Genomic DNA, 134634 nt, shown 5'->3' with positions numbered 1-134634 from the left:
CTTAGAGGAATCTACTCAGGGCAGTATTTTTCTAGGTACTGGCAAAAAATTAAAATGGTTTCTTTTTCCTATGAGTCTAGACCATCCTTCACTACTTCTGATGTCAATAACACCTAAAGCTCAGAGCAGCAAGAGCCAGGATTCCTCAAAGGGATTTGCTCAAAGGAATTTCCACCAGTTACAGTGTCAAGCAATATCCAACATGACCTGCACGACAAACAGGCCTTGGCCAGAGATGAGGTTCCCTAATGGTGTGGGCAGCGTGGTCCCCGTAGCCGTCCAGCATGGTTAGCGATGGGGTTGGCTTGGATTTCGCCCTCCACCTGCATCCAAGCCCCTCCCACACAGGGAAAGAGGAGGAGTTTTAGCACAGGGGGCCAAGTCAAGGGAGCTTTTTATTGTTAGCGAGTCCGTGGGAACATCCAATCACGGCTATGTTGGTCTTGGTTTTGACACAGACAAGCTTCTCAGTGATGAATTCAGTGCTGTGTTTGTCAAAGGGCAACAAGTTGGATCTCTAAATCCAGAGGCTTTCAGTTCACTGCTTTAAACCTGGTCCTCCCTCAGCACCAAATGCCATCAGGCATGTTGCAGGGGACACGTACCTCCATACAGATGACAGTTACAATCTGTCGACCCTGAGAAACGGAAAACTTCATGTGGCAGGGGTGGGGTACAGGCTTCCTCGGGATCTTCCACAACCATAGAATTTGGGCTCCAGCTATGACTGTTTTTACGCGCATCTCCCAGCAACTCCTCTATGATTTCCTCCCGGAGACTCAAAGGCTGACCCCTACTGGCCCCAGGGCTCTGCCTCTTGGCGCCCAGCTCCCAGCACTGGAGGCTGCCCTGCCGGCTGCACTGAGGGCCCGGTTCAGCTTTGGCTGCTGTGTGGGCTCCCCAGCTGGCCCGTGGAGTCCCACAGAAAAGGCGCCATGAAAAAGGCCTATCAAATAATATACTTACTATTATGTTTTAATATGACTCATGTAATATTAAGCCCTTACTCTCTATGGTCTTTATTGCAAAATTCAGACTTGAATTGAAGAAAGCAGGGAAAACCACTAGAACACTCATGTATGACCTAAATCAAATCCCTTATAATTAAACAGTGGAAGTGACAAATAGATCCAAGGGATTAGATCTGATAGACAGAGTGCCTGAAGAACTATGGATGAAGGTTTGTAACACTGTACAGAAGGCAGTGAACAAAACCATCCCCAAGAAGAAGAAATGCAAAAAGGCAAAACGGTTGTCTGAGGAGGCCTTACAAATAGCTGAGAAAAGAAGAGAAACAAAAGGCAAAGGAAAAAAGGAAAGATATATCCATCTGAATGGGAGAAGGCATTCTCCCATTCCACTCCAATACTCACTCCAATGGCAACCCACTCCAATACTGGGAGTTTCATGGAAACTGGAAAATTCCATGGATGGAGGAGCCTGGAGGCTATAGTTCATGGGGTTGCAAAGAGTTGGACACGACTGAGCGACTTCACTTTCTTTCTTTCTACAGTTCCTTTTGGAGAAGGAGATGGCAACCCACTCCAGTGTTCTTGCCTGGAGAATCCCATGGGCAGAGGGGCCTGATGGGCTATAGTCTTTGGGGTTGCAAAGAGTTGGACACGACTAAGCAACTACACACACACACACATCCATCTGAATGCAGAGTTCCAAAGAAGAGCAAGAAAAGATAAGAAAGCCTTCCGAAGTGATCAATGCAAAGTAATAGAGGAAAACAGAATGGGAAAGACTAGAGATCTCTTCAAGAAAATTAGATACCAAGGGAACATTTCATGCAAAGACAGGCACAATAAAGAACAGAAATGGTATGGACCTAACTGAAGTGGAAGATATTAAGAAGAGGTGGCAAGAATACACAGAAGAACTGTACAAACAAATATGCTCACGACCCAGATAACCACGATGGTGTGATTACTCACCTAGAGCCAGACATCCTGGAATGCGAAGTCAAGTGGGCCTTAGGAAGCATCACTACGAACAAAGCTAGTGGAGGTGATGGAATTCCAGTTGAGCTATTTCAAATCCTAAAAGATGATGGCGTAAAAGTGCTGCACTCAATATGGCAGCAAATTTGGAAAATTCAGCAGTGGGCACAGGACTGGAGAAGGTCAGTTTTCATTCCAATCCTAAAAAAAGGCAATGCCAAAGAATGTTCAAACTACTGCACTATTGCACTCATCTCATATGCTAGCAAAGTAATGCTCAAAATTCTCCAAGCCAGGCTTCACAATATGTGAACCAAGAACTTCCAGATGTTCAAATTGGATTTAGAAAAGCAGAGAAACCAGAGATCAAATTTCCAATATCCGTTGGATCACAGAAAAAAGCAAGAGAATTCCAGAAAAACATCTACTTCTGTTTTATTGACTATGACAAAGCCTTTGACTGTGTGGATCACAACAAACTGTGGAACATTCTTAAAGAGATGGGAATACCAGACCAACTTACCTCCCTCCTGAGAAATTTGTACACAGGTCAAGAAGCAACTGTTAGAACTGGACATAGAACAATGGACTGGTTCAAAATTGGGAAAGGAGTACTTCAAGACTGTATGTTGTCATTCTGCTTATTTAATTTATATGCAGAGCACATTATGTGAAATGCCAGGCTGGATGAATCACAAGCTGGAATCAAGATTGCTAGGAGAGAGATCAATAACTTCAGATATGCAGATGACACCACCCTTATAGTAGAAAGCAAAGAGAAACTAAAGAGCCTCGTGATGAGGGTGAAAGAGGAGAGTGAAAAAGCTGGCTTAAAACTCAATATTCAAAGAACTGAGATCATGGCATTTGGTCTCATCACTTCATGGCAAATAGATGGGGGAAAAACGGCAACAGTGATGGACTTTGTTTTCTTAGGCTCCAAAATCACAGTGGATGATGACTGAAGCCATGAAATTAAAAGACGCTTGCTTCTGGGAGGAAAATCTATGACAAATTTAGACAACATATTAAAAAGCAGAGACATTACTTTGCTCTAAAAGGTCCATATAGTCAAAGTCACGGTTTTTCCAGCAGTCATGTATGGATGTAAGAGTCGGACCATAAAGAAAGCTGAGAACCAAAGAATTAATGCTTTTGAACTGTGGTGTTGGAGGAGACTCTTGAGAGTCCCTTGGACTGCAAGGAGATCCAACCAGTCAATCCCAAAGGAAATTAGTCTTGAATATTCATTGGAAGGACTGATGCTGAAGCTGAAGCTCCAATACTTTGGCTGCCTGATGTGAAGAACTGACTCATTGGAAAAGACATTGATGCTGGGAGAGATTGAAGGCAGGAGGAGAAGGGGATGACAGAGGATGAGATGGTTGAATGATATCGTTAACTTGATGGACATGTGTTTGACCAAGCTCCGGGAGTTAGTGATGGACAGGGAAGCCTAGCATGCTGCAGTCCATGGAGTTGCAAAGAGTCCGACATGACTGAGCAACTGAACTGAACTGAACGGTATGGACTGGATTCCTGGTGGCTCAGATGGTAAAGAAGCCCAAGCAACATGGGAGACCTGGATTTGATCCCTGGGTTGACAAGATCCTCTGGAGAAGGGAACGGCAATCCATTCCAGTATTCTTGCCTTGGAGAATCCCCATGGACAGAGGAGCCTGGAGGGCAACAGTGAAGTCAGACAAGATGGAGCGACTAACACTTTCTTCCTTCTTTCTGTATGTGCTAAGCATGTATTATCTCATTTGTGTTACTCGCTCCATCACATCTGACTCTTTGTGACCTCATGGACTCTATACCCGCCAGGTTTCTCTGTCCATTAGGATTCTCTAGGCAAGAATAATGGAGTGAGTTGCCATTCCCTTCTCCAGGAAATGTTCCCAACCCAGGGATCGAACCTGGGTCTTCCACATTGCAGGCAGATTCTTTACATCTGAGCATTTAACCTCCTAGTAAACAGCAGGGGACAGGTATTATTATTTCTGTTTTGCAGATGAGGAAATCAAAGCTCAAAAAGGTTAAATGACCTTCCCAAGGTCCCATGGGTTCTGAGATTCAGAGTAATGATCCAGCCCCAGTTGTCTCTGATTCCAAATGCTTTGCTCTCTGCATTCTGCTCATTTCTTACACTGTGTAGATCAAGTTTCTATGTTGTGCTTCTTCTGATGACAGCCCAACAGTAACACAGATTCATGATAATATGGGTCTACATTCTATTATCCAAAAACCTGGGGGCCAGAGGGTTTTCAGAATTCAAACTGTTTAGCCTTTTAGAAAGAGACTATGCTGTTCACACGCCGTATATTACACAACATTCAAACAGAGCCTGGGGTAGGATGCTGTAATTAAACACATTAATATTCTGCAAAACACACAGAGCCATCACCAAGGCAGTCAGGCTTGGCAGACAAATGAGTCTCAATTAATCTTGGACTGTTTGGATTTCAGAAATGTGATAAGGGATTTGTGGGTGTTTCTTTAGCTCTGACCCCACTTACAGAAACTGGGGAACACTCTCTCAGGCTCCTCTCTGGGCTTTGCTGGGGCACCTCTAGGAGGGTCAGAGACCTCAGTAGCTCCCTGGATGGCCCACCACGAGGCATCCAGTTCACAGCAGCAGGGCCTCCGCCTCTGCTCGTCTCTCCATCCATCTGGGTTTTCTGAATGACTGGTCCCAGACACAGAGCTGTGTTGTGTTACACAATGAGGTTTACAGCCTGCAGCCTCGGAAGCCGCCCCCTCAGCAACACTCACCTCACACGGGGATCACAGCAAGGACACATGCTGGGAGCTGGGGATGGTTTCAAAACACAACCTAACGACACAATCAGATGCCAGAGAAGATGGCAGAGAGATAAGCTGCGGCCCACGGTCACAGCTTAGTCACCAGCAGAGCTTGGTGGTTTCCCTTGGCTTTTCTGCAAAAGTGGCGTTACCCACAGCTTGCACCCCTGCAGCCAGCTCAGAGCAGGGTTCTCAGGGCTGTCTGCGGTGAGATGACCTGTTATGAGTCTCCTTCCTGTGGCAGGGGAGTTGAGATTGATCTACAAGTCACCTTGTAGACAGGAGAAGAAGGACTAGTATTTACTGTTTACTATGTACCAGGCACTTGGTGAAGGATGTTTTGTTCACTCTCTAGTTGAAACTTCAGGAAGCCCACGAGGAAGGTGTGAAAAGTGAAAGTGAAAGTCGCTCAGTCATATCTGACTCTTTGCGACCCCATGGACTATACAGCCCATGGAATTCTCTAGGCCAGAACACTGGAGTGGGCAGCCTTTCCCTTCTCCAAGGTAGGTGTAGGTAGGTTATTATGATCAGCTCACAAAAGAGGAAACTAAGACCCAGAATGGTTATATAACTTCCTGGGCACACTGCTCACAAGTGGAGAAGCCAAGATTCCAACTCAGGCAACTGACTCTACAGCTACATTCTTAAATCTGACCCACAGGAGGGCGGTGGCTCTCAACACAGCCAGCTGCTTTGTTCATGTTGCCCGGTCCCTGGCAGGGTTGGTTTTCAGGAGATTCCAGACCAGGGCACACTGCCAAGGGCCAAAGCCAAGCTCAGACACTGCTGGCCTGAAAGTTGACCAGCCTACATGCACCTGTTGGTCTGTCCCTCTCTGCCCATCCATCCAGTGTGAGGCAGGAAGATACTGTACGGTCTCAGCCCTGCAATTCCTTTTCTATGCTGCTCCCCTCCTTATTCATCCCAGACCAACACCTTTCATCCTCTGGGAAGGGAGTGCTCGGCAGAACCGCAAAACCATTCACCCATTGAGAGTGTACAACTCAGTGGTTTTGAGTATATTGACAGGGCTGGGCATCCATCAGCACAGTCTGATTTTAAAACATTTTCATCACCCACAAAAGAAACCCTGAACACATTAGCAGCCATTTCTTCTTCTCCCTTCCCACAACCTAACCAACTAATAATCTATTTTCTGTCTCTATAAACTTGCCCCTTCTGAATTCCCCTATAAATGAAATATGATGTGTTTTTCTGGGACTGGCTTCTTTGACTTATAATGATGCTTTCAAGGTTCATTATGTTGTAGTATGCATCAGTAGTTCATTTATCTCTTTATTATTATTTTTTTAATTTGGCCATGCTGCACAGCATGTGGTATCTTAGTTCCTCGACATGGGATTGAACCCAGGCTCCCTGCAGTGGAAGCCTGGAGTCTTAACCATTGGACCATCAGGAAGTCCCATTTTATTTCTTTTCATAGCCAAATAATATTCCATTGCATGGATATACTCTATTTTGTTTATCCAGTCATCAGTTGATAGACATTTGCGTTGATTCTGTTCTTTGGCTGTTATGAATAATGCTGCTATAAATATTCATAAGGCTTCCCAGGTGGCTCAGTGGTTAAACTCTGCCTGCCAAAGCAGGAGCCACAGGAGACATGGGTTTGATCCCTAGGCTGGGAAGATTCCCCTGGAGGAGGAAATGGAACCCGCTCTGGTAATCTTGTCTGGGAAATCCCATGGACAGAACAGCCTGGTGGGCAATAGTCCGTGGGGTCACAAAGAGTTGGACATGACTGAACAATGGAGCACACATGCATGCAGACATTCACATAAAGGTTTTTCGTGTGAATGTTTTCCTTTCTCTCAGGTATATACCTATGAGTGGAATTGCTGAGTCATATGGTAATGCTGTGTTTAACTTTTGAGGAAATGTCAAACTGTTTACCAAGGTTGCTGCTGCTGCTGCTGCTGCTGCTGCTAAGTCGCTTCAGTTGTGTCTGACTCTGTGCGACCCCATAGACGGCAGCCCATCAGGCTCCCCCGTCCCTGGGATTCTCCAGGCAAGAACACTGGAGTGGGTTGCCATTTCCTTCCCCAATGCATGAAAGTGAAAAGTCAAAGTGAAGTCCCTCAGTCGTGTCCAACTGGTTGCAACCCCATGGACTGCAGCCCACCAGGCTCCTCCGCCCATGGGATTTTCCAGGCAAGAGTACTGGAGTGGGGTGCCATTGCCTTCTCCAGTTTACCAAGGAAGTTGCACCATTTTTCGTTTCCACTCAGCAATGTATGAGGGTTCCAATTTCTCCACTTAATTATCATCACTTGTAATTATCTTTCTGACTGTAGCCATCCTGTTGGACATAAGGTGGTACCCCATGGTAGCTTTGATTTGCATTTCCCTTATAACTACTGATACATCTTTTCATGTGCTCATTGGCCACCTGTAGAGAAATACCTATTCAAATCTTTTGTTTATTTTTAGGCTGAGTTGTCTTTTTATAGTTGAGTTGTAAGAGTTCTTCGTATCTTCTGGATAAAAATACCTTATCTGACACAGGTTTTGCAAATATTTTCTCCCATTTTGTGAGTTGTCTCTTTTCTTCAAGGTACTGATAGTACAAAAGTTTGAAGTTATCATCCAACGTGTCTATTTAGTTACTTGTACTTTCATTATTCCAAGAAATCTTTGCCTAACCCAAGGTCACAAAGATATATTTCTGTGTCTTCTATAAGTTTCACAGTTTTACCTCTTACATCTAGGTCTATGATCTGTCCTGGGTTCATTTTTGTATATGGTATGAGATAAAGTTCCAACTTCTGGTATGTGGATGGATACCCAGTTGTCCCAACACCATTTGTTGAAAAGACTATTCTTTCTCCACTGATACCCACATCTTGGGTCTTGATACCCACATCAAAACCCAATTTGCCACGAATGTAAGGGTGTGTTTCTGGACTCTGTTTTATCCTGTCGCTTTACAAGTCTATCCTGTGCCAGCATCACACTGCCTGGATCACTACAGCCTCGAAGCAGGGAAGTGTGAGTCCTCCAACTTTACTCTTCTTTATCAAAATTGTTTTGGTTGCTCTGGGTCCTTGGTGTTTCCATATGAATTTTAAGATTAGCTTTTCAGTTTCTGAAAGGAAAAAAAAGTAGCTTGGAGTTTTAGAGAGACTGAATTAAATCTGTAAGTCAATTTGGGAAGTACTGCTATCGTAACAATATTTAATTTTCTGATCCCTGACTTAGACTATCTTTCTGTTTATTGAGAGCTTTAAACATTTCTTCCAATAAGGTTTATAGCTTTCAGTGTAGAAGTCCTGTACTTCTTTTTATTAAAATGTGCCTAAATATTTCATTTTTCAAATGCTATTGTAAATAGAATTGTTTGCTGAATATCTGGGTTCATTTCAGGAATCTTCGTTGCTAAGTTATAAAAATAGAATTTATTTTTGTAGGTTGATCTTACATCCGAAAGCTTGCTGAACTTGTTTATTGGGTCTATTGAATAGCAGGTTTTAGTGAATTCTTTAGGATTTTCTACGTACAATATCATATCATCTGCAAGTAGAAATAGCTTAGTTCTCCTTTCCAATGCGGATGCCTTATATTTCATTTTCTTACCTAATTACCCTGTCTACAACACCCAGTGCAATGCTGGATAGAAATGGCCAGAGTCTTGTTCCTGATCTTAGTAGGAAAGAATCTAGCCTTTCACCATAAGTTTGATGTTGGCTGTGGACTTTTTGAAGATGCACTTTATCAGGTTGAGGAAACTCTGTTTTCTTTCACTGAGCGTTTTTATCATGAACAAGTATTGGAGTTTGTCAAATGCGTTTTCTGCATCAGTTGAGGTGACTGTTCTTTACTGATTAATATAGACGTTAATTCTTGGCTTTTGAATTTCCAAATGTAGAGATTCTAGTTCTAGGGGAGGAAGTAACAACTCTATGACCCATGGAAGAGAAACACCGTGGAAGCAGACACTGGGGAGTGCCTGGCCCCAAGATGACCTTGGAGTGGTGGTGGCAGAAATCCAGAGAGGCTTGAGGACCTGAGAAGGGAGGGCTCCTGAGCTGCACGTCTTGTGCACCCAGGAAGATTACAACCCAAATTGCCTCCTACTACCCACCAAATGGTGTGGCATAGGGAGCCCCAGGAAGGTGGACCTGATGCCGGCCCTTGAGTAGTTTCAGCGCTGACAGCAAAGCTTTTCCCACAGAACCAAGAAGGGCGTAGATGTGTCATGGAGCACAGTAATGTCAGAGGGGCCTCCGGGTTGGCAGATACGGCATGCAGAGGCCATGAGGCCAGGACCAGACGGGAATGAAGATGTCTGCACAGAAGCCACCGTGCAGGGGAGGCCATGCCCCAGGACTGGACAGGAAGAGTGCTAGCCCAGGATGGAGCATCTGCCAAGAGCCAGAAGCCTCTCCCTCAAACCCCAAGCCCCAAGAATTGAAAGTCACCCCAGGAGAGGGAGGAGGAGGAGGAAGTACTGAACTGCCTGAATTTTACTTGGAATTCCGGAATTTTACACCTGAAATGGCAAAATCACTCTTTCTTCCACCAGGTAGAATGAAAGCTTGGAGAAAACTAAACTTCATTAAATTTAAAAAAAAGCAATTTTCTTTTTAAAAAATCTTTTGTACACCTGAGGATGTGGTTAAATCAATCAGTAAACACCAGTAAAGCATGCAGCGGGTGCCAGTGCTGGGCTCAGCACAAAGGAGACTAAGACGCAGGGATGTCTTCCTAAACCACAGGAAGCAGGAGCACAGGGCACTGGGGCTGGGTCCTGTGATGGGTGAGTGTGACTGATGGTGATGTGATGGCTGATATGGGTGTGACTGAGCCCATAGCAAGCTGGGCCCTCCCTACTCCCAGCTAAGGGTGGGAAGCAGTCAGTCTGAGTGGGTTTTCTGGTTCCCAGGTGCTCACAGGCTGGACTTCGCTGCTCGGCCAAGTGTTTGCTGGAAACTTCTTTGATTGTCAGCCCATCAGAGAGAGGCACTGGTAGTCAGAACACGAGAGGACTTGAATCAAGGACTCCAAAGATATCCTGGGCATCAGAAAGGTCACACTGGCATTGGCATCCACCCACTCAAGCTCACAAACCAGATGTCTACTTGGGGGTCCCAAAGGCCTAGGAGCCAAGCATTGCAAAAGTCAGAGCTTTACAGGCAGAGACAAGGCCCAGGCATCACTTTTGTAGCCACTCCATATCACCCCCTGGAGAATGCTAACAACCCGGACTCAGAGAGAGGAAGGCAGGCTGAAACCAGGAACAAGAAATATCACAGAGTGCCCAGCGTCCACCACCACCTCCCTGTGTTTCGCATTTTACAAAACCACTTTAGCACTAGAGTCTTACTGAAGCCCTGGAAGGTAAGTAAGGGAGAGCCACCCAGTGTGGCCATTTTACAGATGAGGAAACTGAGGTCCAAGAGGGCCAAATCTTGCCAAGATTATGAAGGTAGCTGATTACAGACCTGGAGCTAGAACCCAAGACAAGGTCTCCCTGGCCTGAAGTTAGTTCCACCACAGAGAAGTAAAAGAACAGTGACAATAATGGAGATGATGAAACCCTGAAAACAGGAAGAGAAGTGTCAGGGGGCCCAGTTGCTCTCACCAGTGACGCCAATGCCGCAAGGTACCAGAAGCGCCGACCTATGGTGCATTTAGTTGATCTCTGCTGCCACTTAGTGGCGATTTCACAGTTTATCAGCCAAGAGCACTTTCAGGGGGGGTGTGTGTGTGTGTGTGTGCGTTCGTGCGTGTGCATATCAAGTGTGTGTGTGTGTGTGTGTGTGTATGCATATCAGGTGTTCTCAAAGAGAGAGCCGTACTCAAAACTATTTTCATATGACACCAAGATGTCATCTGCCTTTTTACTCTCATTGCAAGTGTACAGTGGAATTTTCAGAAAACTTCATGCCAAGAGGTATCCCAACTGACTGAAAGCAGAAGCAGATATGGAATCCAACTGTCCTCTGTTTAAGCCAGATATTAGAAGATTTGCAAAAATGTAAAACAGTGCAACCCTTTTCATTATTTGTTTTTGTTTGGAAAAAGTAACTGTTTCATTAAAATATGTGATGCTAACATTCTTACTATACTTTAAACAAATACTTTAAAAAATCTGTTTTTACTGATGGCCAAAAAGCACATGAAAAGATGCTCAAAATCATTAACTATTAAAGAAATGCAAATCAAAACTACTGTGAGTTATCACCTCACACCAGTCAGGATGCTGATGATCAAAGAAATCTACAAACAGTAAGTGCTGGAGAGGGTGTGGAGAAAAAGGAACCCTCCTACACCACTGGTGGGCATATAAATTGGTACAATCACTATGAAGAACAGTACAGAGGTTCCTTTAAAAACTAAATATAGAACTACAAGATCCAGCAATTCCAATCCTGGGCATATATCTGGAGGAAAACATAATTCAAAAAGACACATGCACCCCAATGTTCCCTGCAGCACTATCTACAGTAGCAAAGACCTGGGAGCAAGCTAAACGTCCATCAACAGCGGACTAGATAAGGAAGATGTCGTGTATACACATATATACAATATATATGTACAACAAAATATTACTCAGCCATAAAAACTAAAACAAGGACACTTGCAGCAACATGAATGAGTCTGGAAACTAGTACGCTAAATTCAATAAGTCCGACAAATATCATACGCCAGCGCTCATATGTAGACTCTGAGAAGAATGACACAAATGAACTTATTTACATAACAGAAACAGACTCATAGATCTTGAAATCAAACTTATGATTACCAGGGGGAAAGGAGAGGAGGGATAAATCGGGAGATTGAAACTGACCTACACACAATACTACATACAGCTACAAATAGAATAGACAACTAATAAGGACCTATTGCATCTCACAGGGAACTCTACTTAATACTCTGTAATGACCTATATGGGAAAATAATCTAAAAAAAAAGAGTGGACCATGTATACATATAACTGATTCATTTTGCTATACACCTGTAACTAACACAACACTCTAAATCAACTATACTCCAATAAAAGTTTTTTTTAATCATCAATTTTAGTTCCTGCAAATGTTATAATCTACATAAACAAAAATCCCTTGCAGCCCTCCATAGTTTTGCAGGGTGGAAGGAGCATGGTGGAGAACCTCTGTTGTCGAGGAACAGTCACTGGCATTATTTTCGCTGTCCCCAGGAAGGTAAAAGGGCAAGTTTGAAGTTCTTCAAGCCCAGGATGCAGACACCAGACCTGGTGCGTGACATGAAATTCTCTCTTCAGCCTCCCTTAAAAATGGAATTTCATTGGTAAACATATTGCTAATGAAGACACAGAATCAACCTGTACTAAGTTTCCTGAGGGCAGGGTCCCTGCCTGGGTCACCCACCACTTAGCACAAGCAATAAGCAGAGTCAGATTCAACACATGCTTTTTCGGGTTGAGTGAAAGAAAGGCTACTGTGTGTGGACTAAGGAAAACCCCCAAACGGTTGGTCCCAATTATTCCCCAATATTATCTCCTCCAGGAGAATCTAAGAGGAAGCGAAGGCTATTGTCTGGTGACTGCTCCCAGGACTGGCTACATACCAGATTTGTCTGGGTTGGGGTCAAGTGCCTTCATTAAGGTAGAGTTGCATCCTTTCCCAGCCCAGGTGTTCCTGTGTGTGTGTGTACGTGTATGTACACAGAAAGTGTGCTACAGGCTGTGTACAACTGGCCCGGGGTGGACAGTACAGGGTGGGCAGAGGACAGCTGTTGCTCAGAGCCTGGGTGAGCTTGGCCAGTGCAGCCGAGCCAGCAGGAGCCTGAGAAGTAAGTGCCTAGTACAGAACCTGATTCTGAAAATAAATGTACCTTTATTTTTTTTAAAAGTACAAAATCAATATACACTCGTAAAAAAAAATGTAAATTCTATAATGGTGCACAGAGAAATCACCATTATCATCAAAGTAGAAATTGAAAGTCTTCCCCCAGTTCCATATTTCCAAAATAGCCACTATTAGGTTTGATGTGTCTCCTTATGGATTCTTTTCAATGTCTATGTAATTATCCATCTTTAAATATTATATAACATATTTTTAAAAATGAAAAACATCACGTTTTATCCTGCTACTTTATTTTTGCACTTAATATACTGCCAACATCATATTTCCATTTTAACTTACCTCCTTCAATCATGGAGAAGAGCCAAGATGATCAAGAGACTCTGGGACAGGTTCTACCTGAAGAAGGCTATTATGGATCTCAGCTCATCAGGAGCACCCAAGAGAATACCCTAGCTGGCCCAGCGAATACAACACTACTTCGAAACAAACTGGCAACCAGCAGCAGCACTAGGCAATGATCCAACTGAGGAGGACTTAATTAACGTGCTCTGGTTGTGTGACAGAAAACACCTCAGGTTCCCCTGGTAATGGACCAGATGCCAGTCATCCTCTCTTCAGCATCCACAGTGCCCACCCAGCCCAGTGATGCATGCAGACCCAACTCTCGTGTAAACAGAACTGCCTCTCATACGCCGGAGCGGAAGGACCACGGGGGACCCTCAAGGCTGTCCCCAACACAAGGATAGCGTCGAAATAGAGTAAATGCTCAAAAATGTTTGATGACTGAAAGAATGAGCAAACACCCTGGTGTTGGCGGGAGGGAGAGTTTAGACCACAGCCCGTAGAGCTGCCTTGGGATGCTGCAAGGCCAGCGGTAGTAAAGGAGAAAAATCAAGGAGACCATACTAAGGGTTTTATTTCAAGCAGGGAACCCTTTGCTACAGTAACAGGATAAACTGACGAGACTGAACGTTTCGACTTTGCGCCAGAGCCATGCTTTGTCCTGGCACTGGGCCTGTTAGGAGAGGGGATTTTCAGAGACATGCTCTTAATCACTCAAGGGGGATGGGGGGCTGTGGAAAAATCAAGGAAGACCCTTTCAAGGGGGGAAAAAGGGTGGGGGATTCGGAATCTAAAGATACCTTCCCCACTGGGATTTAGCTGGGAACGGATGCATCAGGCTGGCTGATGGTAGCTCCCCAGGGCACCGTGTTGAGAAGGATTCAGAAACTGCATTCACCTCAGGAGGAAGGGGCTGCAGGACTGATGAGGGAAGTCTCTGGTGGCACAGAAGCAGGAGTGACGTCATGGACACATAATAGCAAAAGAGCAGTGGTCTCCCCACGTGGTTCCAGCGTGGTTCCAGTGAGAAGTCAAATTTAGATTAATGACATCATAATGGAAATCAGACTGTGGATCAGGAGTTCACTTTGTTCTGTTTTGCTCTCCACGTGAAAAGAAGGCCCAGAGAATGCCCACCCCACCTGCACTCAATGCTGGGCAAGAAGGGATTTCAAGGTGAGCCCGGCTGGCTTAGGGTCAGTGCAGAGGCCTTTTCTCTCTTCGGTCAATTCACCACCTCAGGCTCTGGAGATGCTGCCACCATCAGCATTGGCTGTCGCGGAATGAGGTTCTGGTCAGGTGATGCTGAACCTGGGGAAAAAGGAGGAAAGGTTAAGACTGTCATCTCACTGGGATTATCAGTCAGCAAGATCTAGGAGTCAAATTGCTTCTGTGAAGCAACACTGGGCAAAGTATTACCATGATAACAGGCTGGGGAGGGGCTATGAGGTTGTCCAGGGTTGTTTTGTAAAAGTTCAATGAAAGACATTGCTGGGGGGGTGGGGAAATGTATCTTCTTGCCTTGAAAATGAACTTTTCTTGAAATTGAGAGAGGGCCAGTGAAGTTCGAATGTCACGGCAGATGGTGGGCCAGCATCATTCGAGATAGACAGCATCCCACCACTTGTTAGGAACTGCAGGGCTCCCTAATTCTCTAATTGCCTCACCCCACTCTGTCCTCAGTCTAGGCTACAAGGAGGGAATTGACTCCCTTGTCTTCAAAGCATGGCTGCTACTGCTGCCAGAGATCTCAGCGCTACTTGGTAAATTCAGATCCAGGACTTGTTGAAGGGCCTTGGTGTTCTTGGGTTAGAGCAGGAAGCTGAACTCTCTGTGTGAGGCTTGTTCAAGACAAGGCTCCAGAAGAGTTCCTGGGAACTCCCTCCTCCACCTGAGAGGCACTAGCCCCACCCACCCGTGCACAGGAAAGACACAGACATTTGTGCCCTTTGTCTTATCAGAGCATTTTCAGAAGGAAAAACTTCCAGTCACTGCTTTGAAAGGCCAAATCCAAGACAATCAGAATTGGGCTTGCTGGAAACGTCTTCCTTCCTCCTGAAGTAGCCAAACCAGGGTGGCCGTGAGTGGCAGGGAGCCATGGCTCAGGAAAGTGTCCAGCAACTCTGGGATCTGTGAAGCCTTGGCATTAAAACCCTTTGCAGCTGAAGTTTAATGACATGGAAAAATGGTCCTGAACTATTAAATGGGAGGAGTGAGCTATAAAACATTGTATAACATTGGATCCCAATTGGGGGATAAAAAAAAAGTTGGAAGAATATTAACAAGGCCATGGGATTAAAGGTATTTTTATTTTATTCTTTTTATTTGCATTTTCTATGTTTTCCTACATTAAAATGCATTGATTTTATGATAGGATTTTTTTAAAGCCACTTTCATCTGTTAAAAGGAGGATGTGGTCAGTATCTGAAAAGTTTTAAGAACCAGATTTATCCTCCTTGTCCTGAACATGACCCAAGTAACAGTGACTCTTTACTCAGGGTATTTAATTATGCAAAATGTGTTGCTACCCTTTCCCTTTTGTAAGAGAGGGCAAAAAGCCAGGAAGGCTGTGGATGTAGGTGCTTTAATAAAAAGCTAAAGCATGTGACTAAAGCAAGCGTCCGGGGCAGGGCCTGGACTCACTCTCATCAGCCTCATCCATCCTGCCCTTCCCCTGGCTCTAGGATCTGGCCCCATCCATGCATCCTAGCTGGGCTCTTATACAGGACAGGCAGCAGACAGGTTGGCTAGACCTTCCTAGTGAGGACCAACCACCCTTTCTAAGAGAATCTGCAGTTGCCATGACTGAAGCAAAATGGTCTCTTGTTTTCCAGAAAATTCAGTGACTCATTCCACTTTGTCTTCTGAGCTCTGAAACAAGAGAAGGGGAAAACAAGGGAGAAGAAGAGGAGGAGGAATTGAGGGGATATTGGAAGCTGGTCATCCATCTACTCGATTATGTTTCTGTGCGACCATTTGTGCGCCAGGTTTCATGGGAAGCACTAATGATACAAAGGAGAAAACCAGTTATAGCTCCCCTCGAACCTTCAGCTGACTGGGAGCAGAGCCTATAGCAGGTGTGCCTCCTCCTGGCCAAGGCATCAGGGCAGGCTTCCTGCAGGAGGAGGCTCCTACACCAGGGCCTGGATCACAAAGAGGAGTTGGCGAGGCCAAGGACAAGAGGAAGGTCTGAGGAGAGGTGTCAGGCTGGAAGAGCATGCACAAAGGCCCGGAGGCAAGAGTGAGGGTGGTGTGTTCAGGATGCTGCTGAGGACGAGGGCTTTAAGGACTGACACTTAACCTAGAGGGCAATCGGGAGCCATCGAGGGCAGTGGAGCGAGGCAGTCACTTATTCAGACTTCAGTTTTCAGATCCCTTTGGTTGCAGTGACTTTTCTACAATGAGAACAGGAAAAGGAGAGGGTATGGGAGGCAGAGATGGTGGCAAAGGCTGTTCTTTAGGAGTCTATTCAGTAGTGAGGTGGAGAGACAGTGTACCAGAGGGTGGGCACCCTGGTTCGAGACCTCTATCTTGGGTTACTGAATTTGTATGGTGAAGCTAATGCACTTCTCTCCAAGGGCTGAATGGGAAACAGACAGATGAGCTCGCTACAAACAGGTAAGTTCTGGGCCGGCCTCAGTTACTGACCGCCTAGCTCATGACCAGCCACAGGTGGGCATTTCAGAAGAGCTTTTTGATGACAAGAAGGGTGGCAATTCCAGTCCTGAACTAACACAGATTAAACAGGAAACAAACAGGGAAATTTCCGAAGTCCACACCACTCTCACGCAAAGAAGGGGTTTTAAGTTCCGGGAGGGCACAAGTGGCAGGGAAAGAGGAGCACTGACCTGGCGCTCAGGGGCTGGTCACCACGTGGTCCCCACGGATCGCCTGCAGCGAGAGCTCGTACCCAAGGAACATGGCCGCGCTCATGGGGAAGCCCCGCACGGCATTGACCGTGATGCCTCTGAAAAACACCTTTGGCAGGAGGCGGGGTTATCACACGACACGGACCGGCACCCTCCGCCCCCATCCACATCACTTCTGAAGGCTCGTTTCTTTGCAGGCCCAGTATGCATGCGCTAGATACTACCAGCTCACAGGTGAGTCCCGTGAACACCACGTTCGCTTGCTTAAAACTGTGCTCTCTCTCATGAGCACGCGAACACATGCTTGGTTCTAGGACTGCAAGTTACAGCTCCATACGCTCTGCAGTGGTAGACAGGGCACCAGGCCCTGACCAAGCACTGTGACTGGTGCTTCACAGGACGTCCCAGAAGGGGCAGGGTAGGGGGAGCTAATTCAGGCCATGCTCCAGACGGCAGATGTGGAGTCCAGGCACAGCTTTGCCAGTTAGCAGCTATGTTACCTGGGAAATTGGCCAAGGCTCTAGAACTCGATTTTCCCACCTGTCCAATAGGGGCAATAATACTATTGACCTCCTACAGTTGTTGAGGGAATAAATGACATGTTGCTTTTAAAGGCATTTTCACAGTGCGTGTCCTGCAGTAAGCACTCCTTAACTGTTGACAAATCACACCATCCTTATTAACAATAGTGTATGAAATCACTACTTCATACAGAGTAGCACTGCACTTCCGTCATGAATGCTGAGGCGTCTCTGTGCTGAGCTGCTAAACTCTGCCTTTAATACAAGAAGACTGGATTTATCACCCCTAGGGAGTGCTGCCCTTTCACTGTGACTCTTCCTGCCTGGTGCTGGGTAGACATTGATCTATATGATGTGGTCCCAGCCCTTGGGAAGTTTATAACCTACTGGGGACATAAGCCCCATTCAGGAATAATTGCAGTGTAACCCATAACATGATGAAAACAAATAAAGGCCTTGGTGAGGGGTGGGGTGGAGAGGTGTGCTAAGCTGCTTCAGCCATGAGTGACTCTTTGTGATCCCATAGATTGTAGCCCTCCAGGCTCCTCTGTCCATGGAATTTTCCAGGCAAGAATACTGGAATGGGTTGACATTCCCTCCTCCAGGGGATCTTCCCAACCCAGGGATTGAACCTGCATCTCCTGTATCTCCTGCAGTGGCAGGAGGGTTCTTTACCAGTAGCGCCACCTGGGAAGCCCCAGGGTGGGGAGGAGCTGTCATTAAATGTCTTCTTTGGGAAGAGATGACACGTCTGAAGGCAAATCGCTACTCACACATGAATGACCTGAGAACTGTCGGGTGTAAGAGGTAACCTGTTAACTGATGCCTGTATAATTTACTATTCAGTTGTAGTCTGTGAATAGTACTTCTCAGTACTTTAATTTTCAGAAGGTAGAAGTCCAGCCCTTTGCATGACCCAGTTTCCTTAGTTGTTGGGACTCTAGTGTCAGGGTAGGTGCAGACCACTGTCATGGGCCAGGACATGAGGTGACATCCCTTCAGGAGAGGTGTCTGCAGCGTGACACTCGTGGAAGCCTGGGACATGCAGCTTTGTCAGGAAGGAGAGAGAAGGGCCCCAGTATACCCAGGGTTGGGGGGAAGCCTTGGCCCCAGGGAAGGGAACTGATGGGCCAAGATCCACAGAGATGAGCAAGTGGCCAAGACAAACAGTGAAGCGTTCAGGTAGGGGCAAGCAGGCTCCTTGTAACATTAGCACTCCTCTCTAATGTCTAACCTTTCTGGAATTCCACAGAGATGGAATTCACCCAGGGTGACTGAATAACAACAAGGAATTGGGTCAGGCTCCGAGAGGAAAATTCCATGCTGGGTGTACACAGAGGCTCCCGTGTGCACCTCCACAAGGCAAGGCAGGCCAGGCAGGACCCAGCTTGGAGTGGGATCCTCCTCCCTGACAGCACTGGGCCATGCAGGAGCAGTGGGCCACTTCAGACAGCCAGAGAGGACCTCCCCCCGGCTGTGGCCTGCTCTGCTGTGAGGCCCAAAGATGGCAAGCAGAGTGCAGACCTGCTGGCTTTTACCCTGGCCTTTGGAACACAAGATCACTAGACAGTCTTTCCTCATGATTCCTCAACGGCTCCCCACTTCCCAAGATCAAGTCCATACCCTTCCCTGACCTTCCAGGACCCACATGCTCCTTGCATTTCTCTGAGCTGCCTCTTACACTTGACACTGTGGGCAGTATATTGGCCTGCCATTCCTCCTGCCGGGCCAGCTCTCTCCCACCACTGACCCTCTTCTGGTCCCCGGTGCTGGGATGGCCTCCAGACTCGGTTCTACCCTCTGGTAGCCCTGCCACGGCCACACCAAGTAGGATTATGACCCATTGCCTTCTGTGCCCTCAGTATCTCTGCCATCACAGCCCTTCTCACACCATCCTCCAATCACCTATGACTTGTCTATCCACTCATTAAGAGTCCTAATCAGAGTAGTGAGAGCTGGGCTATGTGTATGGCTCCCATTTGAATCCCCAGCACCTGCACTGTGCTTGGTCTAGAAGATCCTCTATAAATCTTATTAAACGAATCAATGGCTAGTTGGATGGGCAGATGAGTGAAGGAATGAGTGAATGAACACATGAACAAATTCCTTAATGAGAAAAAACAAGTCTCTGAGCCAAAAGAGTCCTGGTGGTGGTTGTGGCAGTGGCGAAGGGGGATTCCTAGAGCAGAAGAAAGGTTCCAGATCCCCCAAGTGGCAGAACCAAAGAGCAACCAACCCTGATGCCTCAGGAAGCTTGTCTACTTACAAATGGTCCTCTCCATCTCTCCTTAGAGTCATCTAGTCTCACCCAACTGTCCTGATCCCACTCAAAGCAGTCACTTCTGTGGAGCTAGAGGACATCAAGTCACTCCTTCAGCCTCCTTATTGCAGATGACAGCTCTCCAAGTGTGAGCTATGACCCATGTGGTTCAGGATGATCCTCAAAGCAGGCAGAGAATGGATCCCAAACTACCCCATCTTTCTACCATTCTGACTTGGGGCTGCCCCCGAAGTCCATGGACTTCTAGTTCCCCTGTCATCAAGACTGCTTTCCTGGTAATCACTGAGTTATAAGGGGCTACTAAAATTGGGCATCATCATCTTTATTTCACTCCTTTCCAGTTCTTTACTACATCGAGTTCTTCTTCCATAGGGAAGTGAGAACAGGTTGCAGCCTCAGTGAGCTGCAGCAGAACTCCTTGGGAATGGGGACTCCATAAAGCCAGCAATAAGCACACTGGGACTGGAGGCAGCCCCAGGCTTTAGGAAAAGGTGCTCTTCCTGCTGCTTCTGGGGATCTGATGGTTAGACTACCCAACTTTCCAGGGATGTGTAGAATTTTTTTCATGTTACTATGTATGTTTATATGCAAACACTTATACAAACACACATAAATATATATACATGCATATATGCTTGCACAGTTTGTGAATATTTGAAAATATATCACAAGAAACTCATAACTGATTGCCTTTGAGAAAAGACTGGGGGTCACAGGAGGAACACTCTTGTGTCCCTCTTATACCTTTTGAAGCTTCCTATTTTTATATTATAAATACTATAATATTTTTAATCAATTAATAAAAATAATTAATCTCCATCAATAATGTAGTTAATCAGCTTTAATATTGCTATTACGACTTAAAACCTGTCTGAATATACACTGTGGGTCAGACACTTTTGAGATTAAGAAATCAATCATCTGACCTCAGTTGTTTTCTAGGACTTTGCGTTTAACAACACAGTAAATTTTGTAGGAAATGATATCAGCAATATATTTTGCTTCTGCAGACTTTTTGGAAATATGACACATTAATACTTGGGAAAACAGAATATCTCAAAAATTGAGCATCTCTTTTGAATCTCTCTTATGTTTCCCTTTGTACTTGTTGGTTGAACCACAAACTGTGCTTCTGCTACAAAAAAAATACAAAAGACAATTGATTCAATATCCGATTGTGATAACAATTCTCAATAAAGTGGGTATAGAGGGAATATACCTCAACATAATAAAGTCAAATATTACAAGCCCACAGCTAACTTCATTATCAACGGTGAAAGCTGAAAGCATTTCCTCTAATACTAGGAACAAGACAAGGAAATCCACTCTTACCACTTTTATCCAGCATAGTATTGGGAGTCCTAGCCACAGCAATCAGAGAAGAAAAGGAAATAAAAGGAATTTAAATTTGAAAAGCAGTAAGACTGTCACTGTTTGCAGATGACATAATATCACACAAAGGAAATCCTAAAGATGCCACCAAAAAACTATTAGAATTCTTCAGTGAATTTAGTAAAGTTGTAGGATGCAAAATTAATATACAGAAATTTGTTGCTAACAATGAACTAAAAGAAAGAGAAATTAAGAAAACAGTCTTTTTTACAGTTGCATAAAAAATACACAGAAATAAGTTTAACTAAGGAGGTAAAAGACTTGTACTTGGAAAACTATAAGACATCAGTGATGACACAAAGAGATAGAAAGATACACCATGCTCATGCTCATTAAAAAAATTAATATTATTTAAAAGACCATACTCCTTAAGATAATCTACAAATTAAATGTGATTCCTATCAAAATATCAATGACATTTTTTCACAGAACTAGAACAAATCATTCTAAAATTTGTATGGAAATACAAAAGACCCAGAATAGCCAAAACAATCTTAAGAAAGAACAAAGCTGGAAGTATCATGTGCCCTGCTTTCAAACTATACTACAAAGCTACAGTAATCAAAATAGTATGGTACTGGTACAAAAACAAACAAATAGATTAATGGAACAGAACAGGGGGCCCAGAGATGACCCCACACTTATATGGGCAATTGATCTACAACAAAAGAACCAAGAATGTAAAATGGGGAGAAAACAGCCTCTTCATTAATGGTTTTGGAAAAACTGGACTACTGTCTCACACCCTATATAAATGCAAAACACATTAAAGACTTAAATGTAAGACCTGAAACTATAAAACTTCTAGAAGAAATCAAAGGCAGTACATTCTTTGGCATTAGTCTTAGCAATATTTTATGAGCAGTCTCCTCAGGTAAGGAAAACAAAAGCAAAAATAAATAAATGGGATTACATCAAACTAAAAAGCTTTTTCACAGTGAAGGAAACTACCAGCAAAAGAAAAAGGCTGCCTAATGAGTGATAGAAGATATTTGCAAATGATATATCTGATAAGAGGTTAATATTCAAAATATTCAAAGAACGCATACAACTCAACATCAAAAAACCAAACAACCTGATTTAAAAATGAACAGAGGACCTGCATAGACATTTATCCAAAGAAGACATATAGATGGCCAACATACACATGGAAAGTACTCATCAGGGCAACGCAAATTAAAACCATGATGGGATAGCACCTCACACCAGTCAGTATGACTATTATCAAAAACACAAGAAATAACAAATGTTGTCAAGAATGTGGAGAAAAGTGTTCATAATGGTAAGTTGGTGCAGCCATTATGGAAAATAGTATGGAAGTTCCTCAAATAAATTAAAAAATAGAACAACCACACAATTTACTAATTCCACTCCTGGGTATTTACATAAAGAAAATAAAACACTAATTAGAAAAGATATATGCACTCCTATGTTCATTGCAGCATTATTTACAGTAGCCAAGATATGGAAGAAATCTAATTGTGTATCAATTGATACATGGATAAAGATGATACATATATGTGCAATGGAATATTACCAAGCCATAAAAAGAATTAAATCCTGACATTTGTGAAAACGTGGATGAACCTAGAAGGTATTATACTAAGTGAAATAAGACAAAGACAAAACCTGTATGGTTTCACTTATATGTGGAGTCTAAAAAACACAACACATGAACAAACATGACTAACCAGAAACACAGTCATAGATACAGAGAGAAAACAGGTGGTTGCGAGGGGGAAGAGTGTTGAGGAAGAGAGAAACAGGTGAGGGAAATTACCAAGTACACACTTTCAGTTACAAAATAAGTGAGTCATGGGTATAAAATGTGCTGCACGAGGAATATAGTCAATAACTATGTAATATCTTTGTACAGTGACAGATGGTGACCAGACTTATCATGGTGATCATTTTGAAATGTACAGGAAAATCAAATCACTATGCTGTGTACCAGGAACTAACAATGTGTTGTAGGTCAATTATACTTCTAAAACAAACAAACAGAAAGAAATATTAGATTTGTGGTTACCAGAACTTTTGCCTGGAAAATCCCATGGATGGAGGAGCCTGGTGGGCTGCAGTCCATGGGGTCGCTAAGAGTCGGACACGACTGAGAGACTTCACTTTCACTTTTCACTCTCATGCATTGGAGAAGGAAATGTCAACCCACTCCAGTGTTCTTGCCTGGTGAATCCCAGGGACGGGGGAACCTGGTGGGCTGCCGTCTATGGGGTCGCACAGAGTCAGACACGACTGAGGCGACTTAGCAGCAGAAGTGAAGGGTGGTGGGAGGGGAAATTAGATGAAGGTGGTCAAAAGGCACAAACTTTGAGTTATAAGATAAATATGTACTAGGGATGTAATATACAATAAGATAAATATAATCAACACTGCTATACATCATACATGAAAGTGATTGAAAGGAAACCCTGAGTTGTTATTATAAGGAAAAAAAAAGTTTTTCTATGTTTTAGTTTTATATCTGTATGAGATGATGGATGTTCACTTAACTTACTGTGTTAATCATTTCATGATTTATGTAAGTCAAATCATTATGTTGTATACCTTAAACATCCACAATGCTGTACATCAATTATATCTCAATAAAACTGGAGGGAAAAACTGAAGTGAGAATTCTAAGAAGATGTCAGGACTCTGTCTCCTCACCTAGACAGCTATTACACTGACAGAATTTGTCTGATGTAACTACTTTAGAACCCTGGAGTTTACTGAAGGCTTCCAAGTTCCAGGGGAGCATTTGGGAAGTGGTTAATTTTGGTCAACGTTAGCTTTCAGCACAGTAGCAGCTACCTATCCCCAACTCCAAGCCCTTTGGCAGGCAGCTGTGCACATGTTCCTGGAGCAACCTGCACACAGCTTGCAGGAACCAGGGTGGGCAGCGAAAACCTCATCCTCCGAATATATTAGACATCTGCTCCTGGCCACTGATTGCTGTTTCTGACCACGAGGTGCAAAGAGGAAGACAGTCATTCTTGTTTAACATCCCCCTCCATTTTGCAAGCCCCTCCTCCTCTGGCTGAAGTCATTTCCAGGGAATTTAAAGGAATGGTGACCCCTTTTCCTTCATTTTTCTCTTTTTCCTCTTTTGAGAGCCAGACATTAAAGGCTAGGAAATTCAAAAGCAACTGCATGTATGGGGAAAATTAAAAGTGACCGTGCATGCCCAGGGAAAGGCACAGGCTCAGAAAAAACCTGAGAAAACCTTAAGTTTACACCTCAGGTTGATCTTTGGCACAGAGATAGCCTACAACAATCAAAAACGAAACCTACCACACCCTGGGGAAGAGACAGAATCTGATTTCTAGATTACTACATTATTAGACACAAATGTCTAGTTTTCAACGTAAAAAATTACAAGGCATGTAAGAAATAGGAAAGTATGGTCGACTCAAAGAAAAAAAAATCAACAGAAAATGTCCCCCATAGAGACCTGATAGCATATCTACTTGACAAAGACTTTAAAACACCCTTCTTAAAGATGCTTGAAAAACTAAAGATGTGGAGAGTGTCAAGAAAATGACATGTGAACAAAACAGAAATATCAATAAAAAAATAGAAAACCTGGAAAGAAACCAGACAAATTCTGGAGCTGAAATGTACTGAATGAATAACTGAAATGAAAAAAATTTACCAGAAGGATTCAAAGGTTTATTTGAGCAGGTAGAGGGAAGAATGAGCAAACTCAAAGACAGGACAAGAGAAATCATTGAGTCTTAGACACAGAAAGAAAAAACATTGAAGGAAAGTGAACAGCGCCTAAGGGACTTGTGGGAAACTCTCAAGTGGAACAGTATATTGTGGGAGTCCAAGAAGAAGGGGGGCGGGCAGAGAGTATTTGAAGTAATATGGCCAAAAACTCCCCAAATTTGATGAAAAACATGAATGTAAATATCAAAGAAGCTCAATGAACTCCAAGTAATATGGACTCAAAGAGATCTACACCAAGACCCATTATAATAAATTTTTGAAAGACAAAGAGAGAATCTTGAAAGCAGCAAGAGAGAAGTGACTCATTATATGCAAAGGATCCTCTATAAGACTTTCAGCAGATTACTCATCAGAGACTTCGATGATTGGCAATGGGCCAATATATCCCAAGATCTAAAAGAAAATAAAAACTGTTGAAAAAGGATTCTATATCCAGAAAAACTATCCTTCAAGAGAGATAAATAAAAGCTGAAGGAGTACATTACCACTAGACCTATTCTGTAAGAGCTTTCCTGTGGCTCAGACAGTAAAGAATCTGCCTGCAATGCGAGAGACCTGGGTTCAATCCCTGGGTCGGGAAGATCCCCTGGAGAAGGAATGGCAAACCACTCCAGTATTCTTGCCCCGAGAATCCCATGGATGGAGGAGTCTGGCAGGCTACAGTCCAAGGGATCAGAAACAGTCAGACACGACTCAGTGACTAACACTGTCCTGTAAGTAAAGCTCAAGAGAGTCCTGCAGGCTGAAATAAAATATCACTAGACAGTGATTTGAAGGTGTATGAAGAAATAAAAATCTCACAATCGGTAGACACACAGGGAGAGTAACACCAGCATCGTGGCAGCACAGGACACCCTTCGTTTTGCCCTTACTTCAACAACAAAAATTAAACAACCATCCATGAACAAAGGTGCCTCTAGGGAGTTGTGGGATCCAGCACCTTACACCAAGGGACCCAACAGGATCCTGCCTACCTGTGCGTCAGCTAACAGGCAGACAGACCTCAGTCCTGGCAGTTAAATCTGCAGTGGCCTGTGAAAAGGTTCCAGCCACTCTTGGCTATAGGACCTGGAGAACACTGACTTGGGCAGTATCACACACAGCCTTTGTGGAAGTCCAGGTTTCTGGAGGAGAAGTTCTGGCCCTCCACTGGAGCAAAAAAATAGAAAATTGAACACACTTGGATGGCAGTTAGTAAAAAATGGAGGGTTTGGGATGAGGCAGCCATATTAGATAAGGCCTTGAGGTCAATAGTAAATTAGTACTAATAAATACAAATACCAATGCTAATACTAAAAAGTTAACTCTTTCTAAATGTTCTTTATGTATTATGCATTAAACTGAGCACTTTTTATATGCCTCATTCAATGTAACCTTCAAATGTCTCTTCTCTTTATGGTAGGGATGGTTATCATAGGAGAAATTGAGGACTTGAGAGATAAAGCTTGCCTGGATTCCCCTAGCTGACAAGTAGCCAGACCTGGTTTGGAACTCAAGTCTGATGATTCAAGTTGTGCTGTTGTTTAGTCACTACGTCATGTCTGACTCTTCGCAACTCCATGGACTATAGCCTGCCAGGCTTCTCTGTCTGTGGAATTTCCCAGGCAAGAAAACTGGAGTGGGTTGCCATTTCCTCCTCCAGGGGATCTTTCTGACCCAAGGATGGAATCCACGTCTCCTGCATTGGCAGGCAGATTTTTTTTTTTTTAACCACCGAGCCACCAGGAAAGCCTCTAAGAAGCACTACAAGAAAGCCAGGGGCCCATTCGAGGAAGAGCAAGTATGAGGGGACTAGGAGGTATCATGGGAGGCAAGATAGATAGGGATGAATTCGTTTATAACCTTAGACACTAGACGCGGAAACCTGATCTTCATTCTGAGATAGTTTAGAGGCAAGAAGAGGCTAGGATTTAGGATAAGCCCTTTGGGTTCAGGAGAAGGGAGACAAGCCCAGGCTGGAGGCTACTTCAATAGCCGAGACCAGAGGTGATGGAGTCTGGCTGGCGTTGGGTGGAAAGCAGCAGACAGATGGGGAAACTGGAACTTGTGAGATGTGGTGACTGTGGCGGGTCTGGGAGTTCTTACTTGGCAAAGGGGTGAGGGTGAGGTGCTGAGCAGGGAGTGAGGAAGGAGTTCCCAGCCTATTTGGCTGAGGAGGCAGGGGACTGGCTCAAGTTGGTGGAGTAGAAGGATGTGTGCTTATCTTCTCCTGTGAGAACACCAAAATCGCAGCTAGTTGTTGAACAGCTATCAACAGGAGGACTCTGGAACCCACCAAAAAAAGATACCCCACATCTAAGGACAAAGGAGAAGCTGCAACCAGATGGCAGGAGGGGTGCAATCACGATAAAACCAGATCGCATACCCACCGGGTGGGTGACCCACAAACCAGAGAACAATAATACCAAAGATTTTCTCCCACTGTTGTGAAGGCTCTAGGCCCCACATCAGGCTTCCCAGCCTGGCGATCTGGCAAAAGAACTGGGAATCCCCAGGGAATCTGCCTTCGAAGGCCAGTGGGATTTGACTATAGAGCTTCCACAGGACTGGATAAAGAGGCAAGCTTGGCGACTTGGAGGTGGGTCCAGGCCCCAGCTCTATCACAGGTCAGCTGTGTGACCTCCGATTGGTTACCAGTCCTCTCTGAACCTCTCAGCCCAGTATTTTTTGAGCATGCACAGCGGAGGGAGTCCAGGGTGAGGCCATTGCTGAAGGCTGGCAGCTCCCCAGAGGCAGTGCTCATTGTGCTCGGTAAATGGTAACCACCAGCACTTTGGTTTCTCTATTAAAGTCTGACGTCCCTGCATTTGTCTGACCCTGCCTTGGACACGACTGAAGTGACTTAGCAGCAGCAGCAGCAGCAGCCCTTGAAGCAGTTGATCAAATGTATAGTTCGATATATGATCAATGATTGTAATAGTGTAACTCTAGAAGGCGATGGCACCCCACTCCAGTACTCTTGCCTGGAAAGTCCTATCGACGGAGGAGCCTGGTAGGCTGCAGTCCATGGGGTCGCAAAGAGTTGGATACGACTGAGCGACTTCACTTTCACTTTCATGCATTGGAGCAGGAAATGGCAACCCACCCCAGTGTTCTTGCCTGGAGAATCCCAGGGACGGGGGAGCCTCGTGGGCTTCCATCTGTAGGGTCGCACAGAGTCAGACACGACTGAAGTGACTTAGCAGCAGCAGCAGCAGCCCTCTGGGGACTGACACTGACCCCAGACGTCACTGACATGTGACTGAGGCAGGGCTTACTTTAAGACCTTCTTTCTGATAACTCTGGGAGATGCAGTCCAGGACACCTCTGTATTTGTTTACATAAACCCCATCAGCTTGCAGTCGGCTCTTCACGACGTCCATAGGAGTTGCTGTTCCCCAAGAAATTGCTCCTGTAAAGAGAGAGACAAATAGCTATGAGGGGCTAGCTGGTCAGGGTCTGGAGGGGCACTGGCTCCCTGTAGATTTCTGGAAAGAGCTCAGGGTCAGGGCCTAGGAAAGGGGTCTCTGACCCTCCCTCACCACATGCTGTGGGACTCTGCAGAAATTTTCTGCCTCCTCTAGGCTTTGGGTGTGTCTTCTGTAAAATGCGCCAGCAGCACCTCTCTTCGTGGGATTGCTGTGAGGACAAATGAACTAACGCAAATGAAGCATTTAGCACAGAGCCAGGTGCGTAGCTAGTGCTTCGTAAACAGAAGCCTGTATTGACAGCTTTTACTGGAAGAAAAGGCCCAGTACTTTCCAAGCACACACAGGGGAGGGAGTCCAGGGTGAGGCCTGAGGCTGAAGGCTGGTAGCTCCCCACAGGCACAATTTATTTTGAACACAGAGACACTAAACAAACACTTGGAGATAGGCTGCTGGCCAGCTGAGGGATCGTAGAGAAGGGGGAGGGGCAGGTCTTTAAAGAGCTCTTATCTTTTGCAGTGACGTGGAATAGGAGAACCCTTGGGACCATGTGCCACTGAATCTTCTTCATTGGATAAAGCTCAGGTGTCCCGGTTTGAGCACTTTTGTGACTTTAAAGGACTCTAAGAAAACAGCACCAGGTTATTCTGTAAACACAGATATTGGCACATTCTTTGACGGGGAGACAAAAACAAACTGATGCCAAAGTCCAAGGCAGCTGGTTTGCAAAGTTTTGTAACTGGTGCCCAGCAGCTCCCAAATGAGGCCTTAGCCTGTCCCCAGCTCCCTGCCCGTCCTGGCCTCCCAGCCTTGGTCCTCTGGGAACCCTCTGGGTGTCTCCTGCCTCCTGCCAGGATAAATGGGGCTGCTTTCCCTGGAGTCAGTCCAGGTGCTGCCCTGGCATATCCCTCTGTTCTCAGCCCATGGGCTTGGGCATTACAAAAACAGGTTTGCCTGCCAGGCTACATGCATCTGTTCTCACCAGAAATGAGAGCAGTAGGGGCCTGTCTGCCCTCTCAGCCAAAAGGCACTTACTGAGCACTTACTGGGAGCTGGCACAGGCCGGGCCTCAGACATGCAGGGGGATGGGGAACACTGGGGTCTGGTGGCTAAGATGTAGGCTCTGTTATGTATTTCCTGTTTCAAGCACAGCTGGTTATGATGAGGAGGAGAAAGAATGACAATTTTCTTTTTCTTAAAAAATATTTATTTGGCTGCACTGGGTCTTAGTTGCAGCACACGGGATCTTGAGTTGCAGCATCTGGTTCCCTGACTAGGGATCGAACCCTGGGTCCCCTGCACTGGGAGTTCAGAGTCTTAGCCACTGGACCACCAGGGACGTCATGATGATTTTCTTCTCTCCAGTGGATCTTTCCTGTCAATATCAAACATACCAGGCTATCAGCCTTCTTAAGAAGCAATCCTCTCTTGACTTCCATCCCCTCTCTGACTATAGCTGTGTTTCCCTCTTCCCCAGTACAGTCAAATCCCTCAGAAGTGTTGTGTGTACTTGGGTTCTCCAATTTCTTTCGTCCCGTTCTCTCTTGATCCCACTTCAGTCAGGTTCTCACACCCTTCTCTTCCTCCAAATCTTGTCAAAGTCACTGGTGGCCTATGTGTTGCTAAATCCAAGCCCTGAGAATAGCAAGTGCAAAGACCTTGTGGTGGAGAGGGAGCCAGGCACGGTCAAGTTGCAGGAAATGGACCAGTGTGACTGACACCGAACTAAGTAAGGGACATGAGCAGAAAAGGAGTGCAGAAAGGTAACAAGCAGATTGCTGATGGCCTCGAAACCACCGCAAGGTCACTGACTTCCAGCTGAAGTGACATGGAGATGCAGCGTGGGTTCTGAGGAGGGAGGTTCAGTAACCAGTCCATGGCCACAACGTGACTAAGTGTGGATTTGAACTTGGCTCTTTCTGACGGCAGTGTCCCCACTCCACTGTCTGCATTAGCTGTGTGACTTTGGGTTGGTCACTCTGAACCTGAGTTTTCTCATCTGAAAAATGGGGAGAGTAATTCCTACCTTCTGGGGAGAATTAAATCCTCATGTTAGAAAGACTTGCAGGGTGCCAATATTTTAAAAAGGTGGACCACGATAACAGATTTTTCTTTTCAAAGCTCAGCGCTACCTGACACAGAGTGAGTGCTCAAAATATACCTTCCAACTGAAAACAGAAAGAGCCCAAATAGGGACTCAGAGAGAAGGTGCGGGGAGAAAGAGAGGGGCCATTCCCCATCCCTAGTCCTTCCTCCGCCTGGCTAGGTCTGACCGTGTATATGTGCATGCGTGTGTGTGTGTGAGTGCACGTGTGTGCTAAGTCGCTGTGGTCATATCTGACTCTTTGCGACCCCATGGACTGTAGCCTGCCAGGCTCCTCTGTCCATGGGGATTCTCCAGGCAAGAATATTGGAGTGGGTTGCCATGCCCTGCTCCAGGGAATCTTCCCAACCCAGGGGTTGAACCCAAGTCCCCTGCATCTCCTACTTTGCAGATAGATTCTTTACCACTGAGCCACCAAGGAAGCCCCAGGTCTGACCATTGCAGGTACTTAACAAAGAACTGTTGGAAGAGTGGCTGGATGAACCCTGCCCTTGCCCCACTGTCCCGCTGCAGTGGTCAGCACAGGGTCAGGGATCAACCGTGCTGCCCTTACCCGCCATTCCGCCCGCCAGCCACACAGCACAGGGGCTGGGGCCTGCACAGGCCTCGGGCGTGATCCAGTCACTCAGGAACACGTAGGGGATGAAGTAGAGGCAGTAGCCTGGAACGTCCCTCAGCAGCATGGCGCTGGCTCCCCGGTACAGCCCCGCCAGGCCTTCTGTCCGCACGATGGTTGCGAAGCAGTGCACAGGCCCCTGGTAGGCTGGCTGCTCCCCAAGAGCTGCCACTCTGGGCTTCAAACCGAGGTTGGCTGCAAAGACAGAGCAAAAAGGTGGCAAGTGGCCCAAGGCAGGAGACTGGCCATCTCTGGCACTGAGGCAGTCCAGCCCAGCCCATTGAGAGTTCCCACTCACGTCACCAATTGATTTTTACCAAACCTTCTGACTGTCTTGGCAGCTCAAATAGGGATTCTGAAGTCCCAGTGCAGAGCCCTTGCCAGCATGTGCCGCCAGACTGGAGGCAGTCCCACCAGGTGATAAAACACCTGTTGCCTTAGGATGCCCGGGGGTTCTCCGTCAACCATCACTATGATGTTCTGAGCAGGTGTGACTGCACGATGTCTCAGAACAAACATGCTGAGCCAGACCAAGCTCTGTCTTGAAGCACAGGCTGTAAAGTCCAACACACTGTGTGGGTATGTGTGTATGTGTCTACTTGTACATAGCATGCTAAAAATCATATGAGATTTAAAACTAAACTGTCCTGGCTCCAAATCCTGGCCCTGCTTACCAACTTTCTGACCTTGGTAGGCACCTTTCAAGTCTTTATTTCTTTACCTTTGAAAAGAGGACAAGCCCATACTGAAAGTTGCTAACACAGTAGATCTTAAACACTCTCACCACATACCCACACAAAATGCTAACTATGTGAGGTGGTGGATGTGCAAACTGACCTTATCTTGATATCATTTCACTACACATATGTGCACCAAATCATCACACTGTGAACCCTAAACTTATACAAGGCTATATGTCAACCATATCTCAATAAAGTTAGGAAATTGTATTTTTTTAAAATAAAAATGAGAATAGGCTGTTGTGAATATAAACAAGGTAATACCTATAAAGAGCTCAGCATGGTGCTAGGAACATTGTAGGGGTGCAGTGGTCTCACCAGAGCATTACTGAGACCAGATGACAGGCTGGAAGGCTGGACATGGTCTCACTGACTCACTCCAGCCCTGGCCAGGCGGTGCCCTGAAACAGTTGTAGGGCAGACCTGTGCCATTGGCCCCTCAGAGTCCAGGGCACAGAGTGCTGTCTCCTTCTTTGACCACTGGGATCTCTGCTGGCAGATCATTGGTCTTGGTCTGGTTGTTACATTGGTAGTGTCTTCTCAGGACATACGTAGACAGAAAGCAGTGACTCTAATCCTTCCACCTGGCTCCTTTTATCTCCCTGTCTGATGCTCATCTACTCTGCTACAGACCTTTGGCATAGCTTTGACTCGTGGCCAGAGAGACCTCCCAGTCCCAGTGCAGATAAAGCAGATCATATTCTCAACTTTCCCTTCTTGGAGAACTAAGGTGACATGACCAGGACAGAAACAGAATGGAGCTTGCTTGTGACCACATGCCCATTTTGTCACCTGGGTTCAATTCCCCGGAAGCACCAGCTCATTTGGGTTTTTACAGCATGCTGGCTAAGAGACAGATCATTTTCGTTACACAGGTGAACTTCCAAGCCCCCTAAACAGCCCCATCTTTATCAGATGAAGGTCAGGAAAGAATACTCAGCTTCATGATGCCACAGTCCAAACAGGAAATTTAGGAGTTAAGTACAACTTGTCCTTTTCACTTATCCTGGATGTAGACAAGGTCAAGGGGGAGGTTTCTATTTGCCTGGAAAATTTGCTTTGACAAACTAGTCCCGTATATTCTTCCTGTGTTGAGGGAAGAGAGGGATAAAGGCCACGTGTGTTAAGCCAACTGCGGGAGGCCGAGTCCCATTCTCTTTCACAGTGGATCCCGCAGGGAATGAGCAGGTGTGGCAGCCACGTTTAGGGGCACAGGGCACTCTGAGCTCAGGGCAAGGTCAGATACTGCATGCAGTCTTTGAGAGCACTCTGGGAGATCACTGAACACTCGTTTCTCTCCCAAAGCCACTAGGATACCACTAGGGTCATCCTGGGAAAATTTGGCATTAAACCAAATAGTTGTAATTGTCCCAACATATAAACTTTGCCTGGGCCATGCTCACATGGAAGTACCAGTGATTTGTCCCCAAAGTCAAAGTTTTCATGAATCGACTATGAGTATGATGTAGAGCTCAAAAGTCACTTACTGAAGGAGAGCTCCTGTTAACATTCTGCTTGTTTGGAGGTACAGATGTTGGAAAAAAAAAAAAAAAACACCTGTCCAACCGCCAACTGGCTTTGTCAAAAAAATCTGCCTTTTTTTCCCTTTTCTTTTCAGAATAAGCAATAAGGAAATTCTCTCATATTCTTCTAGGGTTATAACATAAGCAATCTAGCTTTAATTGCTTGAAAATGATCCATTTACAACTATTACATCAATATAATTATAATTCTGACCTGGAACACTGACATGAGTCTGAGCTGATTGTCAGGGCCTCTGGACACAAGGTGATACTGTGAAGCCCTCAACTTCTTGCAGCTCACCCCTGACATTTGTAAATAAAATTTTTATTTGGAAATAATTTCAAATTTGAAAAAACAAAGTACAAAAAAAGAGAGAAAATTTGACACAGAACCCCCCGCACCTATATTTACACGTTTACCCCCGCACCTATTTTTAACATTTTACCTTATTTGTTTTATGGTTTGTGTGTCCTCTCCCTCCCTCCCTGCCCATACCCTTCCTCCACTCCTCACTCAAACATGGGTGTGCAATTAAACTGAACAGATGCCTTTGTCCCAATTCCTAAACTTTGCCTGGTTCAGCTCCAGGTAACAGTGACCCGACCTGGAGTCAAGGTTTTCATCAATCAGTTGTGGGTACGATGTGACTTTCAGGAGTTACTGATAGAACGAGAGAGTCTGATAAAATGGGAAAAACATTTGACCAAACCGAGAGCCAACCTTGTCATCAAGACCCAACCCAGCACCAGATCTGTACTTTCATTGTTTTTCTCCCAAAATAAGCAAGAAGGAAATTCTCTGGCCCATACATACAATATATAACTTTATTCTCTGAGCCATTTCAGGGTGAGTTACATACAAAATAGCCCTTACCATTGAATTCTTCAGTCTGTGTTTCCTAAGAATCAGGATGCCATTCTACACGCTGTGGGAAAGGAGCCAGGTTCATAATCACACGGACAATCTTTGTATCTAATGTACTGTCTGTGCTCATGCTCCCAGTGATCTCACGTTGACCTTTAGAGTGTTTCTCCCCACCCCCATGACACAATCCAGTCCATCAGGTATTATATTTCGTTGTCATGTCTCTGTAGCTTCCTTTCATCTGGAGCATTTCCACAGCCTTGCTTTGTTATTTTTTTTTACGATGACAATGACATTTTTTAAGAGTACACCACCCCCTTCTTGTTAACAGAACTCCTCTTATCTGAGGTTTGTTTGATGTGTCCTTGTTATTACACTGAGATGATGCATCCTTGGCTGGACTTCTTCCTCATCCTCCAGTCTCATCTCTTTTCCCATGAAGACCAATCAACCTCAAGATTCCCTTTGTCTTCTCTGGCCTCCTCTACTTGTTTTCATTAGTTTGTTTTTTCAACTGAGGTGTAATTTACATCTGTAGCTTGTAAGTGCACGTTCGTGAGTTTTGACCATGACATGCACCAGTACCCTATCCTACTGAGAAAATGGCATCTGATGCTTGAAATAAGCCATTTTGGTCACTCAGGCAGAGCAAAACTCTAAAGGCTACCTAGCCTCTCCGGCTTTTCAAGGTAAAAGGATTCTGTGATGTCAACGATGTGTCACCCGACAAAAAGCAAATCTCTTTCAGGTGACAGTTGTCACAGGCCCACCTACTTTAGCGTAGTGGTATGGACAGTTCATACAGGACCATGAGGCAGAAGACGGCAGGCATTCTGATCAGTTGCTCAAACCACAAGATGCTCCATGGCTCATGGAGGTGTTGCCAGGGAGACCTGGCAGCCAGACTTAGAAAAGCGCTGAATCGGAGCCTCTGGTAACTCTAACTCTGGACCAGTTTTAGTCTGGGTAAAACACATTTTGGTGACCCTGAAAAACTGACTTGGGAGGTTGCTGGCAAGCAGCTCTCAGAAATATACACAACCGATACATGTGAATTTGTATGTTTTTGTGCAAGGAACCCAAGGAAGGAGGTGGGTACTTTGCTCACACTGAACCTCCCCTCAGCCTATTGTTCAGGAACCTCCAGGGCTTGGGCTTGAGGGTGCACACATGCCTGTGAAGGGGTTCACATTAGGTATATTTCCTTCTAGGGTGAAATGTATTTAGTTTCCCTCATGAGAACTTTTTGTTCTGAAGTAAGGATAAGATGATGAATCAAATTTTGATTATTTCTTACCCTGAATGCTTTGCTATTTGCTTTGCTATTGAGGCCATTTTTTACTGTCCTCTTTAAACTAAGAGCCTTTTACTATAATAGGTGCAGTAACACTCATGATGTCTGTGGTTTTCTTTGTTTTCCTAAATTCATTTAGGATCAAGTCAAGCCCACATGACAGGCAGGATATTCAAAGTCAGTAATATCACCTCCCACTCTGCTCCTCACCTTCACCTAAGAGCACAGGAAGCCTCCACAGTTCTAAAAAGACCCCTCCTCTGGGCTCCCCTGTGTTGTTTGGCCCAGTCCCCTCCTCGCTCCTTGGACCACACGCTGTGCCATGTGGCTCACTGCTCAGCAGCAGCATCGCTCCTTGGACCACACGCTGTGGCCATCTGGCCCCACTGCTCAGCAGCAGCATCTGGCACCTGGCTTGCTGGCTCCTGCCTGGGCCAGGAGGCCCCTCTGATGGCAGGTGCCTCTTCAGAGAACTCTTCAGGGAATGGGGGCGTCCAGGTTTAGCCAGTCCTCACAGGTACCCACACAGTCACTCCTTGGGGGATCCTCCTACCTCAGAGAGGCTACACTGGCCCAGACACAGGCTGAGGTCCCTGTAGATCTGCCTCTGGCGCCCCTCTGCTGAGAACCCAGGGACCTGCTGCAGCATCCCACGGTACCCTTCCCAGACGAACACAAACACTTTTTAACTCTTTCCTTCCTAGGGCAGTGCTGTTCAGTGTCTTCAGTGGGTCATGGCCTTGGAGACAGGAAAGTCAGGTGAAGCACAGTGACTAGTCACAGATCCACTTGAAGTAAGGAGAGCCCAGGCCTCAGGGACACCAGATCTCCTCTGTTTGCCGGTGGGGGTTGGAGGTGGACACAACACCATTTCTTAACACATCAGTTTCTTCTGAAAATCCTTAGCAAGTCAGCCACCCACAAATGAGGCCCTGCTGGTCCCCAGTCAACAATGCGCAGGCTCACCAAGTGTTCTGTGCTCAAATACCCCTGGGCCAGCAGGCTCTCAAGTGCAAGGCGGGAGCACGGGGTTACTTCAAGGGACCCACCAATCCACAAGCCTTGAAGACGGATAGAATTCCTCAAATATCTCATACACATGTCTGACCATTTTTCTCACATGTGTAGGTGCTGTTGTGGGAACTCAATAAAAATTACTTAAATACACTGACAATCCACAGTAGTTTCTTATCGTATGCGTTTTCTTAATCATGGACACTAAGTAAAGCCACTGTTCTATGGGTTGGACTCCATTTCATATACTTAAGTCCATTATACATGGACTTTTCCGGTGGTCCAGTGGTTAAGAATCCACCTTCCAGGACTCAGTTCGATCCCTGGTCGGGAACTAAGACACAACATGCCTATGGGCAGCTAAGCCTGAGTTCCGGAACTACCGAGCCAGAGGGCTGAAACTAAGACCCAACATGGCCAAATAAAATAGATAATTTTTTTAAAAAGGTACTCATAGAAAAAACCAGGACCCTTAGTGCCTGCCAAGGCTGTACCCCTGTCATGATCTGTTTTGGTTGCTTCTGTTTTTGGAGCATGTGGTTTTCCCCTAACTGGCTCAGTGAGTTTTCTGGTATTGGAACCACACACTGTGATGTGTCCCAGGCCCTGTGACCCTGTGCCTGACACTGTGACACCATTCAGAGAACACTTGAGCATCTGATCAGCAGCTCTAGCAGTGGGGCCTCCCAAAGCCGCATCTCCCATGTTGGATGTTCCTCCAAGCCCAGCCCTGTCTGATCCTTGTGCCAGAGACTAAAAGCCATTTCCAAATCACGGTGTAAGCTTCCACATGGCCTAAGATGCTGTGGAGGCATCCAGTACTATGGATGGACATCCTCCAATAGACAGGCTGGGTATAACCTCTGGGGTTTGGATTTGAACAGGCTGGGGGACCCTGGGTTCACCTCCCCAGGATATTACCAGTGGGAAGCTCCGGCCTGGTTCCTGTTTGTAGAGGGTATGGCAGTTTTCTCATGATCTAAAGAGTCCATGATAGGCAGATGGTTTACTAGAAAGAGCTCTGTGTTAGGAGAAGCTGGGGTTTACTCTGCTGCTCAGTTGCTATTTTCTATACAACCTAGTGAAAAAGACTCCCCAACACTAGCCTTCAGTCTCCTTGTCATATACAAAAGGGGGAGAATAAGAGGCCTCTCCATATCCTCACTGGGCTTTTGTGCAAATTAACTGAGAACGCACTTTGACAAGTACAGTTTACCAAAATGTGTGTTGTACAAATGTATTTTACTTGAGGCAAATAGTTATCACTCTTGTCTTTATTAACTTGTCCTGATGTAATTTCAGATTCCAGAAGAGCCAGACCTGCCAATCTCAGGCAGCTGCGCCCTGCTGTGCCCTGCCATGACCTGCCAAGCCTCCTATGGAAGACTGTGGGTACCCATACAGCACTGAGAGCTACCAACACTAGCATCAAGTAGAAATCAAGACAATATTTGCCCTTGTCAATTGAAAGAACAAACGGGTGTGTCTGTATTTACTGTACGCAACTTGTACAATGGTGCATTACGTTGTGTACATCTTCATTAATTTTGGCAAGCTATGTGAGACCACAGCTTGAAAAAGATTCAAACTGTCCAGAACTCAAGGGTGCCTCTTGAACTGCATGGCTATATGCCTGGCCTCTTCACAAAACACCTCCCTCCACTTTTGGGCTGCCATTGCTCCAGCCCTCACTTCCTATTGGCATACAGACTACTTGAGAAGAAGGCCCCAACTGTGGTTTCTGTGCCACTTGTCACATTCCAAGAATTCCTGCCTTCCCATAGGCTTCCTTCTTTAGAAACTGATGGAGCAACATATATCTCTTTACAGAGCTTAGCATCAATCATTCCTGCCCTGAACTGGGAAATTCTTAGAAAGTATCAGATGGCTAACCTGCCTAGAGATAAATATGCTTCTGAGCAGCCTCACATCTTTATGGGAGCAATAAAACTATGTTGCTAAAGAGACAAACTGATGTAGTCAGGGCCTCTGAGGCACAGTTACTGCCCTTCCCAGTCAGACATTTCTGAAGGTCCAGGGAAATCGCAGAAATGGTTTCACCCCATTTTGTCATCAGACAGCCTTCCAGACTCAAATGGGCTTTGTGTTCAGGTGAGTGAGTGATGATCACCCTCAGCTGGCACTCCCCACTCTTACCATCCAACCCAGCCCTTGTCAGCATGTCCCCTCTTGGCACATCCAGATATTAGGACCCTCTCCTCCTCGAATCCTGGCTACACTCTCTACCCTTCATTCCATCAGATTATATTAAATATGGTAGTCAGGCTCCCTCAACTTCCTTCCTCTTGCCTCAAAATTCTCTCTCAATTATCTCTTTCCTTCTTCTCTCCCAATTTGGAAAAGAGTCTTTTTCTTTGGTCTCCATTCACTGTCACCCTGACTTCAGCAGCTCTCCCTTCTTCCCTCTCCTTCCCCACAATGGTGACACTAGTCTCTCAGGACTGTGTTTCCAGGGTGTGGAACTGCACAGGCTGGGGCAGAATAGCCCAGAGAGCACGGATAAGTCACTTAAACCCAGCGTCTGTTTCCCCACCCACCAGATGGAGACTGACAGTGCATATCTCATAGAGTTGCTGTGGCGACTGAATCTCAGGGTGTGTGTTAGCACAGAACGCATGGCCAGGCACGGCACTTGTTAACTATAGCTATTAGCGTCAGTACAGCTCCTTCTCAAACTTCTTCACAGCGTTTTCTCATTGCCAGTCCCCTCTTTGTTTTTGCAGCTCATCTTGGCATTTGCACTTAATGTCATGACTTCAGCTGTCACTTTTACGTCTGTCAGATTCCTGTCTAGATCTCCTGCCCTAACATTTCAGCTGGAGTTCCCCTCTCCCCAAGAACAGGAACCAAGGCCAAGTCTCCACACTCTCACTTGAGACTGCCTCTCCAGCCGGGATCCAAACCGTCAACCGCAACAACGAGCATGCGTGCTGACCCACTCCCACCAAGTTCTGTCTCGCAGGCTTCATCTGCTGTTCCATTCCCTTTGTAGGTGGTACTGCCTCCCTCGTCGCTACCCAACTTTGAAATCCTGGGTCATTTTCAACACTTTCTTCTCTCCTTATTGGCCTGTTGGTTCTGCATTATCTATGCCTCTTTAAGTTACCGCTCCCCTGTGTTCCCAAAGTCCATGGCCCTGAGACAGGTTCCCAGCCTCTCGCCTGGTCTGTGGCAGCAGCCTCCTTACCTCTACCATTCCCACCCCTTCCATTCCTCTGAACGTCAGGTTCATCACTTCCTGACACACAGCTTTGCTCAGGTCATGCTGATGTCCAAGACACCCCACTGCCTGCAGAATAGCACAGAAACTCACACTTAGCTAATAATCCAAGCTCTTCATACCTGACCCTGTATCTTTCACCCTTCCCCACTCATCCCTACACAGACCCGCTCTTCCTGCCCCTGACTCCTTCCCTCCATCGGTCCTCAGTCTAAAAGACCTCCCCCTCCCCACTTCCAAATCCTAGCCAATATTCAAGCACCCAATTGACAGCCACTCCTCTCTGGAGCCTTCCTTGTGTGCAGAGCCAGATTCTGAGGTTCCAGAGTCTTCCACAGGCCTTTCTCACTCCGGTGCACATTTGATTCCCCGCCAGACTGAGGGCTCCATGAACACAGGGCCTGTGTGTGTCTGATACCTGATGTGCCCACTCAGCTTTGCTCATTGCAGAGACTGGGAAAATGCTAGTGAATGAATGGGAGAGAGGATTTAAGCAGGTATAACATTCAGCCCTTTGCCTCCAGCTGGGCCTGGTGGAATTCCTGCAAAGGTCAGCACAGAGTTAATGCTGAGTCCTCCTCCAGTCCCCCAAACCCCGGCCTCCTGTGGTGTTAAGGGCTTTGTGATCTGCACATTAATTAGGTTCTTAATGAAAACACAGACAGACCTGAAAGCTCCCAGATGGGGGAGGAGTGAGTGTCACTGGCCACTGGGCTCTCGGATGTGACTTGGCCCAGGTAGAACTGCTGGCCCTGGACCTCAGCCCCGAATTCCAGCACAGGCGCAGCAGGGCGCCTAGTGCAGCTCATGCCCGGGGAATGGTAACTTGAAAACGGCACCTTCACAGGCACCTTACTGTCAAGGCCAGATCTGAAAGAACTCAGGCCAAGTGACAGAGACCCCGGGGAGAAAACCTCCATGAAGTTGGGCGTTTTCATGAGGATAACTGCCGTCCGAGGAGTTTTCATGAGGGGTGGGCAATGCCAAATGGACATTCCCTTTAAACTTCAGTAAATGCTGATATCATTTGGTAAAACCCCTCTATATAACAAATTTCACAACATGTACCAAGAATCCTAAAAATGACCATACTCTTTGACCTACTCATGAATCAAAGAGCCCACACATTTAGGGAGATGACTGCAAATGAAGGCAACTCTTTATGCACGAATTTGCTGATCACATCACTATTTTTAAAACAGGAAAAACTGTAAACAACGTATATTTACATTAGTAGGAAGACTTCTAAATAATAAGTGTAACTGTATTGCTAACATTTATCTCATGTTTTCAATGTATCAGACACTGTGCTCAGATCTTCGTGTGTTATGCATGATTCTATCCCATCCCAGTTATGAATGAGCTACTCTTGTTATTCCCGTATTGCAGATGAGGAAACTGAGGCTTGCGTTTCCCAGGTGGCACTAGTAGTAAAAAACAAACAAATAAAAAACCCACCTGCCAAAGCAGGAGACCTAAAGATGCTGGTTTGATCCCTGCATAGGAAAGATCCAGGGATCCCTGGAGTAGGAAATGGCAACCCACTCCAATATTTATGCCTAGAGAATCCCATGGACAGAGGAGCCTGACGGGCTACAGTCCATAGGGTTGCAAAGAGTTTGACACTACTGAAGCGACTGAGCACAGCACACAAACTGAGGCTTCCTGACGATCGGTGAAGATAATAGAAGCAGGTAGTCTAACCCCAGAAACTGAATTCTTATCACACTATATCATCCCTCTCAAAATACGTGTGTGTATTTTATGGACTATTGTACATCTGTTTTAAATATTATCCATCTATTTTCATTTTATAATGTTATTTTAGTAACATGGAAAATGTTCGTTACACTGTTAACAACAGGATATGAAACTGTCTAGATAATATGAGTAAAACCTCTTAAAACATTTCATCTATGCACACTGAAAAGGAAGAAGAAATACACGAATGTATTAATGGTGACTGTACTTGGTTGGATGGCTAAACTCTTTCCCTCCACATTCAGACAATCAGGATGAACTCAATGGCTTTATATCTGCATGTCTCCAACCAGATGAGCTGGGTTCTCACCTCAGCATGGCCTGCATTCCACCTGACATCTGCCCCCAAACAGGGAAGCCAGAGGCCTCTGGCCCCTGCCTTCAGTATGGAGCGTGGTCTCTCATAGACCCCCATTGTCACCACCCAGGAAGTAGACTGGCAATTCTGGGGTAAAGCTGCAAGCCATGAGCAATCCCACAAGCCCCGCACAAGGCAGCTTAAATTTACCCATCTCAGCACAGTTGTCAAGGAGAGTGGGCTTGGCTCAGAGCAGAGACCACAAGCTGGCAGCTAACCACTAGCCTACACTGTCTAGTCCACACAATGGTCTGGGCTGCATGGTGTTAATGTTGGTTTGCATTTGACTTCGGTTTTGATTGAATTATCTGACAATTTCCAATTAAAAGACCCTGGGAAAATCTAGCTCTCTGCCTTCTTTTTTTTTTTTTTTAAGATCCAGGCTGTGTGGCAATAGTCGGCTGGAGCTGAGTCGAAGCCACCCCCTTAGAGAGGATTTGGGCAACCTGCAACTATTTCCCATCACTCCCCATTGCCTCCCAGGCACCAAGGCTAAATGACTGCATTTCTAATACCAGAGTCACATGGAAAGTAAGCATGTTTTGTTTTTCTATAAGAAGGGGGAAAATGAAGTACAGGCTCGGAGGGCTGCAGGTGTTCAAACAATGGAAAAGGGTGCATTCTCCAGGCACCCGTGCTTACTGATGCTTCCTGCCTGGGCCCAGCGAGTCTACCCCCTACCTTTGGCCTAGAGGGTTTCTGAGGAACAAGTGAAAGAAAAACCACATCCTTCCTCTACTTCTGGAGGGATTCCGGGCAGAAAGAACTGCCTGATGACCCACCACCTGCCTCCCCTGCTTTTTCCCCAGTAGTTGATCCTGCCCAGCACCCACAGTCACCAAAGCCCCCTCTCTCAAGCATCTGAGGGGACGAGGGAGGTAAGGAAGAGTGGCCATGCAGAGAAGAGCTGCCCAAAGCCACAGAATTCAGACCCACCCCTTGGAGCCCACGGGCTGCACCCACTACTTGAACAATGTCATTTTAGAGTCAAGTTCCCACTTCCCTTCCCTCCCTCAAAGTTTGCAATTGGTTTTGTATATGATGATTCTCTGCAAAGGCCCAGATGTTACCAAAGTCGCTGCAGCCTCAGCTTCTACAAAACCCTGGGGGCAGAAGCAGAAACAGCATCAGTGGTCCTGAGTCACCTGCCTGGGCCCTCGTCCCAGCTCCACCCCCGATTTGGGCAGGGACCTCGGGCAGGCAGTGGAATCTCCCTGTGCCTCTGTCTCCCCTTTGTAAATGTCCAGGAACTGGGTTTTTGTGACTATTAAACACAATGAGCTCTTTACACAGTGCCTGCCACAAGGTAAGCTTGAGTAAACACTGGCTCCTTGCCCCCACGGCCAGGAGTGTTCTGCCTTAGTCCAGATTGGAGGTTCTAGGGGCACAGCCGAGGGGGACCCTCCAGCCTTGGTTTCTACCTTCTCTCCGCACACTCGGGTCAACTCCTTTGTGTTTGCACTGTCAGATAACCCGCTGGGACCAGGTGCTGATGACTTCGAGCTTAGAAGGGCTGAGAAAAGTTTTTCTGTGTGCAGGGCCTCCCCTGGTCTCTTTTTAAGAGCCTTCCCTGAATTCCCTAAAGGCTAGCTTCCTGGCACCCTGGAAAGGACAGAACAAGTGCATTTTCATTTTCTGTTGCTGCCTAAAGGGGTTTGCTTAAGAACCGGTTTCCTTCTGGTATCACAGATAAACTTACAACCTGGGCCATGGTCCCCATCCATACAGGAGTAGGATGAGATGCTGGGGAGGAATAGAGCCGCACGTTCCCACATCCTCCCTGCTCAGAGGGCTTATCCAGCTAACAAGGGCTCCACAAGAGTCTTGACGTCCCAGATGGCAGTTCTAGGGAGTTCTGCCCCAGGCCCCCAGGGCCCAGGCGAGCAGGCACAGGTGGCCCTCAGTGTGGCCTTGAGCAGGTGCCCAGTCCTGACCTCCAGGCCCTCTTTTGACCCCTCCCACCACCTTCCCCAAAGCCCTTCCTGACCCCCAGCCTGGCTGAGAACCTCCTCCACTCTCCCCCACCCTATCTGGAGTGGCCCAATGCCTGTCTGCCTGTTTGCTGGACGGAGAGCTGCAAGAGGAACAGGACAGAGTCTTCTGTCCACCACTGTGGTCTCAGCACTTAGCCATAGGCCTGGCACACAGCAAGTGCATAACTACTGTGTATCGGGTAAATGAACCTCACACTGTCGGGGGGATGTTAAATGGGGCCATCCGTAAACAGCACTTAACACAGTGTCAGGACACGATGAGCACTTAGCAGCTTTGGCAGCTGCTAATGGAGGCTGCTCCGCTCCCTAAAAGTCAGGCTCCTGCACACCCAGGGGTGGGGCCTTTCTTGGGTCTGGCTATTCTGGAGCTGCTCCCGTCCTTCCTCTAGTCACGGAGACTTCTAGTCTGGCTTCAGGACTCCTGTAGCTCAGGTCTTAGCCTGCTAAGTCAGCCACCATTCTAGAACCCTCTTCAGGGAAAGTGTAGGTGGGCGAGGGAAGAACAGAGGATGGAACCCAACACTGTCAAGAAAGTTCACCGATGAACTTGTCTCCGAATGTCCCGGCATCCTGTGTCCCAGCACTCTCCCTGGGTGTCCAGGCTGGCTGGGGGCCCTCACAGGTACACATGCACACCTGCCCCGCTCTCCTCCCCTTCCCGGGATGAGGCGCCTTGGTTGTGAAGTGGGCAGGGCTGCCCCCATGAACCGAGGAGCCCCATCACTGAGACTCATCCAACACATGGACCCCAAAGAGCTCCAAGCCTTATGGAGAGAAACCTACTCTGCACCCTAGACCAACACAACTTTGAGAAAGTAGACAGGAGAGCACAAAAAACCAGCCTGGGGGTCAGGACTCCTGCGCTCTAGGCCTGCTCACAATGCCCCTTCATTTCTCTACATTTTTGCTTCTGCCTCTAACACAGGACCATATCAGTGAGCTTCGAACTCTTCTCAGAGGTGCAACCCTTTGGTCAAACTGAAAGGCACCAAGACATGACTCAGCGTGTTAGGCAGGTGGGGGTGCGGATGCCCCTGCGCTGCATCTCCTCGGTGGCCCCCAGGGGGGCACACTCCGTGACTCTCTGGGTGAACCATCTCAGTGTTGCCCTGCATCTCTCTGCATGCTCACAGGGACCATGGGCCCTGGGGCACTGAGCACCTAGCAGCTGTGACTCCTGTTCTTGGGGTAGGAGGGGCCCCTGTGAGGAGCAGCAGCACCATGCTTGGAGTGTGTGCAGACCTGCCCTGGACACCTGCCCAGCTGAGCAGGGAGGGCAGGTGAACCAAGGAGCCTGGGTAGCAGTCGGGGGAGGAGAGGCACTGGCCCAGGATGCTCCTGAGTGACCTTCTGGGGCTTCAGCCATGGGCCAGCACAGCTGACTCCCCACCCAGCCTCTGTGGGCAGAAGGCTCACAGGGAGGCCACTTAGAAGGTGGCCAAGCAGAGGGGTCTTATCCACAACATCTGTCAGGTATATATCTGAGGTCACAGGAAGGACCAAGACGCAGTCCTTCCATCATACAGATAAGGAGACTGAGGCCCAGAAAGGGATGGTATCCTCCCTGAGGAGGCAGAGTAAAATGAGAGCCAAGGACCAAACTCCAAGGTATTGGAATTTGTCTAAGAACCCCCAGCTCATCCTTTCTCTACAGCTGGCCCTTTCTGTCCACACAGTAAGTGCCTTCTTGTTCTTTCCAACCTCCTTTATCAAAACTGGTCCCAGGAGAAGAGGCACGCACCTCTTTCCAGCAGGGAGGAGATGTCAGCTCCAGCTCACCATGGGGCAGAGTAGCTAGCTACACAGAGATAAGAAATGAAACTCTAATGGAATGTGGATGGCACGGTGGGGGCACCCACTTCATGAAGCAGCAGCCAACCCAGCTCAAGGCCTCCTGGCTGCACTCCTTGGTGTGAGGGGCAGGTGTGGTTCTGAGACCTGGACAGTCACACAGGGCCCCTCACTTGACTTAATGCTCTGCTCTTGCCCTCTTAAAATTCTTACTAATTTGAAATCAAGATACTATTTTTGTTTCATGCCAGGGGCTACAAACTATAAAGCTGGTGCTGACTGGCCAGTCATGAACTGTGTGTCCTTGAATAAGTATCTCAACCTCTGGGAGCCTCAGTTTTCTCATCTGCAAAATGGAAACAACCACAGCTCCCGCCTCAGGAAATTGTTCTGAGACGAATTAAGAGAACATATGTGGGGCTCTTCACAAACGTCTGGTACATAGTAAACCCTTGACCAATGAGAGTTACCACTATCAATAAAAATGATTTGACATAGATGCCCTGCTCCATAAAAAGGATATTAACCAAATCCCAGATCTAGGAAGCCATGAGAGGGTCACAGGTGCCCAGACACCAGGCCACCTCCCCGGCCTCTTACCTTCCTGAAATGGCTGTGTTTGCATCTGCAGCCGGATCTTGATGAGGTCCACGGGAGCACCCAGCCCGACAGAGACCACGCCGGCCACCATGCTGGCCAGAAGCAGGTCAGACAGCACGTGGGGTGGGCCAGCCTCAGGCTCCCGGCACCGGTGGTGGCTGAGGAACCTCTGTGTGTTGCTGAAGACCCCAAACACCACCGAGTTGTAGACAGCGATGCTGGCAAGGGGGAAGGACATGCCCTTGAAGAAGCCAAACACCTGTGGGGAGACCCAGGAGGAGGATGCATGAGGGCCTATGCCACCCCTGGAACAGACCTTGCCCTCCTGGAGCCCATGGCCTGGTAGGGGAGACACCACAGGAAAAGCAAGCCAGTATGTCGATGGAAAGAATAAGAGGGCGCTGATGTGAAAGGAGAAACAGGGGAGCAAGAGAGCATCCTTGCCCTGAGGAGGAACTGGCTTCTACATGAAGCTGTTTCTTGAGCCACGGTGCGCTGGGCCTGGGACCTGCATTTGTCACCAGAGCGGCAGGGTTCCTGTGGCCGAGGGCAGCCCATGGAGGCCCAGTGGGCAGTGGGCTTGCCAAGCACCACATGCTCCCTGCTCATGTGCCACTCCAACAAAAGCATTCTCTGGGCACGCGCCAGGCCCTGCAGGACAAGAAAGAAGCACTTTACGCCTGCCCTGAGCTCACAATCTGGAGGCGGGGGAGGAAGGGACCCAGGCAGACAGACTGACAGGCAAGTAAAATATAATGTGCTAAGTCTGTAGTAGTGGGGTGTGAAGGGTCCACAGCCCTGCCAGGGGCACCTGGGCCAGCAGGTAGCTGGGTGCCCCTGAGCATGTGCGTTTGTTGGGACAGAGCTGGAGGGAGAATCCCCGAATGAACAGCATGAAAGGCTTCTGTACACACATCCTGCATTCTCAGCAGACACCACAGATGTGCCACTGAGCCTGGAAAATTCCAGAGGCCCTTGGAGGAGTCAGAGCCACATACAGGGCACCAAAGGTGAAAAAGCACTGGGAAGCAATTGTAAAAACTCCAGGCTGTACTCAAGCCAGTTCAGCCTGACCTGCATGCCTGCACCCTGTTTACAAGAGCCTGGACACCACCTCACACAAGCGTCCACACACGCATGTGCATGCAAACACACATGCATGCACTCACCATACTCCAGACTCCTCCTCTACAAGGCCCCTCAGATAACTCGGGACATCGCTTAGCTTTGAACCACCGTGTCTTAGAGGAATGGCAACAGTCCCCACAGAAACCCCAGGGCACATGTCCCAAAAAGGAGAATCAACAGCTGCCATTCAGAGGATGGAGGAGTAGGACAACATTACACCAGAACAGCTAGTGCTGGGTTTGCAGGGCTCACCCTGAGCAGACCATCCAGAGAATCAGAACAACATGCAGACACAAGACACACTTCAACCAAGGAGAAGAAACTCCAGGTGCAAGCAGGAGACTCCTGAGCTCCAGGCCACTTCCCAGGAGGGAGCCTGGTGGGGACAGAGGTCAATAAGGGGGTCACGTTCCCAGTGACTCAAGGAAAAGCCCAGTGCTGCCACAGGGCTTACACCTATTTCTTTTTTTTTTTAATTAATTTTTATCGGAGTGTAATTGCTTTACAATGTTGTGTTAGTTTCTGCTCTACAGCAAAGTGAATCAACTATACGTACACATATACCTACAATTTTTTGGATTTCCTTCCCATTTTAGGTCACTACAGAGCACCGAGTAGAGTGCCCTGTTCTATGCTGGAGGTTCTCATTAGTTATCTATTTTATACATAGTAATGTGTGTGTGTATATATATATATATCAATCCCAATCTCCCAATTCATCCCACCCCCATTTTATCTCCTGGTATCCATATATTTGTTCTCTGCTTATGCCTATTTCTTTAAACTAATAGTTCATTTCATCCTAACTTTTAAAATTTATTGACAATTCCCCAAGGAGGAGTCTTGGAAAGTCTTCAAAAAGCACATACTCATTCTCAAGAATGGCACCTGATGCTTCTACAAAATCTGTTACTCAGATTTTCTCCTCTGCAGAGAAAACCCCTGGGTCCCCTGGTCTGGAGTGACGTGTGATACAATCCTGCTCTGGGTGCCTGGGACCAGAAGAATCACCCCACTCCCACCCCTCGCCCCACTCTGGGATAAAGGGAGCTCGTGAACACATGGCCTACCTGCCACTCATCTGGTTTTGAAAACCTGACAGGTCACCCTGTTTCTGCAGGAATTTTCCACTCCATGTTTCTAAGTGCCTCAACATTTCTCCAGAGAGATGACGCACAGTTTTTTCCCTCAATACTATTGCACCCAGGGACAGGGTTAAGTTTAGGTAATACATAATATTTGAGGAGTGGTGTGAGATGAACAGGGAACATTGAGCCAAAGGTGATGAGCATCATGAACAGGGGGTGAGGACGTGACTTTGGTCCCCAGGAGAACCTTCCCTCCAGGAGCACTTACACTCTCCCTCCTGTACACCGTGCGAATGCAGCTGAGGGTGCTCCCATAGCCAGAGCCGGCCTGCAGGCGAGCCTGCGGAGAGAGGCAAAGGCAAGGGCCTGAGGGCCAGATGGAGACAGGTCATGTCCCCACCACTCCCACGATACTGGGCTCCCAGCACAGGGCCCCAGAGAGGGGAAGGCCTGCCCCTGTGACCCCGTCCCAGCCTGGCTGGCCTTCCGTCTTCTACCCGCACCGCCTCCCTACACATCCCATTCACCCCTTGCTAAATACAGCAGGAGGCCCCTCGAGCTGAGAGAAGAAGACAGGCCAGTTTGTTGCACAAGAACAACACTGGTTTGGAGACATATGGTTTTGCTGCATCTTGAATACAAGAGCTAACCTGTGGCTCCAGCCTGTCTGCTGTCCAGCACCCTGTCCTCCCAAATACTCCTGGGAGTGGCCTGCTCACCTCACCTCCTGACAAATACAGAACCCCCGTATCTATCCCCGCAGTGATGCACTGGGCTCCTCGATGGCCTCCTGCTCCCCTGCTCACTCCTTTTTCTGTATCGACACAACATCTTTTCCAAACAACGATGAATGTTTGTCACTGCTGTATCAAGCTCTGCAGAGGCCTCCCTCCAAAATCGGAAAAATCCCACCCTGAACCAGCACCACAGAGGTCCTGGGTGGTGCCTCTGTGGTGCCTCTCACCACCTCCAGGCAATTTCCTCCACATCTGCTGTGCCTATCACTTAACACATTCCTGGACCCTGGACCATCAGTTTCTTCCTGCTTCCAGAACATTCCACCTACATTTCTCCCCTGGAAGGCTCTTTATTCAGCTTCTTCAGCTCATCTTTTGGGTCTGAACTTCAGTGCTCCAGTGATGTGATCTGCCTATCTGTTTTGCTGTTGTTGCTATTCCATCGCTAAGTCATGTCATACTCTTTGTGTCCCCATGGACTGCAGCACGCCAGGCTCCTCTGTCCTTCACCACCTCCCAGAGTTTGCTCAAACTCATGTCCATTGAGTCAGTGATGTTATCTGACCTCTGCTGCCCCCTTCTCCTTTTGCCTTCAATCTTTCCCAGCATCAGGGTCTTTTCCAATGAGTTGGCTCTTCATATCAGGTGGCCAAAGTATTGGAGCTTCAGCTTCAGCATCAGTTCTTCCAATGAATATTCAGGGCTGATTTCCTTTAGGATTGACTGGTTTGATCTTGCAGTTCAAGGGACTCTCAAGAGTCTTCTCCAACACCACAGTTCGAAAGCATCAATTCTTCAGCACTCAGTCTTCTTTATGGTCCAACTCTCACATCCATACATGACTATTGGAAAAATCATAGCTTTGACTGTATGGACCTTTTATGGTAAAGTAATGTCTCTGCTTTTTAATACACTGTCTAGATTTGTCATAGTTTTCCTTCCAAGGAGCAAACTTTTTTTTTTTTTTTTCATTTCATGGCTGCAGCCATTGTCCACAGTGATTTTGGAACCCAAGAAAATAAAATTAGTCACTGTTTCCACTTTTTCCCCTTCTATTTGCCATGAAGTGATGTGACCGGATGCCATGATCTTAGTTTTTTGAATGTTCAGTTTCAAGCCAGATTTTCACTCTCCTCTTTCACCCTCATCAAGAAGCTTTTTGCTTCCTCTACAGTTTCTGCCATTAGAGTGGTATTATCTGCATTTCTGAGGTTGTTGATATTTCTCCCAGCAATCTTGATTCCAGCTTGTGCTTTATCCAGCCTGGCATTTTGCATGATGTACTCTGCATAGAAGTTAAATAAGCAAGGTGACAATACACAGCCTTGACATATTCCTTTCCCAATCCTGAGCCAGTCAGTTGTTCCATGTCCAGTTCTAACTGTTGCTTCTTGACCCTAATACAAGTTTATTAAGAGACAGGTAAGGTGGTCTGTTATTCCCATCTCTTTAAGAATTTTCCACAATTTGTGGTGATCCACATAGTCAAAGGCTTTAGCATAGTCAATAAAACAGAAGTAGATGTTTTTTCTGGAGCTCCTTTGCTTTCTCCATGGTCCAATGAATGTTGGCAATTTGATCTCTGGTTCTTTTGCCTCTCTGAAGCCCAGCTTACACATTGGAAAGTTCTCAGTTCACATAACTACTGAAGCCTAGCTTGAAGGATTTTGAGCATAACCTTGCTAGCAGGTGAAACGAATGCAATTGTACAGGAGTTTGAATATTCTTTGGCATTGCTCTTCTTTGGAAATGGAACAAAACTGGTCTTTTCCAGTCCTGTGGCCAGTGCTGAGTTTTTCAAATTTGCTGACATATTGAGTGCAGCACTTTAACAGCATCGTCTGCTAGGATATAAAATAGCTCTGCTGGAATTCTGTCACCTCCGTTGGCTTTGTAGGGTATTTGGGTTCCCCCTGTGGAACAGGGCCATCTTGTATTTTCCTTTCATCCCTGGAGCAGAGCATGGCCCTGGCACTCGGCCCTTTGCACTTACTGACTGAGGGGCTGGAGGATGAGATGATGGCGTACTCTAATGGAGGCTGACTCCGCTGACTGGGGTATCTGTAGACAGGCAGAGGGTCTAAGTAAGGCCACAGAAAAGCCCAGGGCATATTCCACCCTGGGCCTAGACCAGAGCAAAGATCTGTCAGCCCTTGAGGAAGTTGACACCCATGCCAGCAGCACAGCTCAAGCCTCTAGGTTCTCCAGTTGCAACAGGAGCTAGCACATAATATGCGCCTACTGCATACGTGGGGAAATACTGGGCATCTTATGGAACTTATCTCACAGAATCCCACAAATGCTATGAGGTGTGGATATTATCCCCACCTCACTGATGAAAAAACTGATTCCCTGTGTAGGTTTCTGATTGCTGCCGTAACAACATATGATAAATTTAGTGGCTTAAAACAATGCAAATTTATTTTCTTACAGTGTTCTCGCTGGTCTATAGAGAACTGAGCCCTGATTAGAAAACCCTGGTCACACTGCATCAGACATAAACTTTAAGCATACCAGGTGTGCCAGGAGCCCGCAGTGAACCCTGACCCCAGCCCTGCTGCCCCAAGCAGCCAGCCTGGCTCTCCCACCTGTAGGGTGGGAGTCTCTGCCCCAGGTCAGCAGCCTGGATCCTTCCAGCTTGGCTCTTTCAGGGGGAGCCTGGGGACAAGTCGCTTGTCTGCATCACCACACTCCAGCATGTGTGTTCTTCAGGACAGAAAGGCTCGCTCACTGCTCTACCCTCGCTGCCAACGTGACAGTCTTCATGACAGCCCCACTGGGGGAAGGGGCTCACAGTCCACTTTATAGATGAGGAAACTGAGGCTTGGCGAGGTTCAGGGAGAAAATACAGAAAGTGGGAACTGGACTCCAGGCTATTCTGACTCTAGGACTCTGGCCCAGACCTTTCTCAGTGAATAGGAACTCTAGAGTAAATGCCAGCCAGAAGGAAAGAAAATGTTCTAGAGAGAAACAAGGGCCCCAGGCCAGCCCCGGGCTGGACTCAGAGGCCAGCCATGGAAGGTGGCATCATCAGGCTGGTACTCTCAACAGAGAGGTTCTTAGGTGGAACAAAGACTAGATTTTTATGTGTTGGGAAAGCTTCCCTGTAGAGGTTCAGGGGGACGAGTGGAGAAAAGGAGGAGAGTCTTATCCTTTACAGCTGACATGTGGCACAGGGTGGCTAGGCTTGCCACGCCAGGGGCAGGAGATGAGGATGGGGCTTCCAAACAGGCTCTACCAGCCCCTGACCAGGCTGTGGGTGAGGGAAGGATACTCTATCGGGGAAACACACTGGCTGTGGTTGCCTGGGTCAAAAACATGGCTGTTAGATCTGCAGGGGCAGGGACCGGACTTGCTTTGTCCACCACCTCTGCCCTGGAGAAAGCATCCAGGATGTGTTTAATATATGAGCAAAAGGCTGGGCTTGTGTGAGGGAGTCGAGGAGCCAGGAAATACCTTCAACTATTTAGACATGTAGGCTGACCTCCCCATCAGAAGAGAGCAGGCCTGGGCTCTGACGGAGGAGGGGCCCAGAGTCACATGGGGAGGAAGATGGGGAGAAAGGGGGCCGCAGCGGCCCCTGGAGGAGGGCCTGAGAGGTTCCTCTTTGTGCACAATCCTGGCAGAGCATTAGATACGCACGTGAAAGTCAAGGTGAGGAGGCACTATTAGCGGCCACCTTCTCAGGGTATAACTGTGAGTGCTGCTTAGCAAGGGGACAGGAGGCAGGGGTAGGGGTGGAGTCAGATGTCCCTTTGTAGCACCTCACTTCTCAGTGCTTCAACTTGTCGTGACCTGGGGTGAGCCCTTCCCCTTTCTGGGCCAGTTTCCACACCTGTAGAACAAGGGGCGTGGGTGATTCCAATGCTAAGGGGCTTTGCTGGCTCCATCAAGTTACCGTGGCTTCCCGTTCCCAACCTAGGTCCAGAGTCCTAAGCTGATATTCAAGGCCTACAAGGATTGACTGACCACCTACCCTTCCTGGATTCTGATCCGTAGCTGCTTTCAGAAACCTGAGGCATCAGCAAAACTGGCCACGTTGGCCTTTCCTAAGCGTGACCCCCAGACGGCCTCCCCACTTCAGTGCCTTTGCCCGTTCTGTTCTCCGTGCCTGGGATATCTCTTCCAATCGCCTGACCTTAGATGCTGGTTCAGATGCCACTTCACACTGGAAGCCTTTTCTGGTTCCTTAGTTTCACAGAGGCTTGCAGGAGAACACTCCCAGTGCCCTCACCCCCTCCCCTGAAGCTCCTGAGAACCTAGAGGCAGAAACGGAGCATTCATGAAAACAAAATCACTGCCAAGCAATGAGGGTAGAGCATTCCAGGCCGGGCCTCCTAGCTCTCCACCCCCATGGACTGGCACAGAGAGCTGGCCCTGGGCTGGAGACCTTCTGGGGATCAGAAACAGCAGGCACACTACTGGACGCAGACTAGCTCCAGGCCTCTTTCCAAAAGGTAGTGGTGACATGGCTACCATACCTTGACTGTATCCAGAGGGTGGCCGACGATGACGCTGGCTGCACCTGGGGATCAAGAAGACTTGCTGGTTACTCAGCCCCTGGACTTCGAACTTGCACCAGCTGTTCGAAGACAGAACAGAGGACCCAGGCACTTATATTCACTTGCTCAGTCCATGCCCAGTCATCAGAAGGGACCCTCAGGCATGGGCTCACACACAGAGCAAGGCAAAGAGAATGGAGTAAAACTTGGGCCTTGCCTCCAGGACAAGTACGCTATAGAAAGGGAGGTAAAGGTGCTGGGATAACTGGGTATCAATGCAAAAGAATAAAGTTAGACCTCTCCCTCATACCATATAGGGGCTTCCCTGATAGCTCAGTTGGTAAAGAATCTGCCTGCAATGCAAGAGACCCTGGTTTGATTCCTGGGTCAGGAAGATCTGCTGGAGAAGGGATAGGCTACCCACTCCAGTATTCTTGGGCTTCCTCCTGTGGCTCAGCTGGTAAAGAATCCACTTGCAATGCGGGAGACCTGGGTTTGATCTCTGGGTTGGGAAGATCCCCTGGAGAAGGGGAATGGCTAGCCACTCCAGTATTCTGGCCTGGAGACTTCCATGGACTCTGTAATCCAAGGGAGTCACAAAGAGTTGGACATAACTGAGCGACTTTCACTTTCATACCGTAGACAAAGTTAACTCAAAAGAAACCAAAGACCTATCCAGAAGCACTAAAATTACAGAAATCATATACTAAAACATAGAGGGAAATCTCCATGACAATAGATTTATAACAGATTCCGAAAGTAGATTAGTGGTTGCTCAGAGGGTGAGGAATGGAATGGGGTTTCACAATAAATAGGTGTGAGGGATCTTACTGGGGGATGAAATGTTCTAAAGCTAACTTACAGTAATGGTTGCACCACCTAGTAAAATTACTAATAATCACTAAATTGTACACTTGAAGTGAGTGGATTTTATGATATGTAAAATAACCTCAATAAAGTTGCTTTAAAAGTAACCATATAGCATTTAGGGGCTTCCCAAGTGTCACAGTGGTAAAGAATCCACCTGCCAGTGCAGGAGACACAGGAGATGTGGGTTCAATCCCTGAGTCGGGAACATCCTCTGAAGGAGGAAATGGCAACCCACTCCACTATTCTTGCCTGGAGAATCCCATGGACAGAGGAGCCTGGCGGGCTACAGTCCATGGGGTCACAAAGAGTCAGACACAACTGAGCAACTGAGCACACAGATAGTGTTTAAACAGCACCTGCTGCTGCTGCTGCGTCGCTTCAGTCGTGTCTGACCCTGCGCGACCCCATAGACGGCAGCCCACCAGGCTTCCCGTCCCTGGGATTCTCTAGGCAAGAACACTGGAGTGGGTTGCCATTTCCTTCTCAAATGCATGAAAGTGAGAAGTGAAAGTGAAGTCGCTCAGTTGTGTCCGACTCCAGCGACCCCATGGACTGCAGCCTACCAGGCTCCTCCGTCCATGGGATTTTCTAGGCAAAAGTACTGGAGTAGGGTGCCATTGCCTTCTCCGACAGCACCTGATACTTATTAAGTATTCCCTGCTACTACATTCATCTTCATTTCATGGAAGCAAAACTCTGTTGACGTAAACAAAGTAAGACCAATCTCAGAATAAAGGATGACCCACTACTTGCCATGTGAGGTGGAGAGAGTCTTTGTGTCATCAGAGATTTTGAGCCACTCTGGTAGCCTCACCCACCAGGACATTTCTCAAATTACACCCGGGGCAGCCCTACTGAAGTTGGTCAGACTACTGAAGGGGCAGTCAAGGAAAGTCTCTCCCTCTCAACAGCTGAAAGGTTGTCTGAAGAGGGCCTGGGTGTGCCCACTGGGTCTCTGGGCACAGCCCCTTGACTGGTAAATTTAGCCCTACCCAAGGGAGCCTGTGCAACAGAACTGTCCCCAGTGAAAGAAATTACCTCTGCTTGGGAGGGTGAGAGACAGGAGCCCTACAGCCACCTGTGGGGGACAGACATGGCCTCCTGCTAGGTGGGAGAGGCCACCAGAAGAGGAACCCCCCATTCCAGATGCTGTTTCTGTTTTTCCCTTTCCTACAAGTCTCCTGGTCTCCACACCTAGGACACTTGGTGGGGCACAAACACGATGGCCACAGCCTCTACCTAAGCATGTCAGTATTTTACTCTGTCTTTGGGGAGCGGCTGCATTCATCAACATTTCTTTTCTGATGATCCTCTTGTGTGCATGCATGCTAAGTCACTTCAGTCCTGTCTGACTCTGCAACCCCATGAACTGTAGCCCTCCAGGGTCCTCTGTCCGTAGGATTCTCCAGGCAAGAATACTGGAGTGGGTTGCCATGCCCTCCTCCAGAGGATCTTCCCAACCGAGGGATCAAACCTATGTCTCCTGTGATTCCTGCATTGCAGGTGGATTCTTTACCGCTGAGCCACCAGGGAAACCCAATGATCCTCTTAGATGGAGCCAAAAGAAAGACTGTATTTTACAATAAGCGAAGTCTCTCAAACCTCCAATAGCTGAACTAAGAGGAGGGACAGACCGACCCCCTACTGGACAGAGAAGAATGAAGAAGGGAGGCAGTGGATGTGACTCTTGCCCAAGCAAACACATCCAGCAGACAGCGGCTCCAGGAGCGGTAGGTAGGGATCAGCCGGCCCAACCGTGCCAGAGGAGAGGTGTGACAGTTGGCAGCAGCTGCAAACCGTAAGGGTTTCCCGTCTGGCAGGGGGCGTCTGCTGCCGGTACTGGGTCCCCAGCTCTGCGCTCCAGCTCCCCCAACAGCCGGACGCCCGAAAGCCAGCCTGACCGTGGTGCCGGGCTCCGCATCCTGCGCGCGGAGCGTGCGGTGGTCAAGCGCCACCCTCACCTACAAGTTCCCAGGAGTGCCCAAATTCAGGTGCGCATCAGGGCGCCGAAGGGAGTGTACACGCCGGGATGCTCCATTGGCTGTCCACTTTGATGGGCGGTTTAATCATTACGGATCAGGATCAAGTTTTGTAAACCTGAAGTTTGAGGCAATCGCAGGCTCCGGAAGAATCTGAGTGGGGCTCGCGGCAGCAGGCGAGGAGCCACAAGACCAGCCTGGCAGCGGGCGGCGCGCGCCTGGGTAGTGTGTGGGCAGTAGCTGAGCTCCCAAATCAGGCACCGCGTGGAGACTCCGTCCGTGCAGCGCCCGCCGCCTCGCTCTCTTCCTGTCGCGCAGAGCTGTCCCCGTCCACACTCACCTCTGGGGGTCCCTCCATCCCTCCCGTCCTGGGGTGCGCTCACCTCCGATCCAGCCCGCGACAAAGTCTTCCAGTTGGAAGTTGCCCATGGCCCCGGCCGCGGCGCCTCGCTTTCCCGGAGCTGGGTCAGTGCCCATTCAGTGTCTTCTGGACAGGACCTGCGGGCAAGCGCGCCAGACGGGTTAAGTCAGGGACACGGATTCCCTGCAGGCAGGTCCTCCTCCACACCGGGCTGCCCCACTCCCCGCTTCGGGTGCCCGCGGGCGGCTGACATCACGCCCCCAGTGGACCTTAAAGGCACAGAGCGCGGGCCAGCGAGGGAGTATCCACCTGCAGTTATTCACGTCTCTGAGACACTGAAAATTATTTCAGGGATGTTTTTCAAACGACAAGAGGTAAAGAGGAAGGCCCTATCTGAGGTCGGGAAGTATTTGATTACAAACACAAAGGTCACTCTGTGACTGAATTATTTAGCTGGATGGACACATCTTCTTTTCAGCTAAAACAGAGCTGAAATAATTGTAATTGAATGCCCAACTATCAGGGCTTCCCTGGTGGCTCAGTTGTCAATAATCTGCCTGCAACACAGGACTTACAGGAGAGGCAGGTTTGATCCCTGGGTTGGGAAGATCCCCTGCAGAAGTGAATGGCAACCCACTCCAGTATTCTTGCCTGGAGAATCCCATGGACGGAGGAGCCTGGTGGTCTCCAGTCCATGGGGTAGGAGTCGGACACGACTGAAGCGACTTAGCATGCACACACATCCAACTATCAACTAAATCGGAAGTTCTCAATTCTGTGAGCTGATTGAAAGCCATGGACAGCTTCTCAATAAAATACAAAGGACAATTTTCCATAACAACTTTAGCAGTCAGGGGCTCTATCCTGCCCCACCTTCCACATCTTTCGCAAGCCCCCAGGTTTCAAAATCTGGTCTGTTCCTGAATCACTGAAATAATGTGTGGAAAATACCTAGCCCAGGTGGGCTCCAAATCGTCTCTAAATACTATCTTAATAATGTCCAACATGTCCTGAGCACTGAAATCAGGCATCTTCACTGTGCCTGGGCTTACTCCTACAGCAGCCCTATGAAATAGGTGTTACCACTATCCCCATTCCTAGGAAAATGATTGTATGCCACATAAATTGTACATAGATTTTAATCTTTTAGAAAACTGGTCAAATTAGGAGATGAAAGTTGTCACACCTGAATATAAGTTTAGCGGTGCGTGGACAGATTTGAGCTTATTCCCAAAGACCTGGCTGCCACAGTGGACCACCCAGGGGAGAACCCACCAGATTTGAAGGTCCGGCAGCACCTCTGGCTGAGGGCACAGAGTCCCCTGCTGAGAGCACCTGGGCCAGGTAGGAATTTCTAAGGCCCTGGAAACTCTCAGCCTGTCCCTGGCCAGGCCTTCAGGAGGGGTGAGGTGAGCCTGGAAGTTTCCTCTGACTGCTGCCTAGACATGACGTCTGGGTGGCCAGGTAGCAAGCACACAGTGCCTCTGGAAGTGTGAACCTCGAAGGTCCCAGAAGCTGCTGGTGCCTCACTCCCAAGGCCATCTGGACCAGTCCCCGTCCCCAGCAGACAAGCAGGCCCAAACCCAGCTCAGCCACCTTGACTGAGACACTTCCTGCCAACCCCAAATGTACACCCCTTTGTCTCTGCCCACACGCTCCAGACAAGCCCATGGAGCCCGTGCTGCCTTGCCCTGAAGACATGCTCAAGCCAGAGTCCATGCACAGTCTCACTTTCTCCTCACAGGAGCTGTGAGGAGGCACTGGCGTCACCCCAGCGACGGTCACTCTTAGGTGTCAACTTGGCTGGCGACAGTACCCAGTGATTTAATCAAACACTGATCTAGGTGTGGCTGTGAAGCGAATTTGTGGATGTGGCGGCCAACTGATTTTAGGTCAGGGAGTTTATCCTTGATAAATGAGCAAACTTCATCCAACATGGAGGTTTCCCTGAGGAAGAAATTCCACATGGGAGACGAGTGGTTCCAGCCTCCCAGAATGCCCTGCAGATTTCACATTGCCCAGCCAGACCCTACCGTTAGGTCACAAAGAATCTCCTGCTGGTTTTACTGTGTACACCTGTAAAACAGAGACAAGGCGGCTCATAGAGGGCGTAGGGAGGTTTAATGAGACCCTATCTGGTCAGGGGTCTTATGACCCCAGAGCTGTGAGCTGGGGAGGCATTCTAGGAACAACCTAACAGATTGCTCTTGACCTTTCTGCACACATTTCTCATCCCTCCCACCTTCCTGTCCAGTCCCTTGCCTCAAAATGGCAGTGGGGTGCTCATGTCTCCCAGGGCCTGTGCTGAGCCCCATCAGCCACGGACTCTCTCTTCCCTGTCCATCTCCAAGCAAGGATGCTTACTGTCATCCCAGCTGTGTCCCACTCAGTGCCCTGGGCCCAGAGACAGCAGGACCTGGAGGTCCAAGGTCATGTCAAACTCTGCAGGGACCCAGCTCCCTCCAGGCTCAGGATCAAGCCTGCACTGTCCAGCCTGAAAGGCAGGGGTGGGGGGAGACAGTCATCTCTCTCTCAATCCCACTCTGGAGGCAGGTCTTGTACCCAGCCAGGCTCCAGCTGGAGGTACATGCTTACTAGAATCATGATCTAGCTATGTGGAGGGAGGGCTCCCTGGCACCCCCAGTGTCCTGCTAGTTTCCAGCAGGGCACCTGGCCTTAGCACCTGAGGTTGCAGGAAATGGCAGGGGGTAAGGTCTGGAGGAGGGGCCTCTGCTGGGCCCGGCCTTTCTCCCCCACACACAGCGATGTCACATCCTCCAGGCCAGCATGGCACAACGGCTGCCCAGGGCTCCTTCCTCCAAAGCAAGACAGAGTCTGCCACTGAGGCTTGATCCTAAAAGGGCCGAGACAAGTGAGGGCTGCCAGTAGCAATCAACCAAACTGTGCCCCACCATGCTTGGGACACATGCCAGGGCAGTTATGAGAAATCAAAGGTCTCCAAAGAGTGGTCACTTTGTGAACTCACCTTGGAGCCCATCCACGGGTGGCAAGGCTGCCAGTTTCCCCAGGTCCACTCTTTTGGAGGACCACCCAGCAGGTGCTGGGGGAGGGGGTGCTGTCATTCCCTCAGTCCCTCAGTTTGGCACCAAACGGGAAGGTCCCGAGCTGGCAGGCAGAGGCCCCAAAGCCCCGGGACAGCCTCCTGAGCCCAGAAAGCAGCTGCTTGAACTGCTAATGAGCTGCAGCAGTGCCAAGGGTGTGAGCTCCTTTCCAGAAGGAAGCTCTGTGCTCCATCCCCAAACGTGGGCCACAGATCTGCCCATGAGGCTCCCCACCAAGGGAGGTGGGGAGGAGCCGGTTCTCGTGGCAGCCGGGGGCTGGCCAGAGAAGCCTAGACCCGGCAGGACGCTGAGTCTGGGAGGGCTCTGGGCTGCTGCTTGGTCCTGGCATCCCTACGTTGGAGCAGTGTTTGTGGTGCTGCCGTGCACACTGTATGCCACCCTTGGGAGAGAGCAGGTAAAGCAACTGAGGCAAAGATGTCAACTCCCTGGGGTGCTAGGGCCAGAAAGATCCCCCAGTTCCTTTCTTCTTCAGCTCCTTCCCCAAAGGTAGCCCCCAGAGCAGCTTCCACCACAGTGGCAATGAGGATATGCAGATAGGCGGTGCTCTGACAATCAGTGGTGCACATCCCATTTCTCACTTGTCCTTTCTAGTCGGCATCAGTCTCTGCTCTCAGGAAGGTCTCTGTCAGAGAGGGGACTGTTCGCCTGAGGCGCCACAGGGGGCGACTGTGAGAACACTGGGTGAGCTGTGTGCCAGGCAGAACTCAGGGAAGGCCCCCAGGATGGGAGCCTCCTGGTTGCACCCTGAGTCTCTCCAGCCTCGGGTCTCTACATCCTCAACACTCTAGGCCAAGCCCAGGTCCCCTGCCTGCGCCCACCTACTGTACCTGGGCCAGCTGCTGCTCCTGCCTGACCCCCCAAGGCAAAGACCCTGCTCTCTCTCTATCCTCAGAGTTCATCCCCTGCTCCTCTTTCCATTTGGGGACCCTCAGGGCCCTCATCTGGCCCTCTCCCAGCTACATGTGTCATCTCTCAGCTCACAACCCCCACAACGTTGTCTCCCACCTGTCTTTCCTCTACTCGGCACCTCTGCTCAGATGGCCCTGCTCCCCTCTGTTGACGGACCTTTAATAACTCCCCGTAGCCATGGGCATGGCTGTCTTTCTTCTTTGGGTGCTTGTACCTCCTGCATCACTCTGTGCCAGCCTCGGATAATGGGAATTCCGGGGTCCCATCCCTGAGTCTGGTTCTGATTTTCAAGGTGCTACTGAAGTTCTTCATTTGTGGCAGGATTCCTTGCTTTACTTACAGTTCTCTGAGAAAGTCTATTCAAAGCCATGTTCTGACTATTTGGGTCTAGGGTCCATTCAATTTGATGCTCCAAGTCAAAAAATAGAGGTGATTGGCTGTGAAGTGAGGGGGGCCAAGCAGCTGCCAGGATGCTGGGCTGCCTGGGCTCTGCTTCTGGTGCTGCTGTTCACTGGGGGCACCTTGGGCGGGTCCAGGCCTCAATTTCCCCTCTGCCTTTTGTAGCAAAGCAGAAGTCTGAAATTCTGGATCACGAAGATGCCAGAGGTGGATGTCTTCCTAATACACGCCAGCAGAGGGCGCTGCTGCACAGCATTTGGGGCTCTCGAGGAAAAGAAAGGCTTACCTGTGGCAAGGGGGAGGGATTCCTGGCCTACTTTCCCTGGCGCTAGGCTGGCAGTCAGAGCCAGTATACACTTGGGCACTGAAAGAGGTGCTGACACGGAGGCTCAGGAGGAGTCTGAGGGTGCCAGAGTGAACCTCTCAGGGGCCTGATGAGGACTTGCCTGGTGGTCCGGGGGCTAAGACTCCACTCTCCCAATTCAGGGGGTCCAGGTTTGATCCCTGGTCAGGGAACTAGATCCAACACGCTGCAACTAAAGGTCCTGCATGCCGCAACCAAGATCAAAGATCCTGTGTGTCGCAACTATGACCTGGCACAGCTAAGTAAATAAATAAATATTTAAAAGTAAAAAAAGAAATTTAAGACCAGACTTAAGACCCCACACCTTGAAGAAAGAGTCTGGGTAACAAACTCAGCTCTGAACCCACTCAAACCCATGGCTCTCTGCTCCAGGGTGAGCATGAACATGGCAAAGAGCAACTTCCTGTTTTTAAGAGAGGGGAGATGTGAAGGACTCCTAGGACATCTCATTTTTGATGCAACTACAAAGAAAAAGACTTCAAAGAATAAAATCTCAAAACCATATGGATTCGATTTTCTCCAAAACAGAGACTTCCTAAGTGACAAATGATTTGCCAAGGGAGAAGGCTGAAGAGAACCAGCCTTAAATGAGGTTCAAGTTCATTTGCAGGGGAGTGGACAGAAGGGAAGCTGCCCGCTGCCCCATGGTTATGTGGTTCTGCTGAAGCCAGGTCTCCTGGCAAAGCAGGCAAGCTCCAGCCCTCTCTCCACTGCAGGAACACTGCCTAAGGGGACCCCCACCTTCTCCCTCCTGCCTGCCACCCAAGCGCCTCATAATGACCACTCCTCCCCTAACTTTAGACACATAAAATCACACTGGGACCCTTTTCTGCCTTATTGATGGCTTTATCCAACAATTAACCTCTGAGTACCTACCAGAAACCCTGATGCTGGGAAAGACTGAAGGCAGGAGGAGAAGGGGACAACAGAGGATGAGATGGTTGGAAGGCATCACCGACTCGATGGACATGAGTTTGAGCAAGCTCTGGGAGTTGGTGATGGACAGGGAAGCCTGGCGTGCTGCAGTCCATAGGGTTGCAAAGAGTTGGACGTGACTGAGCGGCTGAACTGAACTGAACCTACCAGAAACTAGGTATAATCTGGGGACTGGGGATACAATCATTATCTAGCACATTCCTCCCAAGTGTAGAGTTAAGACTACTTCCCTCTGACTCTCCTACCCTAACTACAGAGCCTGATCTGGTGAATGAGCCCTTTCTCCCCATGAACCCCCAGAATCTGGCACTATATCTTATGGTAGCCGGTCTCCAAGATGATGGTCTTCTGACCACTCACACCCTTGTGAGGTCTCTTTGCACACTGAATTAGAGCTCACCTGTGTGGCCAACAGAGTATGGCAGAAGTGACACTATGTGACTTTGAAGGCTCAGCTGTATTAGGCATCCCAGCTTCTGTCTCTGGGATCGATCATTCTGGGGAAGCCAGTCACCATGTTGTGAGGCTGCTCAGGTAGCCTTGTGGAAAGGCCCACAGGTGAGAAGCGGAGGCCTCCTGCCAACAACCAGCACAGATTTGCCAACCATGTGAGGCAGGAAGCAGATCCTCCAGTCCACAGTCAAGCCTTCAAGCAACTGCAGCCCTGGTCAATATCTTACCTGCAGCTTCATGAGAGATGCCAAGCCACAACCACCCAGCCAAGCTGCTCCCAGACTCCAGAACCTTGATGCTGGGAGAAAATTCATGTTTGTTGTTATGTTAAGCTACTGAAAGTGTTAGTCGCTCAGTGGTGTCTCTTTGCTACCCCATGGACTGTAGCCTGCCGGGCTCCTCTGTCATGGAATTCTCCAGGCAAGAATACTGGAGTGGGTAGCCATTTCCTTCTCCAGGAGATCTTCCCAACCCAGGGATCAAACCTGGGTCTCCGGCATTGCAGGCAGATTCTTTACCATCTGATCCACCAGGGAAGCCCACTGAGCGGCTAACAAACGTAACATAAACATAACTAAGCTTTGAGATAATATGTTACATGTGCTGTGCTTAGTCGGTCAGTCATGTCCGAGTCTTTGCAACCCCATGGACCATAGCCTGCCAGGCTCCTCTCTCCATGGGGATTCTCCAGGCAAGATTACTGGAATGGGTTGCCATGCCCTCCTTCAGCAGATCTTCTCAACCCAGAGATTGAACCCAGGTCTCCCACATTGCAAGTGGATTCTTTACCATCTGAGCCACCAGGGAAGCCCAATATATTACATGGAAATAGATGCTGATTTTGAGTTCGGTAGAACTTCAGTTAGGTACTGTTAGCAGCCCCATTTGACAGAGGAGGCTGTCCAGGTACAGGAGGATTAAATGGCCAGCCAAAGAATGCAGAGCTGGAAAGCATTAGAGCCAGGATCAAAACACTACCCAGCTCTGGAGTCCATGCTCATAACTATTGTGCTTGTATTAAGTGTCTGTGCTCTGTGCGTGCTCAGACGCCAGTCGTGTCCAATTATTTGCAACCCTGTGGACTGTAGCTTTCCATCTCTGTATTCTTTAGTTGGCCATTTAATCCCCCTGTGCCTGGGCCTCCTTCTCTGTAAAATGGAGCTGCTAACAGTACCTAGCTGAAGTGGCACCAAACTCAGTATGTTGTGTGACGTACAGTGCTTGGCACTGTGGTTGGCCCACAATAAGCACTCAATGGAAGTTACTTCTCAACCTTGTTCCAGCCTCTGTGTTCTCACGTGTGTTCATGTCTGTGTTGACCCAGAGCAGCTCCCAGCTGGTGCTAGCTGGATGGATGAGAAGCAACCTGCTCTTGAAGATAAGCCCTCCCACCCTCCCACCCAGGACCTCTCTGTCCCAGATCCTTCCTTCAAACCACTCCCTCAAGAGAGCTCCCAGTCTTGAACAGCTCCAGGGTCTCTTCAGCCCCATGAGCAAGTAAGGTCCCGCCCGCTTGCTCTGGAGATGATGGTGCTTGGCGGCAGGGCTCCCAGCCTGACGTGCACTCTACAAGCCCCACACACAGGACCAGGGAGTCATCCCTGGGGCCCAGCTCAGAAAGCACAGGAGAGGATGGCCCTGGTTTCTAACACACACCCAGACACACCTCCTAACTGTTTGAGGGCAGTGAGGGCTCAAGGATGCCGGCCAGCACAGACCCAGCCTAGACCCAGCTCTGAGGAACACACAAGGGGTCAGGCCAATCCCCTCAGGCCAAGCCAAGGAGTCTTCCAGAAAGGCCACTAGATTTCATCCACCACACTCCCAACCCCAAGTCTCCCAGCCCAAAGGGAAATCGTAGAAAAAAACACAAACGAAACCTTTTTTAAGAAGAAATTCTTGCATGTACCTGAAGTATGAGTGACTGCTTTCTTTCCCGTCCTCCTCAACTTCCCCAATCTCAGGAAGAGTGGGGAGCAGGTGCAGGCATCCCCCTGGTCAGGAACAGAAATCAGCCACCAGGGTGTGTGGGTCAGGAGAAGGGGACAGGGAGCCAGCACTGCATGACAGAGTGGCTGTGAACATGGGGCATGGCGGGCGTGACCGGGCACTAGAGGACGGTTTCAGCAGGGGCCAGCGTCCACGTGCACGGCCCCAGGTGCAGCACATGGTCCGCACCCGCCTGCTTCAGCCTCAGGGCCCTCTGCTGCGGTACACGGGGTGAACCTGCAGTCGGGGCACCAGACAACATGTCCACATGGTCCAAGTAGGCAGGGGCTCGGCAGACATACGCTGCTCCAAAGAGCAGGGAGCTGGAGAAGGAAAGGCAGAGGGGCAGTGAGGAGGAGGGAGGCGGGGGCAGGTCCAGGGCAGCCTGTCGGGCAGCAGCTCACTCTCCCCTGGCTGTGTCAAGACTCCCCGAGGAGGGGCATGAGGGCAAGTGCTCAAGTGCTCAGGGTCCCAGGTCAAATGGACCTGGGTGTGAGGTCTCCCAGCTCTGCTCTCTATGAGCTGTGTGAGCTCAGGCACGTTACTTGACCTCCCTGAGCTTGTTTCTTCAGCTGTAGAATGCAGATGACACCAGTGTTTGCACCTCAGGATTACGGAGATGATCTCAGTGAGGTGCCTAGCATACAGTACGCGCTCCATAAATGGAAGCCACAAGTACTACTCCAAAGCATCAGGTGAGTGCGCCAAGTCCAACCCTGGGAGTGGGATGATTTATTTACAAACCAGTCTCTGAGCTCTGCACCTCTCAAGTGTTCGGGCAAACCCTGCTCCCTCCCCTTTGTGGACGCACTCCTGGGACAGCTGCCCTCCATTGGGCAAGTTTTCCAGCTAGGAGAGAGGAGTGGGAGCAGCCAGGGTCACTTCCTGGGGGTGTGGCTGAACATGGGATGCAGGCTGAGCTCTCCTCTGCTGACTCAGACCCCAGGGTCAAGCCACCCACTAGTAGGGTGCAGGGTCTTCTTTCGAGACCAACAGGAGAGCCTGGGCTTGGGTGCCTCCCTCCAGAGGGGAAAATGAAGGCCTGGGGGCTGCAGTCCCAGGCCAGGTCCAGTCCCACGACAAGCTGAGCCCTGGAGCCTTGCCCCCAGTCACTTCCCCTCCTGTGTGCTGATCATCAGGTGCTGGGGCTGTCTGCTGGTGGCTCCTGCCACCACCAGCTCCTGCTCCCTCACAGTGTGGCTGCCCTGGGCCTGGGCAGCTTTCCTGTGGACTCCTGGCCCCACAGTGGAGAGGCAGGGGGCCCAGGACTTATGTGCAGCCCCTCCTCGGGGCTTCTGTAGTAAGGCACAAATCCTGAAGCATGAAGGAGGAACTGGGGCCTGAAGGCAGCGTTGCTGGAGAGAGGGGCGTCCAGGCCACTGTCATGGGAATGCCCAGCTGAGACCAGCAGGATAGGGCAGCAGGCGGCTGAGTGAGAGCGCCCAGCGGTGAGGTCTGCTGGGCCAGCCTGGGCCAGGGGGAGACAAGAAGGTCAGCCAGGCTTCCAGGTTCTGCCTGACACCCAGGGCTGGCCTGGGCCTCCACTCCATAGTAGCACTAGAAGCAGAAGGGAGAGGCGTGCCTGATCTACAGAAGGGAAGCTCTCAGCGGTGCAGGTCACCCCCTCCACCCCCCGCCCAGGGCTCCCAAATGGGATTAGAACCCACTCATCCCACCACCTCCATCTTGCAGGCACAGGGGTCAGTGCCAGCTTCATGGTGCTGGAAGTGGCTATTAGGGATTCTGTGGGGCACGGGCTTTGGGTCAAATCCCAGGACTGCTCTTGATAGCGGCGTCTCTGGCCAAGTTGCTTAACTTTCCAAGTCTCATTCCATAAAATGGGAATAATAACACCCACCTCATAGGAGTCTTATTAGGAAAAATGAAATGGCACACATGAATCATTTGTCTGGGATCCTAAGAACTAAACAAATAGTAGCTACCACTATTATCTGTCTTTATAAGGAAACCGAGAATCATGAAGCTTAAAACACATTTCCCAGGCTACTTTCCGAGTAAGTGGCCGAGCTAGGATTAAGTGAGGCAGTCTGCCTCTAGCTTCTGTGCTCTTAACCAATGACACACTGCTCCAGCTGGCCATGGGGGGCCTGGCCAACCTGCCGGGGTCAGGGCCCTGGGAGAGGTCTGAAGGGCCCCAGGGCGCCCAGTGCTGCCCCCAAACCCTCTGTGTCTCCCTGACTTGAAGGGCCCAGGGCACCCACTGCTGCCCTGCACACCCTCTGTGTCTCCCTGGGCCCAGGGCGCCCAGTGCTGCCCTGCACACCCTCTGTGTCTCCCTGGGCCCAGGGTGCCCAGTGCTGCCCCACATACCCTCTGTGTCTCCCTGGGCCCAGGGTGCCCAGTGCTGCCCCGCACACCCTCTGTGTCTCCCTGACGTGAAGGGCCCAGGGCGCCCAGTGCTGCCCCGCACACCCTCTGTGTCTCCCTGGGCCCAGGGTGCCCAGTGCTGCCCCGCACACCCTCTGTGTCTCCCTGGGCCCAGGGTGCCCAGTGCTGCCCCGCACACCCTCTGTGTCTCCCTGGGCCCAGGGTGCCCAGTGCTGCCCCGCACACCCTCTGTGTCTCCCTGGGCCCAGGGCGCCCAGTGCTGCCCTGCACACCCTCTGTAGTCTCCCTGACTTGAAGGGCCCAGGGCACCCAGTGCTGCCCCACACACCCTGTGTCTCCCTGACTCACAGAGCCGTCGCTGCTGATTGTCCTTGTGCAGCAGCGGCAGGCCTGCACCTCTCTCCTGGTAGAAGGGCCCCGGGAGCCTGCACATGACCTGCCAGGGAGGGCCAGGCTGGGGAAACTCTCCTCCTTGGAGCGATAGTAGGGGAAGAAGCCGCTGGGCAGCTCTGAGTCCTCCTCTCTGACACTCTGGTCTCCTCCTTGGTCCCTGAAGGCCTCAGGCTGTGGGGCCAACTCCTCCTCAGCCAGGAGCTGCCCGTAGGTGCGGAAGAAGGGTAGGTACTCCAGGGCCACCAGGGGCCCATGGGAGAGGTCAAGGTTGCTGAGGGACTCGCTGCCCCCTGAACTGGTGGCCTGCAGTTTCTGGGATGGGAACTCTGGGCTGTCTTCCTCCAGGAGCCTCGGAGAGGACAAGACTCTGGGCTTAGCCTTGCAGCTCTCCTGGGACATCTGGGAAGAGAAGAGTGTTCCATCTGTCATGGCACCCAACTCCCTCAGCCCCTCCAGCTTTCCCTCCCCTGCTCCTGCCAACGCTAGAGGCTAGAGGGGTTTTCCAAATGCAGCTCTGCTTGGTTAAACCCAGGGTGGCTCCCAGCCAGGGTCAGGTTACCCACAAGCCCCAGGGCACCCAGCCTGCTGGACCCGAAGTCTCACAGTGCCTCCTTCTCCCTCCTGGAGACGCCAGTCAGCCTTCTGTCCTTCCTACAGTCATAGCAAGTAGGTCCTGCTCCAGAGCCTGTGCCCAAACCTGCTCTTAGCCTCTCAGCGAAGAGAAGCATTTCCAACCCCCACCTCCTCTAGCTGACTCTGAATCACCTCGCCCTTCACTTCTACACTGAAACAGTTTTTTTGATCAGAGGTCTGCCTGCTCCATGTGTGAGCAGTCTTTTCTCACTCAACTGATACTTTTCCAACAAGTGATGGGTCTAACTTGCTGACTTTCAGTGCATCTAGAATGCCCTATGGGCTTCCCAGTGGCTCAGCGGTAAAAAAAAATCTGCCTGCAATGCAGGAGCCACAGGAGTCACAGGTGGGGTTGATCCCTGGGTTGGGAAGATCCCCTGAAGGAGGGCATGGCAACCCACTCCAGTATTCTTGCCTGGAGAAGCTCCATGGACAGAGGAGCCTGGTGGGCTATGGTCCATGGGGTCGCAAAGAGCTGGACTTGACTGAAGAGACTTAGCACACGTGCACATGCCCTACACTCTGTCTACTCCAGCCATGCAGACCTTCTCTAGGTCCTTCTTACTTGCCAACTAGCCTTTGCCACAGGGCCTTTGCATGTGCTAACGCTCCTGCCTGGACTCTCTCCCCTCTCCTTTCTCCTAGCTGACAACTTCTCCAGCTCCTGGCTTAGGGTCTCTTCCCTAACTCCTGGCTTGGTTGTGTCACTCTACCATTGACTCCCACCACCCTGGGACGTCTCATTTCAGAGCACCCATTCCTCTGCTGTGAAACATTTATCTGCATGATTACTCGATTAATGCCTTTCATCTCACTGTTTATAAATTCCACCTAGGCAGAAGCAGCAGCAGGCAAGGCCCATCTGTCTTCTATATCCTTGGAGTCTACAACAGCCCTGACACACAGTAGATACCAAATAATGAAAGAATAAAAGGAAGGTTGAAGTGAAAGAAAGAGGAAAAAAGAAAGAATGCTGACCTGGGCTTGGCCAGGAAAAAGTCCTTTCCAGACTCAATGTCACCAGGAGGGAGAAGCCATGTCTTAGGGCAGGGTGGGGTGGAGAATGAGGAATTGCTGTCCAGGCCCTGAGGGGACAGAGGTACCCAGAGCACCTGTCAGTGAAAGGCCAGCCCATGTTCCACCTTTGTTTGTCAGGACCATGGGTATATAGTGGGGTCTGTGGGTTGCGCACGTGGCTTCTGGGTCACACAGGAGGGACCTACTGTGTTCTGACCCTGGCCTTCTTGATCCTTGATGGGGCCTCTGGGCCTGGAGTGCCACCTTCTGCCACAGGCCATGTGGTCCATGCTTGCCCCAACTCCTGTGTACAGCTTGAGCACAAGGTCCCCGTCCCAAGTCTTAACCCTTGGTCAGTGCCTGCTACCCTGCTGACAGTGAGCTCCTGGAGACAGGGGACCAGGCCCTCCTCTGAATCACACATGCCCCACTCAAGCCACTTTTTCTGAGTTTCTGCCACTCCCCAGACACCCCATGGGCACTCCCAGAGAGTCCTGTCTCTCTGGGAGTCCTTAGAAGCACATGAGGACAGACTCGCCTTTCCAGCTTTGCTGGGTCAAGAAAACAGGACAGACTAGCAATGGTGCCGGGGTTTGAGCCTGAGTCTGCCCTGCTCTGAAGCCTTTTCACCGTGACTTACATGGCATCGAGAGTTGAACCACATCCCCTGTAAGATAGGAGGTCCTAATCCCTGGTAGCTGTGAATGAGGCCTTACTTAGAAACGGGCCCTTTGCAAATGGAACCCAGTTAAGACGAGGTCATCCTAGTTTAGAGTGGACTCCAAATCCAATGACTGGTGTCCTTATAAGATGAAGAACACTTGGACACAGACACAGGGAGAATGCCACGTGACAATGGAGGCAGAGATCAGAGCAATGCTGACACAGCCAAGAAATGCCAAGGATCGCCAGCAACCAGCAGAAGCTAGGAGAGGGGCAGGAACAGACTCTCTTTCTGAGCCCTGAAGAAGGACCCAGCCCGCACCTTGATTTTGGCTCCTGACCTTCAGAACTGTGAAAGAAGCAGTTTGCACTGTGTGAAGCACCCAGTGTGCAATGACTTATTTCAGCGGCCTAAGACACTACTCACACGGGTTGGGTGGATGGCTGGTTGTGTGCATGAAGGGCTCTGACACAAGGATAAAGACTGGTAGGGCTCTTCTGGCGAGCAGCTTGTGGGGAGAGGCCCATCACCCTCTGTGGGCTGGGCTCACCTAGGCCTTGCCCTTCCTGCCATGCGGTATTGCTGGCCCAGTGTGGAACTCCCAGTGGTGGGCCAACAGCTCTCCCAGACCTCAGTCTTTCCCACCTGGGTCCTGGCTCCACTCCACCAGCCAGCCTGGACTGAAGGAGGTCAGAGCTGCCTCCACTAACTCTCCAAGGGGCTCAGCCAAAGGTGGCCAGTGCACAATGCTGTTTACACTATCTCCCCCCAGATGCTACCTCCAGCGGCCGTTGGAGAGTCAGCAGCAGCCCTGAGTCATGATAAGATCAAGCTTCATCTTCAAACTCTGGGTGAAAAGACAAAGCCTCCTCAGCAGGTCCCTTCCTCCTGGCCTCCTCTTCCCCCTGGGAAACCTCTGTGCCTGGCAGAGAAGATTCCATCATGAAGTCACAAGGCCTGGTGCCAGGCAAGAAAGCCAGATGGCTGTTACCATGGAGACTCCTGCCCAAGCACCCAACACCTTGATCATCTCCTGCCTCTTAATTCAGCTGAATCCAGAGCCTTCCCAGAGGCTCAGGGGGACAAAGGGCAGGCAGGCATCTTCCGGAAATCAGATCAGTTCTCCATGATGGGGCCAGTGAACTCACTGGGAGACTTGTGCCCGGAGACTCACAGAGTCCCCCAGGGCCTCCAGCAGAAGGTGAGGAGGGGTCTTAAGTATCTATTCTGCTGCCTGGGACCATCTGGACTTTTCCTTACCTGGATGCCTCAGGCTCCTTGGGAATGCAGCCAAAGCCTGAATCTCTGGTCTCCATCTCTGTGGCCCCTCCTCTGTTGTTCTTCCCTGGTCACTAGTGAGCACGAAGTGAGACGGCTGTGCAAGGACTGATTGTGCCAAACGTCTACCTTCTCCCGTGGAGCCAGCAGCCCCAGCTTCTCTCCCAGGCCTGGTGCTCCTGCTCAGAGAAAAGAGATAGGCATTTGTCATCACTTGCCTGGTTTCTTACCCCACTGAATGATTCCCACACAGTCCTCTCTACAGACTTTCAAGCTGCAAAGTGCATCACTATTAGGCCACCGTACAGATTGGAGACTTGAGCCTCAGTAATAGGACAGCCTGGAGAAGCAGACTTCAGAGTTAGTCTTTAGCCTAAGGGCTCAAGACAGGAGATCCCCAGCCTACCATGGAGTGGAGGTGAGGGGCACAAGGCCTGGGCGTCTCCAGGACCACAGGTTTACCCAATGGGAGATTCCAAGCAAAGTGTGACTCAGTGGACCCCTAGGCCCAGGCAGGACTCCCCCATCTCTCTGTCAGCTTTTCTCTTTTAATAGACTCAATTCCTGAATCCATATGGAATTTATTTTTTGTAAGTGGTAACAGATAAGGCTCTAGTTTTTATATGTTGAATGGTTAGTCAGTTGACTCAACATCATTTATGGATACATCATTTCTCTCTCAACCTGATTTAAAATACCAAAGCATAACCCACATTCTAAATTCTTAACTGTTTCAAACTTAAGTCAGTTTCTTGAAATTATTGTTTTGTCCCTCTCTTTGACTCGCTTGGTACCAATGCCATATTATTTTGATCTCTTTAGTTTTATAATAATTTTAATTCATGTTATATGCTGCTGCTGCTAAGTCACTTCAGTCGTGTCCAACTCTGTGCAGCCCCATAGACAGCAGCCCACCAGGCTCCCCCGTCCCTGGGATTCTCCAGGCAAGAGTACTGGAGTGGGTTGCCATTGCTATAATCATCTTTAAAAAAAATCAAGGTCTAATTTATATACATGGTCCACCAAAAATCTAAGATCATGGCAGCTTGTCCCATCACTTCATGGCAGATAGGTGGAGAACAATGGAAACAGTGACAGACTTTATTTGGGGGCTCCAAAATCACTGCAGATGGTGACTGCAGCCATGAAATTAAGACACTTGCTCTTTGGGTCTGAGCCACCACGGAAGTCCCTTTGGAAAAAAGGCTATGACAAACCTAAACAGCATATTAAAAAGCAGAGACATTACTTTGCTGACAAAGGCCCATATAGTCAGAGTTATGGTTTTTCCAGCAGTCATGTATGGATGTGAGAGTTGGACCATAAAGAAGGCTGAGTGCTAAAGAATTTATGCTTTCAAATTGTGATGCTGGAGAAGACTCTTGAGAATCCCTTGGACAGCAAGGAGATCAAACCTGTCAATCCTAAAGAAAATCAACCCTGAATACTCATTGGAAGGACTGAGGCTGAAGCTGAAGCTCCAATACTTTGGCCGCCGATGCAAAAAGCCAACTCATTGGAAAAGACCTCGATGCTGGGAAAGATTGAGGACAGGAGGAGAAGGGAGAGACAGAGGATGAGATGCTGGGATGGCATCACCAACTCAATGGTCATGAGTATGAGCAAGCTCCAGGAGATGGTGAAGGACAGGTAAGCCTGGTGGGCTGCAGTCCATGGGGTTGCAGAGTCAGACATGACTGAACAACAGTAACAAATCTATACACCCATGTGACAACCCTAAAATTAATATACAGAAATACCTCTTTTCAGGTAATCCTCTCTCTGCTTCCCAACTCCAAGCAACCACCGATTTGCTTTTTGATGGTAAAGATACATTCTAGAATAAATGGAACCACACAATATGTATTCTTTAACATGTGACTTTTAGTTCCACATTTTAAGACTCATTCCTACTGTGGCACAGTTTGCTCCTTTTTATCGGTGAGCAGTATAACATTGTATGGCATGACAATGTGTTTATCCATTCATCTGTGTAGAGGCATTTCCATTGTTTCCATTATAAATAAAAAGCTGCTCTGAATAGTTATATACAGGACTTAACACGGGCATAGTCTTCAATTCTCTCAGGTAAATATTTTGAATTCAAATAGCTTGATCACAGGCTTCCCTGGTGGCTCAGTGCTAAAGAATCTGCCTGCTAATGCAGGAAGCACAGGTTCGATCCCTGGCCGGCAAGATTCAACATGCTGCAAAGCAACTAAGCTCAACAGTGACACAACTATTGAGCCTGTGCTCTGGACCCCAGGAACCACAAACACCTGAAGCCCTCGTGCCCTAGGGCCTGTGCTCCGCAGCAAAAGAAGCCTGCGCACCACAACTAAAGAGTAGCCCCTGCTTGCTCCTGGAAAAAAGCCTGCACAGCAGTGAAGACCCAGACAGCCAAAAATAAATAAATAAAACCAAATGAATGAAAAAAAAAAACAAAACACAACTTGGTCACATAGCAAGTGCATATTTAAATAAGAAACGGCCAAACTTTCCAAAGTGGTTACGCCATCTTTACATTCCCAACAGCAATGTATGAAGGTTCTAGTTGCTTCACATTCCTGTGTGTTGTGTGTGTGTTAGTCGCTCAGTCGTGTTCGACTCTGCGAACCCATGGACTGTAACAGTAGCCTGCCAGGCTCCTCTGTCCATGGAATTCTCCAGGCAAGAGTTCTGGAGTGGGTTGCCGCTCCCTTCTCAAAGGGTATCTTCCTGACCCAGAGATCAAACCCAAGGCTCCTGAATATTGCAGGCAGATTCTTTAAAGCCTGAGCCACCAGGGAAGCCCATCACACGTTCTCACCATCATTTAAAAATGTTGCTATTCTAGTGGGTATGTAGTGGTATATCTTTATGGCTTTAATTTGCATAAATTACTAATGATATTTAGCATCTTTTCATGTGCATGGTCTTTTCCTAATGCTGGGAAAGATTGAAGGCAGGAGAAGAGGGCAAGAGAGGATGAAATGGTTGGATGGCATCACTGATTCAATGGACATGAACTTGGGCAAACTCCAGGTGATGGTGAGGGACAGGGAGGTCTGGTGTGCTGCAGTTCACAGGGTTGAAGAGTCAGACCCGACCTGGAGACTGAACAACAAACACGGGCATGTTGTCCATTTATGTTATCTTCATCTCTGTCCAAATCTTTTGCCAACTCTAACAACTCTATTGTTATTGTTAAAGTCCTGGTGGGACTTCCCTGGCAGTCCAGTGGTTAGGACATGGGCTTTCAGTGCCAGGGACCCAGATTTGATCCCTGGTCAGGAAACTAAGATCCCACAAGTTCAGCATGGCAAAAAAAAAAAAAAAATTAATGTAAACTGAATCTATTCAAAGTGTACAATTTGATAAGTTTTCACTTATATCCACACTTGAGAAACCATCACCACAATCAGGTTAACAAATACTTTTATCATCCCCCCAAATTTCCTCCTGCACTTCTGTTCTGTCCCTCCCTCAGGTCCATCCCCAGGCAACTGACTTGCTCTCTGTCACAATAGATTATTTTTCATAGTTTATCCTTTTGGGAATTGGTAGAGCCTCTTGAATATGTCAGTTTCTTTCACCAAATTTGGGAAGCTTTAGGCCAAATATTTGTTAAATATTTTCTTTCCAGCTTGCTTCTCCTCTCCTTCTGGGACTCCAATAACACACATGTTATTTTTTAAAAATACGTTTTCCCACAGATCCCTGGAGTTCTGTTCATTTTTTCTAAGTTTATTTTTTTCTCTGTTCCTCAGATTGTTTAGTTTCTATTGATTTCTCCAAGTTTACAGGTTTTTCCTCTTGCCATCACCAATCTGCTACTGAAATCATCCAGTGAACTTTTTAATTTCAGATTTTGAATTTTTCCGTTCTAACATTTCCATCTGGTTCTTTTTTATAGTTTTATTTCTCTGTTGAGAACTTCTATCCTTTTAATCATTTCCAATATTTTTTTAACCTGCTGGAACACAGTTATCACATCTTTTGAAGTCTTTGATAATTCCAACACATGGGTTACCTTGATTCCTAAGTTGCTTCAGTCATGTCCAATTCTGCGACCCTATCGACTGAAGCCCGCCAGGCTCCTCTGTCCATGGGATTCTTCAGGCAAGAATACCGGAGTTGGCATGCCCTTCTGAGGGGATCTTCCTGACCCAGGGATTGAACCCACGTCTCTTATGTCTCCTGCAGTGGCGGGCAGTTTCTTTACCACTACTGCCACCTGGGTTACCTTGGAACTAGCATCTGTTTTCCCTTGAGAACTGGCCACATTTTTCTGGTTCTTTATATGCTAGGTAATTTTGAAATGTCCTGGACGTTATGAATATTATGTTGTAGATTTGGGTCCTGTATAGAATCTTCTGGAGACGGCTGATGCTTTTGTTTTAGAAGGCAATCAATTCAGGTTCAAGCTGCAAGTTCTGTCTTACCTTCTGTATGCAGTGGTTCAAATCTGAGTTCAGTTTTCTAAGCCTTTGTTGTCTTGCAGTGGTGGTTTGGGTCTGTCCTGTGCTTACATTATTTAGTGAACAGGCTAAAAAGATGGGTCCCTGAAAGCATAAAACTCATCTTAAAAAGTTTTCATGTACCTGGTTTAAACCTGAGTTTGGCCCCAAAGCTTGGCTGTGCTGCTTTGGGTCTGTCCCACTCATGTGTAGCTCAGGGGTTAGGTCAAGACTTAACACTAAATACACTACTATATATAAAACAGACAACCAATGAGGACCTGCTATAGAGCACAGGGCACTCTACTCAGTGCTCTCTGGTGCCCTAAATGGGAAGGAAATCCAGAAAAGAGGGGCTACGTGTATACGTATGACTGATTCACTTTGCTGTACAGCAAGAAACTAACACAACATTGTAAAGCAGCGATATTCTAATTAAAATTATTATTTTATTTTTTTTAAAAAGGACCTCTTTTCTGGCCCTCTCTCCTCCTAGATTTCCTCCATGTTCTCTGTCCTTCCAGGGTCCACCTCCTGCCACTGCGGCTTTTGCTACTGTAGCTGGCCCTCTATGTAAAGCAGACAGACAAACACACAGAGAAAAGAACGTGGTAAAACCATCCCTGCATGGATCACTTGTCCAAGTTTTGACTCTTCTCACAATCTGTTTCTACTTTTTAGAGTTCTTAGGTAGTTGGTTTTTGTACCTTGTTCAGAATCTTGAATTACAGTCAATGGGAGGAATGAACGATAGTAAGCTTATGCTATTATGCAGGCACACAAACCCCCTTTTCAAAATATATATATTTTTGTAAGGTTGTCTTACTGTTATGTTGTAAGGGCTTTTATACGTGCTGGATGCAAGTCTTTTGTCAGAAATAGGAATTGTGAATATTTTCTACCAAGCTGTGCCTCACCTTTTCATTTTCTTAACAACATCTTTCTAGGGGACAGAAATTTTAAAATTTGATGAAATACATTTTTTTTTCATTTGTGCTTTTGGTATCCTTAGAAATCTCTGCCCACCCCAAGTCTGTGAATATATATTTCTGTGTTATCTTCTGGAAGCTCTATAGCCTTAGCTTTTATATTAGGTCTGTGATTCTTTTGAGTTAATGGATATGATTTGAGATAGGAATCAAGATTTATTTTTCCATTTGGATATTCATTATGACAACACTACTGGTTGAAAAGACTTTCCTTTCCCTCATTGAAATACTTTAGCATCTTTGTGAGAAATGAATCATAGATGAGTAGGTCCATACTTCCTAGACTCTCTGTTCTGTTTTGTTGATCCATACATACCACACTGCCTCGACTACTGTGATCAGAGTTTCTAGATCCTGGCACTACTGACATTTTGAGCCAGATGATTCTTTGTTGTGGGGGTTCTTCTGTGCACTGTAGGATGTTTAACGGCATCTACTCTCTAGATTCCCTGGTGGCTCAGACAGTAAAGCGTCTGCCTGCAATGCGGGAGACCTGGGTTCGATCCCTGGGTTGGGAAGATTCCCCTGGAGAAGGAAGTGGCAACCCACTCCAGTACTCTTGCCTAGAAAATTCCATGGATGGAGGAGACTTGTGGGCTACAGTCCATGCGGTCATGAAGAGTCGGACACGACTGAGTGACTTCATGACTTCACCACTCTCTAGATACCTGTAGCGCCCATCCCTCCTGAGTTGTGACAACCAAAAATGTCCACAGACATTGCCAAGTGTCCCTGGGGAGGGGGGAAATAGTCTTCAGTTGTGAACCACTGCTATAAATTCATTATATGCCTTGAAATAAGCTATGGGGGTCTGTCAGCTTTAGTCTTGAAAAAAAATATTTTACAGTTTTAAAATATAAAAATCAACATATGGTATGTCCTTTGCATTTTCATATAAATTTATGTTAATTTATAAATATTTTAAGTTATCTCTCTCTCTCTTTTAGTTAATAAAATGTACCCTATTGAGTGTACAGATCTACAAATTTTGACAAACACACACCAACATGTAATCTGACCTTAATCAAACTATAGAACCATTAAACCTCCTATGTTGTTGATGGGAATGCAAATTGGTATCACCACTAGGAAGAACAGTATAGAGGTTCCTTAAAAAACTAAAAATAGAGTTATCACATGATCCAGCAATCCCACTCCTGGACATATATATACAGAGAAAACTACAATTCAAAAAGATACATGCACCCCAATGTTCATTGAAGCACTATTTATAATAGCCAAGACATGGAAGCAACCTAAATGTCCATCAACAGATGAATAGATAAAGAAGATGTACATAAATACAATAGAATATTACTCAGCCATGAAAAAGAAGGAAATAATGCCATTTGCAGCAACAAGATGAACTTAGAGATTACCATAGAAGTGAAGTAAACCAGGCAAAGACAAATATATAATATTGCTAATATGTGGGACCTAAAAAAGAGAAAGATACAGATGAACTTATTTAGAAGACAGAAATAGACCCACAGACATAGAAAAACCAACTTATGCTTACCAAAGGGGAAAGGAGGGTAGAGAAGGATAAATTAGGAGTTTGGGATTAACATACACACTTTACTATATATAAAATAGGTAACCAACAAGGACCTACAGTATAGCACAGGCAACATTACAAAATACTCAATATTTTGTAATAACCTATAAGGAAAAAGAATTTTAAAAAATATGTATACGTGTATATGTATAACTGAACCACTGTGCTGTACTCCTGAAACTAGCACAACATTGTACATCTCCTATATGTCAATAAAAAATAGAGAACAGTTTAATTATCCCCCTAAAATCCCTTTTGCTCAGTGGTGTTCTAGTAAACCAGCTCTCAAAAACAAACAACACGACCAAGCTCTGATGGTTCCTTGGTATAAACACTCTCACCTGGCTGATCTCAAGACGCTAACATGGCTCAGTGTCAAATCAAAGATCATGTATGAAATGAGTCGCCAGTCCAGGTTCGATGCACGGTACTGGATGCTTGGGGCTGGTGCACTGGGACGACCCAGAGGGAGGGTTGGGGAGGGAGGAGGGAGGAGGGTTCAGGATGGGGAACGCGGGTATACCTGTGGCGGATTCATTTCGATATTTGGCAAAACTAATACAATATTGTAAAGTTTAAAAATAAAAAAAAATTAAAAAACAACAAAAAAAAAACAAAGACTTTTATACACACCAGTCACAGTAACGGACAGGTACCACTAGGGGCGCTATAGCTCTTACCCAAGCCCTCCTCTTTCTCTGACCCTTGCCTCCCCCTACACCTCTTGCCTCAGACAGTGCCACGTGGAGCCCTACTGTGTGGCTGCCATGTCACCCATGAACTGTTCCTTCTGGGGATCTACTTCTGACCTGTTTCCCAGTCATGCTCACTTAGACCCTTAAAATTCTCACCCAGACAACTGCACCCTCTTTCAGCTGGTCCCAACCTTCAGATACTCCCCTGCCAACCCAACCGGCTCCCAGACCTCTCTTGCTAAAATTCTGATTTTATCCTATCACTGTTTTTGCTGAAATACCTTGGATGGCTCCCTCTTGCTTAGGAAACCAAATCCAAATTCTTTGACTTGGCATTCTAGGCCCTTCACCATCTAGCTCCTCTCTCCACTAACCAAGTGCCCCCTGGGAAACTGAACTTGCGACGCCCCTAACAGACGTGGCACGCTGCCCTCTGTGTCGCTGTCTCATGGCAGCTCTACTCCCACCCGAGCAAGCCAGCAGCCTTCCTCCAAGAAACCTCCTAGGTGACCCCAGAGGCTGTATTAATCTGCTAGGGCTGCCAGAATACAATCCCACAGACTGGGTGATGTAAACACTCAAATTTATTTTCTCGCAGTCCTGGAGGCCGGAAGTCTGAGGTCCAGGTGCAGGCAGGGCTGATTTCTTTTGAGGCCCTGCTCCTCCCCTTACGGATGGGTCCCTTCTCTCTGTGTCGCCCCACGCGCATGTCCATGTCCTAGTCCCCTCTTCTCATAAGGACACCATCATGTGCCTCTACAGGCTTCCAATGGTAAAGAATCTGCCAATTCAGGAGACGCGGGTTTGACCCCTGGGTCAGGAAGATGTCCTGGAAAAGGAAATAGCTACCCACTCCAGTATTTTCGCCTGGAGAATTCCATGGACAGAGGAGCCTGGTGGGCTACAGTCCATGGGGTCACAAAGAGTCAGACATGACTGAGCACGCATACACATAAGGACATCATGGATTAGGGCCCCTCCTAATGGTCTCGTTCTGCCTTCACTGTCTCTTTAAAGACTCTATGACAGATTCATGTTGATATATGGCAGAAACCAACACAATATTGTAAAATAATTATCTTCCAATTAAAAATAAATTTAAATTAAAAAAAAGAACTTATCTCCAAATTACATTTGAAGGTACTAGATGTTAGGCTGTAACATGTGAATTTAGGGGGATACAATTGGGCTCATAACAGGTCTTCATCCCTCTTCTGTCCCCCTTTCACAGACTGTGCACAGATAGAACGGCCTCCTGCCTCCCTGGATTCCCAGAGCCGCTCCTGTGCTCCCCTGTCCTCTGCAGGGACTTTGCCACTAGCCCTCTCTGAGTCTCAGAGTTCTCAGCTGTGAAGTGGGAATAATAGCAGCCTAAGCTTGTGACAAGAATTAATGTAGAGAATAGTCATAAATGATAAGAAGAATGCCTGGAACACAGTAACCTCCCTACCAGATGACAGTAATTATTACTGTTACCTCTCCCATGGGTACCCAGGCTCCTTGTCCACAACTTCTCAGAGTACCCCAAACCTCTCAGCTCACAGGACCTAGATGGGGACATGAAGAGTGACCTCTCCCACAGGGCTGCCAGGGCTCTGAGGACATGGGTCAGGAATCTCTAAAGTGACAGATAGATCTGTGCAACCCCATAGACGGCAGCCCACCAGGCTCCCCCATCCCTGGGATTCTCCAGGCAAGAACACTGGAGTGGGTTGCCATTTTCTCCTCCAATGCATGAAAATGAAATTGAAAGTGAAGTCACTCAGTTGCATCCGACTCTTAGTGACCCCATGGACTGCAGCCTACCAGGCTCCTCTGTCCATGGGATTTTCCAGGCAAGAGTACTGGAGTGGGGTGCCATCGCCTTCTCCAACAGATAGATAGGAAGGAATATTGTGTAAATTATACATATAATCTGACATTAACCTTTGTACTTATTTTGTGTGTGTATTTTAAAATACCAGTCATAAAGCCAATCAGCTATTATGGAGATATTCTATTACTTCAACACAAATTTTACATAAAATGTACTGACTATTACTTTTAAATGAGAAGGAAGAAAAATCGTATGCCCTACAGTTTCCTCAGAACTCTTTCAATGTAACTTTCAGTGGGGAAAATAGGTACTTTCCTTGTTATCCACAAGGGGGAAGACTGATTCCATTTCTTCTGGAAGGCACATTTTGGGTCATCATTAAAGATCATTTTAAACTATTATTTCTGATTTTTTTGTGTGTGACTATTTCTTTCAAAGAAATGAAACTTCTATTCATGCAAGACATCTTTTTTTATTTTAAAGCTGACAACTTACAGATGGCCACTGGTTTGAAAACATATTTCAAAATCATTTATACACACACACATTCCCCACAGTCAATCATTAAAGAGTCTAACAAATGCCATATCCAGAATGTAAGAACTCTGTGGTCTTTCCACTAGAAAGTCAAGCAAATTATTTAAATTCACAGGAAAGAAAAAAAAAAGAAACTTCTCAACATCAAACAGAAAACATTCTCTCTTTGAAAATGTAAATCCCTTAAATATATTCAAGAATTTTAACAAGCATCCCAGAAAACTATCCTATTACTCTTTGAAGCCCATAAAGAATTTTCTGAAAACAGTCACAGGCTACTCTGGGTTGGGGGGAGAGGCTTATAAGTGACAATGGAGGTGGAAGGGGGGCCCATGAGTCCCTGTGCACCTTTTTCCAGAAAGGCAGAACCACCTTTAGAGACTCACTGGGCAGATGCAGGGGTGTGGGGGAAATCTAAGAGGAAGGCACAGGATCCGTTTTCCCATCTGGTTTACATCTGGGGTTAGAAATAGGACACAGAGCTCTGAACTACAGCAAGAGCCTCAGAGAAGATATTAAGAGCAGAGAGTTGTGGAGAACTTGGATCTCTCATCTGTTCCCCCCTGCAATCCAAGTCTGAGATTGGGGGGGAGGCATTCCAAGAGGATAAACGGGGATGGAAGGCAAGCCAGAGGTAAAAATGGTTGATGCTCAACCCTCTTTCAAGCAAATAAACAAACATTATCTTCAGTTCTGGGAACTGGATCTCCATCTAAGTTCAGGAAAACATGAGTCTAGAAGATAACAGCTATTTACTCAAAAAGTTTTTCCTAAGAAAATAATTGGAAGATATTTTCAGAGATATGGCTTGAAGGTACTTATCACAGTGTTGTTTATAACAAAATAAGTTCTATGAAAAATAAAATTTAAAAAGTCCCTAAAAATTTGACCAAATATTTGACCTGAACAATGGGAGATTGGTCAGATAAAGGATATTATATCCACACAGGTAAATATTATGAATTAGTTTAAAATTATAACATAGAAATGTGTTCATTGCTATGGAAAAAGAGTCATAATATATTAACTGAAAGACAGCTTGGTTATGAAATAGATTATGCAGAATACGTATGTTTTGGTGTACTTGTATATGTTATCATCTCTCATTTTTGCTAATTTAAAAATTTCAGTCCTACTAAAAATAATACACAAAATATGTGCTAGCTACACAAAAGTTATTTGTAAAAAGACAACTCAAAATTTCTATCAAAACTTCAGCAAGATTATTTAAAGATACAGGCAAGATTATTTAAAAATTTATAAGGAAAGACAAAGGAACTAGAATAGCTAAAATAATTTTTGAAAAAGAATAAAATGAGAAAAATCACTCTACCTGATTTTAAGATTTACTATGTATTAATACTACAGCAACCAAGATAGTGCAGTGTTGGTGGAGACACACATAGATCAGTGAAACAGAAAAGAACCCAGAAATAGGCCCACATGTACATGCCTATGGGGTTGCAAAGAGTCAGACATGACTGGGCGACTAAGCACAGCACATACATGCCCAGCTGACTTCTGACAAAAGTGCAAAAGCAAATCATTAGAGGGGATAGCCTTTCAACAAATGGTGATGGACCAATTGGACATCTGTGGGTTACAAAAAGGAACTTCAACCTAAGTCTCACATTGTATTTTGAAAATTAACTCAAAGTGTATCACAGATATAAATTTAAAACTATAAAACTTTTAGAACAAAACAAGTCTTCAAGGCCAAGTAAGATTTCATAGATGTAACAACAAAAATTGTTCCATAAATTGATAAATTGGACCTCATCAAAATTAAGAACTCTTGCTCTGAAAAACACCTTGCTAAGAGAATGAAAAAGAAAGCTATAGAGTGAGAGAAAATATTTGCAAACTGCCTATCTGACAAAGGACTATTATCCCTGCAGGTAAACAAATAACAAAATGGACCAGTTAAAAAACCCAAACAATCCAATCAGAAAATGGACAAAAGACAGGGAAAGATATTTCACCAAAAAGGATATGCAGATGGGCAAAACACACACGAAAAGATGTTTAACACCATTATTTGCAAGACATTACCGTTGGAGGAAGCTGAATAAACAGTACTCAGGATTTCTCTATACTATTGCTCACAATTGCATGTACATCTACAATGATCCTGAAATAAAAGGTTTAATTAGAATAAGAAGTAGATGAGGCAGAAAATCAGCAGACATGGGCCCGTGTACTGCAGTCTTCATTAAAGGCCTTGCATCCTGCAGGGGACACAGATCGAGTGTGTTGTCTATACCCAGGAGTGCCTCACTGTCGAAGTGGCAGCCAGAGTCAGGGCCGTGGGAAGGGGAAGGATCCCCTAACAATCCCCTGCCCTGTCTGCATCCTCAGGATGGGAGGAGACGGGCTGGCAGGGCCTCTCCTCAGTCAGTGCTGAGCCAGGCCCAGACCTCAGCAGCACAGCCTCAGTGCAGTGCATACCTGGATGGGCCCTGCCCACAGGCACTGAGATCTGGGAGTCGGTTCACACCCATGAGGAACCAGCAAATGGGTAGGCAGGGCCTGGTCAGGACTGTCTCAGAACTAATGGCTGTTGAGCTACAAGTCCTTAATAAGAGCAGCTTTCTGCAATTAAATAACCACAGGTGGTCTTTCTGCAAACCCCAGCACTTAGGAACCAAAAGGTAAACATGCTATGCTATGCTAAGTCACTTCAGTCGTGTCCGACTCTGTGTGACCCCATGGACGGTAGCCCATCAGGCTCCCCCGTCCCTGGGATTCTCCAGGCAAGAACACTGGAGTGGGTTGCCATTTCCTTCTCCAATGCATGAAAGTGAAAAGTGAAAGCTAAGTCGTTCAGTCGTGTCCGACTCTGTGTGACCCCATGGATGGTAGCCCATCAGGCTCCCCCGTCCCTGGGATTCTCCAGGCAAGAACATTGGAGTGGGTTGCCATTTCCTTCTCCAATGCATGAAAGTGAAAAGTGAAAGCGAAGTCGTTCAGTCGTGTCCGACTCTTTGCGACCCCATGGACTGCAGCCTACCAGGCTCCTCCATCCATGGGATTTTCCAGGCAAGAGTACTGGAGTAGGGTGCCATTGCCTTCTCCGAAAGGTAAACATAACATGACTTATTACTCTACAAAATCCAAGAAAAGCTGTTTCAATCTGTTAACGGCCTCCAATGAGGAGGCAGCTCTCTGAGATGTACACAAGCCATCAGGTTGAGGGAACGGAGAATCTGAAGGGAGCACTGCACCTCGAAGGGCTACTGTCTGCAGGCACTAGCGTCTGGCCACACGCTGCTCCCTGGAGCGTGCACACAGGTGACGATGGGAGTGATGCACAGACACCAAGGAGGAATACAGGTGGGTGAGTAAAGAAGGTGAGGCAGGCCAGGAACCCCAGCGGCTCTCTCTCTTTGCCCGAAACAGCAGTAACACTGAACCTAAAATAGCATCTCATCCTGTCGTGTTGCTCTTCTTTCTGTTTCCCACCTTAAGGCCTGAGTGCTCGGCCCCCAGTTCTGAGCTGCTTCTGTTGGGTCTCAGCACACGTGCCTCTTCCCCAGAAGGGCCGTCCACCCCAGACCACTCCCTCCAAATTGGTTTCCTGCCCCACCTCCACCCACTGTCCCCATCACGCCTCCCTCCTCCCTCTAAGCATGGATCTTCAGGAAGTGTCTTGTGTCCTAGTTTGTTATCCCCACCAAATAGGATGTTCCATAAGGACAGGAAGCTGGTCTTATTCCCCCATTATTCCATTACCTGGCACAGAAAGTCTCCACAAAGACTTGGTGAAAGAATCAGTGAATGAAGCTGTGTCTTCCTGTAGCAGCTTTAATTCTACCCAGGAAAAGCTGTGGTCATAGTAAAGGTTCCTCTCAGGGGTTTGGCTGCCTATGGGAAACTCAAAAGAGCAAAGAGCCCCCATCTTTTCAGCAATCCCTTTGGTAGGAAGTTTTGTAATGAGTCTGACAAGCCAAGTCAGGGTTGCTTTTCTGAAGTCTCTGAGTCGATGCTGTTTGCCAGCAGGCTGGGTTCAGTGACTGCCTTCTCTCCTGTTCCTGTCCTGCATGGTCTATGTGACAGCATCAGCATGCTCTAAGAACAGAGATGTTAGAGTATTCTAAGGCCTCTTCTTCAGGTTTAGATGGAGTGTGTTGAAACCACTTCCCAGTGAGGAGGACAGGGTCAGGAGACCCAGCTCCTGTGGGGTGGGTGTTGTGCCAATGACCCACCCCACAATTTTGGGCCAGGCACTTTCCATCTCTTGGCATCTCTGGGCCTCGATTTCTGTAAAGGAAACATGGCCGCTGGACTCCCATCTTCAACAGGCTCTCCATTCTGCCCAGGGTTCCTGTGGGGTGGGAAAAGTTCTGCTTTTCAAACCTCAAGAGAAAGGTTCATTGTAGTAAGTGCATTCTATGGATTCAATGTTTGTGGCCCTAAAATTCATATGTCAAAACCTAATGCCCAAAGCAACTCTAGGAGGTGGGGAGGTGATGAGGTCATAAGGGTGGAGCTCTCAGCATGGAGTTAGTGTCCTTATAATGGGACCCAGACAGTTCCCTTGCCTTCCTGCTATGTGAGGTTTACAGCAAAGTAGGCCCTCCCCAGACCCTGAATCTGCCAGTGCTGTGATCACGGACCTCCCAGCCTCTGCAACTGTGAGAAATAAGTTTCTGTTGTTTAGAAGCTCCAAGTCTGTGGTATTCTGTTACAGCAGCCAGAAGGACTAAGACAGTAGGCTCCCTGGGCCCAGAAGCCCACCTTGGGAGCCCTTAACAAAGTCTGCCCTGGACGAAAGGCCCTTGCGTGAGGAGCTAGATGGTGCAAAGGTTCGGTCACCTTAGAGGGATGCCTCCCAGGGTGGGGTTTGGGAGCTGGACGAGGCCTCTCACTCTCGAGAGCTACTAGACTTCACACAAGCCACTTCAGCGTCCTGAGCTTCACTGTGCTCATCCGTGACAGGGTAGACTGTAGTAAGTGATGGGGTGAAACAAAATAATGATGAAAAAGACAGTGCCTGGCACAGGGTAAAAGCTCAACAAATGGCACCTCTTAGTAAGGTGGTGCTGCTGATGATGGAGGAGGAAATGGTGAAGAAGGTAAATTCATACTCAAAAAAGTCACAACCTCTGGTTGTGCTCTTGACAGACAAAGGGGTTGGGCTGGAGCCTCCTCTGAAAATATAAAATGTATTACTTACACAGGAGGCATGGAGAACAGCTCCAGGCTGGGAACAGTGGCATGCCTTCCCAGAGAAGCATGTTAAGGCCAGATACTTCTAGAATTCAATAACACTGGGAAATTATAGAATAACCCAGATACTTGTTTCCCAGCTAATTTTAGCTCTTATAAGTAATGATGTGATAGCTATTTACGGGGGTGGTAAGTGAATTCCAGAGGCCACAATGAAGTGCACCATTAGAAACGATACCTAGGAAGATTGTAGCAATGTGAGGCCAGGCTTAGCAGAGAAGGGGGAACACAGAATGCAAAACCGTGTTCCAATTACATCTGTTTAGAAAAACGTCTGCTTACAGACAAACTCTGGAAGCGAAAATTAAAACCAGTTGATTTGCCTGACTGATGGGATTAGGAGTGATTAAAGCAACATTTTTGTTACGGTTGTTATATTGTAATTTATGCCATTTTTTAAGTTAAAAAAAGCAGAGGGGAGGATCATAAGGGAGTGGGTGTTGCTTGGGGGCCCCTGGCACCCCCTAGAGCTGTCCCCCTCGTTCATTCTCTTCTTTCTCTGATAGTATGTCTTTCCCATTTGCTACCAGTCAAAATGACTCCAGACCCAACAGGACCTATTGAAGAGGGATTTTTGCAAATTTACAGAAGCTGAAAGCATAGCCAATTGACTGGCCAGTGAAAAAGCATTGCTGGGCTTTGTCATCAAACCTTTTGGCATAATGGGTAAAGAAACATAGGGCAAAGGGAAAGTTTGGGGGGAGCCAGACCATGACAACAGAAGCCTTCAAGGAGCCTGTGAATCAAGAAACTCTGAACCCTCAGGTCGAGCCCACAGGGCTGGCCGCTTCATCAGCCAGAAGATACCCAGCCATGCAGGCTTCTTGGAAGAAAAGCAGATATTGTGTAGTGACCAAAGGGGGCACTTTAGACATCAGGCCCTGTCTGGGGTGACCCCTGTGGCATGGGCAGCCGGTGGAGAGATGCAGGACCTGTAATAATCACTCACACTTGGATAACAGCAGTGAGCCCCCATCATTGTCCTGACAGTCGAGGATCTCGCAAGGTGCCCTAGAATGCCAGCCTTGCCCTCGGCTGAGCCACGATGGGGCTCAGGCTCTGGGCTCCTGTGGCCTCTCCCAAGCAGAGTCCATAAACTTCAATGTATCTCTCCAGGGGACAGAACTGAGTCTCTGAAGAAACAAGTAACTCGCCCAAGGTCCAAGACCACATGTCCTTGTAAATGACACGGCGATGCAAATCCACGCCATGTTCCTGACTGCCTGCCATAATGAATGATGTGGAGGAGCAACCCAGTGCCTGGAAAGAGGAAGGAAATAAAATTCCCTCGGGGCTCACACACCACTGATGGATTCCTCAGACAGCTGGTTGACAAGGTCAAACTGCCCAGAAGGTACCAACTGCTATTAATAGCATGAGAAGCTTGGGGACAGGCAGCATGGAACTTCAGGTGGCTGGGGCAACAGACAGCCCGACACAGTGCTGTCTTCAAGTCAAGCAAAAGTGAATGAGAAATGTTAGAAAGTTAAAAGAGAAATACAGACTCCTGACCCCTGCCCGCTCAATTAACATGCTCACACAGAGATTCGGAAGAGAGGAGAATTGATTTTCAACTTTTGCTCTGCTCTGGGTCTTCTGAAATTGTTCACAACCAAGGCAAAACCACACAGTACCACTTCCCTCCAGCGTGGTACCTGGAACCTGTAGGATGAAGACTGAACTCTGCCCAGGCTGGGAGAAGCCCCACACACCTGGGCTGCAGGCCCTCCCTGCTGGTCCTTTCTGGTTTTCAGCAACATGCCATCACCAGAGCACATCTTATTATAATAATCAGAGAGGAATTCCAGGGCATCACAGCTACATCTTCCTTGGGCTGAGTCCAGGTTATCATCCCAGAGCTTTGGCATCAGTCCAGTCAGTGAGCAAAGCTGTCAGCAGCCTCTGTGGACACACGGTTCTTTTCCACCTCTTCTCCCTTTCTCTGACCCACACTCCCTTGACGAGTCTCCTCCTCCTGCAGGAATTATCCCTACTTCTTATTTCTCCTGGCTCTTACACTCGGTTTTGGAGAGCAGAGGTCTGCTGCTATTGTGCAGTTCTCAGACCATCTAGCTGGGAACTTTCAACCAGCTTTAGTTGTGGAATCCTCTGGAGAATAATCTTAGGTTGGGCCCCCTTGTATAATCAGACAGAGGTGAATTGAATCAGATGGAGCTGGCTGAAATGGGAACTGGAGCTCAGAACCTTCTGGCCAGGTCCCCCTCTACTACCTGCTCCTAAGAGCACCCCTTCATCAGGGTGGCATTTGTACCCCAATATGCTCAAGAATGTGAAAAGGATGTGGGTCAGGGTCAGAGGTGGAGCCAGAACCCAGGCCTTCTGATTCCAACTGGAGGTGTCCACTTCTCCCACCTCCAGGAAAACAAAGCAGCCTTGTTCCATACCTATACCCCCTGCTTCACTCCCCATTTTAGAAAAAAAAAAAAAACACTTTATTTATTAATTAATTTGTTTTTGGTTGTGCTGTCTTTGTTGCTTTTTTGCAGGCTTTCTCCAGTTGCAGCAAATAGAGGCCACTCTTCATTGTGGCGTGCAGGCTCCTCATTGCGGTGGCTTCTCTTGCTGCAGAGCACAGGCTCTGGGCGCACGGGCTTCAGAAGTTGCAGCTCACCAGCTGAGTTGCTCTGAGGCATGTGGAATCGTCCTAGACCAGGGATCAAACCCATGTCCCCTGCATTGGCATGCAGATTCCTAAGCACTGGACCACCAGGCAATTCCTTCCACTCCTCACTTTTGTTGGCATGAGTCTAGTGATTCCTAGGGCGGTTTTCCTCTTTTCCCTTCTTGCCCCACCCTGGCATCTCTGTGCAATGGATTGTGGGGCAATCAGGCAAGCAGGATCCACCAAGATGGTGCCGAAGCTGGGTTGTGCAAGGGCAGATGGACGCCTGTACCAAAGGTGTTGTGAAACTTCCTCTGGGCATCAAACCATCTGAGGAACCTACTGTCACTAAGTACCAGCAAGAGGAAATACCGGCGTCACAGAACACTGATTCCCATTACAGCCGCCTTCCTCCTTTGTAAATGTGTATAAGTGACAGTCACATAAGTCTCTCAGGTCACAGGAGGAGCCTCATGGTTTAGCTGGAAGGACAGTGAAGTTCAGCATTGGGGACAGTTCTGCGGCCAACTGTGGGGTTCTCAGCACATGCCGCCCCTCTGGATCTGGGCTCCTCTCTACTAAGGGGATATAATCGCCACCTTCCTTGCCTCACTGGGGTAGAGAGAGGGGCATGAAGAGGCCGTGGGGAGTGTGACCTGTAGACAGAAATTAGACAGCCAGGTGGTGTAGAGCTCGACTCTGGAATTGGGCACACCTGGGTTTCAGGGTGAACATGGCCAGTGCTGGGACCTGGGCAAGCTCCTTCATCTCTGTGAGCCTCATCTGAAGTGGGGCGGAGGACCCACATTTGAGTGGGGCTGTGTGTGTGTCTATGAGGTACTCAGTACAGGGCCTGGACCCATCACCAAATCCATATCCTCCTTTCACAGAGGGCCTGGGCAGTGATTCCACATCAGCCAAGGCTTTCAGATGCTTAAAAAGCAACTCGGCTGTGTTCTGGCAACAGAAGGGCATGTGGGCAATGCTAACCCCTTCCGTGCATGTGTCCAGGCAGCTGTCCACTTCAGTCCACTCTGGACTTAAGAAATTAGTCTGAGTCACCTGGATCCACCTGGGGTGGGGATACTGGGGAAAGACCCCACCTCATATCAAGGAGCTCAGCTACTAAAATAAGCAGGGGCTGCAGTGACGTTGGGCTACTGCATTTTGCAAGCTCAGCCAGCTTTAAGAATGAAATGGATTACATGCAGTTTTCAAAACAAATGATTTGGGGAGGAGGGGACTGTTGATCTAACAGATCTATGAGCCCCTTTAGAATTTGGTTCCTTTCTGGATGGGCCGGAGCCCTCTCTGCTTTGGGCTAGACAGAGCCTCCTCACCCCTGAGCTCCAAGTTGCTGCAGAAATGGTGCGTGTCCTGGCCTTGTGAGGAGGGGAGGGGCAGGGTGGGTGCAAGCCACAGAAACAGCTCCAGGCTGCCCAACCCCCTCCCACATTCCTGAGCAGGTCCAGGCAGTTCCCAGACTGAAAGCTCTGAGGGCTGCTAACTTCTGCCTGGCTCCTTCTACGTGTAGCAGCTTGAACGCCTTCCCCTCTTTCTCCTGTTGGTCCTTTGAAGGTCAATTCCCAGGGGGACATGGGAGCATCCTTTCCTGTCCCCCATCACCTCCCTTCATCTCTCCCCTTGGGGCTTCATGGGCAGGGAGGGAAGCCAGGTTTTCATTCTTCCTGCTTCTCCTACATGCCTGAACAGCTCCCCCAACCCACCAGCAAACACCCCCACCCCCAGAGCACTGGGATGCACACTTCTGCTGCCTCTGGTACAGGAGTGGCTCACTTATATGTGGGCTCATTTACACGTCTTTTAAGTCCATCAGACTGATTTGACAGTTGATATGGGCTCTGAGAAAATTCCAGGGAGAAAAACAAATCCTAGATTTATAAAATGAAAACATAGGCTCTTTAATTTGTTTCATTTCTATTTTCAAAGTTAATTATTTTTTTAAATCAAACATTGTATATTGAAACAATTGTAAATTTACATGCAATTTTTAAGAAATACAGAGGGATTCTCTGTGCCTTCATCCTATTTCCCTCAATGCTAACATCTCATAAACTATAGCACAATATCAGAACCAGAAAAGAGGGGATATGTGTATATGTGTGGCTGATTCACTTTGCTAAATAGTAGAAACTAACACAACACTGAAACAACTATACCCCAATAAAAATTTAAAAGAATCACAACCAGGATACCAACAATCATACAATCTACTGATTGTTGTCAGATTTTCCCTAGTTTAACTTGTACTTTTGTGTGTGTGTTCAGCTCAATACAGTTTTATTACATGTGTAGGTACTGCACAGTCCCAAAGCCATAGCATCCCTCTCTTTGCCCTTTTAGAATCACACCTCACCGTTGGCAACTACTAATCTGGTTTCCGTTTTATCATTTCCAAAACATAATATAAATGATATCATACAGTGTGTAACCTTTTGGGACTGGCTTTTTTCACCTGGCATAATTCTCCAGAGAGTCATTCAAGTTGTGTGTATCAAGAGTTCTCTCTTGCCAAGTAGTATTCCAAGGCTACCCTGAGAAGGAGGTAGGTAGTGAGCTGCCTGACGCTTGTGACATCCAAACAGAAGTTGCATAGCTACTGCTCAGGGACAGGATAGAGAACAAGCTTTCTCAGTGAGAGGGATACTCACCAACAGAACAAAATCGGTTCTTGGGGAACAGGAAGTCTTAGCTACTGCAATGGCTGTGGCCCTCCAAAAGGTCATAGTACACAAACAGATTTATGATGTATCTGTGATACTCAAATTTCAATGGCACCCCACGCCAGTACTCTTGCCTGGAAAATCCCATGGATGCAGGAGCCTCGTAGGCTGCAGTCCATGGGGTCGCTACGAGTCGGACACGACTGAGCGACTTCACTTTCACTTTTCACTTTCATGCATTGGAGAAGGAAATGGCAACCTACTCCAGTGTTCTTGCCTGGAGAATCCCAGGGACGGGGGAGCCTCGTGGGCTGCCATCTATGGGGTCACGCAGAGTCGGACACAACTGAAGCGACTTAGCAGCAGCAGCAGTTATGGGGAGAATATCTAAATAGGCTGAGCAACACTGCTACTGAGGGGCTGTCATGCTGGCAGCAGCTTGGGGTAAATGGTCACAAAGGCCACTCCTCCTAGTCTGGAGTTTCCCACAACCCAGATCCCACACTTGTAACTTAAGGTTTCAGACCCATGGGTCTATCCCTTATTAACCTTTGATATAGATAAATTCAGGGACTGCCTTTTTATCACAATATCAGGAAAGACTCTTAGCTGGACAAGGTTCCTCTCACAGATGCCTGAAACCTCTTGAAGAGAAAGCAAAGCCAACCATCTTCCCAGATGGCGCTAATGATAAAGAACCTGCCTGCCAATGCAAGAGACAGAAGAGACATGGATTCGATCCCTGGGTCAGGAAGATCCCCTGGAGGAGGGTATGGCAACCCATTCCAGTATTCTTACCCTGGAGGAGGGTATGGCAACCCATTCCATTATTCTTACCTGGAAAATCTGATGGATAGAGGAACCTGGAGTGTTATGGTCCATAGGGTCACAAAGAGTTAAACATGACTGAAGTGACATAGTATGTACCATAAGAGAGGTTTACACTCTACTCCTCAGACAGCATCAGACTCATTCACACTAGGGTGTAAAGACATGATAACCAGTGAGATCAGAGAGTGGTCCCTGTGGGGAATTTCATCTTACCCTGGTGGCTCAGATGGTAAAGAATCTGTGTGCAATGCGAGAGACCTGGGTTGAATCCCTGGATCAGGAAGATCCACTGGAGAAGTGAATGGCTATCCACTCTAGTATTCTTTCCTGGAGAATCCCATAGACAGAGGAGCCTGGTGGGCTACAGTCCATTGGGTAGCAAAGGGTCAGACATGACTGAACAGTTTCCCTTTTCTGTGGCTGCTCAGGAGATTCTGCTGAGTGCTTAGGTCAGCAATAAGCTCACTTTCTTTGAAACCCAGCCCACCACCTACTCGCAGGCCCATATAAAGGTGCTCATCAAAACCTCAGCTGTCTATGTCAATGCACCAACCATGTGCATGGTGGGGGCTTGAGCAGCTCTCCTGAGTTTTCTCAGTGAATGTGCTCGGTCCTGCACTGATCCTCCCTGAGGAGGATCCTGAGGGATGCCCTGGAGTAGGGGGCTAGCGAAGACTGAAGGTGACTTTTCCCTGTAGGAAACAGCCTCTACCTTAAGGAAAGGAGGACAGTTTGGTCAAAATGTCTTCTCAGCACTGAGAATTGTGTTTCAAAGTGGAAACAGGCCACTTGGTGACAAGGGGCCCAAGCTATGTCTACCACAAAGCCTTGGAGAACAGACTCTGGGAGACTGGCACAGTTAACAGTGCTAGGAATTAAAGAATAAATCTTGACAGGCATCTATGAGAACCAAGTAAATGCCAGGAGACACAAAGAAGGAGTCATGCAGCCCAGGGAAACGGGATTGCACAAGGACAAGGGCGCAAAGCTATGCCCTGGTCAAGTCAGCTCTGTAACCCAGGGCCATGGCTTCAATGGGGCACAGTTTCCTAATTACAGGTATGATTGATTCCAAGCAAGAAAAGGCAGTGTTATCCAAGTTGAAAGTTTTCTTTCAGGAGGTATTAGCACAGAACGGATGGATTAGTAATTTAAGAAATTTGCTTTTTCCTACAAGTGCATTTGTATGCCAACTCTCTCATATCCAAACCTTTCATACTTCCCCTGGAGCTCTTGAGAGAGTCCTGAGAGGTGAAGTCACCTCCGCCAGCCACAGCTTCCTGACACCCTCCTGGGCAGCAGCCCATTCAGCAGCTCCGGTGCAGTGTCTGTGTCAGTCCATGAAGGGGTGGTGGCTCAGCCAAGTGGTAGGGGGGAGGGGAGAGCTGGGAGGAGTGGGAAGGTGGGGGTGAAAAGGTCACCAAAGCCAATGGGAGCCATCAGTCACTCACCACACGGTAGGCTTTTGGGAAGAGCTGTGCCACTCTGGCTGGGGTGGGGACCCCTGGGCACACTCCATGAACCTGAACACAAACCCGACCTAATTCATCCCTGTCATACTGACTCCCACATTCACAGAGAGACAAGACAGAGAAATGCCCATTCTGGGCTAAAAGCCCAGCCCAGAAGAGGAACCATTTCAAACACTGGACCAGTAGGCACATTCTATTAACTGCACCTCTGCTATTTCTTTCAGATGTGGTCTGTCTACCCTGCCCCACTCTCTCTGCCCCAGTCCATCCCTTACCTCCTCTTGTCTGCCCCGAGCCTCTGGCCTCCAATCTTCTGCTTCTTCAGTTGGGCTGCCATGATGCCATCCCTTTACCTTCCTGCAACATGGGTCAGATTCCCATACTCCTTGAAGGGTTCCCTTTGCTTGTGGGGAAGCTCAGACCCTTTGCCCTGCCCCTCAGCATCATTTCTCCAGTGTCATCCCCTGGCCCCGACACACACACCCCAGGCCTGAGCCCAGAGCACTGGGCAGAGTGTAGTCTGCAGGTCACCTTGATAGTGTCCAGGGCTGCAAGGACCCCTCCTTCCCCAAGCCATGCTGTCTTCACCTAACTCACTAACCCCAGACGTGGTTACAGGGGTCTTCTACCCACCAGTGTGTGACCTTGGGCAATCACATCACCGTTTTGTGCTTCTTTTGCTTCATCTTAAAAATGGGGATAATCAGAGGGCCTTCCTATCTCTTTGGCCTGTGGTGGGGATCTGATGACCTGATGCCAGGTGCCGGGGGTAGGAAGTGTTCACAGAGTGCCAACTCTTGGACCTCCCTGAGGGTACACTGGTTAAGAATCTCCCTATTAATGCAGGGGATACGGGTTTGACCCCTGGTCCAGGAACATTCTACATGCTGTCAAGCAACTAAGCCCACGTACCTAGAGCCTGTGCTTCGCAACAAGAGAAGACACTGCAATGAGAAGCCTGTGCACCACAATGAGGAGTAGCCCCTGCTCACCACAATTAGAAAAAATCCATGCACAAAGCAATACCCAGCACAGCCAAAAATAAATTAATAGAAACAGGGGCTTCCCTGGTGGCTCAGTGGTAAAGAATCTGCCTGCCAATGCAGGAGACACAGGTTCAAACCCTGGGCCAGGAAGATCCCACATGCGAAAGAGCAACTAAGCCTGTGCACCATAACGGTTGAGCCTGTGCTCTAGAGCCCAGGGACTGCAACTACTGAGCTCGTGTGCTGTAACTGCTGAAGTCAGCACCCCTGAGAGCTGTGCTCTGCAACAAGAGCAGCCACCACAATGAGTAGCCCATGCACTGCAACTAGAAAGAAGCCCCCACTCACCACAACTAGAGAAAAGTCCATGCAGCAACAAAGACCCAGCACAGCCAAAAATAAAAATAAATACAACTATTTTTAAAAGAAAGAAAGAAATTGAGGGGGGAAAAAAGAGTGTCAACTCTCACTAGTGTTTTTAACTTTCCTCGGTGCCTTGGGCAGCCAGGGCACCTAAGCTACCCTGTGTGCAAGATGATGATAGCCAGCCCCATAGGGGTTGGTCTGCATTTCAAGCCTGAGATCAAGGCAGGCTTCCAGCTGCGGATGAGCTGGAGTGCCTACAGGAAGTACGAGGTGAGGGAAATTATGAAAGTTGATGTCTATCCTCCTGGCCGCCTCCTTGCCCATGTACCCCTTTCGTAAGGTCAAGGACGGGGGCTGGAGGAATCAGCGGAAAGGCAAAGCCCTCATCTGCTTCTACCCTTTGCAGTAATTCCCCATGGGAAGCTCAGTGCATTCCTGTGGCCCTGGGTTTTCTGACTTCTGCCTGATTACTTACTCTGCTCTCTCTCCAAGGGCCCTGTAAGCAAGTGAATATGTGCCTCTGTGCACCAGGTCACACCTGACCTGCTCCACAAGGATAGCCAGAGCCCAGTACCCTCAAAGGGAAGGGGTGTTCCAGGGTAGATGATTCCAGCTTCACAGCTTCACAACTGAGAAGTCATTCTCAATAAGCCTTGTCTGTACTCCTCCCTGGAGGAGTGAGGGAGATGAGCAGCCGGAGTTCCTATTCCTAGAACTGCTTCCGGCATGGTTTCCCACAGCTGGCCACCTGGGTGCCGAGGGGAGAACCCTGTGCCCACAGGTCTGCGGCAGCCTGCCAGGATGGGGGCTCAGGTGGACTATGCAGAGTGCCGCAGTATTCTCCACCCACCCAGCCCCAGAGCAGGAAGGTACATTTTGAGTAACAAAAGACTACACAGCTATGACAAGGAAAGGGGTGTGGGGGCAGGGGGAGTGAGGACCACACAAACCTCCCTGAAACAGACATCAGAAAGTCTCCATCACTTGGAGACGGGAAGTTAGAAGTCAGTGATGGAATTTCAGTTCTCATGAACTAAACTCGAGCAAGTCTCAACCTATTTAAGCCTTAGTTTCCTCATGTGCAAAATGGAAAGAATGTCTGCTGTCTACTCCCTCAGGGGTCCGTTAATTTATTCATTTGTTCACCTACTAATTAAACTGGGGTCACATGCCAGGCCTAAAGGCGGGTGCCAGGAGAAATCTCCCAGGTCCCTGGAGCCTCCAGAAACGCATAGTCCAGCTCCTCTGATAACCACAGAAGCTCACATTGGTGAAAAGGCTTAGTAAAAGTGTGTGAAAATGCCAAACCACTGGCATCACTAACATGAAATGTCTCACATTGAATGTAATCCGCTGAAAAGGGGAAAAATATCTGTTAAGTCTCACTGCTTCTCAGACTTTCATGTGTGTTAGGGTATCTTGTTAAACTGGAGAGTCTGATTCAGAAGGTCTGGGGTGAGCCTGAGCTTCTGCATGTCTAACAGGCTCTCGGGGCAGCTGCTGCTGGTCTGTGGCCACATTTTGAGTAACAAGGTATGAGGTTAACACTGAGTGATTACAGTTCACTAAACCCAAAATGTAAATTAGTTTATCCAACCAGCTAATTGTAGGATTTAGGGAGAGGAGAACACAGAATGGATGAGTTTTGAGGGAGTTGCCTGACAATGGGTAAGTTCTAGAATATGGGGCTTCCCTGCATGGTGGCCGCTGAGGATGGTCCATCCATCTATAAGACACAGGGGTGAGGCACAGGGGCATTTGAAGGAAGTGAGGTCTGGGGGAGAGGACAGCTGCACACACTTCCTGGGTTGTGTCCAGGATGCTTTGTGGAAAGGCAGGCCACCTGAGAGGCTAGCATGGATTGATCACAGATCTTGGCCAACTTCTTCTGGGTACCCTCTTCTCCCTGCAAGAGTGCATGGGGAGGAAGCTGGTCTTAGGTGGGTCTCATCTGAAACTGTTTAGATTCGGGGAACAAATTGGCTGAGGCTAGATATTACCTTCAGGACAAACTATCAACTCAGAGCCTGAGGCAGGGAGCTCTCAAATTTCAGGAGGAGTGAGCTAGGATGGGAGGTGGCTAGTCTCTTCTTTGCTGCTGCTGCTGCTGCTAAGTCGCTTCAGTTGTGTCCGACTCTGTGCGACCCCATAGACAGCAGCCCACCAGGCTCCCCTGTCCCTGGGATTCTCCAGGCAAGAACACTGGAGTCGGTTGTCATTTCCTTCTCCAATGCATGAAAGTGAAAAGTGAAAGTGAAGTCGCTCAGTCGTGTCCGACTCTTAGCGACCCCATAGGCTGCAGCCCACCAGGCTCCTGCATCCGTGGGATTTTCCAGGCAAGAGCACTGGAGTGGGGTGCCATCGCCTTCTCCGAGTCTCTTCTTTAGGCCCTCTCTAAGTCTTTGTTTCTGTCTGTGTGTTCTCCAAAGCGTCTACTGTTAAGGCTGCAGAAGGCGCACAACGAGGGGGTGGCTATGTACTGGAGTCATAAATTTGTCCTTGAAAGAAGTAGCCCAGTCAAACACATGTGCTTTACAGTAAGAATGGAGCTGGGGCACCTGGAAAATTCTCTTCTTCACTTGATGAACTCTTTGCTCCAAAAATAAAGCCATAAACTTGTTCAACAGCTGGAATTTTCCCTCTGAAGAGAGTACCTCATCTGGCAGTTGACTTAAGCAGTTATTTGCAGCCTATAATTTTCACAAAAACAGTAGGGTGTGCCTGGTGGGAGATGTTTTCTACAATCCCATGGAATAAAAAAAAAAAAAAAAAAAACAATGAAAAAACTTTGGAACAAAGGATGCTCTGATTCCATCAGAAAATCGACAATTCAGGGTCACGGCCAAGAAAGACGTGGAAAGTTTTCAAGTAGACTTGTGAGGAGCTGAGAGCACTGTGAAAAGTACAACCTGCAGGACGCCTGGTGGGAAGAGGCGGGAGGGGATGCTGGGAGCAGGGGGGGAGTAAGGAGGTGGTTGCAACAGCACAGGTGAGAAAGCCCGGGGCCCATGGAGGGGGCAGGAGTGAAAGTTAGGAAGAGGGATCCAGGAGGAAAAGTCTGTAAAGGGGGAACCACCAGGACTTGGCCCTGAATAAACTGTAGAGAAGGAAGGTCCAGAGACAACCGCAATCCTGAGGCACCAACTCCAGGTAACTGAAGAATACAGGCCAGGCAATGAGGAAAGGTCACAAAAGGATGGACAGATTTTAACATGCTGGGAAGAGCTCTACAGGGTTGATATCAATTTGGAAGCAGGCTCCGTTTGTTGTCTATACATCCCTGGGTCTATAGGGAGAGAACCAGTTGAAGTGAATGAAGAGGACTGCTGAGAGGAAGGAGATGCTGGCAACTTTGCTTCTCTGGGACACTCTTTCCAGTGTCCTTTAGTACTGAAGATTTCCTCCTTTGCTCCAAACTGCATGAAAACAGCAGTCCACAGGGCATTCCTGAGAACCCACCTACTGTTAGTTTACACCCACACAGGAGGCCACAGGAACCTTGGACGCTGACCTGGGGTGGGTTGCACTTCTCCCATGGGCTGGGGACACACATAATCTACCAGAGCTGAATATCATCAGCTTCATGCAAGCCTCATGTCTGCCACCCTAATTCCCCTCGGGCTGAAGAGCAGGAGAGGACTCAGGATGACGAAAAGGCCTTTTGTGTTTTGTTCTAAACTAACTGAGAAACCTATATGCAGGTCAGGAAGCAACAGTTAGAACTGGACATGGAACAACAGACTGGGTCCAAACAGGAAAAGGAGTACATCAAGGCTGTATATTGTCACCCTGCTTATTTAACTTCTATGCAGAGTACATCATGAGAAACGCTGGGCTGGAAGAAGCACAAGCTGGAATCAAGATTGCCAGAAGAAATATCAATAACCTCAGATATGCAGATGATACCACCCTTATGGCAGAAAGTGAAGAGGAACTAAAAAGCCTCTTAATGAAAGTGAAAGAGGAGAGTGAAAAAGTTGGCTTCAAGCTCAACATTCAGGAAACTAAGATCATGGCATCTGGTCCCATCACTTCATGGGAAATAGATGGGGAAACAGTGGAAACAGTGTCAGACTTTATTTTTTGGGGCTTCAAAATCACTGCAGATGGTGATTGCGGCCATGAAATTAAAAGACACTTACTCCTTGGAAGGAAAGTTATGACCAACCTAGATAGCATATTGAAAAGCAGAGACATTACTTTGCCAACAAAGATCCGTCTAGTCAAGGCTATGGTTTTTTCCAGGGGTCATGTATGGATGTGAGAGTTAGACTGTGAAGAAAGCTGAGCACCGAAGAATTGATGCTTTTGAATTGTGGTATTGGAGAAGACCCTTAAGAGTCCCTTAGACTGCAAGGAGATCCAACCAGTCCATTCTAAAGGAGATCAGTCCTGGGTGTTCTTTGGAAGGAATGATGCTAAAGCTGAAACTCCAGTACTTTGGCCATCGCATGCGAAGAGTTGACTCATTGGAAAAGACTCTGATGCTAGGAGGGATTGGGGGCAGGAGGAAAAGGGGATGACAGAGGATGAGATGGCTGGATGGCATCACCGACTCGATGGACGTGAGTTTGAGTCAATTCCAGGAGTTGGTGATGGACAGGGAGGCCTGGCGTGCTGCGATTCATGGGGTTGCAAAGAGTCAGACATGACTGAGCGACTGAACTGAACTGAACTGACCTGCCTGGTGAGGGAGAAAACATTCATTGGATTCTACCCTGTGCCTTTCACGTTAGGGTTCCTATTTGAATACACCAGTTATTTCCTCTTCCAGATCTCTTACTGCTGCTACATGTCTAAGATGATGCAGTAACATGAAAGCTCTTCTCAGACCTCAGTTCAGCTGCCTGGACCCTAACTGACCACCTCTTTGAGTGTTTCTCAGGTTTCTCAGAGTCTGTTTTGCTTATACAAATGCTATTAGTCAGAGTTGGCTAATGCTAGTTGCTGTAACAGAATATGTCCACTCTCAATGGCTTAACTCAGAAAAGGCCTATTTCTCACTCACAGAAAATCCACAGTGGATATTCCTAAACAGTGCTCTCTTGCATTGCGTCCTCAAGAGGAAAATCGGGCTCCTTCCACTGTGCGGCTCCACCATCTTTGAGTCTTTTATACTTCATGGCCAGGCCTCTAAGTGGCATGTAACCATTTACCTTATATTTTATATAAGCATCCCAAAGACAGCTCCTAATTTGGCAAATAAAGAAAGTCCAGTCAGCTTTATTCACATGATGGATTAATAGGAAAGGAACTAATACTTCTTCATGTAGAAAAGCTCATTCTGAGGAGAGAATGAAACATTTGAAACTTGCTATTATGGAAACTATCTATCCTTCTCATCCATACAAATGAGGATGAGTTCTCAGCTAGCGTCTAAATTCCTAGATAAAGAACAGCTCCAGAAAGGCCATTTGGACTGCACCTTCCTCCCAGGAATAGCCATAACTAGCCATAAATAGCTGCTCTTCTCTGCAGGTAGGACCTGCACACGACATATGTCACAGCTAATTCCCAGGACAGTCTGCAATGGATTCATGAATATGCCCACTTTACAGAGGAACAGACTGAGCACTTGAGAGGTTGGCTAACTGGCCCAAGCTCACACATTTGCTACGTGACAAAACTGGAATTTGATCCCAGACCATCTGGCTCCAAGACCCACACTAGTTTCACAACATAAGCCTGCTTTTCTCAGTGATCAAAACAAAACCAGAACCAGCAAAGGAGAGAGCAGCGGCTTCAGAGGCCTCACACCCCTTCATGCGGTCCACGGCAAATGGTAAATATTAGCATGTTGGAGCCATCTCTGCCCTTTGAACATCAGGTCTGCTCTGGGTTCCCAGTGACAATAATTTGAGGCTACAATTCCCACTTCCTGCATTAGCTATGAGTATACACAGATTGCGAAACTGCAAAAAAAAAACAGCTGCCCCTTGCAGCAGAAGGTAGCAATTACAACAGACTCTGCTCATAGCCCTTTGCACTTACCAGCTCCAGCTGAGGCCAGGACAATGTACTTGGGATCTCACAGTAAAGACAGACTTAGCGCCAGCGCCGGGAGCCAGTTCATCCCAGCACATACCAGCCAGTTATGCCCTCTTCCTCCCAATTCCGTGGTCAATGTCTTCACACTAGGAACTTAAGTTGGCCGTGGCAGGAGTATTTACACCACAGGAATCGGTAAATGCCTCAAATCGGGGCTTTTTGTTTAACCCAGAAATCCAGCTGATGGTATTCTTGGAAAAGATGTGTGTTGGGGGAGCAAGCAGCTGTGCATTGAGAATTGGTGGGAAATAACAGTATAAATAACAGCAGCCAACGTGAACTAAGCCCTTACAATGTTCCTGGCACTGTGCTGAGCTCTCAAGTATTATCATACACAACCCATAGGAACCATAGGATGTAAGTATTATTTTTATCGCCATTGAAAAAGGAAAAAACTAAAGTTCAGAAAACTCTAAGTATATAGTAAGCCAAGATTCAAGCTGAGGATTTACAACAAATAACCCTGCCTTTTAACCACCACACTTGACCTCTCAGCACAGCAGCAGCAGTGTCTCTCAAATATGGTCTGAGGATCCCTGCTTCAAAAGCACTGAGGCTGGTTTACTAAAATGCAGATTCTGGGGCCTTACCCCTTGTATACTGACATGGAACCTCTGGGATGGGGGGCCCAGGACTCTGGATTTTTATTGAGCTCTCTGGCAACTCTCCTGCTCACTAACATTTGCAAACAAAGACTGATGGATTAAGATTTGGCCTCCAGTGAGGATCTTCCCAGATTGCTAAATCATGTTCAACTCTTTGTGACCCCATGGACTACAGCACTCCAGGCTCCCCTGTCCTTCACTATTTCCTGGAGTTTGCTCAGATTCGCGTCCATTGAGTTGGTGATGCTATCTAACCATAGCTTCCCACAACATTTAGTGGGAAACCTGGCCAGAGAGCTGGTCTTGGCTTGGGCAGGACTGGAGCCCAGAGCCCAGAGCTGGGGGATCCAGACTGATGCCAGATCCTTCCCCAGAAGCAGGTGAGTCCTCGTGCTGGGCAGCCTCTGTGGGCAGTAGGACAAGGGCAATGCTGGCACCTGGTGTGAAGCTGGGGGCTGGGGCACCCAAGGAGCTGACTGTCATTGCAAAGAGCTGTTGGTTGAGATCTCAATGTACCAAAGTTTTCAGTATGTGGAGCAAAGCTGCTATGTGTTATTTTCTTCTCAAAATGAAGTTTTGTAGCTTTAGTAATAATAAAATCACCTTGGCAGGACAGTCATGCAACCTAAATGAAAACAATATCCAGTGACATGGCATTTTACCAACTTTAGGCAGAGCAAGTGTCATCTTCACGGGTATGGATTATATCTTCCTCTCTACTTTTGCAGATGTTGTAAGTTTCTATAATAAAAGATTAAAAAACAAAAAAGAAAATGCCTGGACTTAATCTATATTCTTTTCCACAGTCCCTGCTGCCTGGGAGACTGGAAGGTCTGAGTCCCAGTGGTATGGAGCTAACAGGAAAAGGATGTCCCAGCCCAAGTCCTAGCTGCCCAGGACCCACCCTCCTTCCTCGAGTTCAGCCCCAGGTACCCAGGCCTCAGGCTCCTGCATCCATCCATCCATCACTCAACCCTTATTTACTGTCCTCCCGCTATGAAGCCTGCTCCATGCCAGGCGCTGCATCCAGCAACCAACAGGACAGGCCTGGTGCTCTGTCCCCGTGACCTCACAGGCAGGGAAACAGACAACACACACGTGGACAAGCACTTGAGAGTCTTTCAGACTGATAAGGGTTATGGGACAACAAAACAGGATGATGGGAAAGACAGGGATAGGGAGGCTGCTCTAGCTAAGGGGACCATGGGAAGCATCTCTGAAGAGGTGACATGGGAGTAGGGACCACGAGGGTACCTCACTATAGGGAAGCAGTGAACCATGAGAGTACCTTAGGGAAGTGTTCCAGGCAGAGACAATGGCAAGTGCAAAGGCCCTGAGGCAGGCATATGCTTGGGAGTAAATGAGAAATAACAAGGAAGCTGAAGTGGCTGAAGTGAAGCAAGCAGGAGAGGGGGTAGGAGCTGAGATCAGGAGATGGGCCAGGCAGCGAAGACCATGCGGGACCTTGCAGGCTGGGTGGGGGGCTTGGATTTTACTCCAAGTGGAAGGCCCTGAACACTCTGGTTAGCAGTGAGGAAAAGAGACATTAGTGGATAAGAGTGGCGGCTGGTGGATCAGCTCAGAGATCACTGCAGTTTTTGAGGCAGCGGGTGAGAACAGCTCGGACTAGTGCTGCAGCAGAGGAAAGGGAGAGAGGAGTTCAGACTTGGGCTGCCTTTGGAGGTAGAGGACTTGCTGATGGGTTGGTGGGAAGGGGAGGGGACGAGCAGCGTCAAGGATAACTCCTGGGGTGGGGGTCTGAGCAACCGGGTGAAGACAGAGGCTGAGCACTGAGAAGAGAAAATGTGGGTGATGAACCAGTGAGCGAAAGAAAGGCCTTGTGATGGGGGAGAAAAAGGGGCCAGAAAGTGAGCAGTAGGAATGCAACACGATGCCAGAGAGAGCGTAGCAGAAGCCAAGCCTTGTAGGGCCTCTTCTTTGGGCTGCAGAGCTGGCCAATCAGAGGCGATCAGCAACCCCCACCAGGACCCTTCCTCAGTAGCCCCTGGGCTGTGGGCGCAGAGTATCCAAAGACTGGGGTTGTGCCCAACAGGACATGAATAAAGGCAGTCACCATGGCCAGTCTCACACTCCACCGGAGGGACCCCACCCTAGAGTGTACTCACCATGCACTCACACCCACACCTCCCCAAGTGCCATGTTCTGTTTGTGCGTTCCTCTGTCTACGTGTTCAAACAGCACCTGTTGTTGAATCCATCACACATTTTCTTTCTCCCATGAAGTCTTTCCTGATCATTGAAGTCAAAAAGGAACTGCTCTGCTTGCCCATCCCTGCCCCACGGTGTCCCCTCGGCTCTTTCAGGACACTTGTCACGGCCTGCCTGTAGTGCCTGGGGAAATGAGACAGCCACACGTCAGCAGCTGGAGGGAGGGACTTATACCTTCATAAGTCCTTATGCCTTCATAAGCCCTTATGCCTTCATCCTCCTGGGAGCTCTTCCCCCTTTAGGGCTTACCCTAGATGGCCCCTTCTGGATGTCCATGCAGTTCTAGGGGCGCCTTCTCCAGTGCTCCCACTGCATCCAGCACTTGCTTCCCTGAAAGCACTGGGCTAGCTGCCCTGGGATTATCTGTGCTTGTCCATCTCCTCACAAACCAGGAGCCTCTCCATGCAGAAGAGCATTAATGGCTGATAAAAACTGTATTCATTATGTGCTAAGCTGTGCACTAAGTGCCTTTTATGCTCCCATCCATCCTTTGAAATGGGTAATACTGTTAACTCAGATTCCATATGGGGAGGCTGAGGCTGGGAGAATCTAAGAGTCTCATCTGTCTTCATATACTGGGCAGCAGTACCTGGGATTTGAATGGAGGTTTGTCTGAGAGATCCTGCTCTGGCTCTCTGGTACCTCCCACAACCCAATCCCAGGGGAGAGAGGGTCCAAATCACCTTTAGAGCCTCAGCACTCGGCACAAATCACCAGGGACCAGGAGCCCCAGGACATGTGTCTCCCTCCAGGCTGCTCTGACCTGTCTTGAATTGGCCAGTAGACAGGCCATATTTACTCAGGTGCCAGGTGTAACAGCTGGTGGTGGCGGTGGCAGGAGGGGGGAATCTGGCCTCAGAGGCTGGACAACTTCTCACAGACAGGAAGCTCTCTTTGAAAAGAAAGGGCTGGGTTGATGGCCAGATGGGCAGCAGGAATGAGACAGCTGAGTTCAAAGAGAGTATTGCAGGGAGACTGACTCCTGAGAACAAAGCAGGCAATGGCTGCACAGATTCATCTGTGTTCCAGCCAGGCCAGTGCACCCTCAAGAGCAGCCTCTGCCAGGCTGCCGGGGGCTAGGATGTGAGACTTTGCCACAGGGATCAGTCACCCATTGGGGGTTACTGACATCCTGATGCTCTGGGAAGACCTAGTTCCATCTCCGGGGAGTGAAAGCCCAGGGATGGTCCATTTCCTTATTTGTAAAATGGAAAGAACAATACCTGAAAGAGTTAATGGAAGAATTAACTGAGATAATTCTCAAAAGCTCTTTACATACTTCCTGCTGCTGCTGCTGCTGCTAAGTCACTTCAGTCGTGTCCGACTCTGTGTGACCCCATAGACGTCAGCCCACGAGGCTCCCCTGTCCCTGGAATTCTCCAGGCAAGAACACTGGAGTGGGTTGCCGTTTCCTTCTCCATACTTCCTGGAACACAGTAAATACAAAACAAAATACTAGCTAATTTTGATCCAACTTGACCTTTACATGTGTCTCTTAAAGTAAATGGCCAAACAGTACTGACCCTAACGTCAGAAGTCTTCAGTTTGTGAATGCAGCCAAATGACCATACATCTCTGGGCCTCAGTTTTCTCTTCTTTAATGTTGCCATCATCCTGCTCAATATTTGACAAGAATATGCATTGCTCAGTACAAGGAAGATCTTTGGAAAGCCCAGAGCCTTTATATTATATTGTCTTGTCCCTTAGCTAGCTTATCCAGAATCTACCTGCTCCAGTAAAGGACAGGCCTGAGGTTGGGGACTGGATGTAACTGAGAAGCTGAGCTGGTTAAGAAGATAACCTTGTTTTTTGCTGATTTGCCACTACAAGGCACATGCAGAGACTGTGCTCCACAGCACATCCTCACAGCAAGAAAACCTCTCTGCCCCTGAGCCTCCTTAGCCTGGAGCAGTACACAGACCCATCATTAAAACCGTCACCTTCTTCACGACTTCAAGCCAGGTCCCAAACAGATGTGACAGCTGGAACACTAACTGAACAGTGCCAATTGACACAGTTATTTGCCGCATCTCAGGATGGAAATGTTTGCAAGAGTGTGAGGCTGCTGTAGAAACTCAACACTGAGCCTATCATTGTGTACAGATCACTGGAAAGGTGCTCACTCATGGGTTCTGGTGATTCTGCAACCACTTCCCTTCAGATCTGGGGGGCAGGGGGGCACTTACAGGGAGAGGATGCTCAAGGGTGTGGCAGTGGGGGTGAGAAGGCCTCCAAAGAAGAGCAAAGGTGTCCCCTCAGTCAGATGCTGCGCTGGGTGCTCAGGACACAGAGGTGACCGTGACCATCCCCTCCTGATGGAGCCCACAGTCCGTCACGGAGCACGTCACAGTGTGGTGTCAGCAGCAATCAGAGGACACCCAGGGTGCTTCAGGAGAGTAGAGCAGGTGGATGCAGTTGACTGAAGAGTCAGGGAAGTTAACCAGGCAGGCAGGGAAGAGTGTGGGCAGCGATGTCAGGCATATTACTTGATCTTGTTCTAAAAACACCCCCCATGTTACAGCACAGTGAGGCTGGGGGAGAGACAGCTCTGTGCAGACTGAGAAAGTGTGTGGCTCATCCTTGGCCTTGGTATCTACAGCCAAAGAAGCTGAGAAACTGCCGTTCTCACCTTTGTCTGAACAAAAGGGAGTCCTGGCTGGGCTGCCTCATGCGTTTATCACTAAGACATTCTTGGCTCAGAGATCGAGATGCTCAAAAGCATCCCCGAGTAGTGATTGAAGTTTCCAGGTTTGCCTTGGGGAAATTCCTCCAGATCTCAGACTTCTTGTCTTTTTACACTCTGGATGAAACAACACAAGCCCACACATCTGCCTTTGCTATTTTTGCCTGTGGGTCCCTGTCTGATATAAAATATTACCATCTTGTTCATTGCTCACCGTGAATGGCATTTTCATAGCCATTTCTATGGTAATTAAATTTCTTGAGGGTTTTTTATTTTTTTTCCCACTGCTGATGAGAGTGGTGAAGGGCTGTCAGGAGTGATGGAAAAGCACAGGCAGGTCTGATCAAGAAGGCATTTTTTCCTGCATGTAGCCTGAAAGGAGACCTGTTTGACATTTAATAGTATTTCTCTAAGTATGCTGCTTGGAGCCCCAGCTTCACACCAGCTAAAAGGTGTTTTGTGAGAAAGGCATCCCAAGATCAAGTTTGTTTGGGAAATACTAGATTTAAAAATGTTGAACAGGTTTCCTGACTTTGAGACTTCTTGGAATCTTTCATATGCAGATGGGCACTGAAAATCTCCAGGAGAGAAGACAGCACCTGTAGGCATGACCCAGATTCTCCCCACTCTAAGAATAAGATCCTCTGTTGGTTTCCTAGAGCTGCAAACCAAAGTCACAAACTGGATGACTTAACACAACAAAAGCTGATTTCTCACTAAGATCATGGCAACTGGTCCCATCACTTCATGGCAAATAGATGGGGAAACAATGGAAACAGTGACAGATTTTATTTTCTTGGGCTCCAAAATCACTGCAGACAGTGACTGCAGCCATGAAATTAAAACATAATTGCTCCTTGGAAGAAAAGCTATGATGGACCTAGACAGCATATTAAAAAGCAGAGACATCACTTTGCTAACAAAAGTCTGTCTAGTCAAAGCTATGGTTTGTCCAGTAGTCATGTATGGATGTGAGAGTTGGACCATAAAGAAGGCTGAGTGCCAAAGAATTGATGCTTTTGAATTGTGGTGTTGGAGGAGACTCTTGACAGTCTCTTGGACAGCAAGGAGATCAAACAAGTAAATCCTAAAGGAAATCAACCCTGAAATTCATTGGAAGGACTGAGCCTAAAGCTCCAATACTTTGGCCACAGGATGAGAGGAGCCAACTTATTGGAAAAGACCCTGATGCTGTGAAAGACTGAGGACAGGAGGAGAAGGGGGCAACAGAGGATGAGTGTTTGGATGGCATCATCAACTCAATGGACATGAATTTAAGCAAACTCTGGGAGATACTGAAGGACAGGGAAGCCTGCTGTGCTGCAGTCCATGGGGTCACAAAGAGTTGGATGTGACTTAGCGACTGAACAACAGCACAGTGCTGGAGGCAAGTTAGTAAAGGTGGTGTCTTCAGGCTTATCTTTCTCACCTGCATGTCAAAGCCTAACATCCATCTCATAGGACGGTTGTGATGGTTAAAGAGATAAATAAAATAAGAGAGTGACATGGTCAGATTAGTTTTTTGGAAGAAAACAGTCACCCTGGTTTCTGTGTGGAAGATGAGTTGGCAGGGTCCAGGTCTTGATCATGCTGGACCCCATTTTGGGTGCATTCCAGGAAACACCCCATACAGTGTATCTGTCCATGATAACACATCTGTCCATGATAGCACACGTATGTGAGGAATGCCCAGATCTCGACTCTGTGAGCTTCTGCTCAGAGAACAGGGAGTCAGGGCTGTCTTTCTGAACCACCATCAGTCAGCTGAGACACCACCATGGGACATGGACCAAACTACTAAAAGTTTGGGGCGCATTTTGTCCTCTAAATGTGTCCCTTACAACATGACATGAGGACCGAGTGACAAAACGCATAGCAAAGAGCTTTGATATGCACATAGGGCTCAAGACATGGTGGTGGTAGGGGTTATGCTCCACAAAATACTGCCTCCAGAAGGTTACCAAGTGGCCCCTCAGCCTATTCGGATTACTGTGGTCCCAGGGTGGATATCAGAGGCAATTATCAGAGAAAAATCTCATAAGATGAGGAAGTGTTAAATTCAGCCTGTGAGCCCCAGTAAAGTCATCAGGAGCTGTGTGCTGAAGCTTCTGACTGCCAGTGATGGGTACAGGGAGAACAAGGCGGCACAGCCTGGGCCAAGCGGACCGGGGGAGGCAGCAGGGATACATCATTAGAGCATCTTGAGGGGCTGATTGTCCAAATTCTTAGGCAGACGGGCATCACCGCCACTGCTGCAGGGCTGGTGGCCAGGAGCACACTGCGAATGGGGAGAGCTGAGGGTCTCCAGGGAGAGCTGCGGGTCTCCAGATGACTCCATGCAGATGGCAGGGAAGGGGACTCATCACAGGACCTGTAGGCATGACAGGACTCAGCAGTGCTGCCTGTCGATTGCAAGGCAGGAAAGGGAGCCCCGGCTCCCTTGTGATTTATGGGGGGCAAAATGTCTCAACCTGCACCCAACCTGGGTTTAGAAACTTAGAGTAAGGGGAGGCCTGGCCCCCATGTGCACAGTGGCATCCACTGCGTTGCTGCTGGCGGAGCATCCTGCAGAGCCCCCAAGACAGGGAGCCCAGGTGTGCACGCAGAACCCAAAGGGACTTAAGAATTCCCTTCTCCCTCTCTGACAGGGTGCCTGTGCTTTGACCTGCTTCTGCAGACAGTGAAGATAAAAGGGAACCTACACATCAAGGGAAGAACTTCCAACCAGAGTCCCCTCTGTAACCAGGGCAGAGCCTTGGGAGGCAACAGGAAAGAAACCCTAAGGCTGGACCCGGCAGCCATCTGTGCAGAAGAGTTGGGCCAGCGAACACCCAGAAGGACCAGATGCCGGCCTGCGGGGACCTCTCCAGACTGTGGCTCCTGAGCTGGCACCCCTCTGGTTCAGGGCTCCTCAGCCCCAGCACAGTGCCTGATGTTTAGCACAGCTCACTCAGTAATTGACAAGGCCTGAAATTCACATTTTTAGTCCAACACCATTTTCTATGAGTCACGTGAAAAATGTTGATGGAGGTCCAGAGATAACAAAATAAGAGACAATCAGGGTGAATAAGTCCTCAGACCACGGAATTTAGGTTCTGTTTCCCTGGAGGCTTGCATGGTAAAGAATCTGCATGCAGTGCAGATTCCTGGGTTCCATCCTTGGGTCGTTGACATCCCCTGGAAAAGGGAATGGCTACCCGCTCCAGTATTCTGGAAAATTCCATGGACAGAATAGGAGCCTGGTGGGCTACAGTCCATGGGATTGCAAAGAGTCAGACATGACTGAGTGACTAGCACTTTCACTTTTCACTTTTTCTCCCACTTGATGAGCTCTGCAACCTTACAGATAAGAAGGTTGCCCGTGATGGGTCCTACCTGAGTCCATGAAGAGGTGGTCTTTCACAATCCTGCCTGCACAGAGTATATGTTCAATAAATGTGGGTTCTTGATATTTTTTAATTGAGACATAAACCATATAAAATTTTGTATAAAATAAAATACTTAGATCTTAAGTATTCCATTTGATGAGTTTTGGCAATATAAACCTGTATAGATATTGTATAAATCTGCCTAGCTATCAAGGTCTAGACATGAAGCATTTCCAATCATCCCTGAAAGTTCCCTCATAACCCTTTCCAGTTGATCTCTGCCTCCCTGCTCACAGAGGCAACTATTTTCTGATTTCCATCATCGTAGATGAGCTTTGTCCATTCGAGTACTTCACATAAAGGGAAGCATACAGTATGTTCCCTGGACTCATTTTTCTATATCTGTTACTGTTGTTGTTGTTCAGGATAATGTTTTTGAAACTCATCCGTGTTGTTGTAGGTGTTAATTTTTTTTTTTTTTGGTGCATCCTGAATATTCATTGGAAGGACTGATGCTGAAGCTGAAGCTCCAATACTTTGGCCACCTGATGCAAACAGCTGACTCACTGGAAAAGACCTTAATGCTGAGAAAGATTGAGGGCAGGAGGAGAAGGGGGAAAGAGAGGATGAGAAGGCTGGCTGGTATCGCTGACTCAATGGACACGAGTTTTAGCCAGCTCCAGGACATAGTGAAGGACAGGGAAGGCTGGCGTGCTGCAGTCCACGGGGTCACAAAGAATCTGACACAACTCAGCAACTGAACAACAACAATAACATTAGTGCATAGTATTCCATTTCATGCCCTGGAGGAGAAAATGGCTATTCACTCCAGTATTCTTGCTGGGATAATCCCGTAGACAGAGAAGCCTGGTGCGCTACAGTCCATGGGGTTGTAAAGAGTTGGACACGACTGAAGCAACTGAGCACGCATGCATGCATTCCATTGTATGAATGTATCACTTGTGAAAAAATATATTCTTCTACTGATGAACATTTGGTTTGTTTCCAGTTTAGGGCTATTACAAATAAGTCTATCATAATTATCACATTATGATATAATATCATAAAATATATTTCTTATACAAATATGTTTTCATTTCTCTTGGGTAAACAGGAGTGAAATCACTGGTCATAGAATAGATATATTGTTGGAGGGTGGAGGGAATGAAAATTGTCCACAGAAGTGAGAAGGTATCTTGAGACCAAAAACAAGGCAGACAGTTCCATACAGTGTATAGATCAGGTTACTATAGGGTATTGTGCCCACAGGGTGGGACCAGGGAGAAACAATCCACAAGTATTTGCAGCTGTACTCCACACTGCCAAGGGGCCATTGGGACAACTTTATAGTTAACCTAGGGTATGGGGGTCCATACTTGAAAACAGTAAGTACATTCTTACGTCAGGATTTATGAATGCGTAACTAGCCTCGTGGGCACTGGGAATATGTCAGGGAAGGTCTTCATCATTGTTTGGTGACTAACAGAGCAGAGAGGCCACCTAGACCCAATGATTGCTAAACAATATCTAAAACCACATAGTCTTCAATGACAAAGAAGAGATTTACTGCACAGTACAGTCCTGGGTCGGAGAAGGCAATGGCACCCCACTCCAGTACTCTTGCCTGGAAAATCCCATGGACAGAGGAGCCTGGTAGGCTGCAGTCCATGGGGTCGCTAGGAGTCGGACACAACTGAGCAACTTCACTTTCACTTTTTACTTTCATGCATTGGAGAAGGAAATGGAAACCCACTCCAGTGTTCTTGCCTGGAGAATCCCAGGGACGGGGGAGCCTGGTGGGCTGCCATCTATGGGGTCACACAGAGTTGGATACGACTGAAGCGACCCAGCAGCAGCAGCACAATCCTGGGTAGGATCAGTGGAAGGACAGGAGAGAGCAAGCAGGCTCAAGATGGTGACAGTTATGCTAACAGCCATACATTTATGTTTATAGGAAACTGCTAAATCATTTACAGCCTTGCCAAGAGTGGTCTTGGCAAGAGAGGTCCATTTGCTCCATACCCTCACTAGCATTTGGAGTAATTGGCCCTCTTGAAATTTTAACCATTGTATTAGGTGAGATATAATATCTCAATGTGATTTTAATTTACATTTTCCTGATGACTAATAATGTTGACTATCTTTTCATGTGTTTAGTGGCCATTTGCATGTCTTGTTTTGCAAGATTTCTGTTCTCATTTTTAAAATTGGCTTGTCTTTCTGTTTTGCTCTGTGGAAGTTCTTGACATATTCTAAATATAATTCCTTTATCAGCTATGTGTATTTCATATATTTTCCCTTCTGTGGCTTACCTATCTCCATTTCCTTAATGGTGTCTTTTGAAGAGGAAAACCCAAAAACTTAGTTTTGACAACTAATTCATTATTCTTTCCCTGTATGGTTAGTGCTTTTTGCATCTTGTCTTAAAAATCTTTGCTTACTCCAAGGCTGTAAAGATAATCTCCTCTTTTTCTTTTCTAGAAGATTTTTGATTCTAGGTTTTATATTTAGGTTTATGATCCATCTCAAATTGTCATTTTTTTAAATTGTAGTATTGATTAGAGCCATAAACACTAAGGAAATGCTCAGATTCTTTAGAAGATCAGATGTAAGCCTCAGGTTGAAAAGATATTGATAATATCAGTTCTAAGAAAAAGCCTTTATTAAAGTCATGGCTGACTGACCACAGGCCACAAATGGCTGGCTTATGAACCACCAGTGAGATAAACAGCTATGTTGACTTCCCCATGTTCACCCAGAGGGCACTGAGCTTCCAATTACTAGCTCAAACAACCACAGTGTGGCCTTACAGTGGCCCTGGGAACCAGAGCAGGTCCAAGCCCAGGCACTTAGTATGAGCACCAGGAGAGGGCACAAGGACACCAGGTGAGCCCAGCCTCGTTGAGATGGTTCTCGGAAGCCTCCCTGCACTGAAAACGTGGAACACAGCATGATTTAGAAAGTTCCTCGGGGCTGGATACAGATCCTGAAGATGGCAAGACCCACATGCAGCAGAGCCCTCCACACAGCCCAGCACAGCCTAGACAGTTAGGGCACCAGGTACAAGGGCAGAGTGATGTGGGAGCCTGGATCAGGGGCAGTGAGAGGTCATGAAAGCATGGGTTCCTCATGCAGCAAGGAGAAGAGGCCCTCAAAGGTTGTGCTCTTAGGAACAAATACCTATAGCCCTGTGCTTGAGAGCCTGCTCCTGGAAGCTCTGCTGGCAGCTAGGGCCTATGAGCTGGGTTCTGGTGACTTCAAGGATACACCAGGGATGGCCTTCTCTTGGGCCACAGGAGAAAGCTACTGGAGTATTCTCACTTAGCAGTGCTGCCATAAATTCAGTGCCCTGCTGGCTCATACATCTGGTCTACCCTCCCATTATGTCAGACCTGACAGTCTTATCATGGTGCTGGCATATGGGATGAGGGGATACAGCTAGGACTCAAGGAAAGGCAGGGTCCAGGCTCTGGCAAAGGTGGTTTTCCAGCTTCCCATATTCTATCGATGAAACTTCTCCAAAGAAAGGAAGGGATGTGCCAAGGTCACACAGTTGGTGAATGATGTTGGTACAGAGATTTGAGTCTGATCAGTCTGACTCCAGAATTATATCATATCCTGAGGAAACCAATGGATCAGGGGTTTCTGATTTCTCCTTGGTCTCCTGAGCAGCCTGGGGAAGGGCAGGTACTTCAGTAAAACACACAGCCAGTTGGGCTCTAGATCACCACTGTTCATGGGAATTCACCTAAAATCACGACCCACCAAGCCCAAGAAGCCTGGCCCTTGGAGGCCAAGCTGAGTCAGCACTACAGAGAGGGCAGCCTGTGTGTCACCTCGTTCCCAAGGAGTGAAGCATTACCTGAGGCAACCTGTGACACTCAAGGTTAATCCAGAACTTTGAGTTTTAAAAAAAGCAAAGTTCTTTTCCTCTGGGTCTCCTTAAAAGAGACTCATTTCAGCATCATTTCTAACTCAAATAATTTTGAATGTCAATTGTGTGTCTTTAATGAGCCCAGAAATTTTCATAATTATCCTTTTTTTTTTCCAAAGCCATAATTATAGGTTCGAGTATATGCTACAGACAAGAAATTTAAATAGTGCTTTTTACATGCTTAGGAATTCTGCTTCTTTCTCCTTTCAAAAAAAAAAAGGAAATTAAAGATGGCTTCCAATCATCTTTCCATTATTTTTTCTTTCTTCTTGAGGTCACCACTGGGAGATGAGACTCTAACTGTCCGGGCCCTCATCCCCACATGTCCCAGTGCCATCTCCCTGCTCTTGCAGGACACAGTGGCTTCTCCCATGCTGGCTCGGGGGTGGAGGGAAGTCCACTATACACTGGGACCGGCCCCACATCCCTCAGCACAATGACTTCCTGGAGGTAGGAAGGGTTGTCTACAGCTGTTCTCCAGTATGGAAGGCCCAGACTAGCTCTGAGTGAACCTGGAGACCTCCTACAGGTGTGCAGGGAACTGCCACTCCAATAGGTCAAAACAGGATGGTGTGGCAGACATTTCCCAGATGAGTTCCCTCTGTGTGAAAACCTGCTGCTCCCAGAGGTACTCCAAGGCCGGCCCTTGTTCCACATCTTGGGTTTGAATTGGCATGCAGGTGGAGGGGCTGAGAGGCAATAGCACAGGAGGCTGGGGAGAGTATTCACTCATTCATTCAGTATTCACTGAGCATCCTGTCCTGGAATTCACTGCCAACCACATCTCTCTCTTTGTTCACACCTACTCTATACCTAGCACAGAATTTGGAACAGGAAACCCAAGAAAAGTAAGAATCAGATCCTCCTCACTCAGAGCTCCTGTACGTCCTGACAGGATCACCAAATTTGGAGTGACTCATGGCCCTGCCTTGGTCTTCCCGGGTGGTGCTAGCGGTAAGGAACACGCCTGCCAAGGCAGAAGACATGAGACATGGGTTTGATCCCTGAGTCGAGATGATCCCCTGGAGGAGGGTGTGGCAACCCACTCCAGTATTCTTGCCTGGAGAATCCCATGGACAAAGGAGCCTGGTGGGCTACAGTCCATGGGGTCACAGAGACTGAGTGACTCAGCACACATGCACGCATGGCCATACCTTGTCTTCAGTGGAAAGGGAAAGGAAGGCTCTGCCCCACTCATCTTTGACTCATCTCCTGTGAGCCAAATCAGTCAGCTCCCAACCTAGTGGCCTTGCTAGTCTGTATTCCCCTCCTGCTCCATGGCATTCCCAGATATTTCCACATTGAGCTTATGCCAGGCACTTTCTATGCATGCACTGCCTTCTTTGCGCTTCAAAATTGCCCTTGGGCAGAGATATCACTGCTACACCCACCCATTTTATGGTGTTGTAACCGAGGCTCAGCAAGGTCACCCTTGCAGGGGACACAGGGCTCTCATCTGTGCATCTCTTCTCTAGATTTGCTTCAAGTCACAGCAGGTTAGAGAGCCAAGACTTGTTTCCTCCTGGGTTAGGATCAGCCGTCTCCATTAAGAAGGAAGAGAGTCTACTCTTGTTGAGTCTTCAGCATTTTCTCTCTTCCCAAAAGACTAAGGCCAACCTCCCTTGTGTCCCAGAGCTGCTGGGAATTTGTTTACTTCTAAACCCAAGAGCCCATGTCCCGGGAAGAAGGTTGGGGCAGGAGCAAAAACATGTGGCTGGATTCAGAGAGAGGCTCCCAGGGCGTCCGTCCTGGGGCCGTGCTCCAAGAGGAAACATAGCCGCCTCCAGGACAGGCAGTGAGAGGAAGATGCCAGCACAGCTGCCCCGGGGTGCGGGGCTGGCCAGACAGAGGCCCCTGCGGTGGAAGGCAGCTCTCTGTGAGAATCCGGCAGGGCCGGAATGGAAAGAAGTCACTCGGGCCTTCAGGAAGGTCAGGCTGCTTCCACTCCAGCCCAGCATCCTGCAAAGCCAACTGGGAGAACCCAGGGAAAAAGTAACTGTCTACTCCTAGGAGACTTAACAAAGGTTATTTCCCTGTTGAATTATTATTGCGAACACACTCTGTACTGAGTGAGATCTTGCTCTCAGAGATCTTTTATTCTCATAGAAAATGACAATAAGCAAGAAAAAAGTTGTTAAACATGATAGGTTCAAAGAGTGATGAGTGCTGGGAAGAAGGAGAGCAGGAATGTGACTTCATGGGTAGGGAAGGTTTCCAACGTGGGCTGGGGGTTCAGGGATGCCTCTCTGTGGAGGGGACCACTGAGCTAGCCCATGAGTGACAAGAAGCAGCTGGCCCTGAGCATATCAGGGAGGAGAGGTCCAGGCAAAGGGACCAGCTAGCTCTTGAGAAGCAAGAAGCTGCAAGTGTGGAGGCTGAAGGGTGAGTGGGAGGTGGGGGGTCCACAGTCAGCCATTCTGGCTGCCAGTGAAAGTGTTATCCACTCAGTCATGTCCGACTCTTTGAGATGCTATGGACTGTAACCCACCAGGCTCCCCTGTCCATGGGATTCTCCAGGCAAGAATACTGGAATAGGTAGCAATTCTCTTCTCCAAGGGGATCTCGACCCAGAGATCGAACCCAGATCTCCTGTATTGCAGGCAGATTCTTTACCATCTGAGCCACCAGAGAAGCTTCCAGGTGGCTAATGAATTTTCAGAGAGTAAAAGTCAAAGCAGGGAGCTGATAGAATACTCATTTTAATATTATTATCTGCAGCCATTTCTAGGATCCGTGTCACATCCCTAAATATCTATGTAGTGTCCTAACTGGGGAGCTGGTTTCATCCTCATACACCTCAAGGTGAATTTTGTTTGACCCTCTGCAGCCCTCCCTCCGTGGAGCCCCAGGCTAGGACTGGGCCTCTGAATGTCTGTGTGGGCGGACACATCTGTGTAGCTGGTGGTTCAATAAAAAGGAGTGAATGCAGCACACCGGCCGCCCAGGGGACCGGTGCGTTTCATCCAGGAGCCAAGAGTCTCCTTCAAAGTCTCTTTCTGTCTCCGCTCTGGCCCGCCACGGTCCTGCCCGCTGTTGTGGCTGCCTAGCTTCCTGTGGGATGCTCTGCCCAAGAACAGACACCCTGCAGGGCTGCCAAGGTGAGCAGGTGGCCTGGAGCTCACCAGTCACACCCTCCTCATGGCCTTTCAAGCACGTCTACTAATGCATTTGGTGAGGAAATGCTCTTTCTCCAGAATGTTCCATCCCACTGGCCCCAGAAGCCCCAGAAGCCTGTGGGACAAAGGGTCCAGGGGGCTTATCTGGGTGCTGAGGAGGCTATCTCCTTATATGTACTCTACACCCCGAGAGTTGGAGCAAGGCACGGGGGAGGGGGACGCTGCTAGCCTCCCTCAGGCTATGAATAGAGCTGCACCCCATAGCCCCACTTCCTTTCCTCCCAGCCCTCTCCTGTCTCACACAGCAGGCGCTCCATGGGCGCCACACAGCCGGGGCGGTGGCAATGTCTCACTGGAGTCTCCATTCCATTCAACTGACAGTGGCTGCTTTGAGAATGGTACAAACAGGGCTTCAGACCACGCTTTGGTTCAAGAGGAAATAGTGAAATAATAGATCATAGATGTCTGCCCTGAGCACAGCAGAAGGCTGTGAAGGTACACGTGCCTGTGCCGTCATGTCTGACTCTGTGACCCCATGGACTGTAACCCACCAGGCTCCTCTGTCCATAGGATTCTCCAGGCGAAAATACTGGAGTGGGTATTTCCTCCTCTAGGGGATCTTCCTGACCCACAGATTGAACCCACTTCTCTTGCATCTCCTGCATTGGCAGGCAGACTTTTTACTACTGTGCCACCCGGGAAGCCCCATGTGGGGGGTACACATGCCCTTTATATGCAGACACTGTCACAGGTCAGCAAGTTTGGAAATGTCAGAAAGAGACCGAGCATACAACTACATGCTTTGTAGCTGAGCACTTTGAAGCTGCTGTGTCACCTGGCACAACTAGTCCCAGTGTTCCAATCAGCTCGTGTCCAGGTGGGGCTTCCAGGAGAGTCCCTACCAACGAGAGGTCTGCAGCACCACCTGGGCCTGATCTGTCTCTTTCCTTGACTTGACTCAATATTCCCTAGTTATATGATAACTAAAATATCCCAGAATCCTCATGGGCAGGCATTCTCCACAGTAGACTATGCAGCCTTCTGATCCTTGCTAATATAACCAGTTAAATGGTATGGGTTTTAATCAAATAGAAATTTAAAGAAACCTTAACATTAAACAAACTATGACCATTTCAAATTATTAAAGATCTACTCACAAATCAAAGGAGGAAAAAATACATTAAATGAAGGAACCAATGAAAACATGCCAAAGATGTACACCTCTAAAATTTAAGGTGACTTATTTGGTTTGAGAGTTGGACTGTGAAGAAAGCTGAGTGCCGAAGAATTGATGCTTTTGAACTGTGGTGTTGGAGAATACTCTTGAGAGTCCCTTGGACTGCAAGGAGATCCAACCAGTCCATTCTGAAGGAGATCAGCCCTGGGATTTTTTTGGAAGGAATGATGCTAAAGCTGAAACTCCAGTACTTTGGCCACCTCATGTGAAGAGTTGACTCATTGGAAAAGACTCTGATGCTGGGAGGGATTGGGGGCAGGAGGAGAAGGGGACGACAGAGGATGAGATGGCTGGATGGCATCACTGACTCAATGGACGTGAGTCTCAGTGAACTCCGGGAGTTGGTGATGGACAGGGAGGCCTGGTGTGCTGTGATTCATGGGGTCACAAAGAGTTGGACACAACTGAGAGACTGAACTGAATTGAACTGAACTGATTTGGTTTGAGCTTCTAATTTGATCTTAGCTTGCATAAAGGTTTATTTTCAAAAGAAGACAATGTAAAGGTATATAGAGGAACTCTCTGCTTTGGGTCTTCCATTCTAATCCAAATCTTGAAGACAGGCCAGATCAGATCTAGCTCCATTGGAAAACAAATATGCATCTCTGAGTTGAGTGGCAGGTTTAATTAGCAGTCACATTCCATTTTAATTGCCAGATTAGCAGAGATAGCATCTCCGTGAGTGACTGCATTGCATGCAAATTTGGACTAAAATACTCTGCTATGTCACTTTTTCCAATGAAATTAAAACAGGCAGACAGGGCTGGCTCCTCTGCTCTCAGAGGTGGCTGGTGGCAGTGGCTCTTTCCCCATAGCTTCTCCTCTGGGGCACTTTTTCATGCAAGAAACCCTCTGAAAGGACACAGTGGGAAAGACACTAAAACACTAAAAAAACCCTCCTTTATAAACCCATCTGAGATTGCCTATTTCTCTACCTGCTTGACAGACTATCCAAAACAGGTTTAATCAGAAAACCACAAAACCATTCTCAGGGCAGTGCATTTCACTCTTCATGGAGCACTGGCTCTCCTTGTTGGCTGCTCTTAAGTGGGACTCACTTCTGGACAAATAACTAATATGAGTTACTGTCCGTCTCTTTTCAAAAGATACATTAGCTTGAATAACACCATGTGAGTAGGTCTTGGGTAGGATGCAAGGATCTTCTGAGCCCTCTGGGTTGCTAAAACAGTCACATTGAGGAGGAGGGCAGGTAATACACAGGCTCTACAGCTGGATGGAAATCTTGTCCAGGCCCCTGCCCTCTGCCCAGAGCTCACCTGCCTACTCTCAGCTAACCCTCACAGCACCTCTGGTGGTGAGAACTCAGTGATTCCCATTTGACTGCCTGGAGGCAGAGGTATGAAATCTACATCCAATATCTTTGGTTTTATCATTTTGCAAAATTGTTGGGCGGAAAATGCCAAGCTAGATGAATTACAAGCTCAAATCAAGATTGCTGGGAGAAATATAATGGCAGAAAATGAAAAAGAACTAAAGAATCTTTTGATGAGGGTGAATGAGGAGAGTGAAAAAACGCTGGCTTAAAACTTAATATTCAAAAAACTAAGATCACGGCATCTGGTCCCATCACTTCATGGCAAATAGAAGGGGGAAAAGTGGAAGCAGTGATGGATTTTATTCTCTTGGGCTCCAAAACCACAGGGGATGGTGACTGCAGCCACAAAATTAAAAGACACTTGCTCCTTGAAAGAAAAGCTATGACAAACCTATACAGCATACTAAAAAACAGAGATACCACTTCACTGACAAAGGTCTGTATAGTCAAAGCTATGGATTTTCTAGCAGTCATTTATGGATGTGAGAATTGAACCACAAAGAAAGCTGAGTGCCGAACAATTGATGCTTTTGAACTGTGGTGTTGGAGAAGATTCTTGACAGTCCCTTGGACAGCAAGGAGATCAAACCAGTCAATCCTAAAGGAAATCAACCCTGAATACTCATTGGAAGGACTAATGCTGAAGCTGAAGCTCTAATACTTTGGCCACCTGATGCGAAGAGCTGACTCATTGGAAAAGACCCTGATGCTGGGAAAGATTGAAAGCAAAAGGAGAAGAGGGTGGCAGAGGATGAGATGGTTAGATCACATCATCGACTGAATGGACACGAATTTGAGCAAACTCCAGGTCATAGCAAAGGACAGAGCAGCCTGTTGTGCTTCGGTCCATGAGGTCACAGAGAGTCAGACATGACTTATCCACAAAACAACATCAAGTACTCTTAAGAAAAGATCAGCATCATTTACAGGGTGAGCAATTTGGTCACCAAGTTTATCTGTTTTTTTTCCAGTTTTATCACTGACCAAAGTTCTCTGTCCAGAGTGCCCCTTAGTCCTGGGTAAAGCAGGGTAGTTGGTCAGCCTGTTTCTAAATGCCCAAGTAGCATACACAAGGCACCTGGAACAGTGTTCTGCACCTCCAGGGAAGCTACTGGAACACCACTGAGCTTCCTAGAGACCTGACTTGCTCATATTCCCCTCTCCTACTGCAGCTGGACAGAGGACCAGACCCAGCAGGCCAGCATCCCTGCCTTTTATTACCCTGCCCCCAGCAAGGAGCCCTCCTTCTCAGGCACTGCTGTTTAAGAGCTGGAGCCTTTGAGTAACAGGAATATCTGTGAGTAAAATTTATGATTTGTGTTTCCACTGGAGTCAACCTTTTAACCCCGGGAGCGCTTAATTGCCTTTTCCAGGTTTGGCTTTAATAACCAGTGTGACTCTTGCCAATTCTGGCTGAATTGAAAAGCACTGAGTGTGTGACTGGAGATGGAAAGCTCATTACTTGATACTCGATACAGCTTGTGCCAGATCCTTAATTCACTAGGTTCATGCATTGTGGCATCTTTTCCTAAATGACAGTCAGAAATTCCCTTCATAGGTAAAGACTTCCAAACTCAGGGAGTATCCTCAAAGCTGAATTTTTATGAGAATGCCTTCCCATAAGACACACTTAGAGGGAATTCCTGATCATAAATTACGGGCTGGCTTTGGAATTCTTGGTCTCTTGGTCTCTCCCAGAGGAGCTCAGTTTTTCTGTCAGGGCCTCCGAGGCCCCACACTCCACCTTCCAAAGTAAGCACAGAGCAAGGTGCCGACATCTGGTTCCTGTTTCTGAATTCAAAATTGATCTGCTGGGTGATTCTTGGCAAGTCACTTAACCTCTCTGAGCTTAAGTTTCCCTAATCCTGGCTCACCAGACACCTCTCATGGGGAGGGGGCTGGTGGCCAGTTAATGAGCAGGTGTTTGGTGGTGGGGAGTGGGGATGCAGATTCGGCCTATGGCACACTAGAAGCAAATCCCCAGGAAAGAGTAGACAGGTAGGGGTCAGGAGACAGAAGGGGTGGAGAATCATAGCAGAGCAGTAGCTAAATCTCGAAACACACAAGTGGCTTAAAGCAAGGAATAAGTCATTTCTAGAGTCATCCATATTTTATTCCAAGACAATCAAATCTCCTTGCACAATTTTAGACCAAGTCTCACTGATTCTTTAAGGCCCCTCTGGAGCACACTTGTCTCCAGAGTCTTCTCCAGTTCACTTTGGCTCATGCTGGCTTTGTCCTTTCCTGAAGGTTCCACAGCTCTGTGGGACTCCTGTTCCTCCTTGTCTCCAAGTATTCATATACTGATACCCCCATGTGTCACAAACTTGACAGACCTTATCACATTCAGTTCTCTCTTATATCACCTGAAATCTGGTGTTATCATCTCCATTTTGCAGATAAGGAAACTGAGGCACAAGGTGGTTTAGCAACTTTTAGAATAACCAGTTCATGCTGGTTTGTCCAGGTCTTTCCTGGCTCCAGCACTGAATGTCCCCTCTCCAGGGAAACCCCTCACTTCCAGGCAAACAGAGATAGCTGGTCACCCAGTTTCAATGCAAATGCCAGGCTGGCACAGATGACTACTCCTTGCTCCTCTCCCTATCTACCCTCAGTCCAAGTCCCCAACAAAGACTCCCCAAGGACAGGAGCCAGGTGTTAAACCTTTGCTATTTAAGAGTATCCAGAATAGAGTGGGACTGGGTTAATATTTGCCAATTTGAATAAAATCATACCTTCACTCTCATCCAAGAAGATCAGTTTTCTTTTAGTGACATAACTGGGCTCTACTTAGAAGCTATTTTAGGGAAATACCTTTCACTATTCAGGATTACAGAGAGCAGGTACTGTGGAGCTCATCTCTCCTCTCTTCTTATGTACAGGTAGATGAGTTAGCACTGTGGAGTCTTAGGATCTCCAGATTTTTAAGAGCCACCTCCTGTCCTTAGTCTTTGTGGATTCAATGTGCTAATGCATACAACGGAACTTCAAAAAGGCACCTCTGTTAGCATAGGACTCTGTGATATAAGGTTTAAGCTCTCACATTTACCTCTCAAGGCCCTTTCTTTTAGATACTTCTTCAATAATGTAGGTATGTGGTCATCAGATGATAGCACTGCCCCACTTGGGAATGTCCACATGAGCATAAACCTTGGTTGACCAGTTCTCTAACCCCCTCCTATAACCAAGTACTGCAGAGGAAGGGCCTATCATATGGGGAGGCACAATAGTTACCTTAGGTTTTAGGGATTACGATTATGAAGGTGCCTGTAGATTCTGTCCTAAGACTAGAGTAGGGCAAGAAGGAACTGAGGACAGACCTAGGAGGCTCTGGGGCATCCGGTCCCATCACTTCATGGCAAATAGATGGAGAAACAGTGGAAACAGTAGGAGACTTTATTTTCAGTTCAGTTCAGTTGCTCAGTCGTGTCTGACTCTTTGTGACCCCATGAATCACAGCACACCAGGCCTCCCTGTCCATCACCAACTTTCGGAGTTCAACCAAACTCACGTCCATCAAGTCAGTGATGCCATCCAGCCATCTCATCCTCTGTCATCCCCTTCTCCTCCTGCCCCCAATCCCTCCCAGCATCAGAGTCTTTTCCAATGAGTCAACTCTTCACATGAGGTGGCCAAAGTACTGGAGTTTCAGCTTTAGCATCATTCCTTCCAAAGAAATCCCAGGGCTGATCTCCTTCAGAATGGACTGGTTGGATCTCCTTGCAGTCCAAGGGACTCTCAAGAGTCTTCTCCAACACCACAGTTCAAAAGCATCAATTCTTCGGCACTCAGCTTTCTTCACAGTCCAACTCTCACATCCATACATGACCACTGGAAAACCATAGCCCTGACTAGACGAACCTTTGCTGGCAAAGTAATGTCTCTGCTTTTCAATATGCTATCTAGGTTGGTCATGACTTTTCTTCCAAGGAGTAAGCGTCTTTTAATTTCATGGCTGCAGTCACCATCTGCAGTGATTTTGGAGCCCCCCAAAATAAAGTCTGACACTGTTTCCACTGTTTCCCCATCTATTTCCCATGAAGTGATGGCATGATCTTCGTTTTCTGAATGTTGAGTTTTAAGCCAACTTTTTCACTCTCCTCTTTCACCTTCATCACCTTACCTTATTTTATTTTTAAAATAAAGTAAGACTTTATTTTAGGGGGCTCCAAAATTACTGCACACTTGTTCCTTGGAAAAAAAGCTATGATCAAGCTAACCTGCATATTAAAAAGCAGACATTATTTGCCAACAAAGGTCCATCTAGTCAAGGCTATGGTTTTTCCAGTAGTCATGTATGGATGTGAGAGTTGGACTATAAAGAAAGCTGAGTGCCAAAGAATTGATGCTTTTGAACTGTGGTGTTGGAGAAGACTCTTGAGAGTCCCTTGGACTGCAAGGAGATCCAACCAGTCCATCCAAAAAGGATCAGTTCTGAATATTCATTGGAAGGACTAGGGCTGAAGCTCCAATACTTTGGCCACCTGATGCAAAGAGCTGACTCATTTGAAAAGACCCTGATGCTGGGAAAGACTGAAGGCAGGAAGAGAAGGGGATGACAGAGGATGAGATGGTTGGATGACATCACCAACTCAGTGTGCATGAGTTTGAATAGACTCTGGGAGTTGGTGATGGACAGGGAGGCCTGGCGTCCTGAAGTCCATGGGGTCGCAAAGAGTCAGACATAACCGAGTGACTAAACTGAACTGGAACACCCAACTCCTTGCTGCCAGGAGCCAGATAAGCATTTGTCTCCTCCAGATAAGCATTTGTCTCCTCCTTTTGACTTAATGCAGAGCACTTATCAGATCCAGCAAAGCACCATGGGTTAGGGGAACAGACTCTGTAGTTGGACAAACTTACTAGCTATACAACTTTGATCTTATTAATCCCTCTGAGTCTCAGTTTCCTCATCTGTAAGGTAGAGGTAACAGATCTCATAAGACTGCTGTAAGGATCCACTGAGAAATGTGTACAAAGTGTTGAAACACAGTTAGCATTCAGAGAGTGATAGTTGTTGTTATAATCTGATCATATGGCTAGCCAAGGTCCCATCAACTCCACTGACACTGAGCCCTCATGAGATTTGAGCCAGGCTCAGGAGGGGGCAGCTAGTGATGGAAACATCCACCCACAGTCCCACCTACCCCCACCTCCCTGCACCAGTGACAGACACAACTGCTGCTCAATAAATGCATGCTTGCCCACTGACAAGGGCAGACCACTTCCCCAACAAATCTTATTGCATGGATAAGTGTTTGCTTTTGCTGCAGAGTGCTGGCATTTTAGCCTTTGTTTTCAGCATGTTTACAATGAACTTGAATTTTAGAATCAATATTCAGTGGATAACAATGTCCATGTTCCCTCATGGAATCAGTTATTGAGCAATTTCTTTCCATTGTTATTATTTTCCAAAGCTGAAACAGACTGTTCCATGACACGCTGCTTCAGTGTTGCTGAGCCTCTTTGCAGACATCCCCACAGCCCTAACTAAACACCATGAACACCATGGTTGCTAAGTCATAATCTCCTGCAGAACATCTGTGATATCTAGAGATAGAGACCAGACCGCTAGTACAGTCAACCTTTCAACTCAGCGAAGAAGTTGTCAGGAATCCCACATTCTACAAGACACACTCAGGACAAAGGAAGAGACAAGAAGGACAGACCATGAAATGGGAGAGGAGAAGCATCATTAATAAAAGCAGAACAGCAGAACAGGGCCAAGCTGCCCTGCACACCGTGATAGTCCCTAAAAACATCACTGAAGCCAAGAACCCAGGAAAACAATGTCTATTTATTATGACTACTCCAAGTCTTCATGAAATTGGTAACTTGTGTCAAAGGTACTCTGTTCACTGAGAATGAAACATACCTTTATAAAAAGCGACATAGAAAATAACACTTGTCCTAAATTGACTTGAAGGAAATTACAAGAGAAGGATTTTTAAAATACTTGGAATAACAGTAGTGTTAGAAAATAAAATGCATACTTAAATACCAAACCTCAGTTATATAGAAACCTCACTCATGTACAACACCATGTTCCTCAAGTTGGTAATAAATGAAATATTTTCCATGTATAAATTTTGCAATTATAAGTGCTACCATAAAATCTTTGAAGATTAATCTTTTGATAGATTATGACTAGCTTTTATAACAAAACATATTTAGTGATTTTTGAAGTGTTTAGGTGCTAAAGTGCTCATGTTCTCACTCAATCTGTAGGTAAATCTGGACGAGAAAATAAGGTTCTTTACTGTCAGTCACTCTTCCCAGTTCCCTGAGGGCTCTCTACTGACAGATTCAGATTCACACACTGGGTTTGGAGAGCCTGGTGAGCAAAGCCAATCAGTTACGCTTTCTTAGTGGATTTTTATTTTTTTTTCTTAAAGGTATCACAGCATGGATTCTGCTGGGAAGAGGTTGTTCTTATCAGATTCCTACTGCTCTGTAGAAACCCTTTCTCTTCCTTTGAAAGTCAGTGGACAAACTAGTGGTGGGGCAGGAGAAGAAGGAAGAATGTCCATGGCTTTCCCTCCCAGTGTTTTTGGAATTTGTATTATGAGCATGTGTTGTCTATTGACAAAATAAAAAGTAGCCACGCCTTTAAGGAAGTGAAGGCAGAAGATGATTGGGAAAGCCTCACAGGTCTCTTCCAGATGTCAGATAATTTCGAGCAGTCAGCAAGAAATTGCAGCCAGACTGACATCCTAGGTCACCGCACTAAAACCAGAGAGTTCAAGGTTACCCCCCGGCCAGCTGACACTGCAGGGAGAATGTCACTTCTTTTCCATTTCAAAACCCTTGGAGACATCCTGGATCCAAACCAGGCTGTGCAGGAGAGATGATTCCTGCAGGGCATCCCTACTGTGTCCTCCACAGGGCTAACTGCAAAGCACAGGCATCACCAAGGAACCTTGGGCCTTTGGTGCTCTCCTGAATTCTCAGGACGGAGGACTGAAATGTACAGGGTAGTATGTGTTCTCTGGTCAGAAGCAGTTTGATGATGACAGGGCTGACCTTCCCGTCAGGCCCATTTCTGGGAAGACATGGAACTCCTGGCCTCGCCCTGTCTTGGCATTGCTGACCACCCAGCTCTTTGACACATACTTGGGTGGCGGGGGGACTGCTTTTCCAGATGCTCCCTCCAAATGGAACTTCTGCCTCCACAGCTAGCCACACCCTTGCTTTTAGAAATTTCTTCCTCATCCCACTTTTGAATATAGAACTGAAACATTCCAAGGGAGATCAGAGGTGATGTTCTCAAGAACTGCTAAGTCAGCTAGAATGCCAGTTGGCAGAAGGGGAAACTGGGAGTGGAGGTACCTCCCAGCCCTTGCAGATCCTGGGTGACTAGTAAACATATGGTGCCAACAATTCTGGTCCTAAGCACATCATAAATGGCTTGACTCTCCTCCATGTACCAGCTCTCTCCTCATTCCCAAATGTTTCTGAACCCCTGCCCTCCCTCCACCCATTCCTTGGCCAACACTGATTAAACACAGAGTATTTTCTCCATTTTCATTCTGTTGGCAACAGTGTGCATTTGCAGGAGGCATGGTCTGGAAAGCAGAGGGTTGAAATTAATGCTGCAGGTAGATGCAGTGTTGACAGTGGAAAGCCATCTGGTCGGTCCTTCACAGGCTTTTCCAATGGGACTGCAGAGCTTAGAAATGGCCACAGCCCTCCAGCGATATGAATCCCTTCTACCTTCTCCCACTGAGCCATCGAATGACTTCTAAGGAGACTTGGTAAATGATGATTAGTAGTAACCATAATAACAATCTAGATATGTTGTTCCTCCCTGGTGAAATCCTCAATGTATAACATTTCAAAAATTATAAAAAGACTTGTTCAGTCACTAAGTCATGTCTGACTCTTTGCAACACCATGGACTGTAGCCTGCCAGGCTCCTCTGTCCATGGGATTTCCCAAGCAAGAATACTGAGTTGCCATTTCCTTCTCCAGGGGATCGTTCCAACCCAGGGATTGAACCCATGTCTCCAGCATTGCAGGCAGATTCTTTACTGCTGAGCCACCCAGGAAGCCATAAAAGACTACACCAGTGTAAAATATTGTTTTCACCTCCTAGACTGGATAAATACCTGTTCATTTTTTAGAGACACTTGCCTGGCCATTTGGTGAACTTGGGTTATATTTGCAACTGGTCCCACCTCTGATCTCTCAAGGATTGATAGCTGGAAGTGTATCTCAGTAGCCCTTCCTCCTCTTGTTTGTCTTACCCCAAATGAATGTGATTGGTGTATATCCTGCAAGAATGCCCCGTACACAAAGCATTTTATGAATCCGCTGATTCTCCCCAGTACTTCAAGTAAAAATACCTATGTATATCTATGTCTATGTGTGTGTTAGTCACTCAGCCGTGTCCAACTCTTTGCAACCACATGGACTATACCCCACCAAGCTCCTCTCTGTCCATGGAATTCTCCAGAATACTGGAGTGGGTTGCCATTTTCTCCTCCAGGGGATCTTTCCAACCCAGGGATAGAACCCAGGTCTCCTGCAGTACAGGCAGATTCTTTACCATCTGAGACACCAGGGAATTCTTTACCATCTGAGCCACCACCACATATGTCCATAACCATATACATTTATATAGAAAGTATGCAAGTTATACACTTTAAATATGTGTAATTTATTGTGTATCAGTTCTATCAATAAAGGTACAAATAACATAACTTCTGTAAGAACTATGAAAAAAGAAATGATGAGGTCAGGTGTCCACTCCCAGAACACCTGGCCAGGCTCTGCCTGCCTAACCTCACAGTCCTGTGTACTTCCACACCCACTGGGCCATCGCTGGTCTTACCGGTCAGCAGCTGGAGCCGTGGCTTGACACCCAAGAACCTGACTCGTAAGCTGAGACTCCGGGTTGCACAGCAGTGGTCACACAGTCCCACTCTTTGGTGAGGAGACTTTCTTCCTGCCATTTAACCTGCTTGGTGATGGACTAATGGTAAGAAATAAGTACAAGAGCAGGCCCGTGGGGTGTCCCGGTGCTGATGACAGCTGCACAAAAGCCTGCTGTGTTTATGAGAAATTCAACGTGGTCAGCTCCTCGCCTGCTCATTTCAGGCCCAAAGCCCACATTACCTCCTTTTATAAGTTTTAATATCCCTCGGAAACGCTTTCCCTTTACATTCTCCATCTCTTCCCTGGAACATCTCCAGAGGGGTCTGTGATTGGGTTGCATACAAGTTTCCAAGCTTGCAACTTCCTTTGGGTCATAAATCACCTCTTACACACTCACTTTTTCCTTCTCATTGTTCTTCAGTATTAATAGCCCCAAATCCCAGGAGCATTTGAGAACTGTTCCAATTTTGGTTTGAAAATCAATTTGGAAGCTAGTGGTTGGCTTTGCTCAGACTTCCAGTCCTTCTGAGAAAGAAGGTTAGCTCCAACAAACTGGCCAAACCTATAGGATGGGGGCCTGGCCTGATGAACTTCACCATTTTTAAAGTCTTGTTTGTTTTCTCTTGAAATGTTAGATACCTTGGCCTCAGTGTTTTTCATTCAACTCTGTCTCTAAAATTAAAATGTTAGTTCTAGAGAGGGGGTAAAAAAAAACAAACAAAACCTAATACCTTCTGTATGAGATCTGGTAGACAATTTAAAAAATGTATAGTTCATTTCAGGATAGGTCAACTTCCATTATGAAAGCAGAAGGATAAATATGAAATCCAGTTGTGTTTGTTAAAAGACTCTGATACTATTCTCAACTTGGGGGGAGTATCATTCTAAATTAGCTCTGCTTCCTTCATGGGCTGCTGACTTTCTGCAGGGAAGGTAAGCACGTGTCAAACCTCATCAGAAGCTGAAGGGGTAGGGTGCCCCACCAGAGGGGAGCAGGGATCTTCTGCCAGTTAAAGGGTCTGGCCCCCAACATCAGACAGCTGAAATTCACATTCAGAGATAAAGGAAACAGAACACTGGTTGGATTTCCTTGGGAAGACAAAAGAGAAACACATTGATTTAAGCAGTCTGCACCCCAAATCAGAGTGGGAAATGAAACTGACAATGCTCAGTCCTCAACAGTGACATGAGTAAGGAGAGACTCAGTCAAGGGCACAGCAGTCAGCAAGCAGGCCTTCTCAAGAGGGGAGGCAAGGGTGCAGTGACCATCACCATCTCAACTTCAGAGCTGGGCCTGCTTCAACACACTGTTGATTTGCAAGCTTGACCTCTAGCTTGAAAGGCATTCCTTTTCCTTTCTTTAGCTCCTTTAGCCTTTTTCCTGCCCCCAATACTAGAGTCAGGTTTTTCATCTTTCCCCATGTGCTGGTTAGTGGCCAGCCTGTGAGCACCCACTTCACATGCCCCCTGACTGACCCCCAGGCCAGTACACTGTGCCCTGGCCACAGGCTCCCACCTCTCAGCCAAGGGTGGGGCTCAGGTAGAGCAGGGATGAATGGTTTATTTAGGAGTGCCTCCCTAAAGCTCCCTTTCAGAAACATCATCAACATTTCAAGAGGCTGATAAAGTCTCCTGCATCTGGGGAGGAAGGTTATTAATCTATTCATTAGTATGAGACAATGACTCTTTTGAACCTGATATGTCTAATTGTGGAAGAGAACAAAGCCTCACAATGACAGATGGAGACAAGCAAGGAGCATCTGTCCCCATGACGTCAGGACTGCTTCAAGGCTCACAAAGCACTGGAGTGCTCCCTCCTGCCTCCACCAAGTAGGATCCTGGTTGGGTCAAAGTGATGATAATAAGAAGCTAACATTTACTGAGTCCTTGCTAGGTCCCATAGACCGTTCAAAGCATTGCGCAGGTGCTATCTGACCTAATTCTCACAACAACAGTAAAAAGAATTGAGTATTTTTATCTCCATCTTACAAATGAGGGAAATGAAGCTCAAAAGCACTAAGAGACTTGCCTAGAGTGATTCATCCAGTAAACAGCAGAGCAGGACTCTATCCTGGCCCATGGCTCCCCAGCCTGTGCTCCTTTCTGCTGCTCTGTGTCCATGTCTGGAAACGACTGTTCACGAACTGCAGCGGAGATCACACAGTGTGGCATTAGCACCATGTTCCTCAAAGAGGGTCCAGACATGCGGTGGGTGCGATGGAATCCAGTCACCTGGAACCCAAAAAGGCTGACCTGGTTGACATTACTGTGCATGCGTGATACATTGCTTCAGTTGCGTCTTACTCTTTGCGACCCTATAGCCCGCCAGGCTCCTCTGTCCATGGGATTCTGCAGGCAAGAATACTGGAATGAGTTGCCATGCCCTTCTTCAGGGAATCTTCCTGACCCAGGGATTGAACCCGTGTCTCATGTCTCCTGCATTGGCAGGCAGGTTCTTCACCACTGGGCCACCTGGGAAGCCCCGACATTACCCAAGCTGACACTCAAATCCACTGCCCTGAAATCCAGCAGAGCTTGAAAACTTTGCCTACAAAGGTATGGATGAAAAATGCTGTCTTACATATCAGTAAACAAAGGACCACCAGCCACTGCAGGCACCCCTAACTGTGTACTCCGAGGGACTCAGAAAAGGAAAGAACAGCATAGTGGCCCTAGAGAGCTAATGTGCATATCAGAGGAATGATGGCAATGAGCTCAGACTCTTGCATCTCCTCATATGGATAAAAACACTAAATTCATTAACTTGAGATGTTTGGTTTTCTATGACCATAATCTTTTGATGTTCCAACTACCTGGGTTTTGTGGCAAAACTCCTATACATCCAGGCTCTTTCCTTACCTCTTCAGTAAGAGTTGAGAGGCTGTCTTCTGGGCTAAAGTCTTAAGTTTTGTCCACCAAATAAAACATAATTCTCAACTTTTAGGTTGCTCTGTTTTTTGTTGTTTTTTTTTTTCAGTCAACAAAGACTTCTACACCAGTTTATTAACAAACTCCCAGAACTTTGAATTGCCAGGACATCATTCTGATCATCGAGAGAGTCTCCAAAGTACCCATGCCTGTTTACTGGTAAGAAGTTCCTTTTTGCTGGGCTTGCACTCACCCCTGTGGAGTCTGGAAACCACTAATCCTGAAGAAGAGTTAGTGGTATGGGTCAAACACACCACACAGCCTCCCCAGCACAGGTTGGGGAGGACGTGCAATGCCATCCTTCACTCCGGACCTCCAGATTAAGACAGGCCTAGAGAAGAGCACACATCTTGATGCCTGTGGCTGTCTACTGAGAAACCTGTGCCTGCTCTGCCAGCAGCCAGAGGACCTGAGAGGGAATGCCCTTAGAAGTGGCCTTCAACTAATAACAACTGGTAGCACGGTAACAGGTTCCAGCTTCCTCGCCAATGAGGTAGGACAGCTCTGAGGTGGGTGCACACTGTCTCAGCAAGTGCCCTAGTGGGACTGACATCCAGTTGCCCACAGGAGGAACTTCTCGATTACGTACCATGACTTGGTGGCCTTCCCTGCCCCTCCTTTCCCTCTGTCTCATATGATGACTCCCAACCAGTCCTCCTCCTCAGACAACCATTTTGCCTTTTGCATTTCTTTTTCTTGGGGATGGTCTTGATCACTGCCTCCTGTAAAATGTCATGAACCTCTGTCCATAGTTCTTCAGGCACTCTATCTATCAGATCTGATCCCTTGAATCTATTTGTCACTTCCACTGTATAATCATAAGGGATTTGATTTAGGTCATACCTGAGTATTATAGTGGTTTTCCCTACTTTCTTCAGTTTAAGTCTGAATTTGGCAATAAGGAGTTCACGATCTGAGCCACAGCAAGCTTCCAGTCTAGTTTTTGCTGACTGTATAGAGCTTCTCCAACTTTGGCTGCAAAGAATATAATCAATCTGATTTTGGTGTTGACCATCTGGTGATGTCCATGTGTAGAGTCTTCTCTTTTGTTTTTGGAAGAGGGTATGTGTTATGATCACTGTGTTCTCTTGGCAAAACTCTGTTAACATTTGCCCTGCTACATTTTATACTCCAAGACCAAATTTGCCTGTTACTCCAGATATCTCTTGACTTCCTACTTTTGCATTCCAGCCCCCTATAATGAAAAGGACATCTTTTTTAGGTGTTAGTTCTAGAAGGTCTTGTAGGTCTTCATAGAACTGTTGAACTTCAACTTCTTCAGCATTACTGCTTGGGGCATAGATTTGGATTACTGTGATACTGAATGGTTTGCCTTGGAAACGAACAGAGATCATTCTGTCGTTTTTGAGATTGCAGACTCTTTTGTTGACTATGAGGGTTACTCCATTTCTTCTAAGGGATTCTTGCCCACAGTAGTAGATATAATGGTCATAAAGTATAAAGTAGATGAGAAAAGAAGAGAAGCGAAAGGCAAAGGAGAAAAGGAAAGATATACCAAACAGAATGCAGAGTTCCAAAGAACAGCAAGGAGAGATAAGAAAGCCTTCCTCAGTGATCAGTGCAAGGAAATAGAGGAAAATAGAATGGGAAAGACTAGAGATCTCTTCCAGAAAATTGGAGATACCAAGGGAACATTTCATGCAAAGATGGGCACAATAAAGGACAGAAACAGTACAGACCTAACAGAAGCAGAACATATTAAGAAGAGGTGGCAGGAATACACACAACTATACAAAAAAGATCTCCATGACCCAAATAAACACGATGGTGTGATCACTAACCTAGAGCCATACATCCTGGAATGTGAAGTCAAGTGGGCCTTAGAAAGCATCACTACAAACAAAGCCAGTGGAGGTAATGAAATTCCAGTTAAGCTATTTCAAATACTAAAAGATGATGCTGTGAAAGCGCCACACTCAATATGCCAGCAAATTTGGAAAATTCACCAGTGGCCACAGGACTGGAAAAGGTCAGTTTTCATTCCAATCCCAAAGAAAGGCAATGCCAAAGAATGTTCAAACTACTGTACAATTGTACTCATCTCATACGCTAGCAAAGCAATGCTCAAAATTCTCCAAGCCAGGCTTCAAAAGCATGTGAACCATGAACTTCCAGATGTTCAAGCTGGATTTAGAAAAGCCAGAGGAACCAGAGATCAAACATTCTCTTGTTCATCAAAAAAGTGAAAGAGTTCCAAAAAAACGTCTACTTTCACTTTAGTGACTATTCCAAAGCCTTTGACTGTGTGGATCACAACAAACTGTGGAAAATTCTTAAAGAGATGGGAATACCAGACCACCTTACCTGCCTCCTGAGAAATCTGTATGCAGGTCAGAAAACAACAGTTAAAACTGGACATGGAATGACAGACTGGTTTCAAATCAGGAAAGAAGTATGTCAAGGCTGTATATTGTCACCCTGCTTATTTAACTTATAAGCAGAGTACATCATGTGAAATGCCAGGGTGAATGAAGTACAAGCTTTAATCAAGATTGCCAGGAGAAATATCAATAACCTCAGATATGCAGATGACACCACCCTAATGGCAGAAAGCGAAGAAGAACTAAAGAGCCTCTTGATGAACGTGAAAGAGGAGAGTGAAAAAGTAGGCTTAAAACTCAACATTCAGAAAACAAAGATTATGGCATCCAGTCCTATCACTTCATGACAATTAGATGGGGAAACAATGGAAACAGTGACAGACTTCATTTTGGGGGGCTCCAAAATGACTGCAGATGGTGACTGCAGCCATGAAATTAAAAGACACTGGCTCCTTGCAAGAAAAGTTATGACAAACCTAGACAGCATATTAAAAAGCAGAAACATTACTTTACCAACAAAGGTCAGTCTAGTCAAAGCTATGGTTTTTCCATTGGTCATGTATGGATATGA

The 134634-nt window shown here is 47.6% G+C and overlaps 2 protein-coding genes across 3 annotated transcripts; both read right to left on the bottom strand.

Annotated features, from left to right (window-relative positions):
• Window positions 1-13460: 13460 nt before the first annotated feature.
• SLC25A48 (solute carrier family 25 member 48) lies at window positions 13461-57003 on the bottom strand. Of its 2 annotated transcripts, XM_086413624.1 has the most exons (8): window positions 56692-57003; window positions 53439-53482; window positions 48489-48560; window positions 46005-46263; window positions 30761-31018; window positions 27954-28087; window positions 16753-16882; window positions 13461-14215 (listed from the first exon to the last, which is right to left on the bottom strand). In XM_086413624.1, exons 1-7 carry the CDS (start codon window positions 56783-56785, stop codon window positions 16760-16762), a joined length of 984 nt encoding a protein of 327 aa, XP_086269750.1. In that variant the 5' UTR covers window positions 56786-57003; the 3' UTR covers window positions 13461-14215; window positions 16753-16759. The 2 variants fall into 2 exon arrangements, with proteins under 2 accessions (XP_086269750.1, XP_086269751.1); XM_086413625.1 differs by lacking the exons at window positions 13461-14215; window positions 16753-16882; window positions 27954-28087 and adding an exon at window positions 29288-29478 and having other exon boundaries at window positions 56692-56891.
• An 8495-nt stretch (window positions 57004-65498) lies between these two features.
• LOC147369404 (uncharacterized) lies at window positions 65499-67973 on the bottom strand. The gene is made up of 2 exons (XM_086413622.1): window positions 67500-67973; window positions 65499-66270 (listed from the first exon to the last, which is right to left on the bottom strand). Exons 1-2 carry the CDS (start codon window positions 67971-67973, stop codon window positions 65992-65994), a joined length of 753 nt encoding a protein of 250 aa, XP_086269748.1. The 3' UTR covers window positions 65499-65991.
• Between the last annotated feature and the right edge of the window lie 66661 nt (window positions 67974-134634).

Source organism: Bos grunniens, chromosome 7, assembly GCF_055505025.1.
Source record: "Bos grunniens cultivar Pamir isolate PY7600 chromosome 7, Bosgru_T2T1.0, whole genome shotgun sequence".
Taxonomy (NCBI): Eukaryota; Metazoa; Chordata; class Mammalia; order Artiodactyla; family Bovidae; genus Bos; species Bos grunniens.
The sequence above is the reverse complement of the archived record's forward strand: the minus strand, read 5'-3'. Positions and strand labels throughout refer to the sequence as shown.

Excerpts from the sequence above, each read along its gene's own strand:
- SLC25A48 (XM_086413624.1), bottom strand. The coding sequence starts at position 56,785 with ATGGGCACTGACCCAGCTCCGGGAAAGCGAGGCGCCGCGGCCGGGGCC. Across the intron at positions 53,483-56,691 it reads TGTCGCGGGCTGGATCGGAG|GTGCAGCCAGCGTCATCGTC; the intron begins GTGAGCGCACCC and ends CTTGATCCCCAG. Across the intron at positions 28,088-30,760 it reads GCTGGCGGGCGGAATGGCGG|GAGCAATTTCTTGGGGAACA; the intron begins GTAAGGGCAGCA and ends CTCTCTTTACAG.
- LOC147369404 (XM_086413622.1), bottom strand. The coding sequence starts at position 67,973 with ATGACAGATGGAACACTCTTCTCTTCCCAGATGTCCCAGGAGAGCTGC. Across the intron at positions 66,271-67,499 it reads CAATCAGCAGCGACGGCTCT|GCTGGCCCAGCAGACCTCAC; the intron begins GTGAGTCAGGGA and ends CCCCTGGCCCAG.